This window comes from Schistocerca gregaria, chromosome 2, assembly GCF_023897955.1.
Source record: "Schistocerca gregaria isolate iqSchGreg1 chromosome 2, iqSchGreg1.2, whole genome shotgun sequence".
Classification (NCBI taxonomy): Eukaryota; Metazoa; Arthropoda; class Insecta; order Orthoptera; family Acrididae; genus Schistocerca; species Schistocerca gregaria.
The window spans coordinates 873251487-873395665 of NC_064921.1; the positions used below are offsets into that span (position 1 = coordinate 873251487).

The 144179-nt window shown below is 40.3% G+C and overlaps 2 protein-coding genes across 6 annotated transcripts; one reads left to right on the forward strand and one right to left on the reverse strand.

The window, feature by feature from the left end:
• Positions 1–32034: 32034 nt before the first annotated feature.
• On the forward strand, positions 32035–43047 carry LOC126335269 (enoyl-[acyl-carrier-protein] reductase, mitochondrial). The gene is made up of 4 exons (XM_049998323.1): positions 32035–32319; positions 32416–32652; positions 35829–36103; positions 42076–43047. Exons 1-4 carry the CDS (start codon positions 32116–32118, stop codon positions 42479–42481), a joined length of 1122 nt encoding a protein of 373 aa, XP_049854280.1. The 5' UTR covers positions 32035–32115; the 3' UTR covers positions 42482–43047.
• Positions 43048–61215: 18168 nt separating this feature from the next.
• On the reverse strand, positions 61216–109565 carry LOC126335270 (protein OSCP1). Of its 5 annotated transcripts, none has more exons than XM_049998324.1 (6): positions 109329–109565; positions 100329–100648; positions 97174–97333; positions 88752–88905; positions 70735–70971; positions 61216–64545 (listed from the first exon to the last, which is right to left on the reverse strand). In XM_049998324.1, the coding sequence occupies exons 1-6, from the start codon at positions 109441–109443 to the stop codon at positions 64383–64385; spliced, it is 1149 nt and encodes a 382-aa protein (XP_049854281.1). In that variant the 5' UTR covers positions 109444–109565; the 3' UTR covers positions 61216–64382. The 5 variants fall into 5 exon arrangements, with proteins under 5 accessions (XP_049854281.1, XP_049854282.1, XP_049854283.1 ...); XM_049998325.1 differs by lacking the exon at positions 109329–109565 and adding an exon at positions 108858–109314; XM_049998326.1 differs by lacking the exon at positions 109329–109565 and adding an exon at positions 106542–109314.
• Between the last annotated feature and the right edge of the window lie 34614 nt (positions 109566–144179).

The following is a 144179-nucleotide window of genomic DNA, read 5'->3' on the forward strand; positions in this document are numbered from 1 at the left end:
GATTAAGTTATATGATGAGACAAACTGTGCATCGTGACCTGACAATCTGATTACCACTGTTTTTAAAAGAGTAAACCGCCATTGGACTGTGTATTATTATATTTATCTTCTGCGCTACCCAGATTCCGGCTTTAATGCCATTATCAGGTACAACGCTAAAATTTGTTACACCATTATTACGTCATATCTGCTAAGGCAGTCAAAATCAGGTAAACAAGGCTAACACATGTCTTTGAGATGTAACTGTCGATTACGTTACATCTTAAAGAAATGTGTTAGCCTTGCTTACCTGGCCAGATATAACTGTCGATTGATTTACATCTTAACTACATGTGTTAGCCTTGTGTACCTGTTTTGGACTGCCTTAACAGATATGACTTAAAATCTGGCTAGTATATCTACATCTACATCTACATGATTACTCTACAATTCACATTTAAGTGCTGAGCAGAGGGTTCATCGAACCACAATCATACTATCTCTCTACCACTCCACTCCCGAACAGCTCGCGGGGAAAAAAAACACCTAAACCTTTCTGTTCGAGCTCTGATTTCTCTTATTTTATTTTGATGATCATTCCTACCTATGTAGGTTGGGCTCAACAAAATATTTTCGCATTCGGAAGAGAAAGTTGGTGACTGAAATTTCGTAAATAGATCTCGCCGCGACGAAAAACGTCTTTGCTTTAATGACTTCCATCCCAACTCGCGTATCATACCTGCCACACTCTCTCCCCTATTACGTGATAATACAAAACGAGTTGCCCTTTTTGCACCCTTTCGATGTCCTCCGTCAATCTCACCTGGTAAGGATCCCACACCGTGCAGCAATATTCTAACAGACGACGAACGAGTGTAGTGTAAGCTGTCTCTTTAGTGGACTTGTTGCATCTTCTAAGTGCTCTGCCAATGAAACGCAACCTTTGGCTCGCCTTCCCCACAATATTATCTATGTGGTCTTTCCAACTGAAGTTGTTCGTAATTTTAACACCCAGGTACTTAGTTAAATTGACAGCCTTGAGAATTGTACTATTTATCGAGTAATCGAATTCCAACGGATTTCTTTTGGAACTCATGTGGATCACCTCACACTTTTCGTTATTTAGCGTCAACTGCCAGCTGCCATACCATACAGCAATCTTTTATAAATCGCTTTGCAACTGCTACTGGTCTTTGGATGACCTTACTAGACGGTAAATTACAGCATCATCTGCGAACAACCTAAGAGAACTTCTCAGATTGTCACCCAGAGCATTTATATAGAACAGGAACAGTAGAGGTCCCAGGACGCTTCCCTGGGGACTACCTGATATCACTTCAGTTTTACTCGATGACTTGCCGTCTATTACTACGAACTTTGACCTTCCTGACAGGAAAGCACGAATCCAGTCGCACAACTTGTGGCGTCGCAACTAGTGCGAGCGCACAGTTTTCTATCAAATATTTACTGTGAAATGTAGACAGACTGTAAAGTAGCCATCAGATTAGCATATGTGCTGTAGCGGGCAGATTACCGGTGTCCGTTCGTCTGACGTCACGACCATATGGCATGTCTGTACCGTGAGAATGTAAGACCTGTGCGCTAACTAGCCGCGTGTATAACGTGGAACTTTCATCTTTAATAACTTCTAACTGAGGAACCTGAGGAAATTAAAAGTTAATATACTAGTTTCTGTTATGAATAAAAATAAGTCATCCAAATTTGAGCTTTGAAACCTGCATATTTTGGAAATTAGAAAAATCTTACAGAAAACGCAAATTTCTACAATTTTCGAGTCTAAATAAATACCATTATGTATAGATCACCTTCAGTGACCATCCAACTATGAAACAAAATCACCTTCCGTGCTTTTGTATTTATTTTGAGAATTTTACTTTTAGAAATTCACCTATAACTTTGTTAAAACCATAAATGTTTTGAATTTTTGTGAACAGTTATTTTATATGAGTAGGTGAGAGTGAATGAGTGTGCCTGAGTGAATGAAAGAGGGACATTCGCCATTCTTTGCAAGTGTATAAAATCTAGGTTGGAACTCGCAAGTGTTCAGACGATGTAACCGTGGGAACAGAGTCGCCAGTGGTTCCCCATCTTAGTGAATGTCGGATGTCCAAGAGTGTATGGTATTGTACAAGCAGCTAGAACGTTCGCGAGTATTTAAATAATTTCTGGAAATAAAGTAAAGTCTAGTTTTCCTTTCGGTTTGTTAAATTATACAGTAAATTTTGTGTAACAAGAAATCATGACGTAAATGATTCAGAAGTCATGACTGGTGCGTGCTAGATTTTGGCGCGAGGCGCACCCAAAGAGTTAATTCTGATTGGCTGTGTGATGTGTGAGCCAATGAGATGCGAGGACGGTTAGCAGACTAGGAGAGTGAGTCGCGAGTGGATGAGGGGTCGCGAAGGAACTGTGATCGAGAAGAGACATGCTTGATGTGTCCTCGCGAATAATGTGTAAAATGAAGTCATAAAACGGCTTCATCGGTTCGGTACTGTGCGATTTGAGACTGGAAGAGTCCAGTAACGCGTAGTGTGAGTTTGAGCGAGTTGTGACTTTTCGTTCCGCGAAAGACGCGAGTAACTTTAATAATTAAAAGCGTGGCGGTACTTCGTAAACTTTTACTAAGTGCTTATGGCGAGCATTAACGTTAAAAAACGAACTATTATTGAACATCGACTGCAAACGTGTATGTTAGAAAATCGTCTGTGTTGCAGTTAAGTAAATTCCGTAACTTTGAAAGCTAATTCTGGCGGGGTTTGAGTGTGGATAGAATTTTGAACTGAACTTTCTTCAAACGTAGATTAGCGGGCTGATGATCAGGCTTAAAGACAATAAAGAGCTTAAATAGAATTACCAACTTCGCGTTCTCGTTTGAGTAAACAATTACTACCATTCCAATAACTCAATTTATTTAGGAAGATTGCTCATAGATTGTATTTCAGCAAACATGTATCGCGGCCTCCGGTGAGCGGCTATTAAATTGCAGTTTCTTCAACACTGCTTTTCTGCAATTTTTCCAGTAGCTGCTATCAGGAGAGGCGAGTGCAGCAACTACCTAAGAAACGAGGTAGGTGGATTTTCTTTCAGGGAAAGGAAACTGCGCGATAAGAGCCTGACCCGTCGCAAGTGGTGCATCGGCCGGGAAATAAAAATAGTAAATTCCAGTGAATTTCAAAAAAAGCAGTAGTGACAATTACCGGACAATACAGAAGTGCTCGCTATGTGTAGGAACTGTGTAGCGTACAAATTGATATCGCCACGTGATTAGGAAGGACAGTGAAAGTGTCCGTGAACTGTAATGTGTTGTACGGAACGGAAGAATTTTTCGGTGACTACGCGCCGATTGGAATAGCAGTCTACGACGGCGTCTGGCAGACGACGAGCTACGGAGACTACGCAGAGGCGACGACAGCAGTGGCAGTTGGCAGCGCTGATTCGAGCGGGGGCCCGGAAACTGGTACAGCATTGCAGTGTATGGTGAACGGACCCGCAGTTTCATCTAGCAGCAACGCAGCACGCCGAAGCACAAAGTTAAGTACAGTGCTTTTGAAAACTTTGTGTGTTTGTGGAGTCAAACTGAGAAAAATGGCTGAGTTTCAACCAAGTGACAAAAAGGCGGAACTAAGTTGTGATAGTGGGATGGAGACAGGGGAAAATGACCCCATGAATTTTAGTTTAGACGTGTCTCAACCCAATTTCAGTAGTAGTTTGACTGATTCATCCTATGTTAATTATAGTTTGGAGTCAGATCCAAATATGTCAGTGCCCAGTGAGTTACAGTTACCCATGCCGGTAGTTAATGTTAATAGGGACATTGTATCAGCAAATGAGGGGGCGAAGGATAATGTCGCCAGTATGCTGATGAATCTATTAACTAAGATGAACGTGTTGGATTCCAATATGTCAAGTAAGATGGATTCCAGTATGTCAAAAATGGATTCCAGTATATCAAAATTGGAAACTAATATGTCACAAATGGATTCAAAAATGTCTAAATTAGGATCTGATTTAAGTAATGAGATGACTAAAATGGGCGCTGATTTAGATTCCAAAATATCCGATCTCAGAGACTGTTGGAAGCAAGATTTAGCAGTGCTCAGTAGTAAAGTAAATGTTGAAATACAGCAGGTTAAACTAGAATGTACAGAAAATATTGTTCAAGTGCAAAGTGAATTGACGACACGAATCGAACAGGTTACTGAGGATCAACAGCAATTTAAATCCCATGTTGATGCAGAATTAGATAAAGTATGTGAGCACATAAAAGTGGTAGAGAATTCCAATGAAATTAATCATGCCGCCTTAGAATGTAAAGTAAATGATACCAAAATTCGGTGTGAGAAACTTGGAGAGCAAGTTGTAAATAAGGTCAATAATTTAGAGACTCACATAAGCCATTTCAGTGAAAGTGTGAATGAGCAACTTTGTGGGCATGAATGCAGTCTAACCAAAGTAGAACAGTGTGTTTCTAACCATAGTGGTAGTATAATTTCCAGTGGAATAATTGAATCTACCGAGGTTGCGTATGTTACCCACAGACAGTTTTTAAAATTTGACCCAAGTAAGAACATGCACCCCAGAGAATTTTGGAACGATTTTGAAGACGTTTTGCCGAAAGTATGGAGCGATAAACAAAAGATAGGCTTTATCACTTCAAATTTGATGGGAGAGGCCAGAGTATGGGGGAATTTAGCCTCTGAAAAATACGCGAAATTGTCAGAATTTAAATTAGCGTTCTTTGAGGAATACTGGGGAAAGAGAAAGCAGATGGATGTTCTTAATCGGTTCTGGTCGGGAGAGAAGTATGACCCCAAGAGAGAGGGCATCAAACGATTTGTTCAAAGGTGGGTAACAACTCTGTCCTACCTTAGTAATAAGTTAGAAACAGAACAGATCATATTAGGGGTAGAAAATAAGCTACCGTGGAACTGGAAAAATAAGATCATATCTGCGCCCCGAGATAACATTGACAAGTTCGTAAAGTATTTAGAAAGGGTTGAATCCGTCCAAAAAGAAGAAGAAAACATGAGGAGGGAGCATCGCCCGCCTGCTAGGCAGAATGACAATCGCGCGGATGTAAACATTAATAGGATGAGTGTTCAGAGAGGCGGCGGATACCGTGGCAGTTCACGTGGTAGAGGAAGAACATATGTTAACAGGTTCAATGAACGCGAGCAGTATGACAGCGGCCGACAGATGTCAGGAGGTGAGGCGGTCAGCTGGAGGCATAGTGATGACGCACCGCGCTCGGAAAACCATTAATTGTCTACGAGTGTGCTGGCGATCGTAGGCAACAGCGTTTAAAGTTAAATCCGCTGGCAAAACCATTCATAAGAAAGCAGCCTGAACGACCACCTAACATAAATGTTGTTGCTACAAAATTTAGGGAGGATAACGTAAAACAGACAGAGATAGTAGCTTTAAGTCAAGTGGAGGTTAATGAACCAATTAACTGTAAGAATAATCATAAGAAGCCACTTATTGAAGAACTAAGTACTAGTTATAAGGGTAATAATCAGAAAGACATTATGCACAGTAAAACTAATGAAGAGATGTCGGATAGGGGTGAGAACAGTAATAATGGCAGGGTTGTGACTGTGCTTGATAAGATAATTGATGTTGTAGATAGTTACGAAGAAGAGGATAGATTAGAGGAGGAGGTAGAGGTTAATGACGACGCCTTGGATAGGGTCGTAGAAAAGGAGGTTAATGAGAAAGAGGGGGAAACATTGGAAAAATGTTTTGACTTAGCAATAGTGGATAGGCTAATAGGAGCTGCCACTAGAATTGAGGGTGATAATAAGCATGAAATAAACCCTGTAAGTGTGAATGTGATTGCCACCCAAAAGACAGGCTTCGAAAGGAGAGAAATTGTGCAAGATTTATTGGAGGAAGCAGAACCCAAAATAAATAAAGAGTACTTAGGGCAACCGATAGTAGAGCTAAGAGTATTAAATGAACCAGTTAAATGTTTGATAGATACTGGATCGGAAGTCTGTGCAGTATCCCAGAACTTGGTAAATGAACTCCCTAACAGTAAACAGATTGTTAAGATGCCAGTAAGTGGCTTGAACATTGTAGTAGCAACCGGTAAGACTAAGAAGACAGTAAAACAGGAAGTGTTTCTACCCATAGCATTTAAGGAAGTAGAAATAAGACAGAACTTCTTAGTTATAAATGGACTGAGTGTAGACATGTTGGTGGGGGCTGACTTTTTGAATAAATATGAAGGATGGGTGAATTTTTCTACCAATGATGTTATGGTAAAAATTAAGGGTAAACTAATTACTATACCTTTCATTGGTAAGCAGCTATGTGAGGATCCTGAGCAGAATGATTTTCCTATATGTATTTGTAAAACAGAGAAATTCTTGGAGGGCTATAATGAGTACGGTGGCAAAAAAGTAGAGGATCCGTCTGAGCTTGTGAGTGTCAGAAATAGGATCGAGGAGAAATTACTAAAGAGAGACGTGGCCAGGAGTGAGTAGATAACCTCAGAGAGCTTTGCACTCTTTGCAGAGCTAAGTGCGTGACGAGCACTAGGTCTCGAGTCGTTTGACAATATTTCTTCCACTTTCTTTTCCGTATTGTCAACCTACCTCTTCTTTCATTCAGAACTAAAATTCTATCGTCTTTCCTTCTTCTCTATCGTAGTTTTTAAGTGATAAAGTGTTTAAGTAATGAGTAGGAAAGAACCTCAGTGCAGTATAGGTTAAGCGTAAGGAATGAGTGTAAGAGAAAATCAAAAAGGATTAAGATACCTCAGATAAGTAATAAGTCTCAGTAAAGTAAATGTTTGGCCTAAGGTGTGAGTAATGCCCTTAGAAAGGTAAAATAACTAAGAAATGTAAGAGCCTCAGAAAATATGGTGACGAACATTGAAGCTGTTTGTTAAGTAACAGAACGATATGTTAAGACGTAGCATTAAGCTAATGTTTAGGAAAGGAAATGGAGCAGTACAGCAAAACTGTCTGTTCAATGAAGTCAGAGCCTCAGGAGGTGATTTAGTGGTAAAATGAGTAAAGGTACAGTGCAACAAGGTTGACTGTCAAAGGGGTAAAGGAAGTTAAGTTAAAGGGACAGTGCAGCAGGACTGACTGTCAAATGAAGAGAAATATGTGAGAAAAGGAGAAAGAATGAGCATAGTGTTTGGCTAGCTCGATATTAGGAAAAAGTGAGGCTACGAAGGTGAGTAAATAAAAAGCTTAATGTTGGTAACCAGAGGTGGCGTTTGTTGGTAAACAGAGGAGATGTTTGTAAACAAAAGGAAGTGAGGCTACGAATGTAAACAGAGCTGAGGCGACGTTGGTAACTCAGGAGGTGGATGTATGTTAGAAAGTATGGGTAACGAGGTTTCGCAGATTAGTAGGAAACGCTTTAACAAATACTAACCTGAGTGTGTGAAGTATGAGTATGAGAGTTGTAAATTAAACCCGAATGTGACTAGAGAAAACCTGATGTTGACAAGAAATTGAAGTAACTCCAGATATGTGAGATGAGGAAAGTACCCATGACATCAATTCCCTTTTTGACCAGAGACACACAAAGCTCCCCAAGTTTGTCGTAGAGATTAGTATAAGGATTGTAGTGTTGATAAATGAATAAGTAAATATGTATTTTTCAGTGTTTAATTTATGATACAGGACTACAGGAGATTGCCTGGAGACAGAATTGTAATATTGATAATTTTGTGTATATTTTATATTGTTGTGTATTGTACAGGAACTGGAGAGTCACCAGTGCTGGCGGAGATTTATTATGTATTTGTGAACTATTTGTAGGAATTGTTTTTCTTAGTATTTCTTATGTAACCATAACTTGTTTGATTATGAGATGAAGAAGTAATTAAAGAGTAAATGTGCCACTTCGGTACTGCATTAGGAAAGTCAATTCACTTTTCACTTAAAAAAAAATTTTTGAAAATTGTACATACTGTAAAGTAAATATTATCAAAAATATGAGACTTTAGAGTCAAGCAGATAGCGCCATTTATCGCTGCTGTAGGTTAAGACGTAGCAGTTAGAAAGGGAACTGAGGCCAGCTGATGTTTCAGGTGCGCCGAAGTAAACAGAGGTGGTAGCACGAGACTTGAAATGGACCTCCCAAGCAGGACCCGGTCGAACTACGAGTGCTATCAAAATCTTAAGTGTAAGTGGTAAAAAAGTGACGCTCACCATAGCGATAGTAGTGTTAGTGTGCGTGTGACGTACATCAAGATAGTATTTAGGTTTGTTTTCTCTTTCAGGAATTTGTAAATAGAATTTTGTAATCTGAAAAATTTTTTTTGAATGATGATAAAAGTGCATGTTTAGATATAAGATGTTTTGTAGATCGTCAGCCCTAGGTATAAGTGGATGATTGATGTACAGGAACTATAAATGTTAAATAGCTGTTTGAGTAAATCTTTAATAGAAATTTTTTTAGAAAACTAAAAGTTTGTCATGAATGAAAAAATTTAGTTTCCTCAGGAGGTGTGTGGCGTCGCAACTAGTGCGAGCGCACAGTTTTCTATCAAATATTTACTGTGAAATGTAGACAGACTGTAAAGTAGCCATCAGATTAGCATATGTGCTGTAGCGGGCAGATTACCGGTGTCCGTTCGTCTGACGTCACGACCATATGGCATGTCTGTACCGTGAGAATGTAAGACCTGTGCGCTAACTAGCCGCGTGTATAACGTGGAACTTTCATCTTTAATAACTTCTAACTGAGGAACCTGAGGAAATTAAAAGTTAATATACTAGTTTCTGTTATGAATAAAAATAAGTCATCCAAATTTGAGCTTTGAAACCTGCATATTTTGGAAATTAGAAAAATCTTACAGAAAACGCAAATTTCTACAATTTTCGAGTCTAAATAAATACCATTATGTATAGATCACCTTCAGTGACCATCCAACTATGAAACAAAATCACCTTCCGTGCTTTTGTATTTATTTTGAGAATTTTACTTTTAGAAATTCACCTATAACTTTGTTAAAACCATAAATGTTTTGAATTTTTGTGAACAGTTATTTTATATGAGTAGGTGAGAGTGAATGAGTGTGCCTGAGTGAATGAAAGAGGGACATTCGCCATTCTTTGCAAGTGTATAAAATCTAGGTTGGAACTCGCAAGTGTTCAGACGATGTAACCGTGGGAACAGAGTCGCCAGTGGTTCCCCATCTTAGTGAATGTCGGATGTCCAAGAGTGTATGGTATTGTACAAGCAGCTAGAACGTTCGCGAGTATTTAAATAATTTCTGGAAATAAAGTAAAGTCTAGTTTTCCTTTCGGTTTGTTAAATTATACAGTAAATTTTGTGTAACAAGAAATCATGACGTAAATGATTCAGAAGTCATGACTGGTGCGTGCTAGATTTTGGCGCGAGGCGCACCCAAAGAGTTAATTCTGATTGGCTGTGTGATGTGTGAGCCAATGAGATGCGAGGACGGTTAGCAGACTAGGAGAGTGAGTCGCGAGTGGATGAGGGGTCGCGAAGGAACTGTGATCGAGAAGAGACATGCTTGATGTGTCCTCGCGAATAATGTGTAAAATGAAGTCATAAAACGGCTTCATCGGTTCGGTACTGTGCGATTTGAGACTGGAAGAGTCCAGTAACGCGTAGTGTGAGTTTGAGCGAGTTGTGACTTTTCGTTCCGCGAAAGACGCGAGTAACTTTAATAATTAAAAGCGTGGCGGTACTTCGTAAACTTTTACTAAGTGCTTATGGCGAGCATTAACGTTAAAAAACGAACTATTATTGAACATCGACTGCAAACGTGTATGTTAGAAAATCGTCTGTGTTGCAGTTAAGTAAATTCCGTAACTTTGAAAGCTAATTCTGGCGGGGTTTGAGTGTGGATAGAATTTTGAACTGAACTTTCTTCAAACGTAGATTAGCGGGCTGATGATCAGGCTTAAAGACAATAAAGAGCTTAAATAGAATTACCAACTTCGCGTTCTCGTTTGAGTAAACAATTACTACCATTCCAATAACTCAATTTATTTAGGAAGATTGCTCATAGATTGTATTTCAGCAAACATGTATCGCGGCCTCCGGTGAGCGGCTATTAAATTGCAGTTTCTTCAACACTGCTTTTCTGCAATTTTTCCAGTAGCTGCTATCAGGAGAGGCGAGTGCAGCAACTACCTAAGAAACGAGGTAGGTGGATTTTCTTTCAGGGAAAGGAAACTGCGCGATAAGAGCCTGACCCGTCGCAAACTGAGACCACAAAGGCACGCAGCTTGATTAGAAGTCGCTTGTGAGGAACGGTGTCAAAAGCTTTCCGGAAATCTAGAAATACGGAATCAATTTGAGATCCCCTGTCGATAGCGGCCATTGCTTCATGCGCATAAAGAGCTAGCTGCGTTGCACAAGGGCGATGTTTTCTGAAACCTTGCTGGTTACGTATCAATAGATCGTTCCCTTCGAGGTTTGAATACAGTATATGTTCCAAAACCCTACTGCAAACCGACGTCAATGAAATAGGTCTGTAGTTCGATGGATTACTCCTACTACCCTTCTTAAACACTGGTGCGACCTGGGCAATTTTCCAATCTGTAGGTACAGATCTGTCGGCGAGAGAGCGGTTGTATATGATTGCTAAGTAGGAAGCTATTGTATCAGCGTAATCTGAAAGAAACCTAATCGGTATACAATCTGGATCTGAAGACTTGCCCGTATCAAGCGATTTGAGTTGCTTCGCTACCCCTAAGGTATCTACTTATAAGAAACTCATGCTAGCAGCTGTTCGTGTTTCAAATTCTGGAATATTCCATTCGTCTTCCCTGGTGAAGGAATTTTGGAAAACTGCATTCAATAACTCCGCTTTAGCGGCACAGTCGTCGGTAACAGCAGATGCCAGACTGAGATTCATTGGAAGAATCCTAAGGAAATGCAATCAGATAACAAAGGAAGTAGGTTACAGTACGCTTGTTCGCCCACTGCTTGAATACTGCTCAGAAGTGTGGGATCCGCACCAGATAGGGTTGATAGAAGAGATAGAGAAGATCCAACGGAGAGCAGCGCGCTTCGTTACAGGACCATTTAGTAATCGCGAAAGCGTTACGGAGATGATAGATAAACTCCAGTGGAAGACTCTGCAGGAGAGACGCTCAGTAGCTCGGTACGGGCTTTTGTTAAAGTTTCGAGAACATACCTTCACCGAAGAGTCAAGCAGTATATTGCTCCCTCCTACGTATATCTCGCGAAGAGATCATGAGGATAAAATCAGAGAGATTAGAGCCCACACAGAAGCATACCGACAATCCTCCTTTCCACGTACAGTACGAGACTGGAATAGAAGGGAGAACCGATAGAGGTACTCAGGGTACCCTCCGCCACACACCGTCAGGTGACTTGCGGAGTATGGATGTAGATGTAGATGTAGAACAGTACCATCGGCACTGCGAAGCGAAGGTATTGAGTGCATCTTGCCGCTTGTGTACTTTACATACGACCAGAATTTCTTCAGATTTTCTACCAAATTTCGAGACAGTGTTACGTTGTGGAACCTATTAAAGGCATCTCGCATTGAAGTCTACATCTACATCTACATGACTACTCTGCAATTCACATTTAAGTGCTTGGCAGAGGGTTCATCGAACCACAACCATACTATCTCTCTACTATTCCACTCCCGAACAGCGAGCGGGAAAAACGAACACCTAAACCTTTCTGTTCGAGCTCTGATTTCTCTTATTTTATTTTGATGATCATTCCTACCTATGTAGGTTGGGCTCAACAAAATATTTTCGCATTCGGAAGAGAAAGTTGGTGACTGAAATTTCGTAAAAAGCTCTCGCCGCGACGAAAAACGTCTATGCTGTAATGACTTCCATCCCAACTCGTGTATCATATCTGCCACACTCTCTCCCCTATAACGCGATAATACAAAACGAGCTGCCCTTCTTTGCACCCTCTCGATGTCCTCCGTCAATCCTTCCTGGTAAGGATCCCACACCGCGCAGCAATATTCTAACAGAGGACGAACGAGTGTAGTGTAAGCTGTCTCTTTAGTGGACTTGTTGCATCTTCTAAGTGTCCTGCCAATGAAACGCAACCTTTGGCTCGCCTTCCCGACAATATTATCTATGTGGTCCTTCCAACTGAAGTTGTTCGTAATTTTAACACCCAGGTACTTAGTTGAATTGACAGCCTTGAGAATTGTACTATTTATCGAGTAATCGAATTCCAACGGATTTCTTTTGGAACTCATGTGGATCATCTCACACTTTTCGTTATTTAGCGTCAACTGCCACCTGACACACCATACAGCAATCTTTTCTAAATCGCTTTGCAGCTGATACTTGTCTTCGGATGACCTTACTAGACGGTAAATTACAGCATCATCTGCGAACAACCTAAGAGAACTGCTCAGATTGTCACCCAGGTCATCTATATAGATCAGGAACAGTAGAGGTCCCAGGACGCTTCCCTGGGGAACACCTGATATCATTTCAGTTTTACTCGATGATTTGCCGTCTATTACTACGAAAGTCCGTGCCAAATTTCGAGCGTCTGTAAATTTTAGCCAATCTTCGGGATTCGCGTTCTTCTGAACTTCGCATGCTTTTTCCGTTGCCTCTGCAACAGCGTTCGGACCTGTTTTGTGTACCACGGGCATCAGTTACATCTCTTACCAATTTATGAGGTATGAATCTCTCAATTGCTGTTGCTACTATATCTTTGAATTTGAGCCACATCTCGTCTACGTTTACATAGTCAGTTCGGAAGGAATGGAGATTGTCTCTTAGGAAGGCTTCTAGTGACACTTAATCCGTTTTTTTAAATAAAATTATTTTGCGTTTGTTTCTGGTGGATTTGGAAGAAACGGTATTGAGCCTAGCTACAATGACCTTGTGGTCACTAATCCCTGTATCAGTCAAGATGCTCTCTATTAGTTCTGGATTGTTTGTGGCTAAGTGGTCAAGTGTGTTTTCGCAACCATTTACAATTCGCGTGGGTTCGTGTACTAACTGCTCGAAATAATTTTCGGAGAAAGCATTTAGGACAATCTCGGAAGATGTTTTCTGCCTACTATCGGTTTTAAACAAGTATTTTAGCCAACATATCGAGGGAAGGTTGAAGTCCCCACCAACTATAAACGTATGAGTGGGGTATTTATTTGTTACGAGACTCAAATTTTCTGTGAACTGTTCAGCAACTATATCATCGGAGTCTGGGGGTCGGTAGAAGGAGCCAATTATAAACTTAGTTCGGCTGTTAAGTATAATCTCAACCCATACCAATTCGCACAGAGTATCTACTTCGACTTCACTACAAGATAAACCACTACTGACAGATACAAACACTCCGCCACCAATTCTGCCCATTCTATCTTTCCTGAACACCGTCTGAGACTTCGTAAAAATTTCTGCACAATTTATTTCAGGCTTTAGCCAGCTTTCTGTAGCTATAACGATTTCAGCTTTTGTGCTTTCTATAAGCGTTTGAAGCTCAGGGACTTTCCCAGCACAACTACAACAATTTACAACTACAATTCCGACTGTTCCTTGATCTAAGCACGTCCTGAATTTTCCATGCGCCCTTTGAGATTGCAGCCCACCCCGTATTTCCCGAGGCCTTCTAACCTAAAAAAAAAAAACCGCTCAGTCCACGCCACACAGCCTCCGCTACCGGTGTAGCCGCCAGCTGAGTGTAGTGAACTCCTGACCTATTCAGCGGAACCCGAAACCCCACCACCCTATGGCGCAAGTCAAGGAATCTGCAGCCAACACGGTCGCAAAACCGTCTGAGCCTCTGATTCAGACCCTTCACCCGGCTCTGCACCAAAGGTCCGCAGTCGGTTCTGTCAACGATGCTGCAGATGGTGAGCTCTGCCTTCATCTCGTAAGCAAGACCGGCAGCCTTCACCAAATCAGATAGCCGCTGGAATCCAGAGAGAATTTCCTCAGATCCAAAGCGACACACGTCATTAGTGCCAACATGTGCCACCACCGCAGCTGGCTGCACCCAGTGCTCTTCATGGCATCCGGAAGGACCCTTTCCACATCAGGAATGACTCCACCCGGAATGCACACAGAGTGCACACTGGATTTCTTTCCCTCCTTAGCCGCCAAATCCCTAAGGGGTATAGAAGATAAATATAATAATACACATTCAAAGGGCATTTGACAGCTCCCCATTTATCCATACTGGACATACATGAATACAGACCTACATCTGCTTGATTACTTTGCTATTCACAATAAAGTGAATGGCAGAAGGGTTCACTGAACAACCATCTAGCTGTCTCTCTACCGTTCCACTCTCGAACAGCGCACGGGAAAAACGAGCACTTAAATTTTTCTGTGCGAGCCTTGACTTCTCTTATTTTATCACGATGATTATTTCTCCCTATGTAGGTGGGTGCCAACAGAATGTTTTCGTAGTCGGAGGAGAAAACTGGTCATCGAAATTTCATAAGAAGATCCTGTCGCAACGAAAAAGCCTTTGTTTTAATGATTGCCACTCCAATTCACATATCATATCTATAGCACTATCTCCCCTATTTCGCGATAATACAAAACAAGCTGCCCTTCTTTGAATTTTTTCGATGTCATCCGTATGTCCCACCTTATGTGGATCCCACACTGCACAGCACTACTCCAGAATAGGGCAGACAAGCGTGATGTAAGCAATCTCTTTAATACACCTTTTACACCTTTTAAGTGTTCTGCCAAAAAATCGCTGTCTTTGGTTTACACTACCCACAACACTATGTGATCGTTCCAATTTAGATTATTTGTAATTGTAATCCCTAAGTATTGAGTTGAATTTACAGCCTTCAAGTTTGTGTGGCTCATCAAGTAATCGAAATTTAGAGGATTTCTTTTAATACTCATGTGGATAACTTCACACTTTTCTTTATTCATGGTCAATAGCCACTTTTCGCACCGTACAGATTTCGTATCTAAATCATTTTGCAATTCATTTTTCTCATCTGATGACTTTACAAGACAGTAAATAACAGCATCCTCTGCAAAGAATCTAAGAGGGCTACTCAGATGGTCTCCTATGTCGTTAATATAGATCAGGAACAATAGAGAGTCTATAACACTTCCTTGGGGAGCGCCGGATATTACTTCTGTTTTACTCGATGACTCTCCGTCAATACTGCGAACTGTGACCTTCCTGACACGAAATCACGAATCCAGTCGCACAACTGAGGCGATAACCCATAGGTACGCAGTTTGGTTAGAGGCCGCTTGTGAGGAATGGTGTCAAAGCCTTCTGGAAATCTAAAAAAACGGACTCAATTTGACATTCCCTGTCGGTAGCACTCATTACTTCATGAGTACAAAGAGCTACTTGTATTTGACAAGAACGATATTTCTGAAACCGTGCTGAGTAAGTGTCAATAAATCGTTTTCTTCGAGGTACTTCATAATGTTTGAATACAGAATACGTTCCAAATCCCCACTGCAAATCGACGTAAGTGATATGGGCCTGTAATTCAGCCAATTACTCCTATTTCCCTTTTTGGGTATTGGTGTCTTTAGGTGCGGAATTTTCTGTGAGCGAGGGGTTGTATATAATTGCTAAGTATGGACATATTGTATCAGCATACTCCGAGAGGAATCTGACTGGTATACAAACTGGACTAGTGGCCTTGCCTTTATTAAGTGATTTAAGCTGCTTTGCTACTCCGAGGATTTCTACTTCTATGTTTCTCATCTGGGCAGTTGTTGTTGCCGGCCGCGGTGGTCTTGCGGTTCTAGGTACTGCACTCTGCAACCGCGGGACTGCTACGGTCGCAGGTTCGAATCCTGCCTCGGGCATGGATGTGTGTGATGTCTTTAGGTTAGTTAGGTTTAAGTAGTTCTAAGTTCTAGGGGACTGATGACCTAAGATGTTAAGTCCCATAGTGCTCAGAGCCATTTGAACCATTTGAGCCAGTTGTTGTTCATTGGAATCCAGGAATATTTACTTCGTCTTCTTTGATGAAGGAGTTTCGGAAAACAGTGTTTAATAACTCTGCTTTAGTGTCACTGTCATCAGTGACTTCACCGTTGTTATCGCGCAGTGAAGGTATTGATTGCGTCTTGCCACTGGTGTGCTTTATATATGACAAGAATGTCTTTGGGTTTTCTGTCAGATTCCGAGACAGTGTTTCATTGTGGAAATTATTAAAAGCATCTCGCACTGAAGCACGCGCTATATTTCGAACTTCTACAAAACTTTGTCAATCTTGGGGATTTTGCGTTCTTTTAAATTTGGCAGCGATCTGATCCGTTTTGTGTACCAAGTGGGATCAGTACCATCACTTATTAATTTATGTGGTATATATCTCTCAACAGCCGTCGATACTATCTCTTTGCAATCATTCCACATCTTTTCTACGCTTACGTAATCAGATCGGAAGGATTTGAGGCTGTCTCTTAAAAAGGCGTTAAGATCATTTTTATCAGCTTTTTTACATAGACGTACTTTGCGTTTCCTTTTCATGGTTGTGGGTGTTTCGGTATTCAGCCTAGCAGCAACTGCCTTGTGGTCGCTAATCCCTGTATTCGTCACGATACTCTCTATTTGTCCAGGATTTGATCCAGACTCAAATATGCTTTCGCAACGATTTACGCTTGGAGTGGGCTCATGTACTAATTTTTTAAAATAATTTTATGAGAAAGCATTCAGTACAATTTCAAATGACGTTATATGCCTGCCGCCGGTTTTAAACGTATAATTTTTCCAGCATATCGAGGGTAGATTGAAGTCACCACCGAATTTAGTTGTATGAGTGGGGTACCTGTTTGAAATGAGACTCAAGTTTTGTTTGAATTGTTCAGCAACTATATCCTCTGAGTCCAATGATCCAATTAATAGTTTAGTCCGATTGCCAAGTATAACCTCTAACCATACTATTTCACAGGAACTATCTAATCCAATTTTGCTACAAGGTAAACTACTTCTGACAGCAATAAATACTCCTCCACCAACTGTATTTAATTTATCCTTTCTGAACACTCATAGGTCGTTTTTAAAAATTTCGGATGAACTTATTTCCGGCTTTACCCAGCTTTCCGTGCCTATAACTATTTTAGCTTCCGTGCTTTCTATTAGGGCTTGGTGCTCTGGTTCTTTCCCAACACAGCTACGACAATTTACAACTACAATACCGATCGTTTCTACAACTACCTTACTGTGTTTTACCTGCCCCCTTTCAGACGGACGCCCTTTCTGTGATTCCCTGAGACCCTCTAACCTAAAAGAACCGCCCAGTCCCTTCCGCACAGCCCCCGCTACCCGTGTAGCCGCTTCCTGTGTTTAGTGGACTCCTGACCTATTAAGCGGAACCCGGAAACCCGCCAGCCGACGGCGCAAGTCAAGGAATCTGCAGGCTACACGGTCACAGCCTCTGATTCAGACCCTCCACTCGGCTCTGTACCAAAGGACCACAGTCGGTTCTGTCGACAGTGCTGCAGATGGTGAGCTCCGCCTTAATCTCACAAACAAGAATGGCAGTCTTTACCATTTGCTCTAGCCGTCTGAAACCAGAGAGAATCTCCTCCAGTCCAAAGCGACACACTTCATTGGCACCGATATGATCCATAACCGATAGTCGGCTGCACCCTGTGCTATTCATAGCATCCGGAAGCACCCTTTCCACATCTCCAATGACTCCCCCCTGGTAAACACACGGAGTGCACACTGGCTTCCCCCGTCTCCTTGGCAGTCATGTTCCTAAGGGGCTCTATTACGCGCCTAAGGTTGGAGTCCCAACTACAAACAAACCCACCCTCTGTCAATGCCCTGATCTTGCAGGCCGAGAAGCTTCCTCTGGAACAGGGTGGACGACTGCATCTGGCTCAGAGACTTCCTCAGCCACAGATAACACCCGAAACCTGTTCATCAAACGAACCAGGGAGGCCCTACAATCGGCTCCTCGAAAAGTCTTTTCTGCCTGCCAGACTTTGGAGTTATCTCCCACTCGACCACGGGTCAGGGGTCAACCTCAGTGCAGGCAGTACCGGGGCAGCCACAGCAGTGGACCAATCAGGGGACATGTGGGACTCGTTTGGCGTCCCTCGCATCCTCGCGTCCGACCCCACACAGTGATGCCCCTTGGCAGCAACCTGAAGCTGTGTGAGGGAAGCCAACACCAACTGGAGCTGTGAGTGAAGGTTCGCCAGCTCAGCTCGCATCTGCAGACAGCTATCACAGTTCCTATGCATTACTGAAGTCGCTCTTGTTTCAAGCTCGTAAAAATATGTAAACAACAACGGTGTACTTGGCTTATTAGCAGAAGAAACTCGAGCAGCTCTGTCACTGATGGTCTAACCAACACTGAGCTGTTCTAACCAGCTAAAAAAACATTCATTAATATTTAAAATCTCTTAATTATATGGCATTCAGACAGACAAATGGCATCAATTTCTTTCCAACTACTAAAATACTAAGGACAAATTAACAACTCATTTACTTTATTTTTTACCCCCTAGGGTTCTGAGGAAGCATGTTGACTCCACTTTTCCCTGTTTTATAAGATGAACTGCAAGCCCAATTCATTTCCTTTAATGCTGTCTGCCTGAATTCTGATTTTGGCCTTATTGGTGCCTCACATGCTTCAACAGCCTTGGGGGCTTTCATTTGTGTGCTTGTAGACTACGTGGTTTTTTTCTGAGAATAGATCTGCTATTCAGCCGTAGAGTCCCCATCTTCCTAAATCAACTTCTGGAATGGCACCAGTATGAGATTTTTCATCCATCTGAATGAGCTCAGTTCCATATTTACCCACTTTACGCGAGAGTTATCCCAGGACTGGTCACAGTGCCACACAACCTCCACAAAACTTAAATTTGTGTGCTCTGTAGCTGTTTCCATTTTGTCCAGGTGACCTATATATTTTTCATTTCCAGCTCCCCTGACTATCAAGACTGGATCTGCTTTATTGAAACCTTACACTTTTCCGCTCAATTTTCTGTAACCTGTAACCTAAGACTAACACTTGGTTTCACAAAGCAGGTAACCTGGTACTCTGCACCTATTTTTTCCTGTAGCTTCTGGCAGACGCCCTTCCCATGAATGTTAGCTAGCAGAAAAACTCTTCTTTTCGTGTCCTGTTTCTCAGCCAACTTGTCTGTAACTTTCTTAGCATTGTTTTGCTGCACCATACATTACTCTACATCTGCATTTTGTCACTTTTGCAGATCACGAATGTGTAAAAATAAAAAGTAGTACCAGTTCACTTATTGAAAAGGCAGTTAACGAAATATTTGGAAACATCAACAAATGATTCAATTTATACATCATCATTACATTTTACAAGACTTGGTATATACAGTTCAGTGCTATGCATAGAACTCCATAAGCTATAGAAACAGTCTATATACCAAGAAAAAGATATGGGGGTTGTGAAACTACAGATAGATCACAGATACTACCATACATAATTTAGAAATGAAGAAAGTGGTTTATTCTATGTATTCCAATTCACTAATGAGTTACTTTATCTTTTTTTGAGAAAAGTAACTGATGAGAACATTATTTCAGAACACAGAATTGTGTTATAAGAATAACGTCTTGTGTTTGATCTAGAATATCATGAGAGATCCCTTAAAAAAACTTCTACATCTACATCTGTACTCTGCAAGCATTGTAAAGTGCATGGCGGACGGTAGATCCTATTGTACCAGTTACAGGGTCTCTTCCCATTTCATTCACCTACTGAGTGCAGGCGTTTGCCAGCCAGCCTGGATATGGTTTTAGGCGGTTTTCCACATCCCTCTAGGTGAATACTGGGCTGGTCCCCACATTCTGCCTCAGTTACATGACTCACAGACATCTGAAAATGTTCGCTCTTTTACATGGCTTACACTAGACGTGCACAGCTAGGGCACACTAATTCTGTCCCGGGGGAGGGGGGGGGGGGTTCGGGTGGCGGCAGGAAGGGCATCTGGCCACCCTCTGCAACTAACAATGCCAAATCAATAGTAGCACGGGTAAACTCGCGTTTAAGCAGGACAAAGGCCCCGAGACAGATAGACAGACATAGATACGACATTCACTGTAAAGCCTAACCTAAAATGTTCTCGTTTAACCTATGTAAGTAGTCTTTCTTGGAATAGTTTACATCTATCTTCAAGAGTCTGCCAGTTCAGTTTCTTCAGTATCTCTGTGACACTCTTCCATGGGTCAAACAAACTTGTGACCACATGTGCTGTCCTTCTCTGTATACATTCAATATCCAGTTTTAGTCCTATTTGATATGGATCCCACATACTTGGGCAATATTCCAGAATGGGTCACACAATTGATTTGTAGACAATCTCCTTTGTAGATTGGCTGCATATTCCCAGTATTCTATGAATAAACCGAAGTATATCACCTGCGTTACGCACAACTGACACTATGTTATCATTCCATTTCATGTCACTACAAAGTGTTATGCACAAATATTTGTACAAGTTGGATGATTCCAACTGTGACTCACTGATATAATAGTCATTGGCTACTACGTTTTTTGTTTGGGAAATACGCAGTTTTACGTTTCTGAATATTTGAAGCAAGTTGCCAATCCTTGCACTACTTTCAAATCATATCAAGATCTGACTGAATATTTATACAGCTCTTTCAGACAGTACAGTTCACAGCTCGTTGTCTCATGGTAGCGTTCTCGCTTCCCAAGCATGGGGTCCTGGGTTTAATTCCCAGTGGGGTCAGGGATTTTCACTTGCCTCGAGTTGACTGGGTGTTGTTGTGTCGTCTTCATCATCATCATTCATCCTCACTACAGTCGGAGGAAGGCAATGGCAAACCACCTCCACTAGGACCTTGCCTAGTATGGCGATGCGGGTCTCCCACATCGTTCCCCTATGCTCTGTCAAGGAGTATGGGACATCATCATCATCATCATCATCAGACAGTACTTCACTATAGGTAACTGCATAGTTTGCAAGGTCTTTAATAAATGATATGAACAGCAAGGGTCCCAACACATTTCCCTGGGGCACACCCAGATTCACTTCTACATCTGACGATGACTCTCCATCCAAGATAACAAAATAACATGCTGTGTCCTCCATACCAAAAAATCCTCAATCAAGTCACTAATTTCGTTGATACCCATGATCGTACTTTAGACAATAAGCATAGATGTGGTACTGAGACAAAATCGTTTTGGAAATTAAGAAGTACTGCATCTATCTGACTTTTTTTATGTCGTGTGAGAAAAGTGCGAGTTGGGTTTTGCATGATAGATATTTTCGAAATCCATGCTGGTTCCTTTCGAGATACCTCATTATGTTTAAGCTAAGAATATGATTTAAGATCCTAGAACAAATGGATGTTAAGAATACTGGATCACTTCTGCTACCCTTTCTGTAAGCAGATGTGACCTGTACTTTCTTCCAACAACTGGGCACAGTCTTTTGGTCGAAGCATCTATGATAGATTATATTTAGAAGAGGGGCTAACTCATCTTCAAGTTCAGTATAGAGTCTGATAGGGATGAGATCAGGCCCTGGAGCTTTGTTCAGTTTTAACGATTCCAACTGTTTCTCAACACCACTGACACAAACACTTATTCTATTCATTTTTTCAGATGTACGAGGATTCAGTTGGGGTAATTCCCCTTGGTTTTCCTTTGTAAGGATACATCTGAAAATGGAGTTAAGCATTTGAGGTTATGCTTTGCTACCCTCAATTCTGTCTGCAGTCTGATTCACGAGTGACTGGACATTAACAGTGGTGCTACAAACAGCCTTGACATACGACCACAATTTCTTTGGATTTTGTGAGAGATCCTTTGACAGTATTTTGCTATGGTATCGTTGAACGCTTCACATATTGCTCTCTTGACATATAAACACGTTTCATTCATCATCTCTCTATCTATAGCCCTATGCTTTGTTTTACCCCCATTATACAGTAGTTTCTGTTTCTTTAGAAGTGTCTTTACAGTGACTGTATACCATGGAAGGTCCCCTAACCCCCCCTCCCCCCCACACCCTGACCCTCCCCGTTATGAACTGTTCTTTTGGGTACATATCTGTTCAGTGCATGTTCAACCAATCTTTTGAACTTTAGCCATAGTTCCTCTACGTGCCCCTGTCCAGTACCGAAAGTTTCAAGTTCTTCGTTGGGATGTGACACTCCTACTTCTTTATCTATGTTACTGAGGAGATGTATCTTTCTACTTGTTTTCGTTGTCCTTTGCCTATATTTCCATCATGAGTAGCGTTCCAAACTATCTGTTCTAGATAGTTTTCAGATAAGGTATTTGGCAATATTTGAGGGGATGTTGTATCACTCTCATCACTAACAAAATATCAATTTTCTCCAACTGATTGATGGATGATTAAAGTATCCACTGATGATTGTTGTATGACTGGGGAATTGAGTTTTCTCTAAAGTTTATGGTCCCATCAGGAGGTGAGTCTAGTGGGCAAATAGAGGGATCCACTGATCATTTTATGCCCACACCTGGTATGGAATCTCGTCCCAACCATCTCTCATGCAGCTTCAATTTCTGTCTCAGAGGATTTGTATTTTTTTCTACTACGACAAACACACCGTCTCCATTTCCCATTGGCCTGTCCTTTCGATAAGCACTTACTTTCCACAAAAATCTCACTGCTGTCAATTTCAGGCTTCAATCAGCTTTCTGTACTTAGTATTATGTGAGCTTCACTGCTTTTATTGAGCACTTCAAACTCTGAACTTGGTTGCGAATGCTTCGGCACTTAGCCACTGGGATTTTAATCTCTCACCTGTGGGAGGCATTTCTTTCGACCTTACTTATACTTCTGGGTCTCCTACAGCTGCCGTTGTCTGGGAATGGATGGAGAGTTGTCTAATCAAAACATCTCTTCTGTGCATCCCCCGCCTGGGTAGGAGCCTCTGATATGTTATGTGCACCTGACCCATTTAGGGAGAGCCTATAGTTCTCAATCCTATGGGGCAAGCTGAGGAGGTAGTCTGACAACTGCTTCACAGTAAATACACTGACAACAACAACAAAAATCGCAACACGAAAACTGTAATTAATGTAGAGTAATGACATTTCGGGAATACATTTGTCTGGCTAACATATTTAAGTGTTTAACACTGCAAGATCATACGTTAATGTAAGCACAAGGTAAGCAATTGGAAATATGAAATGCTGGTACATTAATAACCACAGCCGGTATGTTGAATGCCAGCGTGCAGATATATATGCATTGTGTTCTACAGGTGCCAAATGTCAGTTTGTCGGATGAAGTTCCATGGCTGTTGCACTAGGTTGGTCAATACAGAGATGGTTAATGCTGATTGTTGATGACAGTAGAGTTGTTGTCCGATGGTGTTCCATATGCGCTCGATTGAAGACAGATCAAGAGATCGAGCAGGACAAGACAGCATGTCAACATTCTGCAGGGCATGTTGGGTTAAAACAACGGTATGCGGGCGAGAGCTATCCTGTTGGAAAACACCCCCTGCAATGCTGTTTATGAATGGCAGCATAACAGATCAAATCACCGGATTAACTACAAATTTTCAGTCAGGTTGCATGAGACCATAACTCCAGCTGTAGGTCCAGTGTGTATACAACACAGACAGGTTGGTCGCATGTGCTCAACTGGTTCCCTTCTGACTAACACACGGCCATCACTGGCACCGAGGCAAGAACAGCTTTCATCAGAAAACACGAAAGACCTCCACCCTGCCCTCCAGTGAGCTCTCGCTTGACACTAGTGAAGTCGCAAATGGCAGTGGTCTGGAGTCAGTGGAATGCATGCTACAGGGCGTCTGGTTCGGAGCTGTCCTTAAAGTAAGCCATTTGTAACAGTTCATTGTGTCAATGTGATGCCAACTGCTCCCCGAATTGCTGCTGTATATACTGTACGATGCACCAGAGCCATACGTCGAACATAATTGTCTTCCCTCTCGGCAGTGCCATGTGGCCGTCCGGAGTCCCGTCTTCTTGCGACTGCACATTCCCGTAGCCACTGGTGCCAGCAATCATATACAGTGACTACGTTCCTGCCAAGTCCTTCTGCAGTATCACAGAGGAACATCCAGCTTCTCGTAGCCCTATTACACAACCACGTTCAAACTCAGTTCGGTGTTGATAATGGCGTTTCCGTCGCCTTAAAGACATTCTTGACCAGCATCATCTCAACACGTCCAGTGTCAAAGGTAACTAACGTTCACGATTGTACAGCATGTATGTGAAGCAAACCTGATTTACATCCTCAGAGTGGCGCTAATAACGGCTGTCTTACGCAACAGGAGCGAAATTTGAATAGACATCATCCTTCAGATGCAGAAACACACCTACCAATTTTCGTTTATGTCGCACAACTCCTTCTTCATGTTTCGATTTTTCCATCAGTGTATATACAAAATGTTTTGATGTCTCTTGCAACAACCAGTATTTCTATTTTCTGAAAAAGTAGCGAAGAGCATGAATATTAATAGGAGTAAAACAACTTCTGCAAAGACTTCAGGATGGTAACAGGAAAGAAAGAACTTATATACTTGGATGGGAATGCTTTCAATAATGTACTGCAGCGTTTTACATGTCTTGTGGGTAAAGTGATGGAGTAGAAGACTCTGTTGGGAACTCATTCTGCTTCACTGAATAGTATCTTTGCAGAAACTCTTATAATTAATGTTGTAGGATTTTTTCAATCAACATTAGTATTGTAATACAACAAACATTTTATAATGTTAAGCCATTTCATTACATTGCACGTAAATGAAACGTACATCTTCGACTACCTTCCACATTCAGTGACACCCTCCAAAGAACCCATGCGATACATCTAAGGTAATGTAATCTGAGCTTCATAAGAGGAACAAGCCTATGAACAAGCAACCCCTGTGCTGCAGGCTAGTGAAGGACTGTTCTTGTCATGGATGACTCCTGGTTTAGTCTGCAAAGTGTCAACAAGCCATTTTGGTTAGATGAAAGTCATATCCTGTTGTCATCTACATCCACATGACCACGCTGCATTTCACACTTAAGTCTCTGGCAGACTGTACACGGTTTTGCAATCACCTTTCCTTACAAGTGAGCCAGTTTTCTCTGCTGACAAAGTTGGATCTTCTATTCTAAAATTCAAGTTACCAATCCAGAATACTTAATCATGATAAAGTATATGATTCATCTCTCTCTTTTTGAAGACCTATTCGCTAATTATTGTGTTATAATCAGTAATCCTTTTCTGCACACAGAGCTCATGTGGAGTTAAAGGACAGTTCACTACATACACACAAGGGAGAGCCATATACACTCCTGGAAATGGAAAAAAGAACATATTGACACCGGTGTGTCAGACCCACCATACTTGCTCCGGACACTGCGAGAGGGCTGTACAAGCAATGATCACACGCACGGCACAGCGGACACACCAGGAACTGCGGTGTTGGCCGTCGGATGGCGCTAGCTGCGCAGCATTTATGCACCGCCGCCGTCAGTGTCAGCCAGTTTGCCGTGGCATACGGAGCTCCATCGCAGTCTTTAACACTGGTAGCATGCCGCGACAGCGTGGACGTGAACCGTATGTGCAGTTGACGGACTTTGAGCTAGGGCGTATAGTGGGCATGCGGGAGGCCGGGTGGACGTACCGCTGAATTGCTCAACACGTGGGGCGTGAGGTCTCCACAGTACATCGATGTTATCGCCAGTGGTCGGCGGAAGGTGCACGTGCCCTTCGACCTGGGACCGGACAGCAGCGACGCACGGATGCACGACAAGATCGTAGGATCCTACGCAGTGCCGTAGGGGACCGCACCGCCACTTCTCAGCAAATTAGGGACACTGTTGCTCCTGGGGTATCGGCGAGGACCATTCGCAACCGTCTCCATGAAGCTGGGCTACGGTCCCGCACACCGTTAGGCCGTCTTCCGCTCACGCCCCAACATCGTGCAGCCCGCCTCCAGTGGTGTCGCGACAGGCGTGAATGGAGGGACGAATGGAGACGTGTCGTCTTCAGGGATGAGAGTCGCTTCTGCCTTGGTGCCAATGATGGTCGTATGCGTGTTTGGCGCCGTGCAGGTAAGCGCCACAATCAGGACTGCATACGACCGACGTACACGGGACCAACACCCGGTATCATGGTGTGGGGAGCGATCTCCTACACTGGCCGTACACCTCTGGTGATTGTCGAGGAGACACCGAATAGTGCACGATACATCCAAACCGTCATCGAACCCATCGTTCTACCATTCCTAGACCGGCAAGGGAACTTGCTGTTCCACCAGGACAATGCACGTCCGCATGTATCCCATGCCACCCAACGTGCTCTAGAAGGTGTAAGTCAACTACCCTGGCCAGCAAGATCTCCGGATCTGTCCCCCATTGAGCATGTTTGGGACTGGATGAAGCGTCGTCTCACGCGGTCTGCACGCCCAGCACGAACGCTGGTCCAACTGAGGCGCCAGGTGGAAATGGCATGGCAAGCCGTTCCACAGGACTACATCCAGTGTCTCTATGATCGTCTCCATGGGAGAATAGCAGCCTGCATTGCTGCGAAAGGTGGATATACACTGTACTAGTGCCGACACTGTGCATGCTCTGTTGCCTGTGTCTATGTGCCTGTGGTTCTGTCAGTGTGATCATGTGATGTATCTGACCCCAGGAATGTGTCAATAAAGTTTCCCCTTCCTGGGACAATGAATTCACGGTGTTCTTATTTCAATTTCCAGGAGTGTATATTTAATCTAATGCTAACAGTTCCTTTGTTGCCCCAGATACCTCCTAAATCAGTTTTTGTGATCTGTCACTATATCTGTTACATGTAGCAAATGTTTTCTTACACAAAGCAAACTTAAAAGAATTTCTTCGAGTCTTATGGTCTTTGCCTTTATACAATCATCTTTTGTTAACATATCATTGAAAACATTGGTCCAGGGAACATCAAATACAGCATCCATCAAGACGTTCTGAGACTCCAACTTAACTTTATGATGTACCACAGAGACAAGAGTCAGGAAATAGGATATAACGCTACAAATTTTTGAGTGTACATATTGATGAAAACTTGATCTGGCATAACAGGGATCTCATGAGGTATCAAGCGAAATTGTTGACTGGATTGAGGAATTCCTGATAGGGAGGATGCAGCAGATTTATCTTGTATAATGAATCGTTGACAGATGCAGAAGTAATTTAGTGTGTGTCCTAGGGAAATGTCTGGAATGCTTGCTCTTCATGTTGTATACTGTAAACAATATTGATAGTAATCTCAGATTTTCTGCAGACAATGTAAGCATCTATAATGAAGTACTCTCTGAATGAAGCTGTGCAAATATACACTTAGATCTAGGTAAGATTTCAAAGTGATGTAAGGATTGGAAACTTGCTTTAAATGCTCAAAAATTTAAAACAGGGCACTTCTCAAAACGAAAGAACATGGTAGCCAATGACCATAATATCAACGAGGCAAAGCTCGACTCGGTCAGCTTCTACAAATTCCTGGATGTAGCAAGTTATGGGGATATGAAATGGAATGACAACATAGGCTCAGTCGTACGTAAACCAGGCATCAGGCTGCGATTCATTGGTAGTATACTGATGTAGTCACTATAAAAAAAGACTGCAAACAAAACACTTATGTGATCCTTCCTAGAATAGTGTTTAAGTGTGTGGGACCTATAATAAACAGGACTAATGGGGAATATTGAACGGATACTAACAAAGACAGCATGAATGGTCACAGATCTGTTTGACCCAAAGACGAGTGTCACGACAATGCTGTAAGAAATGAACTGACAGGTGACTTACAGGATTTAGGTTAGCATCTCACGTTTGTAGAATAGAAATGGAGGAAGGAGGAGTTGTCACATTCATCAGGAACTGTCATAAATTTAAGAACTTAGACATTCAAAAATTTTGCCTAGAACAGCATATGGAAGCATGTGCAACAGAATTAGAATTTCACAAAAAATCCTTCATAATATTAAATGTATATAGAGCACCTGCAGGTAACTTTAATCTGTTCATAAACCACCTTGAAGCTGTACTGGCCCATTTAACAACTAAAAACAAAGAAATAGTGGTTGCTGGTGATTTCAATGTAGATTTCCTTAAAGACTCTCCCAATAAGAACTTATTTGAGTTAGTAACACTATCATTCAACTTAATTCCCACTGTAAATTACCCCACTAGGGTGGCCAATTGCTAACAAACAGCCATTGATAATATCTTTATAGAAAAGTCCAATGAATCACATTATGTTACAAAACCAATAGTCGATGGCCTCTCAGACAATGACACACAGTTCCTTCTGTTAAATGTTAAAACTGAACAGGATATAAATTCTGTTAAATCTGAGCTCAAGAGGGTAATCAATAAATCAAAAATTGATTAGTTAAGGACACTCCTCAGAGACATTCGCTGGAGTGATGTTTACAGTGCTCATGGCATGAATGAAAAATATAACACTTTTGCTAATAAAGTGCTTACCTTATTTGAACACTGTTTTCCCCCAAAACTAACCAAGGTTAGAGCGAAGTCTACAAAGAAGCTATGAATTACTCAAGGAATAGAGGTATCTTGTAAAACAAAAAGAAAACTGTATCTGCAATCTGAAACTGTTCTGATGTTGATGCTATAGCACATTACAAGAAATACTGCAAAATATTGAAGACTCTAATATGGACATCAAAGCAAATATATTACAAGGAAAAGATTGTCATATCAGATAACAAAATAAAGATAATATGGGATATAGTGAAGGAGGAGACCGGTAGAACCAGACATGAATAGGGACAAATAGCATTAAGAGTAAATGATACATTAGTGACAGATGTGTATAGTCTTGCAGCACTGTTTAACAAACATTTTATAACTGCCACTGAAAATATGGGATTTTCAGGTTCTGTAGATGCTGCTATGGAATACCTCTGATCAGACATTTCAAGTAACTTCCATAATATGAATTTCACCTTCCCTACCCCAGCAGAAGTAATGTCCATCATACAATCTTTAAAATCAAAAACATCTAGTGGGTATGATGAAATATCAACAAAGTTAATTAAACAATGTGATTCTGAGTTAAGTAACATTAAGTTCTCTGTGCAACAAGTTTTTTATCAGTGGAATATTTCCTGAATGGTTGAAATATGCTGATGTTAAGCCACTGTTTAAGAAGGGAGATGAAGAAATGGCATCAAATTTTAAACCAATTACACTTTTTCCAGCATTATCAAAAATTTTAGAAAAGGTAATGTACAATCTGCTTTATTACCAGCTTATCACGAACAACATACTTTCAAAGTCGCAGTTCGGATTTCTAAAGGGTTCTGATATTGAGAAGGCTATCTATGCTTTCAGTGTAAATGTACTTAATTCATTAGACACAAAAATTGCAGGCAACTAGTATATTTTGTGATCTGCCAAAGGCATTTGACTGTAAATCACAGTATCCTTTTAAGTAAATTAGAAAATTATGGTGTAACAGGAAATGCTGCAAAATGGTTCAAATCTTAATGGTTCAAATGGCTCTCAGCACTATGGGACTCAACTGCTGTGGTCATTAGTCCCCTAGAACTTAGAACTACTTAAACCTAACTAATCTAAGGACATCACACACATCCATGCCCGAGGCAGGATTCGAACCTGCGACCGTAGCAGTCACACGGTTCTGGGCTGCGCGCCTAGAACCGCGAGACCACCGCGGCCGGGTTTCAAATCTTACATCTCTGGCAGGAAAGAAAGGGTATTATTAGGAAAGATATATGTATTAAGCTATCAGGCATCATACAACTAGGAACTAATTACATGTGCGGTCCCACAAGGTTCCATCTTAGGGCCCTTAATTTTTCTTGTGTATATCAATGACCTTTCATCAGTATCATTACCAGATGCCAAATATGTTTTGTTTGCCAATGACACAAACATTGCAATAAATAGCAAATCAAGTTTAGTCTTAGAAAGATCGGTAATCAAATATTTGTGGACATTAATCACTGGTTCCTGACCAATTCTTGGTCACTAAACTTTGAAAAAATACACTACATGCAGTTCAGAACTTGAAATGGGTGTCCCACGAGTATATGCCTAGCATACGATGACAAGCAGATAGAAGAAATGGACAGCGTTAAATTCTTGGGATTACAGCTTGATAACAAATTCACCTGGGAGGAGCACACCACAGAACTGCTGAAGCATCTTAACAAGTCTCTGTTTGCAATACGAATTGTATCAGACATAGGGGATATATTAAACTGAAAATGCTGCATGTTATGCTTACTTTCATTCCATAATTTCATATAGTATTATTTTTTGGGGTAATAAATCAAACCAAGCTAAAGTTTTCTGGCCACAAAAAGGTGCAATAAGCGTTATATGTGGTGTGAACTCAAGGACATGCTGCGGAAGCCCGTTTAGGGAACTAGGGATATTAACTACTGCTTTCCAATAGGTTTATTCCTTAATGAAATTTGTCATTAAAATGCATCACATTGTCAGACCATCAGCTCAATTCATGGAATCAATACCAGAAATAAGAATAATCTGCACAAGGATTTAAAGTCACTTACTCTTGCACAAAAAGATGTGCATTGATCAGGAACACACATTAATTTAAATAAGTATCGTAGTAGTTCTATTATATGTTTATTACCTTATAAATAAATAAAAACATTTTTTTTAATTTTAAATTCAATGCATTAATTTCAACTTAGTTAATGAATCTTTGTAAAATGATTCTTTCATATAGTGTTCATTAAAAAATGACAATGATTCCACTCGGAACCAGTGGAAGGTACATTAAGTAATTTGTTTAAGTTGTAAATATTTGTCATGTATTATTGTTTTTCTGACAAGTTCTACATCCTGGAGGACCTCCTCACTACAGATCAATTGGAATGAAAGTAAATCTAATCTAATCTAACAAACTATCATGTGAAAACCTGCTTACAAAGTTTCTAAAAAACAAGATTAAGATATGAATCTATGAATATATTACACCCGCCAATGTATCGTCCTACAGAGACCACAAAGAAAAGATTACACGAATTACAGCGATTAAGCAATCATTCTTGTCGTGATCCATTGGTGGATGGAATGGGGGAAGTGCTAAAAATTGGTACAATGGGACGTACCCTCTGCCATGCACATCACAGTGGTTTGCGGAGTATGGATGTAGATGCATATATAGGACAAGGCGGGGAAAACGACTGTAGCCTTTTCAAATGATCGATGCTGGCATCCACTGTGAATCATCTGTGGAATTCACTGAAAACTTAAAACCGTTTATCTGTATATTAATGACAATGGTCGTTGTTTCCCCTGCAGACGATGTCTACATTTGCTATGTAAATTATTTCTGTAAAGACATCTAGATAGTATTTTCAGAATTTCCATATTTCTAAAATCAAAGTAAGTAAATAATATAATGATAGTACTGACATAGTCAAGTAAAATAAATTCACACGTAAGTAAATAAGTATTTTGTTTCTTACATTACATTTGCATCACAGTTTTCGAGTTAAACTGTTATTTCTTGATATACTGAAAAGATTTAAATACTCATTTGGAGCTACAAGTAATTGAAAGATGAACCTCAGATCCTCTTCTAGATAACGGCAAGGTAAATTTGTGATATCTCTTTTGGAAAAGATTTCTTGATGCCTGAAGCAGGCGGAGACTAGAGGAACGCTCCTTTTCCAACCTCTCCAACTCGTCTAGTAGTCGTTTCTTGCACACACGACTCGCGAAACTGCCTGTAGTTTCCATGACTTCCCTACAATTTAATGTAATGTACTCTAAATAGCTTACAAATTAGATCAATATGTTTGCGATGTGAAACAGCAGTTTGATGACAAGACTGTGTTTCATCTATTATTTACCGTTTATAATTGCAAAACTTTCCGCCACTTTTATGTCATGTCCATTCGCTACAGTAATTGGTTTTCAAGAAGATGTAGTTTTCACCCATTATCCTTCACAGAGAAGATATAAAATTATGAAAACACGCTGTAAAGAATCAAATCATAAACAAACGGTAAACTAAAATTTTGTTGATTCTAAATTTGCGCGATATTTCATCGATATCACCTGTTCGAACATTTCAGCATTAAATCGACTCTCGATCCTGGCCACAGGGGCTTTCTTTCATGACCATTGAGTAACAGAGATATCGATATTATACAAGCTCGATATACAAATTATGTTTGACGGCTTGACGCTGCGTTGAGGTTAGAATGGTGTCGAAGATGGGTGTGTTGAAATTTTTGTCGCGGAACATGACAAGCTTCGTTGCACAGGCTAGTCGCGATAATGCAATATTAACGCTTGCCAGACATCAGAGCGTACTTTCCTCTAAACTTGTGTACTCAGAATACGGGGACCCACCAAAAGTCGTACGACAAGAAAAAGAAGAGCTAAGAAAACCTGCTGAACATGAAGTAACATGAATCATATTCACTTCTAATTGCCCAGAAATATGTTTCGTGCCATTTTTTTGTGCTGTGTACCGCGTACTACGCCCATAATCATTTCAGGTTATGATACGCATGTTGGCGTCACCTGTAAACCCCGCAGATATCAACACTATTCAGGGTGTCTACGCCGTTAAACCAAAATTGCCTTCTATACCGGGAAATGAAGGTGTTGGAGAAATTTTAGATGTAGGCAGTGGAGTCACAGACTTGAAAGTCGGCGATAGAGTTGTACCAAAATTAAATGCTTGGGGTACATGGCGAACACACGCTGTCTGTAACGCGGATGAATTAATGAAAGTAAGTGTGATTTAAAACTACAGCGTTTTTATGTACCGGTAATGAATTGTTGTCTATTTTGTTAGCGGAAAGTGGTCTCCTCCTAACAGAAAAGAGAGACGCTGGCATTTTCATTGCAGTATATTGAAATTATTCGTAAAGATGTTAGCGGACTTGACAAATAATCTGTCTGAAAAGATGCATTCTTTATCAGCCCCTCAGTTTGTTATATAATGAAAAGGTAAGTTTCTAGAATGAATTCCTTTTCTACCTAAGCAGTGACTGCATTATCATCACAGACTACTTTATGTATTAGATTTCGACTATCATGTCTTTATGCATCAAACTGTAGCCACTATAGGCCTACTAGCAGAATGGAATTGATCCCATAATAAGATATAACGGCAAGAGGGATACAGCCAACAATTTTCACTTTCCACTAATGATGTTGCGATGTTGAAGTTGTTTTCTGTCATAAAAGTGAAGTCCGTGCTCAATTTTGTACCAAGACTACTGAGACTGCTCAGAGCTGGAGGGGTGCAGTTCACCCCCCCCCCCCCCATTTTGTTTAACTGGTGGGTTGTATGAAATCTGCACCAGATAAGACTCAATGATGAAATACTTAAAGGTAGATGTGAACTGCTGCTTGTCTAGATTGTTTACGAGAAATTATAAAGCCCTAATATAACAACGAAAATAATCAATTTTTGACAATATAATTTAATTGGATGGACAAAAATCTACTCACCAAGCAGCAGCACACATAAAATACGGTTGTAATTAGGCAAGCTTTCAGAGGTTGTGGCTCTTCTTCAGGCGGAAGGGTTGAAAGATTGAACCCTTCTGCCTGAAGGAGGAGCCACTGGCTCTGAAAGCTTGCCTAATTATAACCCTTTATGTGTACGTTATGCCGCTGCTTTGTGAATAAATTATAAAGCCCTGGATTACTTGGTATGTGAAAAGACAATCACATCAACTGGTATAGGAAAAAAACAACAGAAAGGAGGAGGGGACATTCTTAATGGTAACAGGTGCTCAGCAAGGATCATGAATGTTTCAAATTTTCATAGATGGAAAAAGATGTTCATTGAAGGCTGAAATTTGTGTGACTCGGATGGTAAACAGAATAATCTCCAAATTATGGGAACACACAGTGACTGAAAAATGTCCCTTGTGTTGGTAAATGATAAATAGAAAAAAGATTACCAAAGAATGCATTTAATGCACACTTGCAAAAATCAGGTCACTCCTATTTCATACTTGCAGCTTTTAACTGTTCCCATCTGTTACACTCATGAAATTTTAATGTTTTTCATAACATTAGATTTATTACAGAAAAATAATTTTGTTTGTACTTATCAAGTCCGAGATGTAAAACAAATAACTGGAGGAACAAAGAAAACAAGTCACCGTATAGTTGAAATGTCAACTATATTATGCAAACGATAAATTGCTACTCACTGTAAAGATGCCACACTGGATTGCAGACAGGCACAACAAAAAGACTGTTATACATTCATATCTTGGCCAAAGCCTTCATCACGATAGAAAACATGCACCCCTTCACACAAGCAACTGTGGCCATAATGCATAATTTAATTCTCACATTGAACAAAGGTAACAATCTTGCTTTTGTTTAATACAAGCTAGTTGTATTCCGGTTGAATTGGGTGAAGATGTGGTCATATGTGCATGAGGTACACCAGCTTGTGTGAATATGTCTGTATTTTCTTTTCTGAAGAAGGCTTGGGCCAAAAGCTCAAAGTGTAACAGTCATTTTGTTGTGCATGTCTGCAACTCAAGGTGTCATCTTCACAGTGAAGTCTATCCTTTACATAATATTGTTGATATTCTAATCTGGACATTCCATTGTTTGGTTTCACCGTCTATCCTTTACATAATATTGTTGATATTCTAATCTGGACATTCCATTGTTTGGTTTCACATATAGCTTTGTTTCCAAAATGGACAGGGTTTAGAAACCAAATAGCAACACTGTACACATGGAACAAATGCTGGTCATCCACCTAAATTCTTAATGTTAAGACCCGGTGCAGTACACTTTTAGTTCCTACTGTGCGAGTTGCTTCACAGTTGACAGTATCACTGAAGCATTGACCATTGTACTTATAATGATGGCCTTGTAGCAACATAACGTGCAGGGTGCTGGGTCAATGACACTGCTTGATGCTCTTTCCAGCTGCAGGGAAAGTCGCTAAGATACTATTTAATGCACTAATTCAGTCACGAGGGCATTGAGCAGGCAGTCGGCGTGCATTGTCCATTTCAGCTGGAGGCTGAATCCATCCATACAGCACATGTGGAGTAGCTGTCATTCGTAACCAACCACCATTCGTATGCTGAGGCCCGGAGTCTGGAGTTCCCACTACCCCAATACGTGAATTCCATGTAAGTTGAATTAGGAATGGAGGCAAAGCATTTAGCCTTTACACAAAATGTAGTTGTGGTTGGTTTTGTCTGACCACTACTGGAGTGGTGGTAGTATGGTGTGGCTGGTCCCTACAAAGGCATCAAGGGTTTGAATGAGAGTCAGGGGGGACAGAAACCAGTCAGTAAAATGCAAACACCTGGGCTGATCTCTTTTTTTTTTTACTAGGCTACATAATTTAGGTACATTGACAAAAGAATGGTAGATGTCCACGTCCCACAAGTGTGGTCGGGTGCCAATCTCTGGCTCGTGGAGTGAGGTTATGCAGCGGTGCTTTGCCCTGGTGACTGCTAGACTTGGTGATGGCTGATGAAGCCCTGGGCTTAGCTGAAGGAAGAGACTGGTGACCAAAGCGTTGGGGTCAGCTTACACTTTCTCATAATACATTATGTCACAAGTAGTATTCTAGCAATATATGGTTCTGGAAAAAAGGTAAGTATAAAACACACCGTTACTGTCTGTCACTAGGTTCACGTACAATAAATCTGTTGTTCCTTTGATTTCCAGCAATTTCACTGCATTATCCCTCATGGAAAGTTAGGATCTTTATTGACTAAAACCACTTACATGGATAAAATATTAGGAAATCTTATAAATAACAATCAGCTGAAAAAATTGTGGTTTATGTTCACAAATAATGTCTCTATACATTATTTATGGAATTTTTGAATCCTGGATGTCAGTTGGATGTGGAAAAAGTAGTCATTTCTCTGTCCCCCTTCCTTATGGTATGCATGATTTTTTTTAGATCTCTGACAAGATTGGCATTGTGGAAGCTGCCACACTTACTGTTAACCCCTGTACAGCATACCGTATGCTGAAAGACTTTGTACCGTTATCTGAGGGAGATTCAGTGATTCAGAATGGTGCAAATAGTGCAGCGGGGCAAAATGTGATACAGCTGTGCAAAGCTTGGGGGATAAAATCTGTCAATATTGTTCGGAACAGGAGTGATATTGATGAACTGAAGAAGTTTCTGACAGAGCTTGGAGCTACATATGTACTGACAGAGGAAGAACTCAGGTATGAAAATATTTATTTTGTTCTGTGCAAATTATCATTCAGTTGATAATACTAACCTGATACGAACATTATGCTGTTCACATGTATTCAGAAAGTGAAATTGTAAAAATCACTCATATGTTGCCATTGTATCACACAACTGTATTCAGGTTGTAACATAGTACTTGGTATTTGGTAATGAAAACATTCAATTGAACTATGTGATTCTCCATAATTACGTATAAAAATTCCCCAAAATCTGCTCATTATAAAATGCTTGATATGCTGCTGTTTTATTAATTTTTAACTTAATTTTATTGAACAGTGCATATTACAATTTAAAACTTTTAGTGTAGTGATGGTGGCGGCAGTGATGGAGTGGGGGAGGAGGCAGGGCAAAAAAATTTTAACAACACAGATAATCATCACAGCCTCAAGACTAACACCCCCGAAACCACTACTGAAAAACCTGCCTAATGTGACTATCCATCTTCTGGATGGCAGTAATGGCCATGGATTGTGTGTTACACAATAACTTTGTAAACCTACATACATGTTATACCACATGTCATCTGAACCGTTTCACACGACGACAATTTCTCTAAACTCCATAAACCTGAATATGTGGTATACCACATATATCATCTGAACCTTTTCAACCAACAGCAGTTTCTCTGAAATCTGGAGATGTGAACTTATACTCCAACATGTCCTTTTATTCTGCCATAATTGCAGACCCATCGTAAAATAGTGTCCCACCAATCCATTTCCTTCACTCCCAGTTTACTCTATTTAGTTATTTATTACACAGTATTTCTATTATCCTTTCCAGTTAATTTCTTTTCTTTTATATTCATATTTACTTCTCACTCTCTCTCTCTCTCTCCCTTTAATAGCTTTGAACAGGAACTGGTAAAGGAATAGCAGAATTGGGGTTAACCAAAAATTTTGATTCCACCCATGTGCTTTGACCCATGAGATACCTGTGGTTTTTTTGTAACATCATTGTGGTGCGCAGTATCTTTGAAATGGATTATGTTTGTAGGGGGTATGTTGGAATACATGTTGGCACATTCTAGTGTGGGGTGTTTGTCTTTAATTGTCAGAGAGATGTTAGGGCGGTGTTGGACTTAGTGCTGTGTGTTACTTAGTGGTTTGGGGGTTGGCTTTTGTTGCCTTGTCAGTGAGATAGGTTTATGTTATTAGCTGTGGGTTATTGATTTGTTTTCTGTTTTGATATTATTAGTTTGCCATGTTGTTAATGGTTTGATAGTTGTTTTTTCATTTGGTAAGGATGTCGCAACAAAACTTGCTGCTGCAGTCACTGTTATCAATGCAGCAATTAAACTTCTCCTGTTATGTGACGCAGTTATGGAATGTGTGAAGTGTTTGGGGTGTGTGTGTGTGTGTGTGTGTGTGTGTGTGTGTGTGTGTGTGTGTGTGTGAGAGAGAGAGAGAGAGAGAGAGAGAGAGAGAGAGAGAGAGAGAGAGAGAGAGAGAGAGAGAGAGAGAGGGGGGGGGGGGGGGAGGGGGGAGTGGTGGTGAGAATATGAATATGATATGCCATCTTATATTTATTTGTCACCTGACTTTGTATAGTAGACATTCTTTGTAAGTGTAGTATGTTTCTTAGTTTGTTCTAGTAGTTGTGGGTTGTTGATATTGTGGGCTATGTTTGATCTGACTAGGACAAGCAAAATACACAATACCAATGGGTTTTTTGGTTGTGCTGATTGTTGAGAATTTTGTGTGTTTGATTTTTTTAATGGTGTCATTACTCATATTGTTAGATATTTAGTTTCTCTCTGCCAAATATTCCCTAGTTCCAGCAGTTGTCTCACTAGTTCATTTTATGACTGGTGTAAGTATTTCACATGTTGTTTGCAGTTGATTGCATGTGTAATCACATATCATGTCATTTTTGGAAACCCTGAATCTACTCTGTAGGAATCAACATGGATTCCGGAAACAGCGATCGTGTGAGACCGAACTCGCTTTATTTGTTCATGAGACCCAGAAAATATTAGATACAGGCTCCCAGGTAGATGCTATTTTCCTTGACTTCCGGAAGGCGTTCGATACAGTTCCGCACTGTCGCCTCATAAACAAAGTAAGAGCCTACAGAATATCAGGCCAGCTGTGTGGCTGGATTGAAGAGTTTTTGCAAACAGAACACAGCATGTTGTTACCAATGGAGAGACGTCTACAGACGTTAAAGTAACCTCTGGTGTGCCACAGGGGAGTGTTACGGGACCATTGCTTTTCACAATATATATAAATGACCTAGTAGATAGTGTCGGAAGTTCCATGTGGCTTTTTGCGGTTGATGCTGTAGTATACAGAGAAGTTGCAGCATTAGAAAATTGTAGCGCAATGCAGGAAGATCTGCAGCGGATAGGCACTTGGTGCAGGGAGTGGCAACTGACCCTTGACATAGACAAATGTAATGTATTGTGAATACATAGAAAGAAGGATCTGTTATTGTATGATTATATGATAGCGGAACAAACACTGGTAGCAGTTACTTCTGTAAACTATCTGGGAGTATGCGTGCGGAACAGTTTGAAGTGGAATGATCATGTAAAATTAATTGTTGGTAAGGCAGGTACCAGGTTGAGATTCATTGGGAGAGTCCTTAGAAAATGTAGTCCATCAACAGTGTGGGATCCGTACCAGATCGGGTTGATGGAGGAGATAGAGAAATTCCAAAGCAGAGCGGCGCATTTCGTCACAGTGTTATTTGGTAACCGTGATAGCGTTACGGAGATGTTTAGCAAACTCAAGTGGCAGACTCTGCAAGAGAGGCACTCTGCAGTGCGGTGTAGCTTGCTCACCAGGTTTCGAGAGGGTACATTTCTGGATGAGGTATTGAATATATTGCTTCCCCCTACTTATACGTCCTGAGGAGATCGCGAATGTAAAATTAGAGAAATTCGAGTGCGTGCGGAGGCTTTCAGGCAGTTGATCTTCCCGCGAACCATATGCGACTGGAACAGAAAAGGGAGGTAATGACAGTGGCACCTAAAGTGCCCTCCGCCACACACCTTTGGGTGGCTTGCGGAGTATAAATGTAGATGTAATAAGTGGCATCATGGTCACCATATTTCTTCAGTGACATCAAACAGCATGTTTCCACTGCTTTGACTGTTGTCTTGTCTCTGGGCTGTAGTAGTGCACCCAAGTTTCATCTGTGGTCACAAACCAGAGAGAAAGTCTTGTTTATTTCTCCTAAAACGGGCCAAACGTTGTTCCAATATGTCCATTCTCTTGCATTTTTGATCCAGCATCATGAGTCACGGCACCCACCTTCCAGATAATGTTTTCATTTCTAATTCTTCAGTTAAAATGTGTGTACCCTTTCAGATGACCTTTGGCAAGTGTGAGCAATTTCATGCACTTTTAATTGGCGATCCTCCATGACCATTTTATGCACTTGTGCAATGATTTCTCGAGTAGTGACACATCTTGGCCGACCACTGCGCAGGCCATCATCTAGGCTCTCCTGACCAAATTTAAATTCATGTGTGCACTTGGCAACAGTTGAATATGAAGGAGCAAAGGGCCCCCAGTGTATACTGGAAATCGGCAAGAATGTCCTTTGCTTTCATACATTTCTTTACGAAGTACTTAATCACAGCTCAAATGTAGTTTTTTTTTTTTTTTTTTTTTTTTTTTTTTTTTTTTTTTTTTTTTTTTCTTCTGCAAATCACTGCGCGTGAACAGCAACAGAGCCATGTCACCACCACAGCTCTCATCCAAGAGCACTGATGTGGCATGTGTTTACAGGCAACAGTCCAATGAATATCACATGAACAACTCATTGCGCTAGTGCTGACATCTTGTGGTGATTCCGAGAACTATTCAAAATCCTTGTAGGTGGACTGGACACTGAGGACCCTGTACCTTGGCTGGCCCGTTCTGACACTGTCAACAAGGACTCATCAACTATACCCGATGACATGCAATTACGTACTACTGAAGCCTGCTCGGACATCTCCGCTTGAATGCTAGCAAGTTACAATTGTCACTCCATACCAGACTGGAAGCCTGTATTGCTGCTGCTGCTGCTGGTCATTTTGAACACAACTTGTGATGGTCAGTTGTCTCATTACTAGTCAGAATCCACATAACCAGCATATGCACTTGTGTTGTTCTTTAGCAGGTGCCAAAGGTATTGTACAAGTATCTCATAAATGAGAGTCTTGCAACAAACACGACTGACATTCTAAATTAATAGTTATTATTCATTTTGAAAGAGTGTGTGTTTGCACAAAAACTAGCCTTCTAAGTATTGCATCAATCTGTTGATTGTCTAACAATGTGGGCCCCTAACTACCAACATTCTGTGAAAACCGCACATCAACAGCACTTTACATTTCTGCAATATTTGTGGCTTTACATTTCTGCAATATTTGTGGTGCTAGTGTTAGGTGTTTCACCCTGTGTATAAATATGATGGTTTCAGACTCAGAAAAAACAATTAAGCAATTGTTAACTCTGCAAATCTTGTTGATTGATTGATTGATTTGGGGGGGAAGGGACCAAACAGCAAGGTCATCTGTCCCATCGGATTAGGGAGGGATGGGGAAGGAAGTTGGCCATACCCTTTCAAAGGAATCATCCTGGCATTTGCCTCTAGCGTTTTGGGAAATCACAGAAAACCTAAATCAGAATGCCCAGTCAGGGTTTGAACCATTGTCCTCTCAAATGCGTGTCTAGTGTGCTAACCACTGGGCTACCTTGTTTGGTGCAAGTGTTATCTGATTTCCTATACAACAGCAGGAGACACACTACTTGCTAATAAAGGTACTGGTTTGGAGGTGACTGGCAGGCTGTCAGCGCTGGTTGAGGGCTTGTCTAGACGACAAGTCGTTCACATGTCACATCAAATTTGGGCAGTTTGTTTCTGCATTTCATTAATCTGAAAATTCTTCACTTATACAAAATTTCACACTTTTTTTCCTTCAATCACTATTTTGTTGCCAATGACAGTACAGCACAAAGTGTTTCTGCAATACTTTGGCATTTAGTACACATTCATTTCACTTGCAATGCAGAGTTTTTTTCACTTGCCATGCAGAAGTGTCTTCTACACAAAATAATGTAATGATAACAATGGGCACTTGAATATGGCAGTGTGTTATTGGAATGCTTTACGCCAAACTGTTATTGGAAATAAAAAGAAAGTTAAGTTTTGTAACTTATGTTATACAGTTGCAATCCTCAACTGATCACAGAGTAATGTACATAAATTTAAATATAAAATGATTAGTGGAAGAATGTGCTAACCTACAAGGTGTGTTTTGAGATATTGTATGCTATATATGTGGCAAAGTTCAGATTCTAGAACATAAATATAAAGAGGTGGGAGAAATTACATAGCAGAGTGTGCTTCTTTAATACTACATGTGTGTCTACTATGTCCCAGTGTGGAGCATTTGGAAACATAACAGATAACATGATCAGACTAATCATTACTAAATTGAGGGTTAGCACTTTATTCTGCAGACTTCTTCATATCTTCACTCCCTCTGAACTTAAATGCAAACAAATAAAAAGACTTAGGTGAATTCAATGTAACTCTCCAAAACTTTTGCAGTATCTGTATGTTTCTGCTCTGCCTAAGCATTAATGAAAGATAATTCTGAAAGTTAGAAATATTGTACAGTTTTGGGATTACTGCTCATTTCATTAACATTATGCGCTAATTTATGTTGCTTCTTCATCAGCCTGTATGTGTTACAGAAATTTTGGTTTTATCATTCTCTGTATCAGGAATGTTAGACCAAGATACCCTGTTCTAAATACTAAGGAAGCAATTATTGCTCTTTTTATGTATCCATCCTATGTTCAACTGTTGAATTTGGAGAACAGTGATCTATCCTCATGTGCATATATTCCTCCTTGGATTTTCCTTTACTGCATAATATGGTAAATAATATTGACGACATGTTCTGATCTAAGAAAGACTCTAAAATATTGAATATTTTCAGGACTACAGATCTTTTCAAGAAAGGTGTTTTAGTAAGACCAAAGTTAGCACTAAATTGTGTTGGAGGCAAAAATGCACTTGAAGTGATGAGACATTTGGAGAGTGGTGGTGTTATGGTTACATACGGGGGGATGTCCCGAGAACCTGTGACTGTGCCTACATCAGCTCTTATATTTAAGGATATAACTGTCCGTGGATATTGGATGACAAGATGGAGTAATGAAAATGCTAACAGCCCTGAAAGATCTAGAATGTTTGAAGAATTAACCAATCTTATAATCGAAAGGAAATTGAATCCTCCAAAACATACATTGATTGGATTTGAAAGATACAAGGAAGCACTGTCAAATGCAATGTCAACCAAAGGATTTGTAGGGATGAAATATATTTTTGACTTCCAAAAATAATCTAAAAACATCTTGTCAAAAATCCAGTTTGGTGTTTGGTACAGTTTATGTGAATAATTACCAGTTATTCAGTTTTGTCCCTCCAAGGATGGAGAGAATGTTGTCTAAGCACAGAAAACAATAAGCATACTATATTCATTGCACTGCAAGAATCTTTGAGGACTGATTAATTTTATAGTGTAGCTATTTCATTCATTAAGTAAATCAGCTGCTAATTAAGAGCTTGTCATCTTACACTTGAAATACAGTGTATTTGGTGTTTATATTGATTCCATTATTCATTTATGATTTATGAGAGGTATGTAGATGGTATAATACCACAGATTAATACTGTAACACACATTATTATGAAAATAAGCCAATTCTCAAGTGGAATCAACATTCTGGATGTACACAGTACCTGCAGTACACCTTCCGGTTCGCCACTGGTCGCTCAAAGAATTGTGATTACTGTTAGCTACTGTCTGAATGAAATCTTTAATATTTTGTATTGTAATTTCATCTGACAGAAGGAAATATATGGTTTTTATAACTGCTAATAAAATGATGTACACTTCAGTCTTTTACCTCTGTATGCTGTACAGTCAGACTGACCTTTTTTTTTTCCTTGTAATGACTGTAACAATGTTATCCCACTCCCACTACAGTACTTAGTGCAGTAATTCTGAATGGACTTGTGCACAGGAAATTTGTTAACAAATCAACAATAGAGAAGATTCTGTGCAGATAAATACATCAATAATATGAAACTGGTAAGTAACCATTGCAAGCAAAATACTCAGTGTAACCCTGTCATTGTCATTCAAGAAAGACTTTGGGCTTTCACAAGACTGTCACATTGATGACTCTCTAACTAACTAGTTCTTTTGTGCAAATTGTGCTGGACTTTTTCTCTCTGATCTGAAATCACGTGTAACTTAACCATTTTCCTGGACAAATAAAGAAAGAGCCATTGGATCCTTCTGGCAGAAGGTTTGAAAGGGGAGGAAGAGGCACGAAGAAAAAGGACATGTTTAGAAGATTGGGAGAGTTGGGAAAAGTCCCAGAACCCCAGATAAAGGGCGATTTACTGGGCAGGATTGGAAGGAAAGACTGGTTGTTGGGGGCAGCACTGAACAAGATATGAAACCTGACTGTCAAAACATTGTTCAAGAGTTAATAAGAGCAGAAATCGAAGTGTATTGTATGTTGTAGACATGGGATGGTGGGGAAAAATATACAGGTCAGAAAATAAAAGTTGTAGCAAGCTGGAAGGGAGTGAAGAAAGAAAAGGTTACCGAGAAGAAAGGCTGAGACTGAAGAAATTAAGGCCAAGTGGGAACGTGTTACAACACATGCTTGGTTCATCCACCTAGCCACATTGCTTCTCAGTAACTATTCTTGTCTTCTCTCCCATTTAGTTTTCTGTACCTGGTTTTATGATTACATTTTTCTCTCCTGACGTGGGCGACTTTTACAAACTGTCCCTATTTCCTAAACATTGTCAGTCCCTCTCCAGTTCTTATTTACTTTGTGTGTGTGTGTGTGTGTGTGTGTGTGTGTGTTCCTCCTTCAGCTGTTGAGTAGATTTTTCTGCCTATCCAGTTACATTACACACTCTAACACAAAAAAAGAACATGTACAGACAAACAAATGATTACAATTTCAGAAAAATTGGCTGATTAATTCAAGAGAAAGAGCTTCACAAATTGAGAGAGTCAAAATGCATTGGCCCACATCTGGTCCTTATGCAAACATTTATTCAGCTTGGCAGTGATTGACAGCCTTATTGGCTATCCCCTTGAGGGATATTGTGCCTAATTCTGCCTGATTGGTTTGTTAGATTGTCAAAATCCCGAGATAGTAGAAAGGGCCGCTCATAATGCTCCAAACTTTCTCAGCTGGGGAGAGATCTGGTGACCTTGCTGGCCAGAGTAAGGTTTGGCAAGCATGAAGACAAGCAGTAGAAACTTTTACCATGTGCAGGTGGGCATTAGCTTGCTGAAATGTTGGCACAAGATGGCTTGCCATGAAGGGCAACAACTGCAGATGGCAACCAAAGGGGTCGTTCTATGAAAAGAAATGGCACTCCAGTCCATCATCCTGGTTGTTGGGCCATATGGCAGGCAACAGCCAGGTCGGTATCCGCCCGCTCTCTGGGACCTCTTCAGACACATCTCTGCTGATCATCGGGTTCGAAGCAGGACTCGTCACTGAGGACATTTCTAGTACAGTCAATGAGACACGTCTGGAGATGCCACAGTCAGCGATGGGGTACCTGACTGTCACCCTCGATACAGCCTGATAAACATGAATGATGGTCTGGGGTGTCATTTCTTTTCACTGCAGGACCCCTTCAGTTGCCATCTGTGGCACCCTTACAGCAGAAGTCAATGGTATTCTACACCCTGTTTTGTTGGGCTACATGGCATGCCATCCTGGACTTACATTTCATCAAGGTAATGCCTGCCCACACACGGCAAGGGTTTTTACTGCTTGTCTTCGTGCTTGTCAAACCCTGTCTTAGCCAGCATAGTTGCTGGATCTCTTTCCCCTTGAGAACAGTTGGAGCATTGTGTGTAGGGGCCCTCTAACCATTTCATGATTCTGACGATCTAACGCGCCAATTGGACAGAATTTGACATGACAACTCAGGTAGGTTAGACTGTCCGTGAGAGAACACTGCGTGTTCCTGCTGCTAATAAAGTGAGTACACATTTGTTTATTATACATTTTTATGAGCTTCAAACAGGGGCGACTTGTTTTCAGTTACCTGTGTAGTTACTAGGAACGACCTTTTATTTTAAAAACAGTGTAGCATACAGTACCGCCTTTGCTATCGAACCTTGTATTGTACAGGCTTTTGTTTGTTTTGCTTAAAGCAGCTCAGTGTCAGTTAGACTATTAGTGACAGAGCTGCTAGAGTTCCTGCTGCTAATAAAGCGAGTACACCATTCATTTTTTCGAGTTTCAAACAGGAGCGACTTCAGTAATGAATACGCACTGTGATTGGTGTGTACAGATGCAAGCTGATTTGGTGACCCTTCACTCACAGCTCCAGGCAGTGTTGACTTCCGTCACACAGTTTGAGGCTACTGCCAGGGGGTATCACTGTGTGGGGGTTCGGATGTAGGAATGCGAGAGATCCCAAGTGTCCCCCAATTGGTCCACTGCTGTGGCTGCCCCAGTACTGCCTGCACTGAGGTTGTCCCTCACCCATGGTCAAGTAGGAGATTATTCCAAAGTCTGGCAGGCAGTGAAACATTTTCCGAGGGGCCGATCATAGGGCCTCCCCGGTTTGTTTGACGAATAGGTTTCAGCCATTATTTGTGGCTGACAAAGTCTCTGAGCCAGATGCAGTGGTCCACCGTGTTCCAGAGAAAGCTTTGAAATGCCTCAAGAATTTCGGTGTAAATTCTAGAGACACACTTATTTCTACAGTCTCGAACATGCATTATTTTAAAGATGAGTGTGTGAAAATGGAACTGTGTGTACTGCACCACGATTATGTGTGTGCAGGACTGACGTGTATCGGACAGTTAAGCGGTACGGGCAGATAGTCACAGCACTCGCCACAGAAGTTACACACCCAGCACAAGGAACAAACACGACGAACTATGTATCAGTGCGACATCAGACACTTACTTTCGTGAGGTCCGGATGGTGGACTTGCTAGAGCTTTCTAGATTGTATTTGTTATAAAGTATGTAATAGTATCTGTTGGACCTGTAATTGTTGGGCTTACAAAAAATTAATCATTTATATGGTGTCTTGTTTGAAGAAGTGAAAATATAGTGAAACTGGTTTAAAAGTATCCTGAGTGTGCAGAGTTATTTTAAGAGTATAAAAAATTCCTCCAAAACCGCATATTATCTTCGGAGAATAAGTTGGGCAGACAGTTGCAGTCAGCTATCCTGAAAAGATCAGCGAAACAACTCCATGTACGCTCAATAATAAAATGGGAGTGTGAGTCGGGCACACCAGCACCACATTGCTCCCTCTAGTAGCCGGAAACTGCCAGAATGTGGCGCCCAAAGTGATCAGGACTCGAAAAGGAGGAATTTTTTGGAGTAAACTAAGACAAGAAGACTTTGAGAGTTGCCATAGGAATCCTTAATAACAAGGCAGAGAAATTGGTTTGTAGGATTCGATTAAGATGATTTGGGTGTGGGAAGGAAGCAATCCTCATAAACGCTGTAACTAGCTGTCGCCGAAACAGTAACTAGCCGACGCAGTAACGCAGCGCCGCCGATGCAGTAACCTGCCACCATTGCCAGTTGCCAATTGAGTTGCTGACTTCGCGCCCAATGTTAGACGCTGCCGGCCCCGTGCTATTCACTGGTGCCGATACTACACCTCACTGACGCAGCTTAGAACTCAATGCCAGGTGTGCTAAAGACAATAACTATTTGAATGTGTGGTCAATATTCACAGAGGGAATTTTTTTTAATGATCACAAGGTCAAAAAAGAATAAAAATATGGAGCAGGACAGCAACGTATAGAAACTTCCGAACCTGGCATGGGCATAAGAATTAATAGAGAGATCTCAGATTAGACTAAGTTAGCAAATTTAATAACTGCTCAAATTTCCTCTTTAAGTGAAAAATTAGATGCAGATTCAGCTTCTTTAAGACAAGAACTAAATGCTCAGAAATCTTCGTTAAGGGAAAAAATAAAGGGACAAAGTGTAGCTGCAACTGCCCAAATTGGCTCCTTGAGAAATGAGAAGTACAACTTTAAGGGAAAAATTAGAAGCACAGTGTGAAGCTTTAAATTCTAAATTTGAGGTGTTAAATGATAAGTGGAAAATTTACAAGTAGATTTAAAGAATGAATTAAGTAATTCTTTAACTGTACAAATAAATCAAATGTTTACGGACTTTAACCAAAAGCAGGATGATGAATTTCAGCAGTTGACCCAGAGATTAGAATTTGATACTGAAGACAAGTGCAACAATATAGAGTCTGCATTTAATGAAAAATTAGGAACATTTCAAAATATATGTAATGTTACATTCGATGCAGTGAAAGACAGGATAAACTTATCCCTATGGTCCAATCGCAAATTGCAGGAGTCAACACTGAAGTAGATTATGTGGAGAGAAATTTTAAGGAAAAGCTAGCAACCTCATACACCATAAATATAAGCGGTCTGGAGGAACAGGTAGAGGAGTTGATCGACCGAAAAGTTGCTGATAGGATAAACCCGGACAATGTTCCATCACATTTAGCTTCAGAACTCGATGATACTAAGAAAGGCATAGACGATTTGTGGAAAGAGTTTAAACTTATCCAGAATAAGGTAGAGAAAGGATTAGCTTACATTTTTGTCCTCATAGAATGTTGCTTGAAGTATGTGAAGTTCTACCTCATTAAGAAAGCAAACATACCGATAGTGATGGTGTCTACAAGAATACTGCCTTGAAGTAGGCAAACCAAAACGATTTCTTTCTGACAATGTACCTCAATTTGCTAGTAACAACTTTAGAGAGTTTTTAACAGGGGAAGGGATTTGTCAAATATTAATATCCAACTATAACCCATATTCTAACCCGTGTGAAAGAATTATGAGGGAAATTGGGAAACTCTGCCGCACTTACTGCCATGAAAGCCATACGTCATCGGCAACAAAAATTAAAGTTTTTGAGCTTATTTTAAATGAGTTACCACATTTATCAATTGGACTAACACCTTTGGAAATAGTAGATAAACCCTTTGTAGGTGAACCATTTGTAAGGTGTTTTACTTGGTCAGAACAACCTATGACCAAATACCAACTGAATCAAACAATCGCTGCTAAGAACTTAATTGTATTGGATTGTTTTGGGGAAAGACACCAGACAGTGAGGTCATCGGATTAGGGAAGGATGGGGAAAGAAGTCGGTCGTGCCCTTTGAAAGGAACCATCCCGGCATTTGCCTGGATCGATTTAGGGAAATCACGGAAAACCTAAATCAGAATGGCCGGACACGGGATTGAAACGACGTCCTCCCGAATGCGAGTCCAGTGTCTAGCCACGGCACCACCTCGCTCAGTAAGGACTTAATTAAGAGAGCACAACAACAAGTAAGCAAACATAATGAGAAGGCTATAGAACCTCAGTATAAGATCGATGACCTAGTCCTAATAAAACAGTATCTTCAGAGCTCTGCCCTGAAGAAAGAAATACACAATTTTTTTCAAAAGTATGTGGGGCCTTGTTTGGTGTAATTGGTAATCAACCCAAAAACCTAATTTTTGGTGAATCCTACAGCAGGAGGAGAAAAAGGGAATATAATGTTAAGTATATAAAGTGGTATTTTCCCCAGGGACATTAACATTACATGTTAACGGGCAGAGTGACAACCGTCGAATCCCGAGTTGGGTTCGGTGTTACTGCAATATTCATTTTCCCACACCGAATTCTCTTCAAGTCTTATACTATTCTGTTCTCACCCTCTTATACTGTCATATAGTTTAGTACTTCAGCATACTCGTCTCGATGTGGCAGACAAGGAAGAGTTGCAGCAAATCACTAATATCGAGGTCATACTGCTTCTTCTGGAGGTAGCAGTAAGTGATCTTGTCATTATACACAGTCTTACTTGTTTTACGGGTGCTAGGATCCCCAGTTACATAATCACCTTGTTGGATTTGCTGTTATAGCAAGTCAAGACAAGCATTTGATGATGTCTCGTAATACGTAAGTCAAACACATGCTCCGCTCTAGTCTCGATGTAAAAGTGAGTTGACAGCATGCTCTGCTCTAGTCATCAAGGATCTTGAATCCTATCATAGGTTTTATTTTTGTTGAAAGTAGTCTTTGAATGTAATCTCTTCACCAGTTTTCCATGCGAACATGTGTGCAGAGGTATTCATTGATGGTAATGGATAAAAAATTATACCCACTGGAACATTTTTTGACGTCCTCCTTGGTTATTCCAGGGGCACCATTGCTGGTCTTCGTGACTTGTCCTGGGGTCTCGATTGTAGTGTCGACAGCAGCCGACGCAATCTCCACGGACATTTAGGTCATATTTTTGCCTAGTCAACCAACGTATAGTTAGGTCTGATTCGAGCCTAAACTATTGGGAGGATACGATTTAATACGAATAATTATATATTTATGATGATATGATACACAGTTTTCTACTTACTACTGAATATTTTACACCTTTTGTGAGATATGATGTGAATGGGGAGGGTTTATATAAATTTTGAAAGGGGTTTGTAGTGTACACACACACACACACGCCACCGCCACCTTTCAGGCAACCCTCGCAGACAAGTCTGACTGATTCTTCGCCATTTGCCGTTGCATAGGAGTTGCTAAGATCTTTCCTTGGGGACTTCAAAGGTGAAGGTGAGACTGTCCATTCTGCAGGAGACGTTTAACATCATACCTCCTCTGGCTTCTCCCTCAAGTACCGGTGGTGTAGGGATCCTGGGGAAGGGGGGATGGGAAGGATTTCCTGTCTTCCGGGTTATCTTTTTTCACTTCTTCGATCTTAGCAACCATTTTTATCTTTTCCTTTCTTACTTCTCATCTGAGTACCAGTCTATCTTACCCTCTTTCCACATGCATACACTTCTATCGCTGAAGTCCTTCTCGATTTCCATGGTATTCTATACCCTTCAACTTATTTTACATAAGCAAGCTGAAGAATCATGCTACACGACTACCAATTGCATACACACAATGAAACACAAAGACACAAACAGAAAAGACAATGTGAGAACCGTCATGTGTTGGAGGGGGAAAATTGTGCACATAACGATGGGTATGCGCACATGGTTATGTGAGGTGAAGATTCCACATCACATACAGGTATGTACAGGGATATATTTATGTATGTAAGAACTAAAGAGTATTCATGGTTGTTATGATGGTACACACTGTGGTTCATTATGCTACATCGTATACCTAAGTGTACAGAAATATATTTGGGTTTGAGGTCATTCTAACAAATATTCTGACAAATTGTAGGATAGTAGGACAAGTAGAGTATAAGTAAGGTGTGTGTGTGTGTGTGTGTGTGTGAGAGAGAGAGAGAGAGAGAGAGAGAGAGAGAGAGAGAGAGAGAGAGAGAGAGAGTGTGTGTGTGTGTGGGTGTGTGTTGATATATATATAATAGAGGGAAACATTCCATGTGGGAAAAATATATCTAAAAATAAAGATGATGTAACTTACTAAACGAAAGTGTTGGTATGTTGATAGAGACACTAACAAATACACACACAAAATTCAAGCCTTTGCAACCTACGGTTGCTTCATCAGGAAAGATGAAAGGATGTGGGTTTTAAGGGAGAGGGTAAGGGGTCATTCCAATCCCGGGAGCGGAAAAGACTTGGGGGGAAACAGGGACAGGTATACACTCGACAGAAGAGCTCCAAAAGTGCCCCACTTGTGACAGGATGCTTTCTGGGACTGGATCAGACTCTGAATGTGGCTCTCCAGCAGGGATACGGCTTTCTCAAATCCTGCCCTGAAATGAGATCCATCCTTCATGAAATCCTCCCCACTCCACCAAGAGCGTATTCCCCCCATCCACCTAACCTTCGTAACCTCTTGGTTCATCCCTATGAAATCCCTAAACCACCTTCCCTACCCTCTGGCTCCTACCCTCGTAACTGCCCTCGGTGTAAATCCTGTCCCATGCACCCTCCAACTACCACCTACTCCAGTCCTGTAACCCAGAAGGTGTACACGATCAAAGGCAGAGCCATGTGTGAAAGCACCCACGTGATTTACCAACTGACCTGCCTACACTGTGACGCTTTCTATGTGGGAATGTCCAGCAACAAACTGTCCATTCGCATGAATGGACAAAGGCAGACAGTGTTTGTTGGTAATGAGGATCACCCTGTGGCTAAACATGCCTTGGTGCACGGCCAGCACATCTTGGCACAGTGTTACACTGTCCAGGTTATCTGGATATTTCCCACTAACACCAATCTATCAGAACTCCGGAAATGGGAATTAGCCCTTCAATATATCATCTCTTCCAGTTACCCACCAGGCCTCAACCTCCGCTAATTTCCAGTTGCCACCGCTCACACCTCACCTGTCATTCAACATCTTTGCATCTGTACTTCCGCCTCGACTGACATCTCTGCCCAAACTCTTTGCCTTTACATATGTCTGTGTGTGGCATGCGCGCATACCTGTTCCATTTTCCCCCTAAGGTAAGTCTTTCTGCTCCCGGGATTGGAATGACTCCTTACCCTCTCCCTTAAAACCCACATCCTTATGTCTTTCCCTTTCCTTCCCTCTTTCCTGATGAAGCAACCGTAGGTTGCGAAAGCTTGAATTTTGTGCATGTGTGAGTTTGTTAGTGTCTCTATCAACATACCAACACTTTCGGTTGGTAAGTTACATCATCTTTGTTTTTAATATTTGCGGGTGTGGTGTCTATTGGAAACTTAGGACTGGAAGAGCAAGGAAGGACTCATAAGGGGTTAAAGGGAGTATTGAGTAGCGAGTGGGAGGGGTAAAGTAGAGTCTTAGTTTTTCTTGGAGGTAGTTCTGAATTCAGTGCACATAAAGATGTATACTAGGGCAATTGACTATGAAACCTACTCAGGAAGGAGGAGGATGGCGCACCCAGCAGTGATTAGATGGAAATGGGCAGGTAGGCACAGACCCAAGAAGGGCTGACGTATACTGTGCAGGCAGAGGCTCCAAGAAGGGGATTTACGTGTACCATAGTATACTAGGAATTTGTTCAAAGGGGCATACCTACCAAAACAGAAGGAAGGAATGCATTCAGAGTATCAAACTGTATGTAAGGTATAGGTACTGTGACTAAAAGGAAAAGGGCAGTATCGTGACAAAAGTCACACATTTTGGTAGAGATTATTCTGGTTAGTTTGAATTCTCTTTTCCACTTGCATTATTATGTGTTGTGTTAAGTTACAAGGGTTGAAAAGAGCACCTTTATTTACCCAGAGTTGTTCCAGATTGTTATAAGGAATAAATACATACTTAAAAAAAGTAGTATGAAAAGTAAGAGCAAACAACAGAATACATACAGGTCATGCACACTTGGAATTTTTGATTGGAAAAGTGAACAGATAATGGAAAAATATTGCCCTCACGAATTTTAGATTTTGAAAGAGCTGACTCCAACACTGATCAAAGGCTCAAGTTTTATAATGGTAGTAAAACGGCAAAAAAAAGGAGAGCTATAGATTAAGCACACAATTGTTAAAAGGAATGTCATGCAAACTGATTGAACTGGAAATTAATGTTATATGAATACGATATTGATGTACATAATAAACACCTACGAGGCGTGTTTTTTAAGTAAGTACCGTTTTTAAATTTAAAAAAGACGTGTTGAGATATCTCAATAATTTTATTCTTACATGAAAGCCTGTACCTTAATCTACTTTTCTACATAATTTCTCTAAGTATTGAGGCACTTGTCATAACGTTGTACCAGTTAGAACTCTACCGCCTGACTTGTTAACCACTGCATCATCATTGTTTTGACTTCATCATCATCTTGAAGACGCTGGCTGCCCAGGTGTTTCTTCAAGATCAGGAACAGATGGTAGTAACTGGGCGCAAGATCGTGGCTGTACAGAGGATGATCTAGAATTTCCCATCAAAAAGGTGCAATGAGATCTTTGGTCTGTTTCGCCACATGCGGACGGGCATTGTCTTGCAGCAAAATGACGCCCTTGCTCAACATTTTTGGTACCCAACATGTGCACAGTTTTCAGTAATTCAAGTGCTCAGTCACAATGCCATACAGAACACTATGATAAACATCAGGAAAGTCATCCTGCAAGGAGGAAATCGTAAAGCGTCCGTTTTCTCTCACCTTATTGTCCACTTCCTGCACCAAACTTTCATTAACGACCGAAGGGCACCAACTCTGTTGTTCATCATGCACATTTGTGCGGCCATCTTCAAATGCTCTCATCTTAAACACTCAGTACACAACGTAAACAAGGAATAATCACACTGTAATGGCGTCAGTGCATAGAAGACATGCGCAGAACGCCGATGACAGTGCTGCGGCCACAGTGTGGCAAAACAGTACTTACTTAAAAAACATGCCTCGTATAAAATATCGTTTGTTCGAGCTAAGGGGAGGGATATGTAGTGCCTCGAGAATTTTAGGGTAAATTCTAGGGACACTCATATTTTCACAGTCTCGAACACGCATTATTTTTAAAGATGATTGTGTGTGAAAGTGGAACTGTGTCTACTGCGCCATTATTATGTGCGTGCATGACTGGTGTGTATCGGACGGTTGATCGGCGCAGGCAGGTAGACGCAGCACTCACCTCAGAAGTTACACGCCCAGCACAAGGAGCAAACATGATATACTCTGTGACGGTGCAACATCGGTAATTGTTGAGAACAGTTGAATGTTGTTAAAGAAAAAAAAACTTCCTTTATTCACTTACTTTTGTGAGGTCCGGATGGTGGACTTGCCATATCTTTCTAGATTGTATTTGGTATAAAGTATGCAAGAGTATCTGTCGGACTGGTAATTGTTGGGCTTACAAAGAATGAATCCTTTATATGGTGACTTGTTTGTGGAAGTGAAAATATAGTGAGATTGGTTTAAGAGCATAAAAAATTCCTCCAAAATCGCATATTATCTTCGGAGAAGAAGTTGGGAAGACAATCGCAGCAGGCTATCCTGAAAAGAAGATCAGTGAAACAACTCCATGTAAGCTCAATAATAAAATGGGAGTGGGAGTCTGCACTGCTCCCTCTAGTCGCCGAAACTGCCAGATCTTCTCGGCCTGCAAGGTCTGGGCATACACAGAGGGTGACTTCCTGGTAGTTGGGAGCCCCAACATTAGGCGCGTAACGGGGCCCCTAAGGAACATGGCTGCCAAGGAGGGGAAGGAAGCCAGTGTGCACTGTGTGTGCATACCGCGGGGATTGGGGGGGGAGTCATTCCGGATGTGGGATGTGGAAAAGGTGCTTCCGGAAGCCATCAAGAGTACGGGGTGCAGGTGGTGGCCCATGTCGGAACCAATGATGTGTATCGCTTTGGATCGGAGGAGGTTCCCTCAGGTTTTGGGCAGCTATTGGAAATGGTAAGGATTTCCAGTCTTGTTTGCGAGATTAAGGCAGAGCTCATCATCTGCAGCATCGTTGACAGAACTGACTGTGGTCCTTTGGTGCAGAGCCGAGTGTTGGGTCTGAATCAGAGGCTCAGGCAGTTATGTGACCATGTTGGCTCCAGATTCCTTGGCTTGCGCCATCGGGTGGTGGGTTTCCAGATTCCACTTAATAGGTCAGGAGTCCATTACGCACAGGAAGCGGCTACACGGGTAGTGGGGGCTGTGTGGAAGGGACTTGGGCGGTTTTTTAAGTTAGAGGGTCTCAGGAAACCACAGATACGACGTCCATCTAAAAGGGGGCAAGTAAAACACAATAAGGTAGTTGTACAAATGATCGGTATTATAGTTGTAAATTGTCATAGCTTTGTTGGGAAAGAACCAGAGCTCCAAGCCCTAACAGAAAGCACTGAAGCTCAAATAGTTATAGATATGGAAAGCTGGTTAAAGCTGGAAATAAATTCATCCGAAATTTTTTCAAACGACCTAAAAGTGTTCAGAGAGGACAGATTAAACACAGTTGGTGGTGGAGTATTTATTGAAGAAGTTTACCTTATACTGAAATTGAATTAGGTAGTTCCTGAGAAACAGTATAGGTAGAGGTTATACTTGACAAACAGACTAGACTTAATCGGATCGCACCGACTCAGAAGATATACACTACTGGCCGTTAAAATTGCTACACGAAGAAGAAATGCAGATGATAAACGGGTATTCATTGGACAAATATATTATACTAGAACTGACATTTGATTACATTTTCACGCAATTTGGATGCATAGATACTGAGAAATCAGTACCCAGAACAACCACCACTGGCCGTAATAACAGCCTTGATACGCCTGGGCATTGAGTCAAACAGAGCTTGTTTGGTGTGTAAAGGTACAGCTGCCCATGCAGCTTCAAGACAATACCACAGTTCATCAAGAGCAGTGACTGGCGTATTGTGAGTAGCCAGTTGCTCGGCCACCATTGACCAGACGTTTTCAGTTGGGGAGAGACCTGGAGAATGTGCTGGCCAGGACAGCAGTCGAACATTTTCTGTATCCAGAAAGGCCCATACAGGACCTGCAACATGCGGTCGTGCATTATCCTGCTGAAATGTAGGGTTTCACTGGGATCAAATGAAGGGTAGAGCCACGGGTCTTCACACATCTGAAATGCACCATCCACTGTTCAAAGTGCAGTCACTGCAAACAAGAGGTGACAGAGACGTGTAACCAATGGCAACCCACACCGTCACGCCAGGTGATACGCCAGTTTGGCGATGACGAATACACACTTCCAATGTGCGTTCACCGTGATGTCGCCAAACATGGATGCGACCATCGATGCTGTAAACAGAACCTGGATTCATCCAAAAACATGATGTTTTGCCATTCGTGCACCCAGGTTCGTCGTTGAGTACACCATCGCAGGCGCTCCTGTCTGTTATGCAGCGTCAAGGGTAACCGTAGCCATGGTCTCCAAGCTGATAGTCCATGCTGCTGCAAATGTCGTCGAACTGCTCGTGCAGATGGTTGTTGTCTTGCAAACGTCCCCATCTGTTGACCCAGGGATTGAGACATGACTGCACAATCTGTTACAGCCGTGTGGATAAGATGCCTGTCATCTCGACTGCTAGTGATACGAGGCCGTTCGGATCCAGCACGACGTTCCATATTACCCTCCTGAACCCACCGATTTCATATTCTGCAAACAATCATTGGATCTCGACCAATGCGAGCAGCAATGTCGTGATACGATAAACCGCAATCGCGATAGGCTACAATCCAACCTTTATCAAAGTCGGAAATGTGATGGTACGCATTTCTCCTCCTTACACAAGGCATCACTACAAAGTTTCGCCAGGCAACACTGGTCAACTGCTGTTTGTGTATAAGAAATCGGTTGGAAACTTTCCTCATGCAGCACATTGTATGTGTCACCACCAGCGCCAACCTTGTGTGAATGCTCCTAAAAGCTCATCATTTGCATATCACAGCATCGTCTTCCTCTCAGTTAAATTTCACGTCTGTAGCACATCATCTTCGTGGTGTCGGAATTTGAATGGCCAGTAGTGTAGTTGCTGAATAGTTCAAAGAAAACCTTAGTCTCATTTGAAATAGGTACCCCACTCATACAATTACAGTCAGTGGCGGCTTCAATATGCTGGTTATTCGTTAAAAACTGGCGGCATGTATAAAACATCATCTGAAATCGTACTGAAAGCTTTCTGAGAAAGTTATTTTGAACAATTAGTTCATGTACCCACTCGAAGTGTAAATTGTTGTGAAAGCATACTTGAGGTCTTAGCAACAAATAATTCTGGAACAACAGAGAGTATCATGACAAATACAGGGACTAGCAACCATGAGGTAGTTGCTGCAAGACTGAATACCATATAACATGTACAACCATCAAACAGAAACACGAAGTACATCTATTTAAAAAAGCTGATAAAAATGCTCTTAACACTTTTTAGAGAGACATCCTCCACTCCTTCTAATCTGATCACGTAAGTGTAGAAAAGATGTGGAATGATTTCGAAGAGATAGTATTAACGGCAGTTGGGAGATATATACCATGTAAATTAATAAGTGATGGTACTGATCCCCTATGGTACACAAAATGGATCAGATCGCTGTTGCAGAAGCAATGAAAAAAGCATGCCAAATTTAAAAGAACGCAAAATCCACAAGTATGGCTAAGTTTTCCAGAACTTCAAAATATAGCACATACTTCAATAAGAGATGCTTTTAATAATTTCCACAATGAAACTCTGTCTCAGAATCTGGCACTCCGGTCCAGATTGAATACCAGTCAAGTTCCTTTCAGAGTATGCTGATGTGATGGCTCCATATTTAGCAATTATATACAACCGCTCGTTCACAGAAAGTTCCGTACCTAAAGACTGGAAAATTGCTCAAGTCACACCAATACCCAAAAAGGGAAATAGGAGTAATCCACTGAATTACAGGCCCGTATCACTAACATCGATTAGCAGTAGAGTTTTGGAACATATACTGTGTTCAAACATTATGAATTACCTCAAAGAAAATGATTTATTGACACGTTGTCAGCACGGATTCAGAAAATATCATTCTTGCGAAACACAACTAGCTCTTTATACTCACGAGTGCTATCGACAAGAGACGTCAAATTGATTTCATATTTTTAGATGTCCAGAAGGCTTTTGACACTGTTCCTCAAAAGCGTCTTCTAACTAACATGGAAACTATGGAAAATTGCCTGAGTTGTGTGGCTGGATTTATGACTTCCTGTCAGAAAGGTCACAGTTCATAGTAATAGGCAGAAAGTCGTAAAGTAAAACAGACGTAATATCTGGCGTTCCCCAAGGAAATGTTGTAGGCCCTCTTATTGTTCCTGATCTATATTAATGACATATGAAACAATCTGGTAACCCTCTTAGGTTATTTGCAGATGATGCTGACATTTACCGTCTTGTAAAGTCATCAGATGACCAAAACAAACTGCAAAATGATTTAGATAAGATATCTGTTGTGGTGCGAAAAGTGGCAATTCACCCTGAATAGAGAAAAGTGTGAAGTTATTCACATGAGTACCAAAAGAAATCTGCTAAATTTCGATTGTGCAATAAGTCACACAAATCTGAAGGCTGTAAATTCAACTAAATACTTACGGATTACAATTACAAGTAACCTAAATTGGAACAATCACATAGATAATGTTGTGGGTAGTGCAAACCAAAGACTGCGACTCATTGACAGAACACTTAGAAGGTGCAACAGGTCTACTAAAAGAGACTGCTTACACCACACTTGTCTGCCCTATTCTGGAGTATTGCTGTGCGGTGTGGGGTCCGCATCAGATGGGACTGATGGGTGATATTGAAAAAGTACAAAGAAGGGCAGCTTGTTTTGTATTATCATGAAATAGGGGAGATAATGCCACAGACATGATACATGAATTGGAGTGGCAATCATTAAAACAATGTTTTTCGTTGCAACGGGATCTACTCATGAAATTTCAATCACCAGTTTTCTCCTCTGATTGCGAAAACTTTCCGTTAGCATCCACCTACATAGGGAGAAATAATCATCACAATAAAATGAGAGAAATCGGGGCTCACACAGAAAAATTTAAGTTCTCGTTTTTCCACACGCTGTTCGAGAGTGGAATGGTAGAGACAGCTTGAAGGTGGTTCATTGCCAGGCATTTAATTGTGAATAGCAGAGTAATCACGTAGATGTAGACCAAATAACTGCTTGCTTGAGGGTCATAGATGAATCAACATGTTATTTCTTGCTCAATTTTTGAAGCTCTCTCTTTAATAGATCACCCATTTTTTCTGAAATTGTAATCATTTATTTGTCTGCAAATGTAATCACATCTACCGATTTTTGTTCCATTCAAATAATTTCATTCTGTCCGATTTTCCAAAGCTGGAAATTATTTTTAATGATATATTAACATTTTTTTCAGTTTTGCTTCATATTCAATCTGTTGTTGAGAAATTCAGCACTAGACATCATGATGAAGAAGAAGAAGAAAACATTCCATCGATTTTCTAGTGCTTCCCGTTCACTCAAGATAAACCTTAAGCCCACCTCGATTTATCTGTTACTTAAAAAGAAATTCTTGAATATTGTTTAGTCATGTATATTCCCACTTCAGTACTGCTACTTTTTCACAGTTTCTATTGGCCTGTTACATTCTTGTGTTTCATGTGTTTGTAGACTTATCCTTAGATGGATATACTGGCTCCTAACTGATTATTGTTGAGTTATTTCTGTTTTTATTCTGCATTTTTCCACATTTAGAAAGCTGTCATTTAATACACCAAATGGAAATACATTGTAAGAAACTGTGTAACATATCATCATCCAGTAATGATATTTTCCTGTAGACAGAACCATTATCACTGACCACTTCAGTGTGCTGTTAATCCTATGTGGCCGTTAGCAGTTCTGTTACACTTTCTTGGGTACACCCAAGTTTAGTTACATATCTGTTGAACATACACTGTTCTATTACTCTGATCTGGTCACATCTTATGAAGCTACTCTACATTATCGAAACTTGGTCATCAGTTGGCAGTGTTTAATGCCTTTTGGAGACCTAAGAAGACTGTCTACCTGTTCAGCTGTATCCACTATATTCAATACATTGTATGTGACTAAAGTAAAATGTTTTTCACAAAAGTGCTTGTACCTGAATCTCTCTTCAATTCTTTGAGAGAAGCTTTGTTTTCTCCAGGAATGTTACAACGTACAAGCTCAGAATATGCTCTAGGATCACACAACAAACAGATGTTAGTTATATTGATATGTAATCATGGGTCAAATGAATAAAACAGAAAATTTACTTTATTCTCAAAATTTCAGAGAACATTCTAAGGTTTGCATGAATAAAGGGAGTCAGAGAATATACTTCACCTGAGAATGTTCTCAAAACTTGAGTAAAAGGGTGGGGCAAGTTGTTCAGTGTGAAGAACATTCTTTGATTTCATATGAATAAAACTAGAGAGAAGTTTCTCGCAAGTGAAGAGCATTCTCTGTTCTTTGAAGTGAGGTCTGTAAGTTCTGTAGAGGTGAAGTTTTACAATTTTTTTTTAGTAAAGCGAAACTTCTGTAGCTCCGAACCCAAAAAATATATACATTGCCCAAAAAATATTGGAGAGAGAAACCGTAAAAGTTTATACAGGTTTAACAATAAAAACATTGTTTGGTTGGCGAACTTACTTCCCGGAAATCATGAAAGCAGAGATGGACGTACTGAAAATGAGAACATTTTTATGCTAGCCAGCAGTCCCAAAATGTCGAAAATTTGGGAACATGGTCAGAAAATGCACTTGTGTAGACTGTCCACAACTGTCTTACTAATTTGTTGCTGCACATAAAACTAAAATCAAAATTTAGTAGTGCTCTTCTGGAGCACATTGATACCATTTCCATACTTGTACACTGATAGTTTGTCTGTCTGAGTGAGTTGAATGATATGTACGGTTATGCATGCGTTTTGTGCCAGATGCAGCAGATACACACACTGAGGACCTTCTCAATAGGAGGAGAAGTAGTGAGAAAGAAGTCCCTGGCCAGAGAACATGCTTCAAATTTTTTTTAATCACATGAACTGAGAACTTTTTCAGAGAATGTTCTCTTTTTTATTCATACAGCCTCATGTGTACAGTCTCTTATTCTTTTCTTAAACGAGAGACACCAGCACTTCTGCCACTCCGTGTGTCTCAATAAATATGAACTAAGAAAAAGAGACTAATTTAGCAGTGCACTCAGTGCAAAATCTCAATAGATAATCTGTCTGAGCCTGAGAGCATGTGAGTAGTCCTATTACATTTTATTATAGCTAACAATGAAATAAAGTTAAATACCCCTACTATCATTTGAGTAATATACTTTGCTCTGTACTCATAATATGTATGCATAAGGAAATAAGCAATATTATCACTGATGTGTCATATGATTTTTATAGATGACTATTATTTATATTAAATTAGGGACAATTGAATATTATGTCACTAGTTTTCTGAAATATATAGTATTGTCCAGTATTCTAGTGATCTATTATAAGGCATGATTTACATAAAATGACTTCAGATGACTTGCAAAAGTGAGAGAGAAATGTCCTATTTTAGATACAGAGATTGCAACTCACCTTAAAGATGGAATTTCTGACAGTGACTGCAGCAAGTCCAATATAACTGAAAGATTTTTGCCTCATATTAACACATTTATCTTCTGTAAACTGGTGCTAATGCAAAAGATACAGTGTTCTTCAGATATTTTCAGCTTGCCCTGTTTACTGTATGTGACTTCAGCTTTATCATTGCCCTAGGTATACACCAAGCTATTGCACAAATATGGAACAAGGATATCCAGATTACTTTTATTACTTGGATAAACTCCAAAGTTAAAAGTAATTACTTCTGTTCATAATGTATAATGAATTGTGATAAACTGTTTGTGCAGTTCTGTTACGCTCTGGTAGTTTTCTACCATTAATTTCTGAATAAGCACAAACTGTAGATTTTGTTTCCAAAATATTCTTTGTCACCTAATGGTAAAGCTAAAAAAAGCAAGTGAAAAATTACTGATAATGTGTGCAATTAGACAGGCTCTGCATTTTTAAAAATGTGTAACTTAAGTTTATGTATTTCTCAAGTGTGTAGCCAGGAATTAGCGTCTTGATGGTAAAATATTTCTAGCAGAGTACTTCACCACCACCATCAGGTGCTACATGACAATGAAATATTGTGAAAAAATACGCTAGTCACCAGGCTACCCATATGGATCATCAGCCAAGTACAATACAGGGAAAACCTGAGAAATTACAAAACCTCAGTTATATAATTTAGGTAACAACTCACCACAAAGGAGAGGCACTGAGTTGTTTACAGGCTACCTTTAGTCCTAAATTACATTCTGCCGAAACTTTCCAAGCAGTTTTTATAAAACCTTTATTAACACTATTTCTTTCACAAATAAAACCTAAATTTATTTCTCTACATTTGTGAATTATAGCAATCGAAGTATCAGTTATATTCCCTCTGTGTATTATTCAACTATCTAAATGCTTGTTTGATGACAACAAACTTTAGAAAATTGATTCTTTTTATAACTTTTGCTCATTTGTAACTTTTTGTAGAAAATGATTCGATTATTTTTTAAAAACCTTCTTATGTATTACAGTCCAAATAACATACTTTTCAAAACTCTCTTTGGGAACCATTTTATGAGAAAGTAGAGGCAAGAAGTTACATTTGTACAATAAAGATTTCCCATTGTTAACAATAATGACAATAAAAATTATATACTGTTTTACAAATTGGCATTTTCCACATTAGTTTAATGCATCAAGCATGTTGGGCAGAAATATGTTCAAAATATTGTATTAATTTAGCCTTGCTCTTTATAAACATTGTTATAGCAAAGATTCACAGTTATCCAAGTTAATTAATGTTTGATATTATTTCTATTAATATGCTTGAATGTTTGCATAGGCCATTGAAATTTTTAACAGCTCACAATACTGCAGCAACACGCCAGCAATTTCTGGGCCAGAAATGTTTTACACACGTCACAGTATTGCCACAAGGTGAATGAAACTGAACAATTGGAAGTGGAAGTGGAAGTGGTGGTGGTGGTGGTGATGTTCGGTTCGTGAGGTGCACAACCATGCAGTCACCGGCGCCCATACAAAGTCCCAATTTTTACACAGTCCAATCTAGCCACTGTCATGAGTGATGATGATGAAATAAAGAGGGCAACACAAACACCCACCCAGTCCCCAGGCAGAGAAACCCCAACCCACTATTGGAAGTGACTGTGGCTCCCCTGCTTTTGCATTCCACAAAGGAAATCTGTTAGCAAGAAAAATAAAAATAGGTTTTGTAGCTGCAATTCCCCCCCCCCCCCCCCCCCTCTCTCTCTCTCTCTCTCTCTCTCTCTCTCTCTCTCTCTCTCTCTCTCTAGTGAGTGAACTGCTCCTGACACTTTAAACTGAGGTTAGATATATACCTTTTCCACAATTTCACTGGAATATAGAAATGCTCTTTAGGATAGATCATAAATGCAGTTCATCTGAGAATTGATAAGCCCAATACCAATGTGAGAGAGACTGTATATCAGCTGCAACCAGACTGATAATCATGTTTCAGTTTTTGGCTACTGGTGATTCATACAGGCCTTTGCTTTTCTCGCCAATGTCCCTCCAGTTCCCAGAAGTTTGTAATGCTTTGGTAGAAGGGCTCAAGGAATTCACAATGATGACCTTGCTGTCAAGTGCCCTCTACATACCATACTTCATTGAGATAAGTTTTAAATAATAATCAACATTACAATTTTATTGTGGCTTACCAGATCAAGTGAGAGAACTATGAATTTCATAAATGCAGTAATTTACAATCAAGTAATTGATTGTGGTAAGAGACAATAAAAAATATAAATAGGAAAAAGTTGGCAAGTTGCTGCACATGAATGGGGAAACTAACACGTAGTTTTGAAGTCTTCAGAACCTATTCAAACAAACGGCTCACTGCTGCAGATATTCTGATATAACAGCAGCAGTGAGAATATCCTGTATGTATATTATTTTCTATGATCCATAGTTCTGATGATCGAAGTATCACATTTATGAGATTGATGGTTGTCTCATGTGTCCACTTCCAGTTTTCTGCAGACAACAAACCAATCAAGTGCCTCTGTTTATGTTCACCAACTTTTGAACTGCAGTGAAATATTGTTTCATAGTTAAGATTACATTAGTATACACTTCAGCACTTCAACATGAGAAAGAGGAAAGAAGCCTGATAACAAGAGGGAAGCATTTTTAGAGAAGGGCAATGGCAGGTATGGCCCTACAAAAATGTTCTCCACACCTTGTGGGCAATACCTCAGCAATAGCCCACTCCATTAGCAATACTGTGAGCACATACCATAATATTGTCATATATTGCAGTAATACTATCATAAACACACATCACCCTAAAGTATGGTGCATATAAACTCACATTTAGTGCTTAAATTAATTTTTATTTTGTGCCTGGACAACAAATGAATGTTCAAGCAATAGTAAACCAGTGTGCTACCCCTTAACAGAAGCCTTATATCAAAGTTTCTGTCCTGAGAGGTATTCAAAGAAATTTAGGAGTGTTAACTATATTATGACTTATATTTATGAAAGATTACACTAAAGAAGATTGGAAACAAACAAATGCCTGTTTCTGTTTGGACTTCTTTTTGCGCCTTTTTCCTTCTGAGGCACAAGGTAAAAATATATTTCACTGGTTTTTCATTAACATTTTCTATTCTTCTTTCTTAATACTCTGGACATATATTTGTTGCGGGATGCTATCAATACAAATAAACAGCTTTCAGTTCAGACTGTCAAGAAGTTCAAGTAAATCCCCAGGAGTTTCTTCACAGTTATCATCAACTGTCATTTCTCTGGAAACAGCATCCAATGCAGCAAAGTTGGACTGTCTCCGTGCATCTATCTTTATTTCTTTTTTTATGCTCAACTGAACGTCTTCCTCTCTGAAAAAGAAAGGTACTGCACACCAGGAGTTTGGAATTTACAGCTAAACAAAAGCATTTAAGAAAATAATGGCAACTCTTTCTAATCTACAATCTCAATTATATTGCTATATAATTATAGTCTGCTCACAAAGAGAGGAACAAGGACTCCCTAGTTGCGAATTGGCATAAGTCAGATAACTTTGCCTACTCATGCTGTGTGTCCAGCCACAGCCAATCCCAGTAATTTAATATGAAACCTTGTGTATGCAGCCATTGTGAAGTGGTTTTTGTGCTGTGTTGCAAATTAATACATCTGTTGACAAGTGATGAAGTGGTTCCTGGTCCATTACGGGCAGCACCAGATATACTATCCACTCCTCGGAGAAGAGTAATCATTAGTACTTTATGGTATGGAGCAAGAGAAATAATTAACACTGTCCCTGAATGTTGCAATCAAGAGAGCAAAAATAAAGAGTTGTCCACAATCTCTCCCACTCAGTGAGATGGAACAGTGAAATACACAAGAGCAGTAGATGAAATCTTTATTGATACAGATAAATCGGGCAGTAGTGTCAGTAATAATGACTCATAAACCAATGGCGAATATAATGAGACTGATAATGAGTGACTTATGTTTAAGACTGATTCTGAGTGACATATTTACTTACAATTCAGCATTCATTTTTAATAAATGTTCAAAATCTGGACCTTTCTCTTTGTCACCATTATTCAGCATGAAACCATCAATTTCGATTTCACAAATCCTTTAAGCTTTTGTTATGCTTGTTTCAGGTTTTACTTTCACTGCTGCACAATACACAGCAGTTGACAGCTGGTACAATGGCCAACGGAAGGCACTGTCAGTGCCACTTGGAGCATAAACTGATACTTGATCACAAGTGTAGTGCCAATACTGTATCACTCAAGCATTGCTTGGTCCCCCCTACACTGGCCCTCACCCTATCTGCAGCCAATATGTTGGAAATCAGTGGGTGAGACATGCTTCCTCCTCTCCCTGCACAGCCCCCAGAATTCATTCTTTTTCTTGTGAACAGACCATATAACACTGGAGTTGTGAAATCTTACTTGTAATGAATCTTTCATTTAGTTTATATGCTTACAAAAAAATGAAGCTGACTTTGTTAATTCTGCTTTTCCCCATTTCAGATCTTTATGCACTTGACTTCTGTACATGAAGCACATTTAAAGTAACAGATTTAACTGAAGCTTTTATCTTTCAGCATATTACTACAGCAATTCTCAGAAATCTCCCCATTGTCATAGAAAAGTATGCCAAAACGTGAACTATAGAAATAATAGTCACAACGGCACTCACAGTAATCGTCAGGCATTTATTTCAGTTATCATCAAACATTATATCATACTGAGAGATCAGTATTATGGAATGTGCAAATAACTATCTGTGGGAAAAAATGTAATTACACTTGCTGTACATTGAGGCACTTATTCCATTGATTCATTAATCTTTTTAACCAGCAGCAGAGTTGATTTGTGGTTACAGTCTCTGTTGTTCTTAGAAGTCATCAATAGTGTTATCATCTCTGAGTAACCTGAATAAGTGGAAAATATGAGGGAGAAGAGTGAGGCTGCAAGGGGGAGATTGTCATAGTTACTCTCAAAGTACTTGGCATGGTTTCCTGTTCAAGAGATAAATGAGAGGCTAACTCAGTAGAAAATACAGTGTAGAACCTTCTGTGGTTTCTGTCGGGATCTGGAGCTGTGTTCAATTTTGATGATTTCTGTTGCTTCTCAATACCACTGACACTAATATGTATATCACTCATCTTTGCGATGGTGCAAGAACTGAATTAGAGCAGTATCCCTGAATTTTTCATTTGTAGATGAGGATTTGAAAACAAGAGTTCAATTTTCCTGCTTTGATGCCCTCTTTCAGTCCCTGTCTTGCCCATGAGTGTCTGCACACTAACTTTGGTATCTTCACTTATGATCAGAATCGCTTTGGGTTTGTGACATCCTTCAATAATATTCTGCTATGGTAGTCACTGAATGCTTCACACACTGCCCTGCTCACAGCTAGAAGATTTTCATTCAACATCTCCCTGTTCTAGCCCTTTGCTTTGTTTTACACATCTTATGCAGTATCAGGAGAAAGAAAACTGGCGTTCTACGGATCGGAGCGTGGAATGTCAGATCCCTTAATCGGGCAGGTAGGTTAGAAAATTTAAAAAGGGAAATGGATAGGTTAAAGTTAGATATAGTGGGAATTAGTGAAGTTCGGTGGCAGGAGGAACAAGACTTCTGGTCAGGTGATTACAGGGTTATAAACACAAAATCAAATAGGGGTAATGCAGGAGTAGGTTTAATAATGAATAGGAAAATAGGAATGCGGGTAAGCTACTACAAACAGCATAGTGAACGCATTATTGTGGCCAAGATAGATACGAAGCCCACACCTACTACAGTAGTACAAGTTTATATGCCAACTAGCTCTGCAGATGACGAAGAAATTGAAGAAATGTACGATGAAATAAAAGAAATTATTCAGATAGTGAAGGGAGACGAAAATTTAATAGTAATGGGTGACTGGAATTCGAGTGTAGGAAAAGGGAGAGAAGGAAACATAGTAGGTGGATATGGATTGGGGCTAAGAAATGAAAGAGGAAGCCGCCTAGTAGAATTTTGTACAGAGCACAACTCAGTCATAGGTAACACTTGGTTTAAGAATCATGAAAGAAGGTTGTATACGTGGAAGAACCCTGGAGATACTAAAAGGTATCAGAGAGATTATATAATGGTAAGACAGAGATTTAGGAACCAGGTATTAAGTTGTAAGACATTTCCAGGGGCAGATGTGGACTCTGACCACAATCTATTGGTTATGACCTGTAGATTAAAACTGAAGAAAATGCAAAAATGTGGGAAATTAAGGAGATGGGACCTGGATAAACTGAAAGAACCAGAGGTTGTACAGAGTTTCAGGGAGAGCATAAGGGAACAATTGACAGGAATAGGGGAAAGAAATACAGTAGAAGAAGAATGGGTAGCTCTGAGGGATGAAGTAGTGAAGGCAGCAGAGGATAAAGTAGGTAAAAAGACGAGGGCTGCTAGAAATCCTTGGGTAACAGAAGAAATATTGAATTTAATTGATGAAAGGAGAAAATATAAAAATGCAATAAATGAAGCAGGCAAAAAGGAATACAAACGTCTCAAAAATGAGATCGACAGGAAGTGCAAAATGGCTAAACAGGGATGGCTAGAGGACAAATGTAAGGATGTAGAAGCTTATCTCACTAGGGGTACGATAGATACTGCCTACAGGAAAATTAAAGAGACCTTTGGAGAGAAGAGAACCACGTGTATGAATATCAAGAGCTCAGATGGCAACCCAGTTCTAAGCAAAGAAGGGAAGGCAGAAAGGTGGCAGGAGTATATAGAAGCTTTATACAAGGGTGATGTACTTGAGGACAATATTATGGAAGAGGATGTAGATGAAGACGAAATGGGTGATGCGATACTGCGTGAAGAGTTTGACAGAGCACTGAAAGACCTGAGTCGAAACAAGGCCCCCGGAGTAAACAACATTCCATTAGAGCTACTGACGGCCTTGGGAGAGCCAGTCCTGACAAAACTCTACCAGCTGGTGAGCAAGATGTATGAGACAGGCGAAATACCCTCAGACTTCAAGAAGAATATAATAATTCCAATCCCAAAGAAAGCAGGTGCTGACAGATGTGAAAATTACCGAACTATCAGTTTAATAAGTCACAGCTGCAAAATACTAACGCGAATTCTTTACAGACGAATGGAAAAACTGGTAGATGCAGACCTCGGGGAGGATCAGTTTGGATTCCGTCGAAATGTTGGAACACGTGAGGCAATACTGACCTTACGAGTTATCTTAGAAGCTAGATTAAGAAAAGGCAAACCTACGTTCCTAGCATTTGTAGACTTAGAGAAAGCTTTTGACAATGTTGACTGGAATACTCTTTTTCAAATTCTAAAGGTGGCAGGGGTAAAATACAGGGAGCGAAAGGCTATTTACAATTTGTACAAAAACCAGATGGCAGTCATAAGAGTCGAGGGGCATGAAAGGGAAGCAGTGGTTGGGAAAGGAGTGAGACAGGGTTGTAGCCTCTCCCCGATGTTATTCAATCTGTATATTGAGCAAGCAGTAAAGGAAACAAAAGAAAAATTTGGAGTAGGTATTAAAATTCATGGAGACGAAGTAAAAACTTTCAGGTTCGCCGATGACATTGTAATTCTGTCAGAGACGGCAAAGGACTTGGAAAAGCAGTTGAACGGAATGGACAGTGTCTTGAAAGGAGGATATAAGATGAACATTAACAAAAGCAAAACGAGGATAATGGAATGTAGTCAAATTAAATCGGGTGATGCTGAGGGAATTAGATTAGGAAATGAGACACTTAAAGTAGTAAAGGAGTTTTGCTATTTAGGAAGTAAAATAACTGATGATGGTCGAAGTAGAGAGGATATAAAATGTAGACTGGCAATGGCAAGGAAAGCGTTTCTGAAGAAGAGAAATTTGTTAACATCGAATATAGATTTAAGTGTCAGGAAGTCATTTCTGAAAATATTTGTTTGGAGTGTAGCCATGTATGGAAGTGAAACATGGACGATAACTAGTTTGGACAAGAAGAGAATAGAAGCTTTCGAAATGTGGTGCTACAGAAGAATACTGAAGATAAGGTGGATAGATCACGTAACTAATGAGGAGGTATTGAACAGGATTGGGGAGAAGAGAAGTTTGTGGCACAACTTGACTAGAAGAAGGGATCGGTTGGTAGGACATGTTTTGAGGCATCAAGGGATCACAAATTTAGCATTGGAGGGCAGTGTGGAGGGTAAAAATCGTAGAGGGAGACCGAGAGATGAGTACACTAAGCAGATTCAGAAGGATGTAGGTTGCAGTAGGTACTGGGAGATGAAGAAGCTTGCACAGGATAGAGTAGCATGGAGAGCTGCATCAAACCAGTCTCAGGACTGAAGACCACAACAACAACATGCAGTAGACTTTACTTCTTTAGGAGTTTCTTTACAGTGACTGTATACACATGTACATCATGAACTGTTCTATTAGTCATATCTATCAAGTGCATAGTCAACTATTCTTCTAAACCTGAGCCACATTTCTTGTACAGATAAATGTTTCAAGTTCCTTATTGGATATCGCCTTCTACCTTTTTATCTAGTTTGCTGAAAATATAAACCTTTCTACTTTTTTAAATTGCCCTCCATACTTTGGTAATCACTGTTGCTACAATTGTCCCATGTCACTGATACCAGTTTCTCTGTGAACATCCTCAAAGACACCAGGTCTATTTCTTGTTATTACATTTAATATATTTCAATATTCCAAACAATCTGTTCTAGGTGGTTCTCAGAGAAAAGATTTAGTAATGTATCACAGAACATACTATCATGCCCACCACTTTCAAAACTGTAATTTTTCCCAGTTCATTGTTGGATGGTTAAAATCTCTTACAATGATGACAGAATGATTGGGCAAAACAAAATTTCCATGCGAAGCACCAAATGCACTGGGTCATCTCCTTTCATTCAGAACATCATCCTTTCTTTAGAATTTATTTTCTTAGTCTAGATGAAAATGGAAAAATATTTGCTTAATCTGACCAAAAATAATACATGGAATTACATAATACTATAACTCTGCCTGCTTTTCCTTGATAAATGAACACAGTATTATTAATTGCTCCTATTTTCTCTTTTTCTATCACTGAATAGCCACTGCACTGCTTTTTGTTTTTATTCCTTATGACACTTTCTGTCCTTGAACATAATGTAACACACTTGTGCTGCTAGCTTCTTTGACTGTTCCTCACAATGTTTTGAGCTACATCAGGTGGTGTGTGTTTACAGTTGTCAAGATTAATGGTCTGCTGATACAGAGTCATAAGGAAAAAATTGTGGTGGGAAGTAGCTAAGGAAACCCTAGTAAAACTGCTCATCAGTCTTCCTACACATGTCTCACAACATGACCATGAGAATAAAGTCAGAGAAATCTCAACTATAGTGCACAAACATTTGTTCTTGTCTGCTTCTCACACACAGATCACAAATGGGAGAGGTGGGGAAAGGGGGAGAGAGATAAGAGTCGTATATTATTATGATGTACCTATAGACAAACACCACAGAGTTGCTTGTTGTGTTTAAATTTCGATGTAGATGCACACATGCGTTACTTACCTTTCGTTCACCTCTGTACCAAATAAAGTTATGTGTATTAGGTCTTTTGTTGAGTTCCAGTCAAAAGCTGTTCTGTTTCCTAATAATTGTGTCATTAATAGATTAAGCTCTCCTTGTGCTGCTTTCACACTAGCTGCTCCTTTGGAACAGCCGCCTGATGCTGGCTTCAAGGGCACTTCTCCAGTGTGGCAAGTAGAAACCGAACAAGTGTCACTGTGTCCTGGTGCAGATGCATATCTGGAAACAATTCAGTTCAAGATCAATTCAGGATATATGCAGATACAAACAAACATTGCCTTTTTAAAAGGAAATTTTAAAAGTTTATATTGAAGGTACTATAAAAGACGGTTTAATGTAAGTGTATTTATTTATAACTGAAATACACTAGAGCCATATACCAATTAATTTTTTATGAAGAATATCTAAAGATCCTTGCAGTTGATGTTTTCCTTCCAGCTCACTGCCTGAATCCAGCTCGTCAACAAATACAACAAGTTTACTGTTACTTGTCCTGGAATAATTCTTTCAAAATGTGCAGTCATGTGTTACTTAATGCCAAGTCCTGAATACCTTTGGTCATTTAAATTGTAACATATCATTCCTGACTGCATCCATGAACTTGTCCTCCTGGTTATCGTGGGCACCAAAGTTGGAGAGAATGGGTCTAACTTTACTGAGTAGGATGTGATCAGAGCCTGTTTGTCTAGCTTAAGGATTACTAACTTCTATCACTTGTGGGAGAAGTCCTGGATGGCAGCAGCATGCAAATTTAAGTAATGGTTATCGTGCTGAGTAGTATTTTTTCTACACGGCATCCCACACAAGCAAACCAATTGCGACTTTACCTGTGGTTACTTGTACTTTAGGTAACTGAGCTATGTATGGCTCCGTTTAAAAAGAATAGCTCAATTATTGAGTCCCACAAATCTGCTTTCATGCCCAGCAGCTAACTTGCTACAAATAATAATTTGTAGTTGTGATCCTGCAGTCAAATAGTCCATGCATTGGCTAAAATTGTGAATTTATAAAATAAATAGACATGTTAAATAAAAGATCATGAAAAATTAATAAAAAGGGTTCTATCCTAATTTCTCTATCTGAAGTATACACAAAGAATGATGTTGACTGATGTTTACTTAAGAACATATATCTCAAATAAATGGAAAGTGGTCCTATGGTAACTAAGAATAATACAGACAGAAATAATCTTATTAAATGCAGTAAAATTGTACTGACAGCATTACAAGAATGATAGCAGAACCCAAAACCTAAAAAGTCATCCAAAGTGTGTGAAAAACATTTCGTGATCACTATACATGGGGGGAGAAAAAAACAACCATCTTACAAGTGCTGCCAGATGTAGAGAAAATCAGCACTACTTGAACGATGTACATTTGCTGCAAGCACTGCCAACTTCAAGCTGCCCCCAGACACAAACTATTAAAAAAGGCTTGTGTCCACTAACAAATAACTTCTGTACGCACTTGCTGAGGTGTTTACATTAGAACAAAAACTTACTCAAGTTTACTTCTTCAACACACTGGGGCAAGTTTGTTTCAGGAATTTGCTGCAAGTATTTGTTGCAGAAGTGCAGTTATTCTTAAAGCCCAAGCAGTCAAAAGTGTTGTTTCATTTTTATTAATGAATGAACATTGTGGCATAACACAAAAATAAAATAAAAATTAGGGTAGTACATACTGATGTTACCACGAAATACGAGGGTGGTTTGAAAAGTTCTTGGAATGGAATAGAAAAAAAGTACTTACATCACAGACACTTTTTTTTTTATTTTTCAATGTAGTCTTCAAGTAGATTAAGCACTTGGTCCAACAACGATGTTCCAGTGCCTTGATACCATCTCGAAAATGAGTTTCCTCCAGGCTTGCAAAATAGTTGTCAACTCTGGCTATCAATTCTTCATTTGAAGTGAATCTTCGTCCGCCAAGAAAAATTTTCAGTTTTGGGAAAGGATGGAAGTCTGATGGAGCAATATCAGGTGAATAAGTGGGTGTGGCAATTAATTCAGACCTTCGTTCATGTAATTTTGCCATGGCGACGGCACATGTGTGCTGGCGCACATTGTCATGATGGTAGATGACTTTCTTCCTTGCAAAACCTGGCCTTTCTTCGTATATCTTTTATTGCAATTTGTCCAGGAGGTTGGCATAGTATTCTCCAGTAATTGTTTGCCAAGTGGGGAGATAATCTACGAGGGTCAGTCAAAAAGTAATGCCTCCTATTTTTTTTTCTACGTTTAATTGTCAGGAAATTTAAATGCAATTACATAGGTTGAAAACCACAACATTGAGGATCATTTTGTCATTTTTCAATGTAATCTCCGCCCATCTCTACAGTTTTGGCCCATCTTTGAACAAGGGCATGTATCCCACCACGGTAAAAATCACAGCTCTGCTTCCTAAGCCAATGACGCACGGATGTTTTGACGGCCTCCTCATCTTCAAAATGAATCCCACGATGAGCTTCTTTTAGTGGCCCGAACAGATGGAATTCTGATGGTGCCAGGTCAGGGCTGTATGGGGGATGAGGCAAAACTTCCCATCCAATTTTGACAATTTCGTCAGAGGTGTGACGACTGGTGTGTGGTCTTGCATTGTCATGCAAAAGAAGAACATCTGCCATTGATTTTGTTGGGCGAACTCGCTGAAGACGTGCTTTAAGTTTTTTGAGGGTTGTGACGTATTGAACAGAATTTATTGTGCATTCCTGCTCCAAAAAAATCAACCAGAATCACACCCTCTGTATCCCAGAAAACTGTTGCCATAACTTTCCCTGCCGATCGCACAGTTTTGAATTTTTCTTCCTCAGCGAGCTTGTGTGACGCCACTCCATTGACTGCCTCTTTGATTCGGGTTCAAAAAAATGCACCCATGTTTCGTCCCCGGTCACAATTTTTTTCAGAAACTCATCTCCCTCCAAACAGAAGCGCTGCAAGTGTTGGGAGGCTATTGTTTTCCTTGCCTCTTTATTCTGATCGGTTAACATTCTTGGAACCCACCGTGCACAAACTTTTGAGTACCCCAATTGTTTAATAATCGTGATCACACTGCCTTTACTAAGAGAAATAATGCGACACACTTCATCTGCAGTCACCCGACGGTCACCACGAATGATGTCATCAACTTGCTGAATGTTGTGTGGAGTCACTGCACTCACCGGCCTGCCGCTCCGCTTTTCGTCAGTCAACGGTGTTTGCCCTTCAGCTTCCTTACAACGACGAACCCATCGTCTAACAGTGCTGACATCCACTGTCACAACACCATACACCTTCTTCAGTCTTTCATGAATGCGTATGGGCGTTTCACCTTCTGCATTCAAGAATTCAATCACACAACGCTGTCTCAAACGAACATCGATGTCGGCCATCTTACAAACTTCTGCTGTGCTGCCACCTGTTGACACAGAAAGTTACTACTGCAGTGGATTGCAGAAGAAAGTTTGAGGAATGGCGCCAAATTCAAATTTTTCACTTAACTTAATTTTTTTAAGTAGGAAAAAAATGGGAGGCATTACTTTTTGACCGACCCTCGTACAAACAGAAACCCCTTTGAATCACAAAACACTGATGCCATGACCCTTCCCGCCAAAGGAATTGTCTTTGCTTTCTTTGGTGGCAGACAATCAGCATGTTTCCACTCCTTTGACTGTTGTTCTGTCTCTGGGGTCCTTGTGGTCACAAACTGGCACAAAAAAATCTTGTTTGTTTCTCCTAAAATGGGCCAAACATTGTTCCGATATGCCCATTCTCATGCGTTTTTGATCCAGCAACACCCATCTTGCAGATAATTTTTTCATTTCTAATTCTTCATTTAAAATGTGATATACCCTTTCAGATGACCTCTGGCAAGTGTGAGCAATATCACACACTTTCCACTGGTGATCCTCCATTACCATTTTGTACACTTTTCCAATGATTTCTGGAGTAGTGACACATCTTGGCCGACCGCTGCGCAGATCATCATCAAAGCTCTCCCAGCCAAATTTTAATTCGTTTGTCCACTTGGCAACAGTAGAATATGAAGGAGCAAAGTCGTCCCCCAGTGTATTCAGGAAATCGGCATGAATGTCCATTGCTTTCATATATTTCTTTATGAAGTACTTAATCAATGCTCGAATCTTGACTTTTTTCATCTTTGCAAATCACTATGACGGAACAGCAACAGAGCCACATCATGGCCACAGCTCTCTTGCAAGAGCATTAATGTGGCACATGTTTACAGGCAACAGTCCAATGAATATCATGTGAACAACTCATTGCACCAGCACTGACCTCTCGTGGTGATTCGGAGAACTTTTCAAACCACCCCATACTATTCCATTAACTAAAATCAGAGGACTTAGATTAAAAACTTTGAGGATGTCATATGCACATTTTGAACATCTCTTGTCTATTGTATAATCAAATATTCGATAACAGGTAACAAAAATGCAGTGTGGTATCTCACCAAGAGACTGCATTTTAATTTTCAATTTTTGCAAGCAGTATTTACTATTTTTAACACAACTGTAATGCATTTATGTTTACAGTAATATTTAAAAAATCAGCTAAAATTTAAAGGCATCCGTACTGCCATTCTACCTTCCCTTTTGCTAAAACAAATTTATTGGTAAACTCATTTCACACTTGTTTGACTGGCGGTGTCAATTGCAATTGTGCATTTGTTTCAACCCATCTGTCTTTGTCCCATTCTCCTTTTCGATACTGATATTCTCACACTGGCACTGAACACAAACAACTTTTGTAAATTTGAGAAAAACTTACATGAACTAAATTTGATAGGTACCTGCAGCAACATGCAAGAAACTAGAACAAATTTTCACTCTGTAGTGGAGTGTGCGCTGATCAGAAACTTCGTGACAAACTGAAATTGCTTGCCGGACCAGGACTCAGACCTGTGAACCTGGCCTGGCCTGGCATACAGTTTTAATTTGTCAGGAAATTTCATGCAAGTAACTGTTTCTACTAACTTGCGAACATCTTTAAGTTGATGAAAGTAGCAGATGTCGACGGGAGGGAATGGGGAGGTTGCAGATATGGTGGTTCCTAATATGCCACCCAATTATGTGATGTATGGATAATGCACCAGGTCACAGTGGGAAGTTCAACAAAGTGCCTAATAAATACAATTTCAGGACTACGATGTTAGAGTGGTTCAAGATAGACAAACTGCAGCAACTCAATAAGGAAAGCCAAACAATTATCTAAAATAAAGGGAAACAAACCGCCATGAAAGTGTATGTAGTGGATAAAACAGCTGAGAGCAGAAAGGCCTAAATGATCCAACAATTTCTTCGAACAGCTTGGAAGAATTTCATGGAGCAGCTTGAAACTCATAAAACTGAGGGACTCTGCTTGCAGTCCTCGAAGGTGAAGCGTAGGTCACAAGTCTTGGCCCCGTGTGGTAGAAGTGAAATTTCAAGAGTATAGTGAATATTATGTCAAGAGTGAGTGATAATTGAAGTTATTTTTTCAATATGGAAAGCTTAAATGAATGACCAAGTATCTTTATCATGTGCAGGCATTAATTATAATTAATCATTTTCTGATCATCTAGGTAAGTGTTGTGGTTTCATGGACTCCACATGTTCAGTAGATAGATGCTTTATATCAGATCACTACTGCTATTGATAGCTGGAGGTGGTGTTTAATGACTGAGGCAAACTTGGCAGAATATAACTGAATTCAGTGAATTCCATCTGTTTCTGAGAAAGCTGGATGTCTTGTGTTTTAACGTGTCTTGAAACTGATTGACTTTGAACAATATTCCTGTTTTCTCTTGCTTGAGATGATCAGTGAAAGATGCTAAGAGGGAGTGTATAAACTGTTAGCAGTACACAATTTCAAATCCAGACACTGGCCCTCGGAGCCTGTATCAATGAATGCACGTATACAACTCCATTGGGGGGGGGGATGTTTCTTTCATATAGCCAAGCTATCAATTCTTACCACAAAATTCCACAGTTATCTAAGACACTCAATTAATAATTTCTACAGTGAGACAAGAAAGAAAGACTGAACATCAAAACATCACTGTTGATAAGTGTGAGTATACACAATTTTTGCATAGTTAAATTTTGGATATTTCCCTCAAAAGTCAGAAAGTATCCTCTTTGTCATATATCAATGAGTAACCACATCATTTACTAATGTTTTACTAAAGGGATATCTTAAATAGCACCCAGGTTCACATTTTTGCATAGGGGTGTTTTTGTAGAGCACTCATACTGGCTGTCCTGAAGATGTACAGTTCTGTGTCCATTCGTAAGTAAAAAGCTCGAGAATGAACATGTTTTAAAATGGTAACAACTGTACAGGTAGAGACAATGGTCTGGGACTGTCATATGGTTACAGAAGTACAGTAGAGTCCCGTTAATCCAAAATAATTGGGATCAGACCTTTTTTGGATTACCGATTTGTTCGGATTAGCCGGAATTATGGTGACAAATTATCTAGAATAAAGTATACCAAGCTAATAAATAGGTACACCATGGTAACAAATGGGAACACATGTGCGAACAATGGCTCATCCTCATCCTCACTCCCTGCCCTTGTTGTTGTGCACTGTTGAGACCTTCAAAGTTTCTGAGATCAGTGCACTGCCAGTTGGCTCGCAAAGTGCTTGGTTATGTTAGTTATCGATCGCTGGCACGCTTAACAGTTGTATTGTATTCATTCAGGTGTAGTGGTGTACGTATTTTCATCATGAGTAAATGGAAACATACAACGTTAACTCTCAAAGAAAATCTGAATGCTTTGAAGCAGATAGACGATGGTGATAATGTATCTCCATTGGCAACAGAACTGGGTGTTGGTAAAGCAACCATTTGTAATTGGAAGAAGAACTGAGTAAAGCTTGAACAATCCTGTGAAACGTCTTCGGGAAAAACACTCAAAATTCGGCAGACTTTGAAACAGTCCCAGTACGATAAAGTGGATGAACCTCTTTTCCTTTGCTTTATGCAGGAAAGAGAAAGGGGAACTCCTTTGAGTGGCGCACTGGTTCAGGAGAAGACTGTTTACCTGAACAAGTTAATGAAGGGTGATGAGTCTTTTTAGTGCGAGTACGGGTTGGTTGGACAGATTCAAAAAACATCATGGAATCTGTCAGCTAACAATTACTGGAGAGAAGCTTTCTTCTGACTGTGATGCAATGATGGAATTCTTGGGTGAGTTTGAAAAAATGATAAGAGTGTGAAAATATTCTCTCCAACAAATTTATAACACTGATGGGACTTGCCTAATTTTAGGGCATTTCCAACAAAAAGCCTGTCATCAAAAGCAGAAGACCATGCGCCTGGTTTTAAAATATGCATAGATCGTGTGACTTTATTAGCGTGCAGCAACACTGCTGGTAATCATAAGCTGCCTTAATCAGCTGCTAGGCCCAGAGCTTTTAAAAACTGCAACATGAAATCCCCGCCCGTATATTATCGTAACTAGATAAAAGCATGAACGGATGGTATGCTGTTCAAAGAATGGTTTCACGGCCAGTTTGTTCCCTCTGTTCAAGGGTTTTCTAAGGCAAATCATTTGTCTCCCCGCGCAATCCTTTTGATTGATAATGCACCATTCCACCCCAGCACTGAGGAATTACGTGATGGAGAAATTTTGGTGACGGTTTTGCCACCGAATGTTACACCACTTCTACAGCCAAGGGACCAGGGCATACTGCAAACATTAAAACTGATTTACAGAAAACGGTTTTTAAGAATGCTGATCCAAGATGATAGCATTCCTTTAGTGGACAAAATAAAAAAGACCAATGTGAAGGATGTTGTTTATTGGGCCGCTGAGGCATGGCAGAATATTTCAGAAAATATTCTGAGAAAATAGTGGAGAAAACTGTGGACATCTCTTGAATTTCGGCACAACCTAGTTGAAAATGCAGAGGAAAATCTGCTACAAATGATACAATCCCTGGATGTGAAGAAGCTAGTGAAGGAGACATAGATGAGTGGATGGCAGTGGATGCGGCATCTGTGGAGAACCTTACTGACACTGATTTAGTTGCTGCTGTTACTCGAGACCAGCACGAAGTGGACTGCTGTGACAGATGTGGCAATGAGCCTGAAAGCGACGGTGCCACACAGTGATGCAGCAGAAGCCCTCGACCTCGCACTACGTTATTGGGAGCAACAGCCCACTGCTACACCTGCTCACTGGATGTTTATGAGATGATGGCGCAACTAGGTATCATATAACAGACTGTCTTCATTAGACCAAAAAACAATGACTGAGTTTTTGTCATCTAAAAAGTGGGATAAAATGTCTGCTGTATTTTAGTATGTTTGACAGCTTTTCTTTCATTGTTATGCATTGTTTAAACCTAATGTTTTCTTGCCAATTTTTCTAATGCATGTTTCCTGTACTATGTAAATTAAAATAATGTGTATGTAAAGCAGTTTACCACACAGTTTTCCATACTTAGACTAACATTTTTCATGTTCAATTAACTGAAAGTTCAGATTATCAGGGTTCAGATTAGCGGGACTCTGCTGTATGTTGCAGAAGTTAGGACAGTCACAGATGATGTCAGTTCAGGCCTCAATTTGAGGAATTATTCACTATTTCACAGAGATACTAACAAGCTGCCCAGAACTTATCTTCAGCGGACCCAACATACAAATGAAGACTGAACTTTTGAACCTGCACAGGTTGATTATTCATGGAGGAAGAATTATTGGTCAACATTGAAGGGGAGGGACAGAGTGCATGTTTCCCAAGAATCCATCTTGTCTGAGAAGGAAAGACTACAAAACTGAAATAAAGGACATCACAGAGTGTAGAAGGTATGTCAGCTTCAAGTAAATCGTGAGAAAGGGAGTGATAGAGTGAGAAGTAAACATGGAACAGAAGAAATAAATATCGGCAAGTGAGGACAATTACAGTGTAACAAGAAGTATACAAGGGAGGAACTAAGAGGAGAAGAAAATATAAATAACTTTTGTTGTTTGTTATGTCTTTTCACTCTGTCACCTTTCTACACTTGATCTACCTTAACTATTTCCCCCTCTTTTCTTTGTTGGTGCCATTAGTGTTTTTATTTTTATATTTTTATTTATACTTCTCTGTGTTGCTTCCTGACCACCCCCATTTCTCTGTTTATTGCACTTTATTTTGTTTTATTCTCTCCAATAATCTTTGAACTGATGCTGACACAATGCTAACTGATGTGTATTCACCAGACTCTCTGTAACACATTTTTCTTGTCATGAAGCAGGAGCCTATGGTTTTTAAGGTTAGGAGTAGTGTGTAGTTTTTTGCATTCTGTGTCAGCTATAATGGGAGTTGGGCCTACTAAAGATAAGTACTAATTGCCTTTCTGCCTCTACATAAATTTAATAATTTCTAGAATGAGGTTTTCTTGTATCTACATTCCAAGAATATTCCTTGCATCATTTATATTTTTATGACAATGGAATCAGGAGGTTCTGGATCCAGGTAAGATACTGTTTGAAGTTAGACATCAGAGCATCTTGATCCATTTAGAAACATTAATCGTATTAGTGGTGCGTTCTGCCGAGTCACAATAGTTGTTTTTCATTTTATGCACAATAAGTTGACGGCAGACCCAGCTATCTTCTTTAGGAGCTGCAGTTTTGTTGTTATGTGTACCCCTGCCTGGACTCCAACCAGACTCTGAACTGTTTTGGTCTTGTGGTGCTCTTAATAGCTGAGATCAATTTCTGACACCACTACACCACTTTATGTCCCTATGTTTTCCACAGCTCACACTGATGTTCTGTGAAATGCAAATTCTCTCAGCATTTCCCAACTCTGGTGCATGTGACAGCCAGCGAGATCCTAATAAATTTGTTTGAATAGACACTAATTATGCTGTCCCAGGAACTCGGCATTTGCACCACACTACTGGTCCCATCGTATTTCATTTCATGATTATATTCAAGCCAGTGCTCAGTGACATCTGATTTGCTTGGCTGTTTTTGTCATGTATGTCACTGATTTTCCTTCCATCTCTCCTTGACAGTTCTCATAATTCGCCCAACATTCACATGAAATGCAATACACTCCTGGCTTTTGGAGGCCTAGATTATCTTTAAAATTATAAAGAATACTTTTTATCTTAGTTAAATGGAGTGAAATACACTGACTGTCATGTTTCTGTAGGAGCAGTGATGACTCGTGAGTATACATTCGGTTTGTTCACAAATTTTTACATTCAGATAAATATGAGAGCATGAAATTAGTCTGAGACAGAATTGTTTTTGTGGAATTTTGTTGTTTTGTACATAATTAAGTGCAGTTTAGGACAATAATGAAATAATGTGTAAGCTTTCGCAACTCTCCATTTCACATTTTTGTGAAAGTGAGAGTTTTCGTACTTTTTCTTTTTTTTTCGGACAAATGTACAAGATCCCTAACAGATGAATTTACTTCTGGGTTGAAAATCAGATACTCTTACACTGTACCCATACAATAATTTGTGCGAACTGTATACTTCCTTGTTACATGTTCACTTGTAGTCACACTTATTTGATTTCATCACTCTCCCAATCAAAGGATGTGTTGTCAGTGGCCCTAGTTCCTTTGCTGCCCTGGTAATTTACTTTTCTGTTTCCAGAATGAGATTTTCATTCTCCAGTGGAGTGTGCATTGATATGAAACTTCCTGGCAGATTAAAGCTGTGCACCAGACTGACTCAAATTTTGGACCTTTGCCTTTTGCGGACAAGTCCTCTACCAACTGAGCTACCCAAGCACAATTAATGACCCATCCTCACAGCTTTACTTTTCTGTTAGCATTTAAAGTAGATTTAACATAGTTCATGTTCACATGCACACAAAAGTCATTTCCCACTCAGTAACAACCAACTCCAACTACAAAGTGTCGTTTATGGAAATGATTAAATTCAAGTAGTAATGTCTACCAACATGGTCACTTGACTAGAATACAAACGATGCACTGAGATCCACAAGTGCCTATAGCACACCACTCTCAATCTCACATTTATGTGAATATTAGAGAAACCAATGAGACAACTTTTTGTGAATTTTCATGAATACAATGTGGGCCTACAGCACCTGATCACCATAAGGTCAACAGATTTCAAAAGGATGAATAAATGGTACAATCTAACAATTGACAGTGAAGTGCTTAGGCCCTTATGATTCTCAGCACCTCAAATGGATTACTGTGTGATAAAATTCATGACTTAATACAATTAACTCACTCAGAAATCCACAAAATATGTTTACTGTCAGTATATCTTTAACATATACCGACATCCAATCTTATTTTACTAAAGTATAAAGTGAGTAAATTAGAATATATGAAGACAATCAATTATTGATAAAATTATTTAGTTGGATAGAAAAAAAGTCTACTCACCAAGTGGAGGCAGAACACACACATAAAAGACTGTGGTGATTGGCAAGCTCTCAGAGCCAGAGGCTTCTTCTTCAGGCAGAAGGGTTGAAGGGGAAGGAAGAAGGGTGAAGGAAAAATACAGAAGAGGTCTAGGAATTGAGGTGGATTGTGGGAAAGTCACCCAGAACTGTGGGTCAGGGGAGACTTACCACACGGGATGAGAAGGAAAGAGTCTTTGCGAACCAAAGCATGCTGATCTCTATCTCCATGCCTTGAGCCATCACCATGTGTCCCAAAAAATTTGGTACCAGTGACCTTGGTGCATAGAGGTCTAACACTTTCAGACAAGGACCTAACTGAAGAATTACAACACCTACAAATAATGTTTTGAAGAAATGGTACTCAGATTATCAAACTGAATGCACAATGCACACAAAATCAAGAACACCTGAGGAAGAGGTTGAGACTGAGGAAGAGAAGCCAGCAATCACTTATATGCCTTATACTGGTCCAATATCCAGAAAGATCAGTAGACTCCTGCAGAAACATGGCACTCAATGTATTTCACCCCCTCAAACCAAGACGAACAGTATCAGGGACACACCTGACTAAACCAACGAAGCCAATCAGCTGTCACTGAGCACTAGCTTGAATATAATCATGAAATGAAAAACAATGAGATCTGGTACTCAGTTTATTAAGATCTTGCTGGCCACCACATCCATCAGGGTTAGGAAAAAACACTGGGAGAATTTGCAATTCACTGAATATCAGTGTGAGCTCTGAAAAACGAAAGAGCATCAAAGGACATAATGGATGTCGGGAATTGAACTGAGCTATTAATAAAGGCACGGGACTAACAACAGCTCATGGTTAATTGGAGTCCAGCAGTGGATACACATAACAGCAGAACTCATAGCACCTGAAGATGATGGCTGGCTCGATCATCAAAATTTTGTGCATAAAATGGAAACGACAACTCTGCAGAACATCTGGGAGCACACCATTAATCAACCATGCCATGAATACTTGAGAAATCAAAAAGTGTATTTTTGGTTTAATGTTCAACCCTGATTGTTGGACGTGGTAATATTAATGAAAAGTTCAAAACTTAGTAATACTTGTTGCTGGGGAAAATGAAATGCTCTCTAAAATAACAAATATCAGTGTCACTTCAAGTAGCACATAATTTTGTCAATCAAAGTTTTCGATGTGCAGAAAACAATGCAGTTTCCTTGCTTTTTGCCACAACTACTTGAATGTATCAATAACTAAAATAAGAAGACAATCATGAGGAAAATCTGATTCCTTACACATAATCCATCAAATCTGTTCTGAAAGAAGCAGATACTATTTTCATGAAGTCCTTTGTGTGTTCGTCATCCATAAGAACTTATTTTGGCTGTTTCATTTTTGTACCTGATGAGACTATATAGTCTTGAAATCAGTTGTGCATGAACAGAATATGAAAATAAAGTGTTTGATACAGTGGAATGAAGATCTGACATTATTACCTTTCATTATCTTATATCACCCACTGGGATATTTTCTGATCAATCAGAGGCTTTTGACAGTGTGAATCATGAAATTCTTCTAGATAAGTTTAAATATTGTAGTATGAATGGGACAGTGCACAAATTGTCTAATTCATATTTAACTGGAAGAATGCAGAAGGAAGAAATTAACAGTACACATAGTCTGCAAAAATCTGCAGAGTTCTCTCACTGGGGAAGTCTCAAGAATGGTGACACTAATATTAATGACTTGCCACTGTATTTTCATGAAGATGCAAAGCTAGTTCTTTCTGCTGATGATATAAGTATAGTAATCTATATCTACATCTACATCTACATGACTACTCTGCAAATCACATTTAAGTGCTTGGCAGAGGGTTCATCGAACCACAATAATACTATCTCTCTACCATTCCACTCCCGAACAGCGCGCGAGAAAAACGAACACCTAAACCTTTCTGTCCAAGATCTGATTTCTCTTATTTTATTTTGATGATCATTCCTACCTATGTAGGTTGGGCTCAACAAAATATTTTCGCATTCAGAAGAGAAAGTTGGTGACTGGCGCTTTGCAACTTATACTGGTCTTCGGATGACCTTACTAGATGGTAAATTACAGCATCATCTGCAAACAACCTAAGAGAACTGCTCAGATTGTCACCCAGGTCATTTATATAGATCAGGAACAGCAGAGGTCCCAGGACGCTTCCCTGGGGAACACCTGATATCACTCGATTTGCCGTCTATTACTACAAACTGCGACCTTCCTGACAGGAAATCACGAATCCAGTCGCACAACTGAGATGATACCCCATAGGCCCACAGCTTGATTAGAAGTAGCTTGTGAGGAATGGTGTCAAAACCTTTCCGGAAATCTAGAAATACGGAATCAACTTGAGATCCCCTGTCGATAGCAGCCATTACTTCGTGCGAATAAAGAGCTAGCTGCATTGCACAAGAACGATGTTTTCTGAAACCATGCTGATTACGTTTCAATAGATCGTTCCCTTCGAGATGATTCATAATGTTTGAATACAGTATCTGCTCCAAAACTCTACGACAAACTGACGTCAATGATATAGGTCTGTAGTTCAATGGATTACTCCTACTACCCTTCTTAAACACTGGTGCGACCTGTGCAATTTTCCAATCTGTAGGTACAGATCTATCGCTGAGCAAGCGGTTGTATATGATTGCTAAGTAGGGAGCTATTGTATCAGCGTAATCTGAAAGGAACCTAATCGGTATACAATATGGACCTGAAGACTTGCCCGTATCAAGTGATTTGAGTTGCTTCGCAACCCCCGAAGGTATCTACTTCTAAGAAACTATTGCTAGCAGCTGTTCGTGTTTCAAATTCTGGAATATTCCATTCGTCTTCCCTGGTGAAGGAATTTCTGAAAACTGCATTCAATAGCTCCGCTTTAGCGGCACAGTTGTTGGTAACAGTACCATCGGCACTGCGCAGTGAAGGTATTGACTGCGTCTTGCCGCTTGTGTAAATTACATACGACCAGAATTTCTTCAGATTTTCTACCAAATTTTGAGACATTGTTACGTTGTGGAACCTATTAAAGGCATCTCACATTAAAGTCTGTGCCAAATTTCGCACGTCTGTAAATTTTAGCCAATCTTTGGGATTTCGCGTTCTTCTGAACTTCGCATGCTTTTTCAGTTGCCTCTGCAACAGCGTTCGGACCTGTTTTGTGTACCACGGGGGATCAGTTCCATCTCTCACCAATTGATGAGGTATGAATCTCTCAATTGCTGTTGCTACTATATCTTTGAATTTGAGCCACATCTCGTCTACATTTGCATAGTCAGTTCGGAAGGAATGGAGATTGTCTCAACAAACAAGAATGAGCTGAGGAAATTGTAAATAAAGTCTTTCAGAAAATTATTAAATGGTTCTCTGCAAATGGATTCTGACTAAATTTTGAGAAAACACAGTATATACAATTCTGTACAGTAAATGGCAAAAAAAAACCAATACACACAGACTTTGAAACAAAGTCTGTTGCTAAGGCAGAATTTTCAAAATTTCTGGGTGTGTGCATCGATGAGAAATTGAATTGGAACAAACACACTGATGATCTGCTGTAGCGGTTAGGTTCAGCTACTTATGTTATTAGGGTTATTGCAAATTTTTTTGATAACACACCAGTAAAAAACCTACTATGCCTACTTTCATTCATTGCTTTCATGTGGCATCATACTTTGGGGTCATTCAACATTATGGAAAAAAAGTATTCATTGCACAAAAACGTGTAATCAGAATATTAACTAGAGCCCACCCAAGGTCACCTTGCAGACATTTATTAAAAGGAACTCTGCATATTCACAGTACCTTCACAATACAAATATTCACTTGTGAAATTTGTTATTAACAACACATCCCAATTCAAAAATAGTAGTGAAGTGCTTAGCTCCAACACTAAAAGGAAGAATGATCTTCACTATTCTGGGTTAAATCTGATTTTGGCACAGAAAGAGGCGAATTATGCTGCCACAAAAATCTTTGGTCATTTGTAAAATAGCATTAAAAGTCTGACAGATAGCCAACCAGCCTTCAGAAACAAATTAAAATAATTTCTGAATGGCAACTCCTTCTGCTCAATAGATGAATTTCCAATATGAAGTAGTAACTGTAAAAAAAATTAATTAATTATATTGTGTAAAGAAAACTTATGTTAAACTGACATGATCCACATCATTATGAAATGTTGTATTCATGATCTACAGAACAAGTATTACTGTAATGTTATGTATGGCACTTATGAACTGTCCAGATGTCATTGTTCATTTTCTTTCAGCCATTTGTCTGGATCACGAGCACCGCTTGCAGGAAAGACAAATGTGTGTCAGGTGTTGGTGGTAAAATGGAAAATCTATTTAAAAAAATATTTCTTTTGTTTTCCAACATGGTGTAAGTTGATCATCAAAGCACATGAAAAAGTTTGTTTGTTGTCTAATAGTATCTACTCTGCCCTCAAATCACTGACAGTGTTCATGCAAAAACAGAATGCTGATTACCTTGACATAAAGCATCCCACATTCTCCAGCCCTAAAGAAATACATATAGTGTGTTGTATGTAGAGACTTCAGAAAATTAGTTAATTAGCTTCATGTTCCATGGATCATTTGTATGATCAATTATAATGATGTTGAACAAGTCATTTTGCACACACATCACAACATAATTTTTAAAAATTTGCTACATGCTCAAAAACCAGTCAATGATACTTTTAAGAACTTTATTTACCATTTCTTCTGTTTCTGTCTGTATGCTTGGACTGATTACAATATTGGTGTCATTTGCAAAGAAACTAACAGTGAACTTGTTGTTTCATTTAATAAACTAATTCTGCTTGTAGTATAAAAGACAGAAGATCATTTATTTATATGAGGAACAACAGCGCGCCTAAGATTGAGCATGATTTCTCCCCAGTCAGAATAAAGTCCCCACACTACATTGCCTGAATTAATAAGTACAATTTTCCGCATTTTTTTGCTTAGGTATGACGTTAGTCCACTGGTAAGCTATACCGTCAATCCCACATAACTTTAATTTGTCTACGAGAATATAGTGATTCACACAGTTAAATGCCTTCGACCAGGTTGCAAAAAATACAACTGGCACTATTTTATTATTTAATGCTTGTAAAGTTTGGTGAGTGAACATGTAAATGTCATTCTCAGTAGAACAACTCATATGAAATCCACACTGATTATTACTCAAGTAAGATACTATTCTAGAATATATCACTTTCTCAAAAATTTTGGGAAACGATGTCAGATAGGTAACTTACACACATCTTCCCATGCTAAGGTCATTCCACAATCAGAGTGGCACATTGTCGGAAGAGAGTACATTTCCTGCAGAGACAGTTCTGCTGTGATACAGACAACAGATGTATCAAAGCATGTGACTCAAATGATGCAGCACTTGAAAACATACTCCAAACTTGAAGTAAGCGGTGTTGTACAATTCTTGTGGGCAACAGTCTAAATTGCGAAAAGATTCACCATGAATATCTGGTGGTATATGGACCAAACGCAAGGTCACATCCAGCTGAAGCGAAACAGTAACAATTTGGCTGAGACTGCACAGATGTTGATGCTTATTGGGAAGTATAGATCTTGCATCATCAGATTTCCACTTTTTGGCAAGCTGAAAAACCATCTGGGAGGAGAGAGATTTTCCAATGATGAGGATCCTCACAGTGGTTCATGGATGGAACTCTGACTAAGTTGTGAATTTCTATCATCAGGTGATTGAACTATTGGTAGAACATTCTGACAGTTGTTTACAGAGTTAATGTATCTTTGTCTAATGTATGGTTAATGTATCCATGCCTCTTTCAAGTGTAGCGCATCACTGAATGTACAAGGAATGAGACTGACAACACTGTGAGCAACCTGGCACTGCTGTGTTATTCTGCTTGTGTAGATCGGTGTGTTCATCCTTCCAAATGCTGAGTCCAAGTTTCAGCTTCATACAGTTATCATGTGGTTTTTGAGAGTACCGTCAGTGAAACTGTGTTTTTTTTTGTGTGTTATAAAAATGGAACAATGGAATTAGGAGTAACATTATGCCATCACATTTTGTGTTGAACTTGGGGAATCCCTGACTGGGATCTTTGAAAACTCCGGACTCTGAATAACATTCAAAATAACGTAACTGACTGGTTAAAGAACATACCAATTGAAGTCCTTCAGCACTGCTACCAAGACTGGGAACAACAACTCCGCTGGTGTATAACTGCTGAAGGGAACTACTCTGAAGGGGACTGTACTCGGCCTGCCATGATAATGTGTAACTAATTTTTTGAAATCCCATCATACAATTTAAAACTAGATTATTCAGTAGTGGTGAGTCTTAAACTGTTAACTTTTGGGAGGATATATTTACGCGACCTCTTCAAGTTGTATACTGCCATCTTAGCAGATTTCTGCAGTATTAACTACATTTTTGCAAGAATAATGACGGCAGTAAGGAAAACTGCACCACATTCTGTATGTGAAAATTTGTTCAGAAATAAATTTTTGAACATAAAAATTATACATAAATGAGAAGTTTATTGAATTCAGATAAGAGATCATAGCAGAACATTAATATAGTCAACAATTTATGATAGGGGGCAAAGAATACTTACATATTACAGCCCAAATCTGTATTCCTATTGCCATGAATATCAAATGATCCCAATTGCCTGGTGCCTTGGTAATCTCCACAACCATCAAATTTTGTTACATCCTTTATTTCACCAGTTTCATCATATGAACGTATCTCACCAGGAATATCACACCCTGCATATAAGAGGAAAATGTTTTGTATATTTTGAAATATTGACAGAAGAAAACAAGCTACACAGCGAACAGAGGAATAAGAGAAAGTTGACTGCATCTAAAAGTATGTTGAAACAACAACATACTTGAAACTTCCTGGCAGATTAAATACATGTTCACTGAGCAATATCACGATAACTTTATGACTGTATGACTATAATATTGTTGGAATCGCCTAAGTCATACACATACCTGGGTGTAACGCTGTAGGGATATGAAATGGAATGATCACATAGGTTCGGTCATGGGTAAAGCAGGTGGTAGACTTCGGCTTATTGGTAGAATATTGGGGAAGTGCAATCAGTCTACAAAAGAGATTGCTTACCAATCGCTTGTGCAGCCCTTCCTAGAATATTGCTCAAGTGTGCTGAACCCATACCAGATAGGACTAGCAGAGGATACTGAAAGTATATAGAGAGGGGCACCACGAACAGTCACAGGTTTGTTTAATCCATGGGAGAGTGTCACAGAGATACTGAAGGAACTGAAATGGCGGGCTCTTGAAGAAAGACGTAAACTATACCGAAAAAGCCTATTAACAAAGTTTCAAGAACTGGCTTTAAATAATTACTCTAGGGATATTCTATAACTACCTATGTATCACTCACACAGGGATTGTAAGGACAAGATTACAGTAATTACTGCACATACAGAGGCATTCAAACACTCATTCTTCCTTCACTCCATATGTAAATAGAATAGGAAGAAACCCTAATAACTGCTACAATGGGACACACCTTCTGTCATGCACCTCATGGTGGTTTGCAGAGTGTAAATGTATATTAAAACAAGTGTGTCAACAGCTTATGGTGGAGCTCATTTTGAGATCTTCCTTTTTTTATTTCATGATTGTGTCCAAGAGTAGCAAACACTGCTTTTGCAACTTTCATACAGTATCTGAACTTTTAAATTAATGAAGGAGGGACATTATGTTTTCTCAAACATTTCCATATTTTAGCCCTTGGTACAATGCCGTATGCTTATTCCAAATCCAGGAACACTATATCAGCTCATTTCCTTTTTCCCAATATTTTTCCATTAACTGACAGAGGAAAAACATGAAGTCTAATTCCCCTGTTATTTCTGAATCTGTTCTGTTGTCCCTCAAACTGATGTTCTAGGATTTTTCTCAGTCTATTTCTATGATATTTTCCATTACCTTAAGGCAATGTGATAGCATTGTGATTCCTCAGTAGTTGTGCATGTCTTTCTATTTCCTTTCTTAAAATATGGTACTATAATTCCATTTTCCCAATCATTCAGCACTTTGTTCTTTTACCATATCAACCCCAGCATCTGGCATAACCATTGTATTCTTTGGATTCCAGCTGCCTTAATCATCATATCCACTGTCACCCCATCGGATGCTGTTCTTCCTATGCTTCAATGACTTCAGTGTCACTTTCTTGTTCATTTTATCCATTCAGTAAGATTTCAAAATAATTTTTCATTGCTTCCCTGATGGCTTCTTTGTCCCTGATAATATTCCCATCATCTGTTTCACTCACTTTTATATATTTTCTGTCAGATCTTTTACTTTTCAACAACCTATGTAATAGTTTTTGGTTCCTCGTGCTGTGTTGTTCTAGTTACTTGGTGAATATTTTTCAACTCTTTATTTTCTTCTTTCAATATTATCTTCACATGGAGTTTCTTCTATCGATATTCCTGTTCCAGTATCACCACCTTATGCTCAGCATAGCCGATAACTGTCTTAGATTTCCCATCCCAGCCATACTACTAATCTTATGACTATCTCGTTCCTTGAAGAATGTGTGGCGTCGATGAGGTCGACACCAGCATCGATCTGAGTACCGTCTTTTAACTAAGCTAAACATTATCTTTGTGCAGTTCTACCATGTCAGTTCTTTGTAAGCCTTAGGTGAATAAACGAACTACGGCAAAATGGAAGTGGTGTTTGGCGTAACTGAACCGAACTTCCCCCTTACTGGTGACCCCGAGTTGTAACGTCTTCCGTTTTCGCCATTTTACTTTGTCCGCGACCTCCACATTGGTTATTTTTGGGTGTATTACATCGACACAGCATTTGAACAATGACTTCGGTCCAACGCCAAACACCGGATTTTGTGATCAACACGCATTGTGTTGCGGGCGATGTTCACCCGCCAGGACTGCAACACAATGCCTCTCACTCGATGATTATGTCGATTTCGCCGGACGTTTTCAAGCCTGCAACAATAAGTGAGGTCAGGAGTGTGCACGACTTCAGCTATCAAATGCTTTTGTTCCCACCATATGTGCAGTTACCTCTTACGGATCTCTGTGCAGTGCGGGACCAATGTCGATTTCTGCAAATGCTTCGTTGGCCAACCTACCACCACCAGGACAACGATTTGCCACACCACAATCCGTGCACTACCACATAGATACCTGCCAAGTGGCCAGAACTGCTTCGTTCACAGGTCAACCTACTCAGCATCCGACCACACCTGCGCCTACCTCGGTTCAGCATCAGCACTTGCCTTCCTACTTCGATACCTCGGCCTGCAACAGGAACAATAACTTGTTATCTGAGCCTCACCTCCACCTCAGTGTTTTGTGCCACGACACCGATTTGAGTGGAGTGACTATGAACAGTAAACTATCATACATTCCGTCCCACGTTCAACATCATTTCCCACACTGTGCTTCTGGACAGCCCGCACCTCCACAGCCTTCCTGCAACACAGGTGGCCCCGGCTCTGATCATATGTCAAGCTTTCCGCAGACTAACACGCATTCTCAAACTTTGAACTTTTTCTCACCTGTCGCCCATGCGCCGGCCCCAGTCGAGCTTCCGTACCATTCTCGGCACATCTCGGTGCCTCATCCATGTCGGTGTTCCGCGATGCGTCATTCCGAACACACCCGTAATGTGTTGAGCATCTGCAACCGCAATCAACACATTATGGTGTCTCACCCGCACCAGCCTTCTGCGTTGGGACAGATCGCGCTCAACCACACTGTGTCACCTTCCCACTGCCTCCCAAACAGCTGTCATTGCCACATCCCCTGGAGTCACACACTCCTGGAATACTACAGCAACAACAGGTTGTTTCAGGCAGTGCCCCGACGAACTCAACTCAACCTGTTCTTCCGAGCATTCTACAACACTTACAGACGCTGCAGCTGTTTAATCCCAACGTAACTACAACCTGTTTCAAAATTGCGGACGAAGTGTTCGACCATTACAAACTCGACGAGTCAACCAGGTTCTGTGCCTCATCACCCACCTGCACGACCAGGAGGACTTGATTGCTGACCTGGTCAACGCCCTGGACTCATCTACCCAGTACACCCTAGCCAAAGAGACAAATCTACATCGGCTTGAGACAGATCTACATCGGCTTGCGCACTCAACTGAGGCAGCAATATGGCAAGTGATCCACGTCGAGCAACTAGGCAATGACAAACCTTCCCATCTCTAGAGATGGCTACGTGCCCTGGTCAGTGCCGATCTATTCTCTGACACAGCTCTCCTCACATCCACTTTGCTCTGGCTCAAAGGCCTCCTGAAACTGTCGAGCAAAGAATGACAATTGCTGACAACCTACACAATGCATCACTGCTCCACTTCGCCAGCCACTGCCTACCTGACAAGTCTCAGGTTCAGGCTCATCGCCCTGCGGATGGACGTGGCCGGGGCCGACCGTTCTGCTCGCTCCGGGAAGCGGTAAACAAGCAACTGGGACGTCACCGGCTCTTCCTGCGGTCATGCCTCCTCCTGCAACCGAACCTGCTGTGGCCACCGAACCTCGGCCACCACCACTGGCAATGAACTTTCTGCAGGCAATGCAAACGCACTACCTATATTCCTCCGACCTCGCCCCCTACTCTGGTCTCACGCACTTCGTCGAGTGACCACATGCTCCCCACGTCGAGCTTACCTATGGTCATGCCCTCGCCGCCGGGCCCTTCGCCGGTCCCTTCGACCTCTCCCCCATTTCCTGCCTCACCCTGTCGAGGTTTCACACGCCCTCTCATCTAGAACGTGTCCTCGCTCGAGGTGTTTGTGCCTGTCCCCCTGGACATAATCCATGACATCTTAATAATACTATGTGATCATACACTGTTCGTCGTGCTCAAGACACAACCTTCGCCATTCCCTGCCACCTGGTGAAATGTGTTCCCCTCTTGTCCGATGTCGACCTGGACATGCTTCGTGTGTTTGCCACGCCCACCGGAGACATCGTCGTGGTCACTCCGTTCCTCCCACAAATGGCTGGTCTACCTGTCGCCGCATGACCAGCACATCCAGTATGATGCCCGGCTCGCTTCAACGACTTCCAGGTTCGGTGGCCAAACCTTCCTTCACGACATCTACCCACACAGCTACCCCGACGACACTGTCGAGCTGACTGTGGTCCGGCTCCTGAAGACCACCCCTGCCGACGCCATAGTCACCCCTCCCCACCCACCACCCCCGGCCTCTCAAGAGTACTTTGTACTGCAGGGGAGGGGAGGGGGACTATGTGGCGCCAATGAGGTCGATACCAGCATCGATCTGAGTAACGTCTTTGAACTAAGCTAAACATTATCTTTGTGCAGTTCCGCCATGTCAGTTCTTTGTAAGCCTTTGATGTGTTTAGGTGAATAAACAAACTACTGCAAAATGGGAGTGTTGTTTGGTGTAACTGACCCGAACTTCCCCAACTATTCTTTATTAGAAGCTTATTCCTTGTGCACAGATTCAGAATTTCTAAACCTTCAACATTTCTTTTTCCATATCCAAAAGGTCCCATCACTTCCCCATATCCATTTCTATCAATGCTGATTTGTGCATTCAAATCCCCACTTACCATTATTTTATCTTCAATTACTTGGTCTTCCAGTTCTTCAAGGAACTTCACTTTTTCATTGTCACTGCACCCTCACTAAGGCACCTAAACGTGAGGTATAGTGAAACTATTCTTCCCCATGTGCACTCTGTAATTATCCTTTCACTTATAAAATTTACATCTGTCATGGGAGTCAATGACTTTGTGAAACACAAGGCCCATTCCATTCTTTGCCACTTTATTGTGACCAAGCCAGTTTAATTTGTACCCACCTCTCAGCAGTTTTGAGTTCTTTCCCTTCCATTTGGTCTCACTCCATCCAAGGATATAAATCTTTCTCCTCACCATCCTGTCTACAATCTATTCACTCTTTCCTGTCTAGGTTACTACATTTAATGTTCTCACTCCGAACATGTTTTTATCTTTTTGTTCATTTCTAGTTTTCTGTCCTTTATCAGTGGTTCTTCTTCCATTACTTGGATAATCTTGAGGATGCAAAGCTCCATCATTCATTCCATGGGTACAAGAAGTGCTGTCATTAGGTATTTTCAATCTGAGGCTTGCTCTTTCACTGAGTTATACATTTTAGTTATGTTATGACATAACAAAAAAAAAAAAAAAATTCATTAATACTGACACTATCACTGAGGTAGCCAGAGTAATTTTCACCTTGCCTAAAGTGAACAAGATGTTACACAACGCAAAACATGGCAGTTAAATGGCAAAAATTGAGATATTTCAGGGAAAACGTCTTCAACAACCCCCAATATTTTGGCAGGACCGCACCCTGTCATTTTCAAGGCATAACTGCAGCAAATAAGCACTGTGTAAGGGAATTTAAAATGACTCTCAAAGAAACTCCTGAAAGAGAAAACACACACACACACACACACACACACACACACACACACACAGATTTATTATGTCAATTACAGGAAATGCATTTGAGTGATTCCGATATTCTAGTAAGTTTTGATGTGGTCTCTCTCTTCACTTGTATTCCTCTGTCTGGTTTGTTACGGCTGATCGAGGTTAGGTTCAGTGCTGAATAAATTAATCTATTTCAACATATGTTGACTTCCACTTTCTTTTTATTTAATGACCAGTACTATGAGCAGACAAACAGAGTTGTGATGGAAACCCATTGTCACAGACTATTGCCAATTCATGCATGGATGGCTTCAAGGAATGTGCCTTGGAGTCAGCAGCTTTGAAACCTGCATGTTTTTTTAAGATACATGGATGATACTTTTGTTGTTTGGCCTCATGGCACAGAGTATCTGAATGACTTTTTAGAACAACTAAATTTAATCCACCCGAATATTTGTTTCATTACAGAGTTACAAAAATATGTCTGTCTTCTCTTCCTTGATGTGTTGGTCAAGAGGTGGGCTGATGGTACATTGGAACATGCTGTTTATAGGAATACTCCTCACACTGACTTGTATCTGCAGGTTCAACATGATGGGCCCATGTCATTCCGGACCCAGCTGAGTTGGCCCATCTCAAAGTCACCTCTTGTCACAATGGCTATAGTGAAAGACAGATCAGATGTAGTTGTGCTATCGACCAACTGTGCACTGAGAGAGTGATGATAATACTGATGTGGCAGAGAAATCTACGATCATGGTGGCTCCAAAATCTATGACCACCATCTAATATCAAGGTCCATTTAGGTTCCATAAAGGATGATCTTAGAGTGCAGAAGGTGGGTGTCTAACATATTCCTTACAACAGTTGGCCGCTGTACAACATTGTCTTGGTACTGGTTATCCTATGGAATATAACAACAAGGACATTCTGGCATGCACTTTCAACTATTGGGACAGTATTATTAAGAAAGCTGTTGAAATTAAATTAGCAAGTAATCTTATAAATGAAAATGGCAGTTTTTCTTTAAATTCCACATGGAATCCTGCTCCCTCCCTTGTCATAAAACAGAGGGGAAGAGTTAATGCTCCCTCACCCATAGATTATTAAATGCACTATCAATAACTTCTGATGTTGGTTATCTTCAGTCTGTGGTTGCCAGGGTTTACACACACACACACACACACACACACACACACACACACACACACAGGGAGAGGAGAGAGGAGAGAGAGAGAGAGTGTGTATCTTATCTTACCAGACTTTCTCTGAAAACTGAGGTTTCAAATTCCCTTGTACAGTTGCTGTAGCAAGTAGGAATAGCACCCAGCTGCATTCTCATAAGTTATTAGAGCAGCTGGCAATTTTGCCCTCCAAGTCAAGGAGTGAGGGTCAACCACTGACATCATTGCTTGACTTTTCCCATTACATCATCAATTTCACAATCCTTGCATTATTGTAATGGTGATGGATCTATTCCTTTCAGAAGCCCTGGGCAATGACTTCCATGATGTCAGCTTGTTGAATACAAGTTCTTGTGCCAGAGTGCCTAGTTACTTAGATGTCTTGTGACACCCTCCTTATGATGATGTTTTGCTGATTTGGTCATAACAGCCGTCCACTTCACTGGCATAACCAATAATTTGGAAATATAGACATTCAAAGTCAATAAATTCTCACTAGAGTAGTGAAAAAGAAATAGTCACATAAAGAGAGGACCAAACGAAGCAAAACAAGACTGACAACATGCTGTCAGAAGGAAATCTCAAGAAATAAAAAATTGGTAGAAAATGTAGAATAAGGGACTTAGATAACTAGGATATTGACAACACAAAATAAAGAGAATAGCTCATATGTCAGTCCCACACAACATTTTTGGCTATATTTCCTAAAAATAAAATGCTTCTCTCATTCTTTCCCATCTTTTGGAAGTACTGTATCCTTGGGTATTAGTTGCAGCTATGTTTTCCCCCTACTCCTTCATGCTCTTTACATGCCACTGGAATTCCTAGTGGTTTCTGCAACCCCATTAACCATAGTTTTTAATTTGATTTTTTCTTCCTTGTTTATCTCTTTGATATAAATTCAGTGGCATATAATCACATGCTCAATTATGATAACTGCCTGCACCTATGATGTGTGAAGACTGCAGCACACTGATATTTCTTTGGGAGGAAAATTAAATGTACTTACGTTCAAGACCCTAATGAAAATATCTCTACAGACACAGCAGAAGCTTTCACTGAACAATAATGGTGAAGGAAATTTATGTAACCAGCTCTCGAGTGATGCAGCGAAACCATGAAACACCCAAATCAGAATTGTGAGTCAGTGATTTGAATCTGATTCATCTTGAATTCAAGACTAGTGTCTTAAACACTGAATCACTTGATTCAGTCAGTATTTCCTTAAATACAAGATGTGCCTGGACTGGTGTGTCAAAACATGAACAGCCACTAATAAAAAATTACATTAAACTAATATTAAAAAAGTTATATTTCTGTTTCTTAAATATGTCTACTAGAGTAAGTAATTTATTATCTGATGCCTTCAGTTATATTTATGTAATATCTGTACTCACCTGGTGGTACTAATCCTGATGGATCAATTACAAATTTTCCATCACTGTTTTGTAGTTTCTGTCTCATAAACACAGAAACACGTATTTTAAGATCTTGAAAGAAATTAAGTATGCTTTTCCTTACATCTAGCAGCTCACCAACAGACATTTGGCCATACAGCTAGACAGGGAAGAAAACAAAGAAATCTGTCATTCAAATGTTGTAGCATATCATTGTTAACAAAAACAAAATTTATATGAACAAATACTGAACAGCCCATATTGTATAACACAATAAAATACACAAAAATGGCAAAACTCCACCTCTTTCTAGGACTGGAATGCAAATAATCTGTGTCGGGAAAACTATGTATAACATGCGACATTTGGTGATAACATTTTCCTGTGGCACACAGATTTTTTGCTTCACTACTTTTCCCTCTACATATAAAGTTTTGTGCTCACTTTGATAATAGACCCACACATCAGACACACAAATTGTTGAAACTTCCTGGCAGATTAAAACTGTGTGCTGGACTGAGACTCCAACTCTGGACCTCTGCCTTTCGCGAGCCAGGGCTCTACCAACTGAGCTACCCAACCACAAACCACGCCCCATCCTCACAGCCTTACTTCTGCCAGTACCTCGTCTCCAACCTTCCAAACTTTACAGAAGCTCTCCTGTGAACCTTGCAGAACTAGCACTCCTGAAAGAAAGGATATTGCGCACACTCTGCTGCAGAGTGAAAATCTCATTCTGGAAACATCCCCCAGGCTGTGGCAAAGCCATGTCTCCGCAATATCCTTTCTTTCAGGAGTGCTAGTTCTTCGAGGTTCGCGAGAGAGCTTCTGTAAAGTTAGGAAGGTTGGAGACGAGGTACTGGCTGAAGTAAGACTTTGAGGACGGGACGTGAGTCATGCTTTGGGTAGCTCAGTTGGTAGAGCACTTGCTTGCGAAAGGCAAAGGTCCCAAGTTCGAGACTCGGTCCGGCACACAGTTTTAATCTGCCAGGAAATTTCAAATCGGCACACACTTTGCTGCAGAGTGAAAATCTCATTCTGGAAACACAAATTGTTTCTTGATGTCTTGCAGGCATGGTGAATAAAATCTTGATATGCATATTTATTACTGCTTTTTTTTAGTTAAATAGACCAGCAAAAAATAAAGCAAACATGGACCTAACACACGCGAAATAGTAACTCAAAACTGATTTCAAGATACAGCAAGTTTCTCTACATGAAAGGAGCATGTCTTATTGCACTGATGGAAGACAGGAAATAATAGGCTATAGAAAAACAAATGGGGAAACCACTCACAATATTATGGATGTAACTGCAATAGTGGTGAGCAGCATTATACTATGTTGGCAATATGGTTATTGTGGTAGTCCATTCTTAGCACAAAAATATATAAAAGATTCATTCCATGCTTACAGATGTAAGATTTGTACAATTTACACTGAAGTGTTAAAAAGAAAAAATCAGACAGATTTAAATACAAAAACTATACAGTAAAGGTTTCATTATGCCAGCTGTATTAATCTGCCACTAAACAAAGAAAAAAGAAGTGTTACAGACATAATAAAACCTTCATTTTCCATGAAATTATCCACCTCGATCAAAATAATAACTATGCAGAACTCTATGCCCATTGGCCTTACGAAGTGTTGAGCAGTTACTGTGGCATAACTACATGTGATTAAATCAAATAATTACTGACTGGCATTCCAATCTTCTGAGCTCAATTATATAAGGAACTGAAGATGGAAAAGTGTCATCACTTAGATTTTTGGACGATTAGGCAAACCTCAGCAACAACCAATGAAACTGTGTCAACTGGATGTGAATTTAGAGCACCGAGTTCAGTGAAACTATTGCCGCATTGTGAAGCTAGTTGGGAAGAGGTGCAATCACTCCATCAGTCATTATGTTCTGTAGTCCCCATCAGAAGAGGAACCTTCATGGTTGTGGAACAAGTGAAGTTATACATTTCTAAATGGTGACAACAGTCACAAACCAATTCTACACATTCTATTAGCAAAGTGCTATAACCATATTTGTGCTAACACAAATTAAAAAGAACATAATAAAATTAGTAGATAGTTGCTATTCCCTCAATTACATGGAGTTTCACTGTTTAATCTAACAATAAAAAGTCCATGATGTCAAGGAAAGAAAAGATTGCTACTTAACATACAGAGATGATGTTGAGTCGCAAATAGGCACAATGAAAAACACTGCTTAAATATTAAAGCTTTCAGATAAAGTTATTTTCCTGCAGTAGAAAACACACACACACATTCACACAAGCACAATTCACATAGACTTGGTCACTCTCTCAGTGTGCAGCAGTCCAACTGTGACTCTGTCTGATGGAGCAGCAATCTGCTGGAATTGGTGATGAGTGCATTGTCACCAGCTTGTGCTAGTGAAAGGGGGGGGGGGGGGGCAGAAGGGAAAGGACTGGTAGGTCTGTTGGAAGGATAGATGTCCATAGTACTCGAGAGGGAGTAGGGAAGGGGACAGTTGTGCAGACAGACAGCTTGTTAGCTATCATGCCCATGTACAAAGTGACACAGTGGTTCCATCTTAGTTGGTAGATCACATGGAAAGCCTAATCCTAGAATGTCAGCACAATTTCAGAACACCAATATAATGTTTTAATTATTCCCCCATTCACCCAATAGGGTGGCTGAATTTTCTGCATGGCACAACTTTAATGAATGGTATTATTATTGTTATCAATATCTGCAAGAACAACATTGGTCAATGGCTTTCCTGGCATACAGATTCCAGAAATCTCTCATTTGTCAAAGATTCCGAAAGCCAGGTATTCATCAGTTTCCTTCAGTTTGCTCTAATTGTCAGCTGTGTCTCTTCTGTTACTTTGTTTTTAATTGTTGTTTTTGCACTTTTACTCGTGCTCATTTCCAAACAATGGGCAATAAAAAAACAGCACTCATTTACAGAACTAGAACAAGTCACATAACTCACATCTATAGTCTCATCGCTGTCCCTTATCTGAGGATTGTACATACCTTTAAATTTTCCAGTTACTGGAACATTGTGATTATGGTGAAACTGAAACAAGTGCGGAAGAAGCAGTGCATAAAAATTGTTTTACATATGGTGAACTGTGCAGCATAAAAATAATACTGAAAAATAATTCAACTAACTTGCATTATCATTTTATGAACAATAACAATCTGCTTATGCACTGACGGCACGCTCACATAGTTCCATATGGCATCTAAATGATTAAGTGTGATAAGAATTAGGTCATGAGGATGAGATGCCATAAAAACTTGGTACTTGAACACCATTGTCATTAAATCATACAATTTATCCATGCTCGTTGTATTTAAACGCATTATTGAAGCATGAGCGAGGTCTTCAAATAGTTTCTTTAATGCTTGTTTGTTATAAATTTCCTGTGGCTTGAAGAGTTCTTGCAGAAACCTTTCATTCAGCATCACACTTACAATGTCAGTCAGAACTGAAAAAGAAAAACCCCAAGTTTCAAAGAGTTTTATTTTTTTTATTTTTTCCTCAGCATGAGAGATTTGCTGCTGAGACTCAGTTGGCAAGCCTGAAACTCCACAATAATCTGGCAGAAAGTACGTGTTCAACACCTTCCGGTGACAATGTTCACCGCTGGCAGATGATCACTGCCAAGTGCTTGAAATATTGTGAAGTTTCAGTAACAGCATACAAAGAACTGCCCAAGAGCCTCAGCATAATTTATTACATCAAGTAGCCTTAAAGATCATTTATAAAGACAAGAGGCAGGCAAAGTGGCCAAATGATATCAGTATTTGTGTATGATTTAAAGCAGTTCTTGACTGTTATATTTAAATCAAACACATTTTTAATGATTGCAGAATAGAACAGTGATAAAACAAGGAGAAGGGACAACTATTAATTCAATGTAAACAATATGCACATTTCTTACATATTGAGCATAATTAGCAATTGCAGCAAGTACCATAATGGTCTACACTGAAAATAGCAAAAAATTTGTTTGAATTTATTGACTACAGTCATAAATTTAATCACTGAAAATGACTGCAGAAAAAAATCCACAGATACTTCAATTCAGTTGAAAATAAATTCAGGTTTCAAGATAGCATTGTTCAGTAAATCCAAATACTTGGCCAGGCACTTTGGGAATAAATTTTCAAGAGCAGTTTCAGGAATAAATTTTTAAATAACATTTTCAAATTTATGCATCTCTCACATCTATTTAGATTTTCATCTAAACTTGTCTTTGTGGTACCCATGGGAGTGATACACAGAGGATTGAAGTATGTTGGTAGACTCGTCCGTTAATATTTGTTCATGGAATTTTCTAAGTAGGCTTTAGTGGGGTATTGGTATCTTTCTTGAAGTGCCTGCCAGTTCAGGTTTCGGCATCTCTGTGATGTTTTCCCAAGGGTCAGACAAACCTGTGACCTTCTCGTACGTGACTGTTTACATCAGTCAGATAATTGAAAAAATAATAATAATAAAAATAATAATAACTTACTGTAACTGTGTCAAGGCACAGCATGTTTATATGGACGGCGTTAAGACAGACTATTATGACAGTTGCATATGTTTCGCATTTGGTTGGCTCATATACGATGAAAATGTTTTAACTATTGATGTACATTATTTTTCTCCTGTGGGGATTATCATAATAATCAAAATCAGCAGAGAATAAACATACAATTGTACAGCTAATAGCACAAATATGCTTTTCTCAAACATGTGACCATGTGTGCTGCCATTCTCTGTGTATATTAGTATCACCTGTTAGTCCTATTTGAAATAGCTTCCTCAGATAAAGTAAACTTCCTTCAGAGAATAGAGATTCATGGATGTAATAAACAGCAATAGATATTTGGAGTATATATGGCTCTAAGGTTCTGTGTTCAACTGTTCTGCATGTTAATTAGGTTTCTGTTGAGGTCACAAAAATGAGTTAATGAAGTAAAAAAATTACATTGTATGTGTAACATTAAAATGCACCAATATTGTGATGTAATACAGTGAAAATTCTGCATAGTACTTTGTGGTACTCTGATCTGGTTCAATAATGTATATCACAGGCTTGTTTTTTCTGATAAAACCTATTTACCTCTGATCTCATTTGGAATGACTTCATAAAGTGGGATGTGAGAAGTTGGCATACTGGCCACTCATTCACTAATACAATATAAGTTATGGATTTGAAAACAAAGAAACAATGAACTCACATTGGGATTTCAGCAATATATAAAATTACAGTGCGTGAAATTTCTTCTTAATTAACAATTAATTCAGCACAATTACCAGTTAGATATTTTAAGTAAATAATTAAATTTAAATATTTAAATGTGGAAAGTAATAAAAATAATATTTTATAAAGAAATGGCTACACCTGCTTTGACAATGGCTCAGAGTCATGCATAATATGAAACCAAGAAGAAAAATGTATAAAGGCAACTGAAATAAAATTTATAAGAGGCACAAAAGGTTGCAGTCTGAGAGTTTAGATAAGAAATGAAGACACCAGAGCCAAGTTGGAAATTTATACAGTTACTGAATTAATAAAACAAAATGGCTAGAATGTATTGATAGCACACCAGAAGGATGAGAAACAAAACAAGTATTGAACTACAAATCACAAGGAAAATGAGATCCCAAAAGACACTGGAGAAGCAGACTGGACAGAGATCAAAACAGGCAAGGAGCCTAATCACTGACGTGAAGAAGAAAATTGCAGGTAGAGAAAAAATTAATTTTAAGAAGGTAGTTTTCACTTAAGTTATTTAATATGTTGCTGAAATGATTAAACTATTCTTGTCAGTGTCACAATGCTCAGATTTGCAAGATAAATTACACAATGTAAACATGGAATGTAGGAAGTGGAAATAGAAGGAAAGGGAAAGGATAGGTGGGAAATAATAACAGTTCTCTACACAGGGCATTGTGGAAATGCAATAGCGGAAGTTGAAAATTTGTCAAGTCGAGAATTGAACCAGGATTTCCACTTTTCACGAGTGGTTGCCTTAGCCACTTCAGCTATCCGGACACAGTCCCTGACCGACTCAAATTTCCAATTTATCATATACTGCAATGCAATGTCCCTCATCTATTGATCTTTCCACTGGGAAATCTTCATTCCTGTAAGAGTTTCAGTGTGAATGCAATCAGGATATGCAAGTAGACTGTTTAATGGACGAGATACACTGGATTCCAGTGTGCGGTAAGTTGAATATTTGAACAAGTTGGGGATGGTATCCAGATGGCTGAAGCAGCCGATGTGGTAGATACGGGTTTGAGTCCCAGTCTGGCACAAATTTTCAACTTTTGTCATTGCATTATAACAATGTCCAGTAATGCCAGCTGTCAAGATCTGTCACCCATCCTTTCCCTTTTCTTCTCTTTCCACTTCCTACACTTCATGTTTACATCAATGTACCAGCTGCATCATCATAAATGACGCCTCTTCTGTCGGAGAAGTCCAACACAACGTACACCACTCAGATATATAAATTACACAGTCTTAAGTTGAAATCTATTACCTTAATTTGGTAATTATGACTGATGAATAGTGTCTTTTCATTTATTAAACTGCACAAAGAAACCTTTTCTCACAAGCAATAATAGTGAGGCTATTCCCACATCTGGCAATCCCAGCATCTAGAAGGCAGAAGAGAGGTGCCTTTCAGTGAGAGCTGATCTTCCATATCACTGCCATGTTGCCTGCCCAGCTTCTTTCAGATGTTCGGGTCAATCTACAGTCTTTCTTGTCATCATGGAGATGCCCACAGTGAGACAAGGAAGACAAACATGATGAACGGCAATTAAAATTGTTATAGTATGACACAATTGTCACACATCAGTGGTCTTTTATCATACTTGGCAATGTCTGTACTTAGGAGAATAAGAAAGGCAACCTCCTAAGGCTACCCTAAGCAGACAACCAAGTCTCCTAACCACCATCAATATTAACCCTGGATAATCTGCTGTTAAAAAGACTGATGTCATTCATTTAATTATTCAGAAGATAAAAATGGAGTAAAATGATGTTATGAGTGATGATAGTTAGAGTATCTTACTACGAAAAGGAAAAATAAGAAACAAACAATAGGAAATCCAGGATGGAATAATGACAATATTATGAAATGGGCAGATTACTACTCATCATATAGTGGAGACAGTGTGGTCACTGGCCGCGCGCCTTTTCCACCAAAAGCTTACTTGTTTGACAGTCTTTTTGTTGTACCTATCTCCATTATACGATGAATAGTAATTTATCCTTTTCATAATATTGTCAAAAAATAAAAGCAATCACATGAATTTGAGAGGGACAATAAACAAGTAATCCCATAATGCTATAATGAAAAAAGCTAAACTTATGTTAAGAACCTAACATTTTTGTATGTACATAAGTCATCACTCATAGACAAATACTGAGTCAATTTGTAAACTTTGAACACACAAATTATTGATGATTTGAATCTTCCCAGACTTTTCACCAAATGGTCATGTCTGGGTGGCACAATAGTTTACTGAAATACCTCCTGGATATTCCCAGGTGCTCCTGAGATACTGAGCTGCTGCAGGAGCTGCTCCATCCTTTATAACTGCCCCATAACTCCACCACTTACCCCCTGTGGTCCAGCTGCTATGGCTCCTTTGTGTTGCCTGTGCCCAGGTCTGCACCCGAGCACACACCTCCGTCACAAGGGAATATGCCAAGGAAGTGCCACCTTCATTGTCACAGACTTTGTTCACTGCATGCAGGAATCATTGACTCTTCAGTGCTTTAAGTGTGGAGTCCCATGCCTTGCTGAGTTGCCAGACAGCATCTCTTCTATTGATGAGGCCCCAGCTTGCTTTCAGTTGCCTCCTTGACTGTCCCAGAACACAAGAGGTGGTGCGAGTATTTTTACCTCGTCATATTCCATGGAGTGCTTGTTTTCCAGGACCAAAACTTTTGGATATTGCCATAATGGTCAGTTATGGTATAGTTTCTTTGTTCACCAGAGTTCCACTAATAGATTTGATAGAACTAATAAGCAGAAAGTTCTGCCCTATGGTGACGGATTTGTTCCGGCTTGTATTAACATCTACCTACTTCTTGTGCAAAGGATAATATTATGAACAAACACGGGTCTATCACTAGCCCCACTGGTGGCAAAACTGTTTAGAAAATGGTTTGAGGAAACTGCCTTCGTTTTATCCACTTACAAACGACCCTGTTTCTTTCAGTATGTGGATAAAATGTTTGCGATATGGCTCCCTGAAGTGGGGAAGCTCAACGAGTTCTTCTTCATGTGTACTCACACCACCCTAACACCAAATTCACCATGAAACTGGAGAAAGACGGACAAAAGAGTTGTGTGTTGAATACCTTGATACATAGGACATGTTGAAGTGAGTCTGGCCTCTATACTTCAGCACTCCTGGGAGGTCTTCCGAGAAAGTGGCTACTCTGTGACCCAAATGCTATGTCAGTCCATTCCCAAGCAAATGAAGAAACAGAAGAGGACTACCAAACAAATTTGCATACATGCCAAATGTAGGGACAGTTTCTCCAAAGATCAGTAGAATGCTAAATAAGTTTGGCAGCAAAATGTGTGGCATCCCCAGTCACCAAGACAAGCAGTCTACTTATGAGTATAAAGGACAACTTAGGCTTACAAAAGCCAGGGATCAACATCATCGTTTGTGAATGTGCCATGTCATACATTGGCCAAATAACCAGAACAGTGGAAGTTTGATGTGTGAAACGCCAGTGCCACACTAGGCTGGGACAACTCAGCAAACCTGCAGTAGCTGAACACCATCCGGAATACAAACACTCTGTGAAGTGTGGCGAGATGAAATCCTGGAGCAGACTACGAGGGTTTGGGAAAGTATTATTAAAGGAGTGACTGCAATCAAGCTGGGAGAAACCTGATCAACAGGGCACTGGTTATCAAACAAGCAAGCCATGAGGACCCTATGCTCATTGATATGAGGAGCAATGGCATCTGCACCCAGGGAACAGAACTTGCGACCATAAAAATAAAAGTAGCACTTTTTGGTGAACTCTCTGGTGACAAAGAAGACATCAGACATTGTTAATTCCACCACAAAGAGTCACAGAGTGATGGAGCTCCACCAGCTGGACCACATGGGGGCATGAGGTGGGGATAGGGGGCAGGATAAATGAAGCAGCAGTTCCCATGACAGTTCAGTACATCAGTCTCATCTGATGACGATGATGATGTGTATCAACAAAATGTAATGCCTATCAAGACACACTCATAATTGCATGAAGAACATGGCTAGGTACATAATTATTATTATTTTGTTTCAGTCTTTAATGGGCATAAAGAGCCATTAGTTAGCTTTAGTCTGCTTGTTGTTATTACCTTCCCAAACTTTCTATCTCCTTTCACTACGGTCATTCACCTTTCTAATTTCCAAGTGTTTGTGAATTTCAGGCTCCTTTTGGTCAGCAGTTTGACTTGGAATTTATGAGAATTGGTCTCCTGCCTGTATGTAGTCCATGGGAGAACATCAACTTTGGTGTGATCCTTTTGTGCATTGGCTAACCATCAAACTTTAGTTTTTTAAGTGCCATTTATGATACAAAGATTTCCTTGGTTAACTGTGAGTTGTCCATATGCACTACACATATCCCAGTACGTGAATAACAGGCTGGTACCCAAGTCTAGCTTCAGTTACATGATTCACAATTACTTAGAACCTGTTCACACTCTTTCACATAAATAACACTACATGCAGATGGGGTGGCAACTGAAAGGGCATCCAGCTACCTCTTAAATTAACCACATCAAATCCAATACTAACCATGCCAACCCCACGTAGGTGCAGCACTAAGGCACAAGAAAAAGGAAGGTTGTATGTATGATAATTATGCTTCAATATATTTACACAAATGTATCTCATTATATGTTTAATGTTGAGCTAATGGGTATTGTGACAACATGGTACCATCTTTTCCACTTTATGTGGATCTTTGCAATCCACAAACGATCAGCCAGCAATCATGAGAAGATGGGAGGTTCTCTGTTGAGACAATCTCTATTATTTAGTGCAATAATAAAGGGCCCTACACATGCACTGATTTATTAGCTGATCAACCAATTTCATGGCAGCCTCCACACTGCCTGATGAACAGCATTCAGCTATTACAGTGGCAGCCCATTTGTACTGCTGCTCGCAAATTGTTTATCTTACATTCACTCGGGCTCCACTTCGAGATGCCACTTAGTATTTCACAGACACAAAAACTGAGTTTTGCCTTGGCTGTTTTAGAGTTAACAAAGTGGCAGCACATAAAAATTAAAAAAAAGGCATTGAGAAGTGGTTGATGCAAAGACAAAAAATTCACCCACTTTCTGCTCCTTAAGTAGCATTTTATGATTTTTGGATTTTTCTAATAATGGGTGAAACATACTTTTCCAAGATATGGAACATCATCACTCCTTATTTGAAAAAAAAGGAAAAGGAAAAAGAAAAACAGGATACAGTCTTGAGAGAAGCTGTAAGCTGCAGGGAGAGGCTGTTAGCTACATTACAGTTTCTTGACACTAGGAGAAGTTATAAGGGCTTCAAATTATGTGTAGTTGCATTGCCACAATCGACATCTAAAAGCAAGATGCACGAGAAATGCTTGCTTAAGTGGCCATCATATGGCATTGAGAAACAGTTTAAATCACTAAAATTAGCTAAAGAAAACTCCAAGGCCGAATGGAAACACTGCCAGATTCTATGCAGAATAGTGAGAGAATTAGCTACCATAATATATCTTACACCCCTTGGAAGGAAAAAGAAAAGAAAAAAAAATCGTTCTCAAAAGCTGAAAAAATGAACAGATCTGATAACATTTCAAAGTGGGGCAAAGATTGGCAGCTTGGTTTAAATGTTCAAAATTTAAACTTGTACACATCACAAAATGAAAAAAGATATCCTATGACTTCAGTATCACATAGTTGTTTGAACCATACAATTACATGAATATAACAATTTGTAGGAACATCAAATAGAATGATTACAGATGCTGAGATGCAGGTGTAGCTGCTGGCATTGGTAGGATACTGGGGAAAGTGCTCCTTCACTGTCTTCTCACAAAATACTCTTGTGTCCCATCTTATAATATTGTGTAAGTGTGTGGGACACATACCAAACAGAACTTATACAAGATTGGTTGGTTTGTGGGGGTGAAATGGACCAGACTGGGATGGTCTTCGGTCCCACTTATAAGAGACTCTGACTGTGGTTAAAGTTATGTATCGAACTCTCCTACCCCATGAAATACTGGTTCTGGTGACACAAGTGGGTCAAGTTACACACCCACCCCTTCCCTTCCACATCTTGGCTGTGGTGACAGACTGATCTGTAGCACAGCCCGAGGTCTAGGTTAGGTTGGAAGGTGACAATATATTTACGAATTGGCAGGGCCAACGAATTTTAAAGCAGAAAATCTGGTTGTGGTAACAAATTGACTGTAACGAAGACATCCACAGCATACTGAAAAATGCTGGGGGGGTGGAGGGGTCCACTACGTATCTTGTACACATTAAAGGGTAGCATGAGTGGTCACAGTTTTGTTTGAGTCAAGGATGAACTTCTCAGAAATAATGAAACTCCTAAACTGCCATATGCTTGAAGACGGATACAAATTATCCGGAGAAGATTATTCACAAACTCTTAAGACTTACCATTAAGTGAGGAACCTAGGAATATACTACAATCCTTCATGTTTCACCCCTACAAGGACCACGAAAAAAAGACTTAGACCAATTACAGCATGCACAGAGGCATTATTTCTGCATTCCAAACGCGAATAGAACGGGAACAACTGCCAGTATATCGTACAATGAGAAGTACCCTCTGCCATGCACTTAACAGTGGTGTGTAAACTCCCGAGATATAGTCTGAAAGCGCTTTGGTTAATATTCTTACATCACCCACAAATATATGTACTGATACCCTGATGTCAATAGTCAAACAGACTAGAGAAAGATATTACATTATTAACACATAGATCAGTGGCACTACATATTCCCTTTGTTATAAAATCTCCCTATAAATTTGTACCGAAGTTCTGCTTTTTGTCTGAGAGATGCCAAGCTGAATACGTCAACAAACTCTTTTTATCACTGCGAAAAATTTAAAACTATGGAACTCGCCTTTCACTGCTTTGTCTTGCGGAATTTGTTGAGCATGTAGTCGCTGTTCCAGTATGTAAATCATTTCTCCGCCTAAATTTACAAATAAGAGAGGAAGTGCATGAATATTGGACATATTTAAATAACAAGTAGGCACGGACACTCCTCACATTCGCAGTCCGACAGCTACAACGTTAAACAGTTCAACAACCTTATCAGTGCCTTTTCTGTCACGCCTATTGTTTGTAAACAGTACTGCAGTTCGATAACCAAAGTCGATAGGAAACTTCCCACAGAGAATCTTCACTATTTAGCCCAAATTTACAATTTTCAGAAAAGAATCAACAATATCGAGTGTCTCATAAAATATGAAGGCTCATATCAGTAATGTAAAGTAAAGTTTACTTCAGCCTATTCCAGTCGCATTGACTTATTCCAATTTTCTAAATGAAATTACCAATTACTTTATGTAGACGAATGTCTTCAGGAGATAATACCTGAACAGTTATAGAGGAAGCTGATAGCCAATGACTGTATCGATTTAATAAACTCCTTCCATTCGTTGTCATGTCTAGTACAAAAAAAGAGGATGTGATTTACATCCATGATTGTCTCGGAGTTACAATCACATGCAAGAGAACTGTAAATGTCAATTCGTTTTACTTAAAGTGGGAAGGAAGCACGGTCGAATCGAAGACGAATTATGGGTGATGTCGTGAAACGGTTCAATTTAGCCCTTCTGGAGCACGGTATGCAGATGACTTCAGGTTGTAGCAAATGAGTAATAACTACCTTTCTGCTGCTGATTCATTCCACTTCTCTTGTCATTGGAGTAGAGTAAGATGGTTGACGTCATGCATATAAACCGTATACGATGTTTTTAGTCAAGAGTATTGCTTGTTGATATCACTTTTTACCTAAGATATACACTTCCTCGTTGTATTTTGTACCTTCATGAGAATGGACCCGCAGCAAATTAATAATTTGTCCTTTCTTATAACATCGATTAATTTCCTTAATCACATCCAGAATATATCGGTTAGTTTATTTATTCTAGCACCGATGCTCGATCTTTTTAAGCAGTAATGCGATACAATTAAAATCTTAGAGAGTGAAGCTGAAAATATAAATTCGGGGGCCTCTAAAACTGCCACCACCTCCGTCGCGAATATAAAAGCTGTCTTGGGAAATTTGTTTCTCTCTTGGACTTGAAACTGGGAAACACGTCCAGTATAATCCACCTGCGAACTTTCTGATCCTACTGTATAAAGATAAATAAATTCTGGACATTTTTTGTAATGTAGAAGTTAAAGAAGAGTATATTAAATGTATTATCCCAAGCAATCAATTTAAAATAACATACTGGTACTTGAAAGCTGAGTACATCTAGATTGCACTCAAACACTGGTAAAAGATTGGAATGTTTAATGTCTGAAGTGATTAGATACCATGTGTTGAAACTAGAGCAAATGACTGGATTTTTAATTCTTCTGTTAGAAAAGCCGTCCTAATATGCTGAAAGCTTTCCTAATTGTTATAGGCTGAGCTGTACGTAAATGCCATGCTTTGAATATAAAATTTGTCAGCAAGCACTTATTGTAAAATTTTAAGGGGCATCCCCGTCCCCCTGCTCTCCCCTTCCCTGCACGAATACCCCCCTGCACTAATAGCGCATTTCTAAGTGTATATCATATAGCTCCGAGGCAAGTACGAAGGCTGTGAATTGTAGGAGAATCTGTGCAGCAGTGTGCTGTAGCACACAGTCATCATCAGTCCAAGATCTAATAATGCCTGAGTACATATTGTGAAGGAGACACGGACGAGTCAGCGAGTTATATTTACACCTTCTATTCATTTAGCAATCAAAGTCGAACATGAGGGCCCCAGATGTATTGGTGTCAAAAACCCCATCCAGGAATCCAACAAGAGATTGAATTGTGGAGGTGTAGCTACCAAACTGAATTCGGTCATCTGCCTTAACATTAATTGGTTTTAGAAAATAGGACGATCACCGATTTCTTTGCCGAAATCTTGGTATCATTAGTAGAAGTCCATCTCTCTATGTATATTATAGATGTGAGCAGATTCGATTTGGCTTAAAAATATGAGCCTGCTGTGGCATATAGACAAATATCATCCAAATATTGTAAAATTTTGGAAGGCAGAGTGTTCTTAATTGTGTGCATTAAGGGGATATAGTCATCATCAGAAGTCATTGTGCTCATTGCTGAGCGTCGTGACCCTATGAACCAAGCGTCTCCATCCTGGACAGTTGTCAGCTTCTCTTAGCGCCTGCTGAAGAGGTAGACCGGAGATCTTCTTGATTTGGTCCATCCGTGTGCTCGCTGCTCTTCCTCTTGGTCTTGTGACCACGATCTTTTCTTAAAAAATTATTTTTCTATATATTCTCCATCTGTTCTCACAATATGGCCAAAGAACTGGAGAATTTTTTAGTGACTCGAAGAGAAAGGCGTCTGGAGATATCGAGTTGTTCAGTAATGGACACATTTGTTCTCCTTTCGGCCCATTTTATGCGTAGCAACCTATGCCAGCACCAAAGCTCAAACTCATCAATGCGCTGTTTGTCTCTGGCCTTGAGTGTCAATGTTTCGCAACCATAAAAGAAGACAGAAAACATAACTGTGTCAATTAGCCAGATCTTTGTGCTAATTGTAACGGCTCTGCTTTACCAGATCTGTCTTCTTGTCTCATCTTCACAACTTCTCGTGCTGCAGATGGTTGATCCAAGGTAGAGGAAGGAATGCTCACTTCCAGTTCCTTTAATCGAGCTGTTAGCTGGATCTGTTCTTCTCGATCAATTATTATGAGTTTGGACATGCTGATGTTGATGTCTAATCCATATACTAGACTAATGTCCTTTATTCTTGTTGGTGGCTCAGCAAGTTCATCTTCGTTGTTGGCTAAAAGCACAGGTCATCAGCAAAACGGAGGTTGCTGATAGTTGTCCCACCAATTGAGATACCTTTGGTCCAACCATCAAGAGCTTTTCTAATGACATGTTCTGCATAGATGTTGTACAGTTGTGGGCATAGGACACAACACTGTCTCACTCCTTTCTATACTCTGAGGGAATCAGATGTGCCAGCACTTGTCTTTATAACTGCGAAGTGATTATTGTTTAGAGTTTTGATCAATGTGGTGGGACACCAAACTCTGCAAGCACCTGCCTCAAGTTTTCCCAGACAACACAGTCAAAGGCTTTCCTATAGTCAAGGAAGCACAAGAAAACAGGAACACAGAATTCTCGCGATTTTTCTGTTATTTGTCTTACGTTGAGTCTCTGTTCACGAGTTCCTTTCCCTTCAACAAAACCTGTTTGTTCTGTGGATATATGAGGCTGAATGTATGGCTTCAATCATTGGTTCAGGATTTAGAGCAAAAGTTTACTTGTATGAGGTATGAGGGCAATAGTTTGGTAGTTGAAGCAGTTCCTGATAGGCCATTTCTTGTGTAAAGAAATGAAGAGAGATTTTGACCTGATATACGGCCACTCCCCAGTTTCCCACATTCTTTTACACAATGAAGGCAGCAAGTCAATACCTTCCTCTCCCATTTCTTTGATCATTTCTCCAGATATATCGTCTACACGAGGGCCTTTATAATTCTTCAGATGTTGAATTGCATTATCTATTTCACTGTGTAAAATTGTAGGTTCCAGAGTAAGTTGATCAACTGCTTGATTGTCCATACTGTTGTTAATTCTAGAGTGCAGCTTTTTATAGTACTGTTTCTGCCTCGCAACTATGTCTTCATTGTCTCCAATAGGGTTACCCTTCTCGTCATCTACCACCCATGTACGAGGATTAAATTCACTGGTGATGCTGCTGATTTTCTTGAAGAGATCACATACCTGATTGTGATTATGATGCTGATCTGTATGGTTACATATACCATTAATGAAATGTCTTGCGTTCTTTCTACAATTCTATTGTATTACTCTGAATAGGTTCTTGTATCTGTCTTGATCCCAGGTAGTGTGGATATCAATTTTCTTCAAATGGCTTCTCTCTTCAATTAACTGTAGTGTGGACTGTGATATCCAGAGATGTTTTGCACTCCGCAGTTGTTCTGATGTCGGAACTGATGAAGAAACAACATTCTTCATTCAGTCCCATATTTTTGATACTTCCTTATCAAATCTCATCTTGCGAAGTTTTGGTCTTACAAGTTCACCAAATTTGCCAATAGATTCGTTGTTTCTGAGTCTTAGCTGTCTTGCTTCACTCTTCTTAGTAGATTAAAGGCTAATGCGCATTTTCATTGATAGCATAGTATATAGCATAGTATACATAGCTATAGTAAGCGACTTAAAATTATTCCTTGTGACAAACCCTGGGAAACTAGAAAAGCTCCAAACATAAAACCTCTGAATATAATGTAAATTTTTCTTTGACCGATCAGGAAGCAATTACTATATATCTCACCAGATGTTACACCAAGCGATGCTAATTTATCTATACGGACGTCTGAGTCACAGCTCCCATACAATTTTAGTAGTAATAAACTGTTTCTAACACTTTAAAACTCCCCCCATGAACCATGGACCTTGCTGTTGGTGGGGAGGCTTGCATGCCTCAGCGATACAGATGGCCGTACCATAGGTGCAACCACAATGGAGGGGTATCTGTTGAGAGGCCAGAGAAACATGTGGTTCCTGAAGAGGGGCAGCAGCCTTTTCAGTAGTTGCAGGGGCAACAGTCTGGATGATTGACTGATCTGGCCTTGCAACATTAACCAAAACAGCCTTGCTGTGCTGGTACTGCAAACGGCTAAAAGCAAGGGGGAACTACAGCCGTAATTTTTCCCAAGGACATGCAGCATTACTGTATGATTAAATGATGATGGCGTCCTCTTGGGTAAAATATTCCGGAGGTAAAATAGTCCCCCATTCGGATCTCCGGGTGGGGACTACTCAGGAGGACGTCGTAATCAGGAGAAAGAAAACTGGCGTTCTACAGATCGAAGCGTGGAATGTCAGATCCCTTAATCGGGCAGGTAGGTTAGAAAATTTAAAAAGGGAAATGGATAGGTTAAAGTTAGATATAGTGGGAATTGGTGAAGTTTGGTGGCAGGAGGAACAAGACTTTTGGTCAGGTGAACACGGGCTTATAAATACAAAATCAAATAGGGGTAATGCAAGAGTAGGTTTAATAATGAATAAAAAAATAGGAGTGCGGTTAAGCTACTACAAACAGCATAGTGAACCCATTATTGTGGCCAAGATAGACACAAAGCTCATGCCTACTACAGTAGTACAAGTTTATATGCCAACTAGCTCTGCAGATGATGAAGAAATTGATGAAATGTATGATGAGATAAAAGAAATTATTCAGGTAGTGAAGGGAGACGAAACTTTAATAGTCATGGGTGACTGGAATTCGTCAGTAGGAAAAGGGAGAGAAGGAAACATAGTGGGTGAATATGGATTGGGGCTAAGAAATGAAAGAGGAAGCCGTCTGGTAGAATTTTGCACAGAGCATAACTTAATCATAGCTAACACTTGGTTCAAGAATCATAAAAGAAGGTTGTATACATGGAAGAATCCTGGAGATAGTAAAAGGTGTCAGATAGATTATATAATGGTAAGACAGAGATTCAGGAATCAGGTTTCAAATTGTAGGACATTTCCAGGGGCAGATGTGGATTCTGACCACAATCTATTGGTTATGAACTATAGATTAAAACTGAAGAAAATGCAAAAAGGTGGGAATTTAAGGAGATGGGATCTGGATAAACTGACTAAACCAGAGGTTGTACAGAGTTTCAGGGAGAGCATAAGGCAACATCTGACAAGAATGGGGGAAAGAAATACAGTAGAAGAGGAATGGGTAGCTCTGAGGGATTAAGTAGTGAAGGCAGCAGAGGATGAAGTAGGTAAAAAGACGAGGGCTGCTAGAAATCCTTGGGTAACAGAAGAAATATTGAATTTAATTGATGAAAGGAGAAAATATAAAAATGCAGTAAATGAAGCAGGCAAAAAGGCATACAATCGTCTCAAAAATGAGATCGACAGGAAGTGCAAAATGGCTAAACAGGGATGGCTAGAGGACAAATGTAAGGATGTAGAAGCTTATCTCACTAGGGGTAAGATAGATACTGCGTACAGGAAAATTAAAGAGACCTTTGGAGAGAAGAGAACCACTTGTATGAATATCAAGAGCTCATATGGAAACCCAGTTCTAAGCAAAGAAGGGAAAGCAGAAAGGTGGAAGGAGTATACAGAGGGTTTATACAAGGGCGATGTACTCGAAGACAATATTATTGAAAGGAAAGAGGATGTAGATGAAGGCGAAATGGGACATACGATACTGCGTGAACAGATTGACAGAGCACTGAAAGACCTGAGTCGAAACAAGGCCCCCGGAGTAGACAACATTCCATTGGAACTACTGACGGCCTTGGGAGAGCCAGTCATGACAAAACTCTACCATCTGGTGAGCGAGATGTATGAGTCAGGCGAAATACCCTCAGACTTCAAGGATATAATAATTCCAATCCCAAAGAAAGCAGGTTTTGACAGATGTGAAAATTATCGAACTATCAGTTTAATAAGTCACAGCTACAAAATACTAACGCGAATTCTTCACAGACGAATGGAAAAACGTGTAGATGCGGACCTCGGGGTGGTTCAGTTTGGATTCCGTAGAAACGTTGGAACACGTGAGGCAATACTGACTTTACGACTTATCTTAGAAGAAAGATTAAGAAAATGGAAAACTACGTTTCTAGCATTTGTAGACTTGGAGAAAGCGTTTAAAAATGTTGACTGGAATACTCTCTTTCAAATTCTGAAGGTGGCAGGGGTAAAGTACAGGGAGCGGAAGGCTATTTGCAATTTGTACAGAAACCAGATGCCAGTCATAAGAGTCGAGGGGCATCAAAGGGAAGCAGTGGTTGGGAAAGGAGTGAGACAGGGTTGTAGCCTCTCCCCGATGTTATTCAATCTGTATATTGAGCAAGCAGTAAAGGAAACAAAAGAAAAATTCGGAGCAGGTATTAAAATTCATGGAGAAGAAGTAAAAACTTGAGGTTCGCCGGTGACATTGTAATTCTGTCAGAGACAGCAAAGGACCTGGAAGAGCAGTTGAACGGAATGGACAGTGTCTTGAAAGGAGGATGTAAGATGAACATCAGCAAAAGCAAAACGAGGATAATGGAATGTAGTCAAATTAAATCGGGTGATTCTGAGGGAATTAGATTAGGAAATGAGGCACTTAAAGTAGTAAAGGACTTTTGCTATTTAGGAAGTAAAATAACTGATAATGGTCGAAGTAGAGAGGATATAAAATGTAGACTGGCAATGGCAAGGAAAGCGTTTCTGAAGAAGAGAAATTTGTTAACATGGAGTATAGATTTATGTATCAGGAAGTCGTTTCTGAAAGTATTTGTATGGAGTGTAGCCATGTATGGAAGTGAAACATGGACTATAAATACACTCCTGGAAATGGGAAAAAGAACACATTGACACCGGTGTGTCAGACCCACCATACTTGCTCCGGACACTGCGAGAGGGCTGTACAAGCAATGATCACACCCACGGCACACCAGGAACAGCGGTGTTGGCCGTCGAATGGCGCTAGCTGCGCAGCATTTGTGCACCGCCGCCGTCAGTGTCAGCCAGTTTGCCGTGGCATACGGAGCTCCATCGCAGTCTTTAACACTGGTAGCATGCCACGACAGCGTGGACGTGAACCGTATATGCAGTTGACGGACTTTGAGCGAGGGCGTATAGTGGGCATGCGGGAGGCCGGGTGGACGTACCGCCGAATTGCTCAACACGTGGGGCGTGAGGTCTCCACAGTACATCGATGTTGTCGCCAGTGGTCGGCGGAAGGTGCACGGGCCCGTCGACCTGGGACCGGACTGCAGCGACGCACGGATGCACGCCAAGACCGTAGGATCCTACGCAGTGCTGTAGGGGACCGCACCGCCACTTCCCAGCAAATTAGGGACACTGTTGCTCCTGGGGTATCGGCGAGGACCATTCGCAACCGTCTCCATGAAGCTGGGCTACGGTCCCGCACACCGTTAGGCCATCTTCCGCTCACGCCCCAACATCGTGCAGCCCGTCTCCAGTGGTGTCGCGACAGGCGTGAATGGAGGGACGAATGGAGACGTGTCGTCTTCAGCGATAAGAGTCGCTTCTGCCTTGGTGCCAATGATGGTCGTATGCGTGTTTGGCGCCGTGCAGGTGAGCGCCACAATCAGGACTGCATACGACCGAGGCACACAGGGCCAACACCCGGCATCATGGTGTGGGGAGCGATGTCCTACACTGGCCGTACACCTCTGGTGATCGTCGAGGGGACACTGAATAGTGCACGGTACATCCAAACCGTCATCGAACCCATCGTTCTACCATTCCTAGACCGGCAAGGGAACTTGCTGTTCCAACAGGACAATGGACGTCCGCATGTATCCCGTGCGACCCAACGTGCTCTAGAAGGTGTAAGTCAACTACCCTGGCCAGCAAGATCTCTGGATCTGTCCCCCATTGAGCATGTTTGGGACTGGATGAAGCATCGTCTCACGCGGTCTGCACGTCCAGCACGAACGCTGGTCCAGCTGAGGCGCCAGGTGGAAATGGCATGGCAAGCCGTTCCACAGGACTACATCCAGCATCTCTACGATCGTCTCCATGGGAGAATAGCAGCCTGCATTGCTGCAAAAGGTGGATATACACTGTACTAGTGCCGACATTGTGCATGCTCTGTTGCCTGTGTCTATGTGCCTGTGGTTCAGTCAGTGTGATCATGTGATGTATCTGACCCCAGGAATGTGTCAATAAAGTTTCCACTTCCTGGGACAATGAATTCACGGTGTTCTTATTTCAATTTCCAGGAGTGTAGTTTGGACAAGAAGAGAATAGAAGCTTTCGAAATGTTGTGTTACAGAAGAATACTGAAGATAAGGTGGACAGATCACGTAACTAATGAGGAGGTATTGAATAGGATTGGGGAGAAGAGAAGTTTGTGGCACAATTTGACTAGAAGAAGGGATCGGTTGGTAGGACATGTTTTGAGGCATCAAGGGATCACAAATTTAGCATTGGAGGGCAGCGTGGAGGGTAAGAATCGTAAAGGGAGACCAAGAGATGAATACACTAAGCAGATTCAGACGGATGTAGGTTGCAGTAGGTACTGGGAGATGAAGAAGCTTGCACAGGACAGAGTAGCATGGAGAGCTGCATCAAACCATCTCTCAGGACTGAAGACCACAACAACAATAACAGCACTTTAAACTAATTTATTACATTAATTATAGTGCTATTCAAGCGAAACCATTAAAAGTTTTTGTCTTACTCGCGTATTTTCACAGTAATCACGCGAAGTTCGTTTTGTTTACATATCGCGGCCAGGCCGAACTTTTGAGCTTTCAGATTAAACTTCATACCGCAATGTTAAGTGCATTTACTGATAGTTTAGTGTGCTAAATACGTTTGCTGCCCCTTTATATCTGTAGAGTATCGTCATCTCTTAAGTAACTTCCAGTAATAAACTTCTGAACCATTGTTTACATTGTCGCGAGTAGGCCTAATTTTTCATACACGTATTTTCATTGTTTTCCAGTAACTTAATTTGTCTTTCTGCCACTAAAATCGATTTGTACCATGAGTGTAAAGTGCCTGACATGCCGTGGAATAGTTAGCTCCGGGGTCTGTTGTGATGGATGTAGTAACTTTTTTCATTGGGGCGATTGTAGTGCCGTGGGAATTGGGAAAATGAGCGAGACTCATCAGTGGTTCTGTAGGCTATGCAGTAGAGATAGAACGATTGTGGAACAGGAGGGGAAAAGTGCTGCCCTTCAGGCTGAGTTAGATGAGGCTAGGCGAGAACTGGGCAAGTTAAGGAGGGAGAAGGGTAAACAGGGGTGGGAAGTGGCAACAGTCATAATGAACAGGCCAAGAAATTCTTCTGACAGCTTTGTTATTTATGTACAAAATAGGTTCGACCTGTTGCCTCAGTCAGAAACTGATGAGCCTCTCACAGAAGTAGATGTATACAGGGCTATCAAGCTTTCAACAGCAAATTAAGTAAGAAGGTAGGGAAGTCTAAGTGTTGTTGCTAGGTAGTTCGCATGCTAGGGGTGTGGGCCAACTTCTGCAGGATGAGTTAGGGTTAGAATACCAGGTCACAAGTTTTTTCAAACCTAGTGCTGGACTGGGGCAGGTTACAGAGGATTTAGGTTCAGCATGTAGAGGCTTTACTAAGTAAGATACCGTGGTTATTGTGGGTGTGCTGGGCAACAGTATTGACAGAGATCCGAGGTACAGCATAGAGTGTGACCTGGCAAATATTGAATCAGCATCGAGTCATACCAGTGTTGGGTTTGTGTCGGTTCTGGAGCGCCATGACCAGCCTCATTTGACCTCTCCTGTCAGGAGAGTTAATTTGGAGTTGGAACAGCTACTTTGATCTGATGCAGGGTCACACATTGGTGTGGTTCCTGTTGATTCACTCTGTAGGTGGGACTATACTAGACATGGCCTACACCTCAACAAGAAGGGGAAGGGTAAACTGGCTGGGCTGATAGCAGGTAATTTAAAGGGGGGAGGAACTGCATCTCATGGTGGTAACTCCTTTTTAGTGTAAGATCAGTGTCCAGTGGGAAACTCAGCCAGGTAAGTACTAAAGATGTTAAAGTTCAAGATACTCACAAAAGTAAAATTAAAAATAATGTTAGTATATTTCATTAAAAAAAAGGGGGATTGAAGAATAAAATTGATGAGCTTCTGCTTTGTTTAGAAGATATAGAAACTGAGAATTTAATGGATGTACTATGCCTGTCTGAGGATCACATTGTCACTGATATGCAAAAGGTTAGCATCAATGGGTACAAATTAGCTGCACATGTAAGTAGAGATAATATGATGAGAGGAGGAGTTGCCACATATGTCAGTAGCTTCCACAGCGCAAAAAATTTAGAAACTAAAAAAATTTTGTGTAGAGCAACATATGCAAGAATGTCCCACTGAACTAAAACTAAATGATGGCACTTTCATAATTGTAACAGTGTATAGGTCCCCCTCAGGGAATTTCCAGCTACTTCTAGAAAACTTGGATGCTTTGTTGTGCTATCTGTCAGACAGAGGGGAGCAAATTATCATTTGTGGGGATTTAAATGTTGATTCCCTGAAAGAATGTAACAGGAAGAATGACCTTGTAGTATTACTCAGTTATTTCAACTTGAGCTCTGTCATTGATTTTCCTACTCGGATAACAAAGAACAGCAGGACATTGATAGATAACTTTTTTATAGACCAAGATAAGTTTAAGGACATAAATGCTTATCCTGTTGAGAATGGTCTTTCAGATCATAGTGCACAGCTAGTTACAGTACATGACATAGCTCCATGCAGTATATCAAATCAGAATTTCAAAGCACTGCATTCAATTAACAATATAAATATTGCAAACTTTAGGGAAAGCTTAAAGCAGCTAGACTGGGATGAAGTGTATATGGAATCCGATGCAAACTTGAAATATAACTTATTTCACGATACATTTTAAGGGCATTTGAAAATTGTTTTCCCAAGAAAATAGTTGAACATAATTCCAAGAAAACATATAAAAAACCTTGGCTAACTAAAGGAATAAGAATATCTTGCAACTGTAACAGAGAGCTGTATCTAACAGCAAGAGGGAGTACTGACCCCAAAATTGTTCAATATTATAAAAACTATTGTGCGGTACTAAGAAAAGTTATTAAAAAGTCCAGAAGCATGTGTATCATGTCTAAGATCAATAACTCTGATAATAAAATTAAAGCAATTTGGAATATTATTGAAAGAGAAACAGGGCAACCAAGAGCATAGGAAGACTTTAATGCCATTAAACTGAATGACAAGTGTACTAACAAACAATCAGAAATTGAAAATATTTTCAATAATCATTTTTTAAATGTTGTGGAGAAAATAGGATCTAGATCTTCACCAGAAGAGGCAAGGCTTCTAATAGAAGAGGCCATTCCTGTGGAGTTTGAAACAACTGTATTTCCACCAACCTCTCCCTCTGAAACCAGTAAAATAATAAACTCACTGAAAAGTAAAAGCTCTTACGGAATTGATGGCATTTCCAGCAAGATACTTAAAGCTTGTTCCCCACAGATAAGTAGGATTCTCAGCCACGTATGTAATAGCTCTTTGGAGCAGGTCGTTTTCCCCGATAGACTGAAATATGCCATTGTAAAACCATTGCATAAAAAGGGGGATTCGTCGGATGTCAACAACTATCACCCAATCTCTCTTCTGACAGCTCTATCAAACATTTTAGAGAAAGTAATGTATTCAAGAGTAGCCTCCAATATTTGTAAAAATAAAGTACCAACAAAATATCAGTTTGGTTTTCAGAAAGGCTTTTCAACAGAAAATGCTATATACACTTTCACTGATCAAATATTAAATGCTCTGAATAACCGGACATCACCCATTGGTATTTTTTATGATCTCTCAAAGGCCTTTGATTGTGTAAATCATGGAATTCTTTTAGAAGAGCTAAATCATTATGGTTTGAGGGGGTCAGTGCACAAATGGTTTAATTCATACTTAACTGGAAGAATGCAGAAAGTTGAAATAAGTGGTTCATGTAATGTTAAAACAACAGCTGAATCCTCAAACTGGGGGGGGGGGGGGGGCTAATCAAGTACGGCGTCCCACAGGGTTCGGTCTTAGGTCCTTTACTGTTCTTGATATACATTAATGACTTACAATTCCACATTGACGAAGATGCAAAGTTAGTTCTTTTTGCTGATGATACAAGTATAGTAATAACATCCAAAAACCAAGAACTAAGTGATGTAGTTGTAAATTATGTTTTTCACAAAATTATTAAGTGGTTCTCAGCAAATGGACTCTCTTTAAATTTTGATAAAACACAGTATATACAGTTCCGTACAGTAAATGGCACAACTCCAGTAATAAATATAGACTTTGAACAGAAGTCTGTAGCTTAGGTAGAATTTTCAAAATTTTTAGGTGTGTCCATTGATGAGAGGTTAAACTGGAAGCAACACATTGATGGTCTGCTGAAAAATATGAGTTCAGCTACGTATGCTATTATGGTTATTGCAAATTTTGGTGATAAGAATCTCAGTAAATTAGCTTACTATACCTACTTTCATTCACTGCTTTCGTATGGCATCATATTCCGGGGTAATTCATCGTTGAGTAGAAAAGTAAATCTGACTTTTTTGGCCGCGGTGGTCTCGCGGTTCTAGACGCGCAGTCCGGAACCATGCGACTGCTACGGTCGCAGGTTCGAATCCTGCCTTGGACATAGTTGTGTGTGATGTCCTTAGGTTAGTTAGGTTTAAGTAGTTCTAAGTTCTAGGGGACTAATGACCACATCAGTTGAGTCCCATAGTGGTCAGAGCCATTTTTTAAATCTGACTTTGGCACAGAAAGGGGTAAATTATGCTGCCACAAAAGTCTTTGGTCACCTACCAAACAGCATCAAAAGCCTGACAGATAGTCAGAATTTCTAGATGACAACTCCTTCTACGCACTGGCTAAATTATTAGATATAAATTAAGGGAGGGAAAAAAGCTAACTTAAACATTAGCGTCATGCAGTATTTTGTGCAATGTAATATCGTGTACAGACATCTTTCATTAACCTGACACGTTCCACATCATAATGAAGTGTCGTATTCATTATCTATGGAACAAGTATTAATCTAATCTAATCTAGTAGGGGAATATGTACGAAGTCATATGCTCTTTTGACATCGAGAGGCGCCACAACTACTGTTCGTTTCTCTTATAATGCAGCTGTAAGCGTATTTGAATTGTCTATGATCCCCTTCCCTTTTCTGAATCCATATTGAATGTTCGGTATTAATTGGGAGTTTATAAGCCGCCATTCTAGTCTCTTTTTAATCATATACTCTGGAGCTTTTGTGATATACAACCGGTTGACAGTTGGAGTACAAATTAGGATCTTCTCCTGTTTTTTTGTATTGGTAAAATTACTTGGATTGTCCAGGACAGCAACAGATCCTGTATCACCCAGAAATGATTATAACTGTTCAGAAGCATTCTTTTCCTATCATTTTATTTAGCATCAAGTAATCAACATAATCTATAAGAAGTAAAATATTATCACTATCTGTTTCACTTGAGGCAGGAAATTCAAGTATGGAGCCAAAGGAGTAGCAAGCGTATCAATAAAATTTTCTAGCCACAGATTAGTAGATGGTATTGGTGAGGGCAGTTTGCTGAGAGGAAAGGCAATAATCTTATTCCCTATATTCACTGTGCTGGTTGACCTATTGAGTGATGAGCAGAATTTGAACCAATTTTTCTTTTAGTCTTTTTAGGAAATCTGTTAACCCACATACTACCACAAAGTTCTCTATAGTCGAATACTGATGATACTATCACAGAGGTAATCTGCATTTTGCTACTTTCCATGCACATGCTGGCCTCCACCAAGGATGGGAACGTTGTCCCATGGCCTCGACCTCTGTTTCCTGTGGAATGCTGACTCAAAAAGCTGTTTCTGTAGAGTCAGTTAATGCTTGACAATCGTCTACCTTTAATATGTCATTTGATAATTATTCAAATGAGAATTTAATTGTGGACCTAGATGTGTTACAATTAGAGTTCCAATTAGCTTCTTTAATTTTCCGTTTGCTGTCAGTATAAAAGAGTAGTTTCTAAGTCGTACATTGATATGAAACTCTATTGACAAGTGACTGGATCCAATGGTATCTGTGTTGACGTGTCAGCCAGAAATATCAGTGATGCATAGTGAGTAGAGTATTATATCAATAGCAGAAGGCAGAATAGAGAAAAAATCATAATGGGAGTCCATTGTTGACGATTACCAAATTATAATCTTCTATAACATTCATCAAATCACAATCATTTCTGTCAGTCCAGTCTCCTACCAATGCAACATGATGAGAGTTCAGGACTCCACTTATTATAAACGAAGTCTAATTTGATTAATAAGATGTCTCCAAACAGTCTCCACAATTCTATGGTGCAGAGCTTTACACGCAGATTACTGTATCACAACTATTTTGACTTCATCATTTCTTGAAGAGAGTGATATTATTTTGTAGGTGTAGGAGTTTTTAATTAAAATGACAATGCCTCCTTCTCATCGAGGTGGTTTTCCTTAAGAGAGTAGTTTATTACTCCAACAGTATCACATGACATGAACCAAATTTCATATGAACTAACTACACTGAAGAGTCAAAGAAACTAGTACACCTTCCTAATGGTAAATTTTCTAGTTTTGTGGAATATAAGACATACAAAGAAACTGCTACACCTTCCTAATATCGTGCAGGACCCCTGTGAGCACGCAGAAGTGCTGCAAGACAACGTTGCATGGACTCGACTAATGTCTGAAGTAGTGCTGGAGGGAACTGACACCATGCATGAATCCAGCACGGCTGTCCATAAATCGGTAAGAGTATGAGAGGGTGGAGATCTCTTCTGAACGGCATGTTGCAAGGCATCCCAGATATCCTTCATGTCTGGGAGGTTAGATGGTCAGCAGAAGTGTTTAAACTCAGAAGAGTGTTCCTGGAGTCACTACACAACAATTCTGTAAGTTTGAGGTGTCGCATTGTCCTCAAGGAATTGCCCACGTCTCTCGGAATGCACAATAGATGCACATGATCAGACAGGACGCTTACATAAGCTCCACCTGTCAGAGTAGTATCTAGACGTATCAGGTCTACCCATATCTCTCCAACGGCACACACTCTACACCATTATGGAGCCTACATCAACTTGAACAGTCCACTGCTGACATTCAGGGTCCATGTATTCATGGGGTTTGTATCCATACCCATACACGCCCATCCACTCGATACAATTTGAAACGAGACTTGTCTGACCAGACAACATGTTTCCAGTCGTCAGCAGTCCAATGTCAGTGTTGACGGGCCCAGGCGAGGTATAAAGCTTTGTGTCACACTCTCATCAAAGGTACAAAAGTGGGCCTTTGGCACTGAGAGCCCATATCGATGATGTTTCGTTGAATAGTTCACACACCACCACTTGTTGATGGTCCAGCATCGAAATCTGCAGCAATCTGTGGAAGGTTTGCACTTCTGTCACATTGGCCAATTCTCTCCAGTAGTCATTGGTCCTGTTCCTGCAGGATCTATTCCAGCTACAGTGATGCCGGAGATTTGATGTTTTACTGGATTCCTGATATTCACTACTGAAATGTCATATGGGAAAGTACTAACTTCAATGCTACCTCGGAGATGCTGTGTCCCATCACTCATGTGCCAACACCAAGTTCCAACTAAGCCATCTAACAACTGCGCCATACACTTGTTGTCTTATATAGGCGTTGGCGACTGCAGCGCCATATTCTGCCTGTTTACATACCTCTGTACCTGAATACACATGCCTATACCAGTTTCTTCGGCGCTTCAGTGTATATCAGGCTGACTGATGTATAATTTCATTTGTAAGTTTTCTTTGTTAGAGTTTAGTGGCCTGTCTTTTAAAGATTTCATGTTTTAAAGTGAATGAGATTGAAATTGCCTGTTCTTAACAGCCCCGATGTCTTTTCTTTTATGTGGCTATTTTGTCTCATGTCTTGTATTGGCATATAAATCACTTTTATTATTTTTTCAATAAATTTTTTTTAAAATTAGGAGTAATCTGATGGTTTGATATTTGATGTGTTGTTAAGTTCTGAAAGTTAGGATGATGTGCATTCCGTTGGATAGTAGTAACAGACCTCATTATGTTTTACAATTTCTTTTTGTTTCTTGAGAGTCTGATGAGTATTGTCAGTCTGTTGTCCCATTTCGAATTATCAGAGATAGCCTCTAACCACTCTGAGAATCCAGTAGTTTGAGTTTGTGAGTGATGACAGTGGTTAGAAACGTCTCAGATGCCGATTGCTTAACTGGTAATGTGTTTGTTATTTCCGCTTGTCTTTTGCGAGATGTTATTAAATCTTGCATCTCCACATAGTAATCATCTTCTAGTAAGGCATATACTATATTGGCAATATCTGTCAAAGTTTTGAGGTTTCTGAAGGTTACATATTGACCTTCCTCACAGTAAACTCCGCGATCCATAGCTCTAAATGTTTATTTGAGGAGATTTCAATTTATTTCCTCTTTTTTCCAAATATAGAATACTTGAACTACAAAAATGTTGGTGGTCTGTTAATTATCACATCTTACCTTCTCGTCAGGAGCAGAAGCAGGAGCAGAATATGAACCTCCGAGAATTAGAATTGGAAGAGAGGAGCTGGAAGTGATACAGGAATTTACTTACCTGGGAAGCAAAATCACAAGGGATGGTAGAAGCCGGAAAGAAATTGCGACCAGAATACAAAAGGCCAAAATTGCATTTAATCGGAGAAGGAACTTACTCACCAGCAACAACATCAGTCTGAAAATAAGGAAACGCATCATGAAAGGTTTCGTTTGGAGTGTGGCCCTATATGGATGTGAAACTTGGACAGTTGGAAGAGCAGAGAGAAGACGGCTAGAGGCCCTGGAGATGTGGTGCTATAGAAGGATGATGAAGATCATCTGGACAGACAAAGTAACAAATGAAGAGGTGCTTAGAAGAGTACAGGAAACCAGATCTCTGTGGAGGCACATCCAAACAAGAAGAGACAAACTTGTAGGGCACATTCTACGACACAACAATATCATTGGAACAATAGCAGAAGGAGTTATTGAGGGAAGGAATAGGTGGGGGCGACCAAGGATATCATACATGCAACAGATCATGAATGACGTTGGATGTAACACATATGTGGAAATGAAGAGGAAAGCAGACAGAAGAGAGGAATGGCGCTCTGCTGCAAACCAACCTCAGGGTTGAACACTAAAAGAAGAAGAAAGACCTTCTCGTCAAGGGCAATGAGTTGAAATTTCATAGAATGGATATATGTCATTATGTCGAAACAAACTGAATTCAAGTGCACCATTTTATCTGTAGTCAACAAAGTCCACTGCCGTGTCATGCCCTCTTGAAACTGACTCTGACAAACTTTAGATAGTTCGTGCTATTTTTTTTTCTCGAAAATCAGTAAACAGCCGTGACTTCAGTGCACAACAACGAAAATTTTACTCGAAATATGGATAAACTTTTCGACATAGGTAATTTACAATAAGACCCAAAACATTTTCGTTCATCTACTAATTACTCATTGCTCACAAGCTGAAAGTAAATCAATGCAGTTTGAGCATGTACCTTCTGAAATTTGTGCAGAAAACTTTGAAATATATTGTGATTAGACAACAGAAATGGCAACTGGCGCAGAAATTCTGTATTTCTGTTCGTATGAAAATATGTAAAAGTGCTATGATTATTAATTGTAGACTTACTGTGTGCTGTTGATGACTCATTAAGAATATTATTGTCGAAAGTTCGCTTTCTGGGTCCTGGTTGTATGATTTCATCTTTTTTTGTAAATGTTGTGAAAAATTAAAGACAGTTGGAATTGTCATGAACATAAGGCGCCTCTGATCATTTGTGTTGTACATATATTTCTCTTTGAAGTACACTCCTGGAAATTGAAATAAGAACACTGTGAATTCATTGTCCCAGGAAGTGGAAACTTTATTGACACATTCCTGGGGTCAGATACATCACATGATCACACTGACTGAACCACAGGCACATAGACACAGGCAACAGAGCATGCACAATGTCGGCACTAGTACAGTGTATATCCACCTTTCGCAGCAATGCAGGCTGCTATTCTCCCATGGAGACGATCGTAGAGATGCTGGATGTAGTCCTGTGGAACGGCTTGCCATGCCATTTCCACCTGGCGCCTCAGCTGGACCAGCGTTCGTGCTGGACGTGCAGACCGCGTGAGACGATGCTTCATCCAGTCCCAAACATGCTCAATGGGGGACAGATCCAGAGATCTTGCTGGCCAGGGTAGTTGACTTACACCTTCTAGAGCACGTTAGGTGGCACGGGATACATGCGGACGTCCATTGTCCTGTTGGAACAGCAAGTTCCCTTGCCGGTCTAGGAATGGTAGAACGATGGGTTCGATGACGGTTTGGATGTACCGTGCACTATTCAGTGTCCCCTCGACGATCACCAGAGGTGTACGGCCAGTGTAGGACATCGCTCCCCACACCATGATGCCGGGTGTTGGCCCTGTGTGCCTCGGTCGTATGCAGTCCTGATTGTGGCGCTCACCTGCACGGCGCCAAACACGCATACGACCATCATTGGCACCAAGGCAGAAGCGACTCTTATCGCTGAAGACGACACGTCTCCATTCGTCCCTCCATTCACGCCTGTCGCGACACCACTGGAGACGGGCTGCACGATGTTGGGGTGTGAGCGGAAGACGGCCTAACGGTGTGCGGGACCGTAACCCAGCTTCATGGAGACGGTTGCGAATGGTCCTCGCCGATACCCCAGGAGCAACAGTGTCCCTAATTTGCTGGGAAGTGGCGGTGCGGTCCCCTACAGCACTGCGTAGGATCCTACGGTCTTGGCGTGCATCCGTGCGTCGCTGCGGTCCGGTCTCAGGTAGACGGGCACGTGCACCTTCCGCCGACCACTGGCGACAACATCGATGGACTGTGGAGACCTCACGCCCCACGTGTTGAGCAATTCGGCGGTACGTCCACCCAGCCTCCCGCATGCCCACTATACGCCCTCGCTCAAAGTCCGTCAACTGCACATACTGTTCACGTCCACGCTGTCGCGGCATGCTACCAGTGTTAAAGACTGCGATGGAGCTCCGTATGCCACGGCAAACTGGCTGACACTGACGGCGGCGGTGCACAAATGCTGCGTAGCTAGCGCCATTCGATGGGCAACACCGCGGTTCTTGGTGTGTCCGCTGTGCCGTGCGTGTGATCATTGCTTGTACAGCCCTCTCACAGTGTCCGGAGCAAGTATGGTGGGTCTGACACACCGGTGTCAATGTGTTCTTTTTTCCATTTCCAGGAGTGTAATTGATGTAGCTCGTTGTGGCTGGAAACCATTTGTCCTGTTTCATATTTGTTAGGTCCTGTCACTTTAATTTGTGCAATTGAATACTGAATACACTTTAGGCATGTTAAATTTATATTTCGCCAAATAAATTGCAAAAAAAAATAAACGATTTGTCAAATAAATTAGTTCACTTGCCTCATAGGCAAACGATAGGCTATCTCCTCTCACAGGAGCCGATCTGACCGCTTCAACATGGGGGCTGAGAATAATATTGGTTACCGCAAAGAGCGCTTGATCGTGTGTTGGCCTCTCAATGAAATTTAAACTAGTTGATTAAGGTTTTGGTCAACAACAGCTTATCCGTGTCTGCTGAAGAGATACAAGCAGAAACTTTTAATTTATTAAAGCTCGAACACCAATCAACTGAAAACATAAGTCAATACATAGAATATTAATAAAAATCAAAGAGTAAAGCAAATTGTTCTTGCGCTCGTCACCACAGAATAATGCTGCATTTCTTATACATTCACAGATGTTCTTCTAGCGACTCCCACAATGGTAACCTAAACAACGTCACCTACAGAACATGCCTGTCAACTGAGCGCTAAGTCTAAGCAGCAGTGACATTGCGTTTGGTCCCTAATTTGCGAGTTGCCACTGTGGTGCTGTTTGTTTTGATTTTTGCAAGTGTATTTGAAGTGTCAGAACTTTTATTGTCTGTAGCATATGGCATTGTTCAAAATGTCTTACAGGTGTTCAGTGCCTAACTGCAGAGGGAATTAGACAAATGACTCAAAAGTCTGTGTGTTTGCCTTCCCAGAAGCCAAAATAGAAAAGCAGCAGTGGATTCGTCCTATGTTTGAGATGATTTTTATCCAGCAAATAATCCCAGGGCAAGTAATATGATTATCTTTAAATATATTACAACATCCATTATTCATTAATACTATTTGTAATAGTAACTGAGAAATGACATTATGTCATTTTTATCTTCTACGCCTGTGAAGTGCATTTTCAGCAAGAGGGCATGGAACAAGTAATCAGCGTGTTTGAACAGCAAAAGCTGTTAACAGCGCACTTATCGAAGCCTAGATTGGTTCAAGATAAGTCATTTTGATATTTTGTAAGCATTATATTATTAACTAAGGTCAGAAAAATTGTAGTGTTTGATTACACCCGTCACCTTTGACCAATATCATACCTAAGGCAAAGTTCTGCATTGAGGCAATCTATGAAAGGAACGTAACATGCTAGTAAACAAACGAATATAGCATGCAATAAAACTACACTCACATTTAACGTGGTTATTGTTTACACACAAATTACGTGTAAACGAATTAAAGATAACCGAAATAAATTAGAACAAGAGGATAAAAAATTTGTGTCTAATTAGAATTATTATCATAGTTTATGCTAGTAGAGGGGCACAGAGAACCATTAAACAGTATTACAATATGTTGCATGGTTATGTCTTTGTATTATGAAATTACGTTAATTTTAATATTAATTACTCATTAAAATGGGAGAAGCGCAGGAAAGTTGGGGTTTTGGGTGGGGAGAAACTAAATTACAACAGAACAATGGAAAAATAAAGCGAATGATAACACATACAACATAGCTGTTTCACGATAATTCGGAGAACAGTTACGTGTGGAGAAACCTTAATACATTTGAGACATCTGCAAAAAAAAGGAAAAAAAAACTTTTTAATGAACCATCGAATAGGTAAAAAGAATCTAATAAATGAACTATCGAACGGGTAGAATCGGTAATTAGAATTGACATCAAATATAAGTCACTTCTAGTTACTGATTCCAAAGTTTGTAGTTGTTTCGCAGAAATTCAGAGAGCAGTTACAGGTGGGAAAATCTGATTACATTTGACATAACTGCTGAAAAAGAAACGATTCAATTAATGAACCTTCAAATAGTTGGAAACGTAATTGATCTCATATATATCCCCCCAATACCACTCGATAGTAACTCGATAGTATTTGTACGTGCTCCCATTTTGTAATCTTTAAACAGAATATTGTGATTCATGACTAAATAATATAACCCCTTTCACCCAGCCCCTTGTAGGAAGCAAACCCATCTGACATGAGTATGGAACCTTCTTCCAGATACTTTTCTATTAAAGATGTCAACACTTCCTTTGTACGATTGCCAAATGCATCAATACAACATTGGCACAATCCCCTCCTGAAACTACTACTCCAAAAACCCAAAGCCCAAACAACTCATGCCCTCTTTTCTACTTTCTCTTTCCAAAATGAGACTCATTTACTTCAACTGTAAACCCTGCCCCCTTCCCCCCCCCCCCCCCCCCAACAGTCCCCTATACTTTATAAATTCCTCGCAGACCTCTCTACAAAATGAAAACCAGTCACCTGCATTGCCACATGAATCCCTTGCTTCATGCATGACAGATTTACAAGAATATTGATAGCAAAAATGGTAAGTTAACGTGACTGTTTCTTCTAAATTCAGCTTCGATCTTCCGAACCAGGTCCCCCTGCATATAGACATCGATATATTATTTTTTCTGCACTCCACATGTATTCATTGGACATTCGTGAAGATGGAACCTTTGTCAACACCATATAATTTCCACAAACACTGCACTTGCAAAATTCTTCAATAACGTCCAATGACTGCAAAAATCTTATACTAGATTTACGGTCAGTCATTTTCTCATGGAGAATTTCCGCTGTAAACACATCTGACTCATACACAATGAGAAGCTACTTCATTATAAATCAAGATTTTATAAATCACTACTACTTTCATCAACAAAAGATACCAAAAATAAAATTACAATATGAAAAAAACAATGTACATCAGATTTTTAATATAAGATCGTAATAAGGAAATCCAGAGTAATCATTTAACATTCATAACTACAATCTGCAACATAAACAAAATAACACCACACATTATGTTATTGGTCAAAGTCGACTTATGAAATAAGACACTTCAATCGATCCGGCTAGGTCTGCTTGGTTTGTGCACACTGTTCATAAATACTCCAAAAGAAATCGTTATGTAATGTTGCTACAGCAGCTGTACCATCACAGCACTCCGTCTTCAGGCCACGAGTGGCCTGCCGGGACCATCCGCCCGCCGTGTCATCCTCAGTGGAAGATGTGGATAGGAGGGGCGTAGGGTCAGCACACCGCTCTCCCGGTCGTTATGATGGAATTCTTGACCAAAGCCGCTACTAATCGGTCGAGTCGCTCCTCAATTGTCATCATGAGGCTGAGTGCACCACGAAAAATGGCAACAGCGCAAGGCGGCCTGGATGGTCACCCATCCAAGGCCGAGCACGCTCGACAGCGCTTAACTTCGGTGATCTCACGGGAACCGGTGTATCGACTGCAGCAAGGCCGTTGCAGCTGTAGCATCACAGTTTCCAAAATGACAATCATACACTGAGGTGACAGAAGTCATGGGATACCCCTAACATCGTGTCATACCTCCTTTTGCCCAGTGTAGTGCAGCAGCTTGACATGACACGGACTCAACAAGTTGTTGGAAGGTCCTGGAGAGGTATTGAGCCATGCTGCCTCTATAGCCATCTATAATTGCAAAAGTGGTGCCAGTGCAGGATTTTGTGCATGAACTGACCTCTCGATTATGTCCCATAAATATTCGACAAGACTCATGTGGGGCGAACTGGTTGGCCAAATCATTTGCACGAATTGTCCAGAATGTTCCTCAAACCAATCACAAACAATTGTGGCCTGGTGACATAACATCATTGATTGGGAACATGAAGTCCATGACTAGCTGCAAATTGTCTCCATATAGCCGAAAACAGCCATCTCCAGTCAATAATCGATCCATTCTATGTGAGCACAACCCACACCATTATGAGGCCATCACCAACTTACACAGTGTCTTGTTGACAACTTGTGTCCATGGAATCATGGGATCTGTAGCACACTCGAACCCAACCATCAGTTTTACCAACAGAAATCGGTATTCATCTGACCAGGCCAGGATTTTCCAGTCATCTAGAGGCAACTGATATGGTCACGAGTCCAGGTGATGTGTCGCAGGCAATGTCGTGGCGTTAGCAAAGGCACTTGTGTTGTTTGTCTGCTGCCAAAGCCCATTAATCCCAAATTTCGCTGCACTGTCCCAATGAATACTTCATTGTATGTCTAACATTGATAACTACAATTACACACATCAAAAAAGTTAGAGTCACCTCGTTTCCGAGAGTTCTGGAACCTGTACAGAAAACTGGAATAGAAATCAACAAAAATATAATTTCCGCCCTTTTTATTGCTCATGAAAACCACACATTGCATATTGCACCACCATAAAGCGAGACCTTCAGAGGTGGTGATCTAGATTGCTGTATGCACCAATACTTCTAATACCCAGTAACACATCCTCTTGCATTTATGTATGCCTGTATTCGTCATGGTATACTATCCACAAGTTCAAAGCAATGTTGCTCCAGATTATCCCACTCCTGAATGGCGATTCGGCGTAGATCCCTCAGACTGGTTAGTGGGTCATGTCGTCCGTAAAGAGCCCTTTTCAATCCATCCCAGGCATGTTCGATGGGGTTCATGTCTGGAGAACACGCTGACCACTATAGTCAAGTGATGTCGTTACCCTGACGGAAGTCATTCACAAGATGAGCATGATGGGGGTGCGAATTGTCATCCATCAAGACGAATGCCTCGCTATTATGCTCCCAATATGGTTGCACTATCAGTTGGAGAATGGTATACACGTATCGTACAGCCATTACAGCGCCTTCCATGACCACCAGCGGCGTACGTCGCCCCACATAATGCCACCCCAAAACAGCAGGGAACCTCCACCTTGCTGCAATCGCTGGACAGTGTGTCTAAGGCCTTCAGCCTGACTGGGTTGCTCCAAACACGTGTCTGACGATTGTCTGGTTGAAGGCATATGCGACACTCATCGGTGAAGAAAACGTGATGTGGTTCATTCGACATGTTGTTGGATCCATCTGTACCACACTGCATGGTGTCGTGGTTGCAAAGAATGGACCTCGCTATGGGCGTCAGGAGTGAAGTTGCGCATCTTGGAGCCTATTGTGCACAGTTTGACTCATAACACAACATCCTGTGGCTGCACAAAGAGCATTATTCAACATGGTAGCGATCATCCACTGTAGTAGTAGCTCTAGGGCGGGCTGAGCGAGGCATGTCATCGAAAGTTCCTGTCTCTCTACATCTCTTCAGTAAATTGATTCCTTAGGATGGATAGGGTGTGTGACTCCTGGGTACGGACGCAGGAGGAGCTGGCCACTCTTCGCGAACAGCTGAGGATGTTGATGGCCGCAGTCAACCGTCTTCAGGCTGCTGCCTTGGAGTGTAGCGGCAGTGGGGAGTCTATGTCGCAAGGTACACCCCAGGTGTTACATGCTTCACCCACTGTCCCTGCTGTTGAGACATCTTCGTGGGTACCGGGCGCAGTTGGGCCACCCTCTCCCCAAGGGGAGTGGCGGGTTCAGCGGTGTTCGCGGCGCATGAGGCGGAGGGTAAATGTGGAGGCTGGCCATGTGGCATTGCCCGCTCTGCCTGTGAGTGGACATGTGGCTGCTCCTTCAGCAAGGTCCGAGCAGGCACACGGGGGGAGGGGTTTATTAGTTATTGGGAGCTCCAACGTTAGGCGGGTGATGGAGCCCCTTAGGGAAATAGCGGAAAAGTCAGGTGGTGGTAGTTAGTGTTTAACGTCTCGTCGACAACGAGGTCATTAGAGACGGAGCGCAAGCTCGGGTTAGGGAAGGATTGGGAAGGAAATCGGCCGTGCCCTTTCAAAGGAACCATCCTGGCATGGAAAGGTCAGGGAAGAAGGCCAGTGTTCACTCCGTCTGCATGCCGGGAGGAGGGGGGGGGTCTCATCCGAGATGTGGAGGAGGCCCTACCGGCGGCGATAGAAGGCACTGGGTGCACCCGACTGCAAATTGTTGCTCATGTCGGCACCAATGACTCCTGCCGTCTGGGTTCAGAGGTCATTCTCAGTTCGTACAGGCGGTGGGCGCAATTGGTGAAGGCGGAAAGCCTGGCTCGCGGGGTGGAATCAGAGCTAACTATTTGTAGTATGGTTCCCAGAACCGATCGCGGTCCTCTGGTTTGGAGCCGAGTGGAAGGCTTAAACCAGAGGCTCAGACGATTCTGCGGAGAGCTGGGGTGCAAATTTCTCGACCTCCGCTATCGGGTGGAGAAATGTAGGGTCCCCCTGAATAGGTCAGGCGTGCACTACACGCCCGAAGCGGCTACAAGGGTAGCGGAGTACATGTGGGGTGCACATGCGGATTTTTTAGGTTAGAGAATTCCCTCCCCAGGCCCGACAAGATGCCTCCTGAGATGCGGCAAGGTAGGAGTAGGCAAAATGCAACAGGGAATAACAATATTAATGTGCTAATAGTAAACTGCAGGAGCAGAAAGTTGGCTGAAACCAGACGTAAACAGTAATGAAATCCTAAACTCAGATTGGAATGTATACCGCAAAGACAGATTGGACAGTGAAGGGGGAGGCGTGTTTATAGCGATAAGAAGTGTAATAGCATCGAAGGAAATTGACGGAGATCCGAAATGTGAATGATTTGGGTGAAGATCACGGTTAAAGCAGGCACAGACATGGTAATTGGATGTCTCTATAGGCCCCTTGGCTCAGCAGCTGTTGTGGCTGAGCACCTGAAGGATAATTTGGAAATTATTTCGAGTAGATTTGCCCACCATGTTATAGTTCTGGGTGGAGATTTTAATTTGCCGGATGTAGACTGGGAGACTCAAACGTTCATAACGAGTGGCAGGGAAAAAGGATTCAGTGAAATTTTTTAAAGTGCTTTATCTGAAAACTACCTTGAGCAGTTAAACAGAGACCCGACTCGTGGCGATAACATACCTGTATTAGACCTTCTGGTGACAAACAGACCCGAACTATTTGAATCAGTTAATGCAGAACAGGGAATCAGCGATCATAAAGCGGTTACTGCATCGATGATTTCAGCTGAAAATAGAAATATTAAAAAAGGTAGGAAGATTTTTCTATTTAGCAAAAGTGACAAAAAGCAGATTTCAGAGTACTTGATGGCTCAACACAAAAGTGTTGTCTCAAGTACAGATAGTGTTGAGGATCAGTGGATAAAGTTCAAAATCATCGTACAATATGCGTTAGATGAGTATGTGCCTAGCAAGATCGTAAGAGATGGAAAAGAGCCACTGTGGTACAACAACCGAGTTATAAAACTGCTGTGGAAGCAAAGGGAACTTCACAGCAAACATAAACATAGCCAAACCCTTGGAGACAAACAAAAATTACGCGAAGCGAAATGTAGTGTGAGGAGGGCTATGCAAGAGGCGTTCAATGAATTAGAAAGTAAAGTTCTATGTACTGACTTGGCAGAAAATCGGAAGAAATTTTGGTCCTATGTCAAAGCGGTAGGTGGATCAAAACAAAATGTCCAGACACTCTGTGACCAAAATGGTGCTGAAACAGAGGATGACAGACTAAAAGTCTTCTTCCAAAGCTGTTTCACAGAGGAAGACTGCACTGTAGTTCCTTCTCTAGATTGTCGCACAGATGACAAAATGGTAGATATCGAAATAGACGACAGAGGGATAGAGAAACAATTAAAATCGCTCAAAAGAGGAAAGGCCACTGGACCTGATGGCATACCAGTTCGATTTTACACAGAGTACGCGAAGGAACTTGCCCCCCTTCTTGCAGCGGTGTACTGTAGGTCTCTAGAAGAGCAAAGTGATCCAAAGGATTGAAAAGGCACAGGTCATCCCCGTTTTCAAGAAGGGACGTCGAACAGATGTGCAGAACTATAGACCTATATCTCTAACGTCGATCAGTTGTAGAATTTTGGAACACCTATTATGTTCGAGTATGATGACTTTTCTGGAGACTGGAAATCTACTCTGTAGGAATCAGCATGGGCTTCGAAAAAGACGGTCGTGTGAACCCCAGCTCGCGCTATTCGTCCACGAGACTCAGAAGGCCATAGACACGGGTTCACAGGTAGATGCTGTGTTTCTTGACTTCCGCAAGGCGTTTAACACAGTTCCCCACAGTCGTTTGCTGAACAAAGTAAGAGCATACGGACTATCAGACCAATTGTGTGATTGGATTGAGGAGTTCCTAAATAACAGAACACAGCATGTCATTCTCAATGAAGAGAAGTCTTCCGAAGTAAGAGTGATTTCAGGTGTGCCGCAGGGGAGTGTCATGGGACCGTTGCTGTTCACAATATGTATAAATGACCTGGTGGATGACATCGGAAGTTCACTGAGGCTTTTTGCAGATGATGGTGTGGTTATCGAGAGGTTGCAACAATGAAAAATTGTTCTGAAATGCAGGAGGATCTGCAGCGAATTGACGCATGGTGCAGGGAATGGCAATTTAATCTCAATGTACACTAGTGTAATGTGCTGTGAATACATAGAAAGATAGATCCCTTATCATTTAGCTACAAAATAGCAGGTCAGCAACTGGAAGCAGTTAATTCCATAAATTATCTGGGAGTACGCATTAGGAGTGATTTAAAATGGAATGATCATATAAAGTTGATCGTCGGTAAAGCAGATGCCAGACTGAGATTCATTGGAAAAATCCTAAGGAAATGCAATCCGAAAACAAAGGATGTAGGTTACAGTTCGCTTGTTCGCCCACTGCTTGAATACTGTTCGGCAGTGTGGGATCCGTACCAGATAGGGTTGATAGAAGAGATAGAGAAGATCCAACGGAGAGCATCACGCTTCGTTACTGGATCATTTAGTGACCGCGAAAGCGTTCCGGAGATGATAGATAAACTCCAGTGCAAGACTCTGCAGGAGAGACGCTCAGTAGCTCGGTTCGGACTTTTGTTAAAGTTTCTAGAACATACCTTCACCAAAGAGTCAAGCAGTACACTGCTCCCTCCTGCGTATATCTCGCGAAGAGACCATGAGGATAAAATCAGAGAGTTTAGAGCCCACACAGAAGCATACCGACAATCCTTCTTTCCACAAACAATACGAGACTGGAATAGAAGGGAGAACCGATAGAGGTACTCAGGGTACCCTCCGCCACACACCGTCAGGTGGCTTGCGGAGTATGGATGTACATGTAGATGTAGAATAACATCGCTTTGGTTCACTCCGAGACACTTAGACACTTCCCTTGTTGAGAGCCCTTCCTGGCACAAAGTAACAATGCGGACGCGATCGAATCGCGGTATTGACTGTCTAGGAGTGGTTGAACTACAGGCAACACGAGACATGTACCTCCTTCGTGGTGGAATGACTGGAACTGTTTGGCTGTCGTACCCCTCTGTCTAATAGGCGCTGCTCATGCATGGTTGTTTACATCTCTGGGCGGATTTACTGACATCTCTGAACAGTCAAAGGGACTGTGTCTGTGATCAAATTCTACAGTCAGTGTCTACCTTCAAGAGTACTGGAAACCAGTGTGATGCAAAACTTTTTTTGATGAGTGTGTTTCAGACAGTGTTGCTTGTCTGTTAGCACTGAAAACTCTAGACCATCGCTGTCGCTCTCTGTCACTAAGTGAAGGCTGTCATCCAATGCATTGTCAATGGTGAGAGTTAATGCCTGAAATTTTGTATTCTTGGCGCACTTTTGACCCTGTGAATCTCGGAATATTGAATTCCCTAACGATTTCCAAAGTGAAATGTCCCATACCTCCACCTGCAACTGCTATCCCACTTTCAGACTCTGTTAATTCCCACATGCGACCATAATAATGGCGGAAGCCTTTCCATGTGACTCACCGGAGTACATATGACTGCTCCGCCAGTGCACTGCCCTTCTGTACATGATACCACCACCATTTGTATATGTGCATATCGCTATCCCATGACTTTTGTCATCTCAGGGTACATGTCAAAGATTACAGCAACCAAGGAGGATCCAGAAATTAGAAGAACAAGGAAAGTAAATGAACAGATAGTTTTTGCACGTGAAGGAAGTGAGGAAATATTGTCTGAAGCTCATCGGCGAGATACCGTTTGAGATATTAATGAATTAAAAATTAAACTAAATTTCAAAAGATACACACTAACTGACTTTTATGCAGATAGAAAAAGTGCTATAGTTTATATTTATAAGAGAGGAACCTCACCCACTAATGAGGTGCTGTGTCAAAATTAGTAAAGATTTAAATTAACCATTTTTTCGATAATGTGGAGGTAAAACGTGCCTCGGACAATAGATTTTCAGTGGCTGTGTCATGTATTAACAAGGTGGAAAGGTTGTCCAGAATATACTGTACACCAATCCTTTGTAGAGCGTTTATCTGGTATGCAGCAAGTTGACCATTGTGTAGCGGCAGTGGAAAAAGCAGTTAATCATTCTGGAGAAAGATTTCATGAAAGACATAATGCTTTGGCTTTCCTTGAGAACAAATGATTTTATCAAACAAGGTGAGCATGATATATTACCAGTAGAAGACAATAGTTTTTTACCTCTCTGGTATATTTTGCTTCATCACATGCATACAAATCTTTCAGGAGCGCTGGTGATTTCATTATTCTCTCACCAGTGACACTGAGATCAGTGTGCTGTGAAGTAAACATAGGTGCTCAAAGAAAGCAGAATGAAAATTTTCTACACAACGTGAAGAGAAAATTTCTATTCCTGGTTCAGAAAGAAAAATTAGTCTCGTTATTAATGGATGAAGTTCATGCAAAGCCACAAATTATCATAAGCTGAGCACTAGTATAAGTTCCGCTGTGCACAAAAGCGAGCTTGCAAAAATAGTTTTTAAAGGATGTTGCCAATATAGCACCATTTGCAAACGCTGATTATATTCAATTCTGCTCTAGAGCAAACCATGTTGTTATTGGACCTGAAAACACAATATTCACAATTCTTGCTACTGTGGTTGATGATAGTGCTGTAAATAGAAAGGCTACATCCTATTTATGTGATCCACAAGAACTGAAGACGCAGTATGCACATCCAAAGGACCCAATCATGAAGTTATTTGTTTATAATTGATCCAGTTCGTATTTTGAAGTGTTTGCGAAACTTTGAATGTTTCTGATAAGGAAATAATATTTCTAGAATTCAATGGAACTGCTGCAGCAGTGGCATCCTTTGGTACCTTTAGATGTTTGCATTCAATTGGGAAAAACTGACTTGTAAAACACCAAGTGTCTCTTTCTCTGGAAGCATTGTATCCATGGTATTTTGGAAGACAAAACGTTTCTCTGGGTTCAAGAATACTTCATGAATGTATCCCAGTAGCATTAAGAAGGTTAGGGCCTTTAAAGAAGCTCAGACATTTTTCAGCCTGCTTAATTCATAGAGGTACCCTGTAAGTCGTGGTATATGATTATCGTTAAAATTTTATGGAATGGAAAGAGGCTAAGAAACCCATTACAAGAGCTTATCACAAAAAATTCTTCTCATTCAGTATTTCTTTGGAGTTTCTCCAGTGGCTGAAGAAGAGGAAGGAACTAAATACTAGACTGACAAAAGACACATTTTGCTTTGTGCCATTTAGTAGACGCTATCATGCAGTTGTCCAAGCATTGGCTTATTGATTGTGGAGACCTTTTTTCCTCTAGGAAGAGGCCAAACACACAGTTTGTAGGCTTGATTTGGCTACTATCAACAGCTGGCATAGTTCAAATGATAATATTTTAGTTCGGCATATTTTAGAGGTAGAAAAGAAAATAAGAATTCGTGGCTTAGTGGTCATAGGTGACTCTTCAATTTTAAACGATAAAAGTCTGAATTCATTTTCGTTGTTGTTCATAGTTACTATGCTGCATGAAATTGAGTATATGGCTGCACGAAGTTTTTAAGAATTTGCAGAAGTAATATCACATTGTGTAGTCTTTCTGTGTAGTTCACTTATGGCCATACATAATTGCGTATGAAATGTAACCAATATATCTAAATTGTATTTAAAGTTGAGACCGGAATGATATCTCTTTTCATTCTTGAAATATTGATTGTTATATCAGCGGACGGGTCGCTCGCGGCGCGTCCGAACCTTTCCTGCACTTCGCAATTAAGTGGTCGTAAAAATCGTCGTATCTCATAAAAGGTTCAAGATATCGAAAAGACGAATTTTGGAAATGACAACACGCAGAAAGGACTATTTTATCATATGATTAACACCAAGAGGTTTTGTCCAAACTTTCATAGCCAAACAAAGGGATAGGATCAGGTAAACGGGGTATCAAAGTGACTAGCATGAGGTCTAGTTTGCTATGAAAACATTTAACTGCTTGAAAGTAATCAAGGTATTTAAAGAAACCTTAATTAATATGCTAAGGAAAAATTGAAATATTTACAATGTATGTAAATAAAGTGTCAAAAATTTCATCTACTCAAGACCTAGCTATTTTGCACATAAAAAGATATATTGCTGCGGTATTTAAATGTCAAATAGGCTTCCTTCAAATCGAGTATGTTAGGAAAGCAAACGAGGAGTCAGTAAGATCTTGCTTTCTGAATAAAACTTGAAATTAAAAAATGAAGTCAAGTATTTTATGAAATGATTACTGTAAAAGAAATAAGTAGATCAGAGAAGCGTTCTATGTGCCTTTGAATGATGCTCGATATCATGAACAGAAAAAGAGGTGCACCAAACGTTTCACTATTTTTTTTATTTCAAACTTTTAGACAGATCATTCATTGCAGAACACATTTGACTTTCTTTTCAAAAATTTTGTAAGCTTTAATTTTACATAATATTTAGAGTAATTGAAACGCTTGGCCTTAAAATTGACTGCTGATGAATTACGTTTGCAACATCAAATATATGTAAAATTTCATGGTTCATTGTAATTTGTTATGAATTAAATGTGTGTGATATACTGAGATAGGTGTGAAGATCAAGTTCTTTGACAAGACCTTAAAAATATACTTAGCGATGCAGTGTAAACAGTATAAATAAAACTTAGTATACAGAATTGTAACTGAGTCAATAAAAACATAAGAACAGACCGGAATTAAACCCAGGACTTTTTCCTAACACATAATCAGGAATTGTATATGCTACCCCTACACCGCAGCTAGCCTCTGTTCAGCAATGTCTTGTATTTAGCGTAGTTAGGCATGTAGTGGTCACTACTCTGCATTTATTGGCTGTTAAAAGTTCTTGATCATGTAAAAAACATTCGTATTTAATTTTTTGATGAGGTAGTCGAATTCTCCTGTGCCCATTCACGTGTATTCGAAGAATTTGTCTGGTGATCTTCATAGTTGATGATATTTATGAAATTCTCCATGGAGATTCCTCCCTTTGTAAATTTCGTGCATTTTATTTTCTTAAGTAAACCTAATTCTGTAGCCTTACTCTCAAGCTACAGTATTCTACAGGTTAGGGACGCCGTTTTTAGAAACAGCTAGTTGGCTCTAAGCAGCCATCTTGCAGCACGACATGGTCGTTCTCAGGCAGGACACCCAAGGCCAGCATCATCTGCTCTCTGCAATAAAAAACTGAGTCAACGGCTCAACACCGAACCTGAACGGGTGTCACGGGACATCCGCACCGAGCAAATGCAACGAACAATATCGAACAAAATAAGGGGGGGGGGGGGGGAAAGTGGTCAGCGCGGCGGAATGCCACGCCAAGGGGCCCAGGTTCGATTTCCACCTGGGGCAGGAGATTTTCTCTGCTCAGGTACTGTGTGTTACGTTGTCCTCATCATCATTTCATCCCAATCTCCGACGCGCAAGTCGCTCAGTGTGGCGTCGGATGCAATAAGTACTTGCCCTCAGCGGCCGAACTGCCCCGAATAAGGGACTCCAGGTCCACAGGGCCTTACGCTCATTTCCATTTTTAACAAGTGGATAATAGGGAGTTACTATACAGTATTTACGACACCACAGAGTTATGCAAGAGGAAACATGTCATATGATAGTTCAACTGCTGCAGTAGATAGTGGAACATCTAGTGTGTACGCTGCGGTGAACATGTTAGTCAACCCTTTCAGGGTACAGTTTTTGCAAAGATTGAATCAAGACAGTGCATTAAAAATTTTAACTGGAAGGAGTTTGCCTAACATTTTTTGGGGACAATCTTGGCCTGCTCATTCAGTTAGTGTGATGCAGTAACAAATTGTGCACAATGCAAGTGATGTTGTGCTAAACAATTTTGTTAAATCGAAACTGATCAAGTAAAGGCAAAACCATGCCTGTCACAGCTGAACTACAGACGTACCAAATTTTGAGCAAGAGGAGAAATGAAGTTCACATTTCACAGTGTCAATGTTTATTTAAAAGAAAGTACGGTATCGAAAATATTCATTTCTTTGTGTAAAATGGTATATAATATTCCAAAAATTTGTTACAAGAGTGTCTTTGTCCATATATATATATATATATATATATATATATATATATATATATATATATATATATATATATATATAGTTTTTGCATGTTTATATTATTATGAGAAATATGAAGTTGATTTTTCTATGTAACTACACACAAAAGTGAAAAGGGTAACGCTAAAAATAAAATGAACGAGAGATATTTCCATAATTTCACATAGAAGAACTCCACAGTCAATTCGTCATCTTATGCGTAGCACGAGTTCGGAAGAAGGGGTACTAAACGCGGTAACGGCATGGCTAGCAATGTCTGGCCTGTTACGTAGGTGGCGTTGACCTACATTTAACAAGACTTTGTGCAAACGTGACATCATTTTAATGTCACACACAGTTATTGAAGACAGCAGTAACCGCTGTCGAATTTCCTTAGCGTTCAGTGCGGGGTCCTGGTACACACCATACCGGATTTCGTAATTTCGCATCCTAACTTGCATATTAAGAAAGTACACCATTTGAAAACAACAGTACATTGTAGCTTTCTAAAACACATCTTTTTGGAACGATTTGTTGTAGTTAAACGTCACATATTGACACATCAGCAGGAAAAGTTTTCAAGAGATTTATGTTGTAGTAAAGAGATCGAAATTTCTCTTG

Coding starts and splice junctions, on each gene's coding strand:
- LOC126335269 (XM_049998323.1), top strand. CDS start 32,116: ATGGTGTCGAAGATGGGTGTGTTGAAATTTTTGTCGCGGAACATGACA. Junction 32,320..32,415: donor GAAAACCTGCTGAACATGAA/GTAACATGAATC, acceptor TAATCATTTCAG/GTTATGATACGCATGTTGGC. Junction 32,653..35,828: donor ACGCGGATGAATTAATGAAA/GTAAGTGTGATT, acceptor GATTTTTTTTAG/ATCTCTGACAAGATTGGCAT.
- LOC126335270 (XM_049998324.1), bottom strand. CDS start 109,443: ATGTCCAATATTCATGCACTTCCTCTCTTATTTGTAAATTTAGGCGGA. Junction 100,649..109,328: donor GCAAGACAAAGCAGTGAAAG/GCGAGTTCCATA, acceptor TTTCTTTTTCAG/TTCTGACTGACATTGTAAGT. Junction 97,334..100,328: donor TTCATAAAATGATAATGCAA/GTTAGTTGAATT, acceptor TTCCCTGTCTAG/CTGTATGGCCAAATGTCTGT.